Source organism: Nipponia nippon, unplaced genomic scaffold, assembly GCF_047370975.1.
Source record: "Nipponia nippon isolate SJK-2023a ecotype South Korea unplaced genomic scaffold, ASM4737097v1 scaffold_2, whole genome shotgun sequence".
NCBI lineage: Eukaryota > Metazoa > Chordata > Aves > Pelecaniformes > Threskiornithidae > Nipponia > Nipponia nippon.
In genome coordinates, this window is record NW_028262336.1 from 173,923 (window position 1) to 318,101 (window position 144,179).

Consider the following 144,179-nt stretch of genomic DNA (forward strand, 5'->3'; position numbering starts at 1 on the left):
TCCTTCTGCAGGGCCTTCCTGCCCTCCAGCAGATCGACACTTCTACCTAACTTAGTGTCATCTGGAAACTTACTGAGGGTGCACTCGATCCCCTCATCCAGATCATCAATGAAGATGTTGAACAGGACTGGCCCCAGTACTGAGCCCTGGGGAACACCACTCGTGACCGGCCGCCAACTGGATTTGACACCATTCACCACCACTCTCTGGGCTCGGCCGCCCAGCCAGTTTTTAACCCAGCGTAGAGTGCACCCATCCAAGCCGTCTGCAGCCAGCTTCTCCAGGAGAATGCTGTGGGAGACAGTGTCAAAGGCCTTACTAAAGTCCAAGTAGACAACATCCACAGCCTTCCCCTCATCCACTAAGCGGGTCACCTTGTCACAGAAGGAGACCAGGTTAGTGAAGCAGGACCTCCTTTTCATAAACCCATGCTGGCTGGGCCTGATCCCTCGGTTGCCCCGCACTTGCTGCGTAATGGCACTCGGGATGATCTGCTCCATGACCTTCCTCGGCACCGAGGTCAGGCTGACAGGCCTGTAGTTCCCTGGGTCCTCCTTCCAACCCTTCTTATAGAGTGATGTTTAATGTAACCAAGTAAAGTGGTTTTTTTTGTATTTGTGACTGCCGGATTTTTTTCTTTGTGGAAAAAGGGCAAATACAATACATATGCTCATACCTCAATTATTTTTCTTCCTTCACCTGCCAGAGCCAGCATTCATGACCTTGTTTTGGGAACAGCTTTATATGGGACCCTGTTGTAGCCTTAGCACACACCAAAAGTGAAGGAAACTTGGGTTATTCCTGAAGCAAATATCTAACAACTTCTTTTCCCTTATTTGTCCCAGCAGTACCTGTACTAATTATAAACCCAACTTCCAGGATTCAGAGTTATATCACTGTGTCTGACACAATCTTTTAATCTTTGTTAAGCAGACTGATCACTGTTCTACCATGGTGTTTTGGGTGCACAGTGGGAACCATCACAGCAGTCATATTTGCCATCTATAGCTTTGAAATGAGGCCCCAGAGACCAATGCCAAAATCAAACAACCTCAGATGTGTGCCACTGAAACTATTCTGTTTTATTTAAGTGAAAGGATACCATCTAGTGGAATGAATCAGTGTTTACAGTGATTCTTGGGGGCTGTATTTCCCACAGTTCTCCATTTTTGCATTGGCAGAACTGCATGGAAAGGGGACTGAAACTAATGCACCAGAGAGATATCAATGTCTGTCATTAAACTGGTGACTTTGAAATTGAAAGTGTTAACTCATAAATACACAAGTTTTTTTCAGTCGGAGAAAGATCTCAGAGTTGATATTAAGAATGGGATTTCGCAAAGCCAACATAATGCAGCTGAAGGAGGGAACTCGTTTGTGAAATAGCTGATGAGGTACCTAACTAGTGATGTAGACATTCTGTAAAAGTTGCCCTAATATCCAGGTAAATGGGCTGGAAAGCAAAACCTGCTTTCACACAGAACACATAGAGTTTTTCTCCAGTTTTGTGTGGGACTGGGGGCAGAAGATTGGTCTACAGCAATATGATAAGTAAAACATTCAGGGACAATGTCTAGATTCAAAGCCCCATTGTCAATTTTTCAAGCCAGGATCCGAATCCAGACACACCAACTACCTAGCGTAGTGTTGTAAGGTATCACAAAGTAATTAATGACAAATTTTCTCCTGCTATATAAAAAATACAAATTTATAGCCTACACCTTTCACATGGGACAGATTTTACATCTGATCAATAAATATTTAAGTATTTAATACAAAGCAAAGGAATTTCAAGAGGAAAAGCTGATCCACAACATCCTGTTACACACCAGTGGTTAAGTCAAGGCCAAAGCAAGGGGAGGAATAAAATCTAGTCTGCTAATTTCCAGCTGCGTATTTTACTTCTAGGACTACCAGGTGTGGGCAGTTGGAGGAAGAGACCTCATCACCCAATCCTGGCAGTGAGTTTGTTGGGAGGCTGGACTTCCTGTGTACATCTGAGAAATTGGACTGGTAAACACCTACGGAGCAAATCTAGTCCAGTCTTTAGGCACCAAGCTGCTTACCATTCTTAAGGTTTAGACTATCTTGAACACGGATATTGGCAGAAATCTATTTGTCAGGGTCTTCTTTCCAGTAAAAATGTGAAAGCACAAAGTTCTAACTATCTTAATGATTGCTCAAATTTGCCTTGGGTACTTAAAAAGTTAATTAAGCATTTATATCCCTTTGTGAATCTACCTTCTGTGAATCCACTCAGAAGCTAGGACACGCACTTTATTGTCCCTTTTCTTGACCTTACCTGGAGTGGAGATCTAGAAAAAGAATGTCAAATGGAGACAAATATGCTGATGCCACAGAAAAAGCAGTATCAGATCCATGAAGGTGGATTGAGTCAGAAGTTGTAAAAATAAAGGCATCAAAATGTCTTGCTGTGGCTCTGAGCATAACATGACCCGAGTAATCATCAGCTCAGTGCTATGATAGGCTTACTTTCTTCCCAGTGGGAATGATTATCTGCGATATGGGCTTCATCAATTTGGTATCCAGGATCATATGAAAGCTACATCTGAAGGCATATAAGGCAAATGTTTTGAAAAACTGCAGCACTACCATCTGTGAGACCAGACCACTGAACACTGCTACATCCTAACAGGCTATTATACAAAGCCAGACCAGCATATTCAGATATTGTATGCCTGGTATACCTAGGTTACATATGAACACACTTACAGCCATGTCCCATAACTGCACCATTGCCCACAAATGACATGATTATCCTTTTAGCCAATTATTTTGGGATTTTTCTGTGACTCTGAAATTGCAAAATGTGGAAAAAAAATATTAGCAAGGTTAATATTTACAAGAACAAAACATGCTGAGAACTGCTTCAGAAAATACAAGTATGTGGGGTTTTTTACAAAAGGAAGTATTACACCTACAATTAAAAAAAAAATAATTAGCAAAGATACTGCTTTTTGTGAAAAAAGTTAATTTGTCTAACTATCATCCTGTCAGGAAAAAAAAGCCAAGATGATATGTAGAAAACATGTCCTTTTTTTTCTAGATTCCTTCCATTTATTTAAAAATTAGAGTCACATTTGCCACCTTCCAGTCGTAGTTATCAAGGACATTTTACACGAGAGATTACACACTCTTGCCTGTAAGCCAGCTGTTACAGACTTGTGTTTTCATAGGATTTTTATCTGACAAAGATCTGATGATGGAAATTTAGTGTCATTTGCTTGTTCCAGACCCTCTTCTCTGGTCAATTCAATTTCAGACACACTTCTAGTGAGGATCAGTTACACAAAGAAGGATTTCAGTATGGGTTTTAGCATGGATTTCATCTGTTTCATAGCATCAACAGATGTTGAGAAATAATTTAGCTCATTTGCAGGGGCCTCTTAGCACTCTTCATTGATAGAATTTTGAATGCTACTATTATTCAGGGCTGAGTGATAGGTTTCCTTTCAGGAGATACCTGACTCATTGGTAGCGTCTCTGCTTCAGATCCCTGTGTGTTACTTGCTCAATCTGCCTGAAGGTCATGGAAGTTTCAGCACAGCAGAAGACTGTTGCCATTACTGTTAGGCCACTGGCAATGTAGATCTTCCTACTCAGTCCTAGAATTTCAATCCACATTCACTGAGACAGCTGCTTCTTTTCATTTGAACCACTTCTAAATTCTTATTGCAGATAGTATTGTTCCATCATCATCAGAGCTTATCTTGGCTGAATATTTTGTGTTCTCTATTATATTATCCTGGTCACTCTAGTCTTTCCTTCAAATTTCTGGTCTGACTTATGCCAAGTTCACTTAGGTCTGCACATACCATTTCCCCTTCTTATTTTTTAGACAACTTTAATATAAGTAAAAACAGATGTATCACTGTTTTGTTCCCTTCTGACCATCCTATTTCAATGGTATTCTCTTCCCCAGTCTCCATCTGATTAATTCCATCCTCTGATCTAACAACGTCCTGAGGTTAAAGAATTTCCATGATTTCAACCATAAAAGAAACATCACCTCAAACCATCTTCTGCACTTGTGACAAGACATGAAAATATATTAATGTAGCTTAAATCACAGTGCAAAATTAAATAGAGAGACCTATATAGGTATGTATGTAAGTTAGTTAAGACTTGAGAAATCAGGTAGCCCAATAGTGGTGAGGCTGTTGCAGCTCCCCGTCTCCAGGTTCATCCACTAGCAAGGCTGAGTGCATATTCCCAATAGGCACGCCAACACATACACAATACAAATATACATATACACACAGCCAGCCACACAAATCAATACAGACAGAAGCACTCATGCAAACACAGATGGCACTAACAAACCTTCATCCTGTGGCCGATCAGGATGAAGGTCTGTTAGCCGGAAACATGTACATAACCACAGTGTGGACTTCCCCAGTAGGTGGCCTTAGACAATCAGTTTATCCAGTAGCTGGCCCTGGATCCTTGGTATCCTCATGCACTGGCACCTGGACGAACGAGCCCCTGAGGCCTGCAGCCCCATACCACTTCCTGGTACAGACACCCTCACTCACAGATGCAAACCCTCATGCGCCCCCTCGCATGTGCGCATGCACCCACGCATCCCCCTGGTATCCAGTGACAGGATGCGTGGGAATGGTTCAAAGCTGCCTCCGGGGAGGCTCAGACCTGACGTTAGGAAATATATCTTTACCAAGAGGGTGGTCAAACACTCAAACAGGCTTCCCAGAGAGGTGGTCGATGCCCCAAGCCTGTCAGTTTTTAGGAGGTATTTGGACAATGCCCTTAATAACATGCTTTATCTTTTGATCAGCTCTGAAGTGATCAGGCAGTTGGACTAGATGATCATTGTAAGTCCCTTCCAACTGAACTAAACTATTCTGTTTATTCTATGCTATTATTCTATTCTAGATACACTATGGAACTCCCAGAAACAGGCCTTAGACATGCAGTCTGCTTGGTAGCGTCGCAAAAGTGATTTGGGACATTGACCAAGGAGGTAAGGGACACAAGGGTAAAATTAGAAAACGTTTATTTCATGATAATGAGACACACACGCTCTTCTACAAGAGAAGAAACGGTGTCTGTAGCGATGTTCCAAGAGTTTATATACACCTTGAAATAAAATGCTAAGCATAATCATCCAATACCACAAAAAAAATCACATTCACTTCGTTTGAAGTATTCTCAGGCTTTCTGTTATGTGCTGCCCATGCAGTCTGGCTGTTAAAACACGACCTTCTGTGGTCCAGATGTTCTCCTTCACTTGCCAAATACAAGTTAATGTTTCTTCTTCTCTAGGGCATCCTGCTCATGTCTCCAGTTGCTGGCACCTCTGACCTGTGGTATCCACTCCAGTTGCTGCCACTCAAGACCTTCACTCATTCCAGCTGATGGCACCACAATTACATGGGCCCATAGGACTTGTGGTCTGACTCCAGTTGTTGGCAATTAGACCTCCAGTCACACAGAAGAGAGAGCCCAGTCACCCACAAGAATAGTTCGAAATGGAGTTTAATAAGACAGGACAGACTATGGTGATCAGACATTGGGCATGGACAGACAAGTACACAAACTGTAACCTGTTTATATGTGACTGGTCCCTTTTGTGCTGTAATTCCTCTGTTTTCCCATGCTTGTTCCTCCCCCAAGCCACTGTGATCCCTCCCCGTTCCCTGCCTTTGTTTCCACCCTTAAATGGAGGAACCATCCTCCCATCAAGTTTTGTACAATACTCAAATGCTCTTCTCCTGCATCCCATAATGAGTCTCAGACCCATGTAGGTAGTAACACTCCTGTCTGCAAAGTGATGCAAAGAACCTGTCTCCTTTACTCACCTGGATAGCTTTCATCCCTGGACAATGGTCTAATCACCCTCCTATGATAGCCCTGGGAGGAGCTAAATGAAGTTGCTCTGATTTCTGATAAGGTTAGAGGTGGTTCTCCTGCCTCTCATTGTTCCTCTGGTTATGTGGTTGTGGAGATGAGTCTTTAATCATTAATATAACAGTATCTATACAAACAGATCAAACTGAAACGTACATTTTCAAATTAGGAAATTTTGTATATTCTGCTAGTCTGGGATTGAAATAATGATGTTCAGTTTATAAAGCCTTGTTATCCATTCACAGATTAATCCAAAGGTACAGTTTAATGTTACAGCAATTTCTGTCAAACCTTGCACAGTGGCTGAATGCAATACTTCTGGTTTTCTGCTACTAACAGTCTCCTGCACTGGAATGCATTGTAATGTTATGTGGCTATAGAATGAGTCGGAACACTTTATTGACCATAGAAAACTAACATGCATAACACACGTCAAAATTATTCATTTTCCACCTGAAGAGTAAGAAGATCTGGGTTGCCCAGTGGTCCCCTAATCATTAGGTATGAGGGAGGGGGAAGGGTGGGAACCTGTGACTGGAGGTGGCAGGAAACAGGATCCACTCCCTTTGGTGATACCTTCTCTGAAGTCCACCAAGTTCTAACATAAAACTGCATTTTCAATTCTTTGTATGATAATATTACCACAGCTCAGAACACCTCAGATATTATGTACACATTTTCATGTTTTCTAATTGCAAAACATTAGATATTCTTTCTTGTTCTTTGTCCAGACTATGTAGTTGTCATTTCCTTGGCCTTTCTCCTGCCAGGTTGGACAACAATAATAAACCTCACCAAATGATACACCCAACATATTACAGAAGTTACAAATATCATGCCCTTTATGAGGACAGAGAAACAATCTGCCCTGCTTTCCTCCAGCTCATCAACAGCAACAGATGGTAAAAAAAAGACACACGTCTAATTGCAAGATTTTTCAGTTCACACTGGGAGGTCTTATCCCTCCAAGACCATATCAGCATGTATATGGAATAAGGTCCTCTTCCTCTGGAGGCAAGAGTTGTAAAATTCCAGTGTGCACATGAGCTTCCGAGAACATGTGTTTCAGAAACAGGACCATAGTGTTTCATTTCAGTTTTCCTTGTTTCTGTGTGATTAAATTTGGGTTTTTTTTAATATTTAGGGGAATAAATTATAATCATTCCTTAAAGGGACAAGGAAGTTTTCTATGGAAGAGGGGAGACGGAAGGAGGGAGGAAAGGAGGGAGGAAGGGAGGGAAGGAGGGAAGGAAAAGGAAGGAAGGAAGGAAGGAAGGAAGGAAGGAAGGAAGGAAGGAAGGAAGGAAGGAAGGAAGGAAGGAAGGAAGGAAGGAAGGAAGGAAGGAAGGAAGGAAGGAAGGAAGTGAAAGGGTTAAAGCCAAGATAGACAAAGCCACTGCATCAAAATGCCTCCTGAAAAGCCTAGGGGCAAAGAGTATATTTAAATATCTTAGTCACTTCACTAAACAAAAGAAAGGCCTTTGTGATTTAGGGAGTAGTTAGAATGGTTGTAAGATAAGGGGGCTCCGGGATAATCCCATCTCAGACAACTGGGCCTTGGGAGAACAAATGCATGGAAGATAGGAAGTCACAATAGGATGAGGACAGCCTCGAAGGACACAGTTTACGTGATGCTGGGACTGAGTTTGCGCAGAAGTAGAGGTCAATCAGCGAGCACAGTGAAGAAGACTACGAGCCTTCATCTGAAGACCCCCAAAGACCACCTGAAGACCACCACGGGAGACAACTGCACATGCGGATCGGACATTTGCATATGTTAATGAGTTCCAGGAAATCTCATGTTTATGTAAATGATTTCTCGGAAATCCTGTGAATATGTAGGATTTTATAGTATATAATCTCTGGAAGTCCACCAAATCAGTGAAGCCCTTATGGTGGAGAATCCCCAGTGCTGCCCAGCGCTGCAATAAAGAATACCTGCTTAATAGTGACTTCGTTGCTATTGAGTTTCATTTCAGGGACTCTCTGAATACTCCGTTTCTCCCTTGGGGGGATTCAGACTGTGAGGAGACACATCCGTGAATTTTTGTATCAGAAGGAAGGAAGGAAGGAGGGAAGACTGGTCTGCATTGCTTTTTCCTGCAAAAAGAGGCTTGCCTCTATTTGTGTACTGAAAAGATCCCAGCTTCCAAGAAGGCTCTGTAGGAAAAGAGTTGGATTTCTGAAGTAACTAAAATGCTGCCTAACAGCAGATCCTTTTAATTAATCATATAACAGAATTAAGCATTGGACTGTATATCCCAGGGAACATCCATTGGCGAGGGTGGAAGGGAAAGAAACTGGCCGAAACTTGGTCTGTTCAGCTCCTCACAGCTGAGAGTAAAGGAGATTTTTTTTTTTGGTCACAGGAGCTGCATGTGCTTGGTCATACTGAAGGCTCCTGGCACAATAATGCATCCCTATGTTTTTTTTCTGATAAAGTGATTTTATATTCAGTGTAAACTTATACTTCTTTTTCTGCCTGGCACTAAAACATTATCTGAGCTCCCTGGACTGTTTGTCGGAAGCAGTGCATGCAAGATAGCCTCTGTACCCCTCCTGGTGGAGTATCTGAATGTGTCCACCTGTCAAAGAAAGAAAGAGAGAAATAAAGAGGGAATGAGTAAAAAAATAGAGAAAGTAAAAGGTTTTCTCATGTCTGGCAGCTCATTTCTGCTCATGTATTTAGTGAATGTCATGATAAAAAGGAGAAGCAATGGCTACCCAGGTATCTTTCTTTCCTTCAACTCCACTGATCTCAGATAATTTGCCTTCCTTCAGCCAGGTAAAAGCTACAGATCAGTTGAATCAAATACCATTTCAGACTTTCTGTCTCCCCCTGCCATTTATGATATCCTTACGCTTATCCCTAATGTGCTCTACAGTTCCCATACAACACTTTTACAGATTACTTCATTTGTCCCCTCTTGTCCTTATTTTTCTTCCTCCCACTCAAGTAAAACTCATTGTTTCTAACTACACAATCTTTTTGCATCAAGACCTGCCAAGCTTCAGAGCTGTGATCAGACTGTAGTTTTGTTCATCTCCAAATAAGAAAGCAACCTGTTGTTAGATCTTCAGATGACTACTTTTTGTCATCTTGTAAATGCTTAAGAACACAAGAAAATCTCAAACTACCCCACTCACTCATCTGGTCTGATGAACTACATGACCTCATCCTACAAATCCTACCTTCTTTTCTTTCAAACACGCATATAGTATGAGAGGTATTATACTGAAGGCCTCCTTCAATTTGGCAAATCAAAACTAGAACAAACCATGTTATTCATCCTTGTTTAGTCATTCATATCACACTACTTATGAGCCATGAACATCACGTCCTCCAGGACTGATGACTTCTTGGGCAGCTGATCGCAACTCCTATTACAGCCTGCCTCCTCTTTTAACTACCACCATCAAACATGTTGCAGGCCTACTGCTGCTTTGGTTCTGCCTAATAGACCAGTTTGTGTATGCTTTATAACAGAGAGCCAGTGGGAGAATGGACAGCATTATGAGTGGAATAGTAAAAGAGAAAGGTTGCCATAAATCTAAGTTCTCTTGTCTATCAACAGGGCAACTACTTTGGTGAGAGAGAAGAAAAAACTGCAAAGAGCACAGACAGAAGACAGATGTATTGTCTCAGTCAGAAGAGAGCTAGATGGAAGCTTATATAAAGAGATATCCAAATAGAAAGTCAAGAAAGGATAAGTTTAGTTGACGTGCAATACTAGAGACTCAGATCCAGCAAATGTATCTCCATGTCCTTCACTTAAGCAATGCCTAATATTCAAAATATTGATTTTGAGTATATTTGCTGTCACTGAAGTTAATAAAAGACTTTGCAGTGGAAACAAAAGCTACATATCTCTCAATTTTCATTTAAGTGAAGAAGCATCCTTCCAATATACAAATAACATATAGCCAGGCAGTGAATAAAGTGAGGGTCACACACTAGCAGGACTAAAAAACATAGCTTGCATTTTATGAGGTCAGCAGGACTATATGGGAGGAGGAGAAAATCTTTCTGGCTGTTGATGCTACAAGACATATATATTTATATTTTAATCAAACTCTATGAACTTTTCTACACTTTTAACCTAGAACATTAATGAAGATGGCATCAAATATGTCATTAAAATTACATACACAGACAAGTACGAATATAAGAGACTTAAAATCAATGAATCTTTTTTTTCTGCAGTTACATAAGATGATTTATGAACAGCTAGGCTGAATTCCTACCATCAGGAGGGCTAAACGAGCCCTCTTATTCCTCTTATTCACTATAGTTAAACTTGTATTCACATACTCTAAAAAAAAGCAGAAAATGCAGTTATTTATATTAAACAACTGTTATAGTGCAGACCAGTGAAGATGTTATTTACAGCCTTGTTTTTTCCTACTCGAAAACCTTCAACATTCTTCTGCCCCTAAAACAAGCTCCTACATATCATTTACCCTTTTGTTTGCCTTGACCTGAGGGAAGATGTCAAGTATGTCTAGAAGAGAATGCATATAGAGAGGCATTAGGATATATTCAGTGTTTCAAGCAGCTATCAAATCAAATGTCTTGTCACAGTCCATTTGGATATCTCAAATTTACAGGGCAACATACCCTGTGATTTAAACTTTATTTCATGAGGTCATTAAGAAATGCAACAAACACAACAAACAGGGGCTCAATCCCCTTTTGCCTAGACTATTCCATTACATGAATTCACTTATTCACCATTCTAGTCATAAGGTTTCATAACTTACAAACCATAACTCTTAATTTGTGCACTTAAGAGCAAAAAAAAAACCAAAAAATTAGTTACCTAGCCGATGGTGCGAGTGCTCATCCCTCATCCTTCCTCCCCTATCACGGTGCAGGCATCCCCTGTATCACACTGGAAAGCATGAAAGCCTCAGCAGTCCAGCTGCTGTTGGATCTGCTTCAAAAGCTTTTTTGAGTAAGCAGATGTTTTTACACCTTCCAGCTCGGAGGTTTATATGGCCTATACCATTTCCATACGTCCACAGATTCTGAAGAAACTGCCAGACAAAGATGATGGCTGCAGGAGCCAGCACTCTGCAGGTGATAATGGCTGCATAATGGCCCTTTAGCTCTTTCTGGGCACCTGTCCCACCTATGTGGTGCTCTCCCTTTGACCTAATGGCGCTGCTCCCAGCATACATCAGGCCTTAGCATGAGCTCTGTTAGCCAAAATTTGAGCAGTTGAGTGAACAGTCACAATGTCTAAATAAGAATGTAAGAACCTGTTCCCTGTTCATTAATAACATCTCAGTGCATAAATATAAGCAGGATGAGTCAAAAGAAATTGTCATACATAATTAAGCTGATGATGAGCTGATCCTATTTTTCCTAGGGCATGGACACACTTGGGGGCTCACCTTTCTGTGGATTTCTCACTGACCAGCATTCCTTAGACTGAGGTGGATGAACCACATTCCATACACCCCCTGAAAATGCAGATCTTAGAGAACTCTCTTAAGGAGAAGGCAGTTTTATATTTTCCAGTGAATCCCATTTCTGAATGTAAAATAATGATGAAAAAATGAACAAAAGTTGTCAGAGATATCGGCAAAAATCAATAAAAAGCCTTTTGATTAACTCAGAATTTCATTGGAGCTTGGCAGTAATTGTCTTTGTGATCTGAAATAAAACTTCTGAGAAGACTTTAGTAATTGAGGGATTCTTTTTCCATTCAGCTTCCAGCATTAACAAGAGGTAAACAGCCTGTATTTATCAGGAAGTAGTCTAAGGTCCTTACCTTCAGCAATGATAGCAAGTGCCAGCTGAAACCAGCACAGCTCTGCTCAGCTGGGTCAAGGGTAGCTTTTGTGCAAGAGTTCAGTCGGCTCAGTATGAGGCAGCAGTAACACACCTCTTGTGTCATTACTGGTGAAGCTCCTTGTGCTCACTGTGAACTTACTCTTCTGACAACTAGCCACGACATGTTTGTGCAGGATACTCGCACTATCTGCTGCAACACAAACCACCAGAGCTTGAAAAGTTTCCTCATGGGCTAACTGCTGGTTCATATAAACATTGCTGCTGTAGCTTTCCAAGAAGCTGGACTGATGATCCCAGGAGCTGAAAAATGAAATGTGGAGGCTAGTAGAGGGTCTGAGAGTGCTCATTTGAAAGAAGGAAGGAGAAAAAGAGAGAAGACATACCTCTTGGTTCTGACAGCTCAATTCTGCAGCTGTAAGGATAAACTGCAACAGCCACGTCAGCATTTTCCTGTCCTGCAACGGCACTGATCTCAACAAGAGATATTAGGCACTTTGAAGCCGGATGTTCTATCTGTTGCCTTGATTTTATTTTTCCCCACAAAACCTTCTTTTACCAATCTCCATTAACTCATTCCTCTGGATTTTTCGTTTGGTCATGCTGTGTCTCCTATTTTCCCTCCTTTTACTAGGCTGTCCCTCTATTCCTGGTCCTCCCTCTTCCATTACCTTTCCATCTTCCTGAAAAATCAGAAGTTAATGCTTTTCTTATGGTGCTTTTTTCAACATTTATCTTCCTCAGAATCATTTTACCAGCAAATTACTGAAAAACTGGATATCAAATTAGTCCCGATCTCCTGGAGTGTTCCTTTTACAAGCTATGTTCCACCTTCAAAAGAACAGATAAATCTACTTTAAACATGAATTCTTCACATTCATTTCTGCTCTTCTTTGTGAATAACTTGAGTATAGCATTCTGATACCCTGAATTGATAGGCAGAGTTATAGCTTCTTTGTCAGTCATGAACCTCTTTGCATATAGCAACTACCTCTCCTCTTAAAATGATTTGCTCAAAACAATTATTGATTCGAGCTTGCTCACGCAGTAACTCAAAGCCCAGGAAAATGTGGAATTTCAACAGTTCACTAAAAAACACTTCAGATCAAGGGAATGACAGAAAGTCAGTAGATAGAAATATTAGGCTATCATAGACGTAATATCATTATAAGGTCAGCAGATTGACACAGGCTGCCTTTTAGGATAGAGGTGAGGGAGAGAGAAGAAATGGATTTGTAGAAAGCAAAAGAAAGGTAATTTGGGATTAAGGCCTGTCCCTAGGACACGGAGGTAGAAGGCAAGACATAAGTCTGGCTTATTTATGGAAAAAAAACCAAACCCACATTACTGTGGACAAAATAGCTTTATTTTCCATACTTGTAGAGGCCACAGTCAAAGAACTGACCCTCATAGCCAGGCCAGAGAGAACAGTGCTCCCAGAGCCTCAGTGCCCTGTAGTCATCCAGAAACCACACAAGCCAGCAGGAAGAAAGGAGTCTCTTGGCCCACCTGGGAATAATCTGAAACTGAACACCCAATGGGAATAAAACCTAGGCTGCCCAGGGCCCCAAAGAAGACTCCAGAGGGGACAAGAAATGTCAAGAGATGCTCTCTTCTAAACCTCCCTCAGCTTTCCTAAGGTCAGACTTAACAGAAGCCACTGTACTCTGCCCCAGAGGAAAAAAAAACCAGTAACATCATAACCAAGAACCTGTAGAAATCAGTTCTTAACCAGCAGAGAAGGGAGACAAGGTCACTTAGTATAGAATTACCAAAGGAATTTATTCTCTCATATTAGCTGTGTGCATAGTGGTGCCCCAGTTTAAAGCATAGAGGACCCTGATAGTAAGGAAAGCTGGATTTATATATGTTACAATACAGTTGTGTAGACCAATCAAAGTACTCATGTTAAGGGGTGGGCAAATCAGTTACTCTTGCTTGCATAATCAGTATGTGCTTGTCCCATGCAGCCTAAGTACATGCTTGTCTCATGCAGGTGGTGTAGATGTATGGTCAGTGCTATGTTAATCTTCATTGTCCTAAACCAATGTCCTGTGCAGGCGGAGTGGTTTTATACTGGATTCTGGTCAGCTGCTGTTCTGGCTGTGGTTATATGCCTGGTTTCTTAAGACAAATCTCCTATTATTTTATTGTCGGTATGGGGTGTTCTCAGCTGGTAGGAGCTGGGTTGGGTTGGGTCTTCAGGTCACGTCGACCCTGACATAAAAGCTCATAGTCCCAGGTAGTGTTCATTCTTCTAAGCAAGTCATATTGTAGTTAGTGCCTTGCCTTTCACAAGCCCCACCAAAGACTACAGTCTTTCCAGCCTGCCAGCTCATCTCTCAAGGGCTGTCTGCTAAGGTATACAAGGAACTGACCTGGAGGGAAGAAACACAGGGCAAGCTTGGCCTATAGCGGAAACCGGCAAGCATGCTCAAACACTCCTCAGGACTGATAGGCCTCTCACTGGTGACCAGGCCAGCAGTTCCTCCCAGGATTCTGGTTTCCAGCCTAACTGAAGGCTGGACTTTGGAGGAGCTAGCTTTGGAGATGGTCCAGGCAGGATTTGCAAAGACCTTTTCTCAGACTTACAACATGCTGAGCATAAGGAACAGTGATTTCAGTTGTTACCAGACTCTCTGAACTCAAACCACAGACATGTAGAGGATTGCTGAGAACCAGCATGCTTAGTCCCAGCCTCTGGTTTGTTGTGCAAGTTTGGATTGCCTGGCACGCCATCTGACAAGCAAAGGAAGACTACTGGTCCATCAGGCTGACCCTCTGCTCATAACTGTGGGCATGATCATCCAGAATAGCTGTAGGAGAGCACTAGACAAGGATGCAAATGCCAGGCCACGCTGAAGTTTCTCCCAAGCACTCCTGGTAGGGGTTCACATAGGATCCCAAAGTGTGCTTCAACACCAGAGCAGTCATTTGGCTCAGAGCCTACCACTGGGTAACACGATAATGCAGACACAATGTGTCTGAGGTAGAATGGGCCACAGCACAGAGGAAGAGGCCAGGGCTGCCTGCAACACAGAGCTCCTGTCAAGGGAGATTGCACAAAGTGACTGCCTACTAGTCTATCAGGCTAGGGACCTTCTATTAATCCATTAGTTTGCATTAATGGTGGAAAAATGGTTTTGGACTTCTCACCTTTCTCTTTTGCTCCTGAGCCTGAAAACTCTCCTACAAGATAGCATTTTTCCCTGCAGCATGGTAAGCTTCATGAATTTGTGTGTCATTCTTGCACAAAGACCATTAAAATGATCTCTGAGCATTCCATTATTAGCACAAAAGCCTGACGGCTAGCCATGAGCACAACAAACAGCTGTTCTGCTTACCATTGGGTGAGGTCTGAAAACCAAAACCACTCCCTAGCCCAGAACCCAGCTTCTTGCCTGCCTACAGAGGCCTCTGACTGTCCCTTAAAGAGGATTTATCTTATTCTGGAACTCCTGTTTAGACCCTCAAGACCGTTGCTAAGCTGTTGAACTACAGAGTTAAACAGATCAAAGGTACCATGTCAGATTGGTCCTTGACCTCACCATGAGGTTTCTAAGCTTCCACATTTGTCTCAAGAACGGTCTCGTATTTATCTGAAGCTGCAGCCTTTTCTTGAAGCTAATTTTTTTCTCTGAGCCAGAGAATACTTAGTCAAGGATGCAAACTGTTGCAGTTACAGACAGAAATCTTTCAGCCACATCCACATTCATCTTGTTGATTGTGAAACCACAAAGCACCTCACTGCAATCAGGCTACATTTGCTACTGTAGAGGAGGTATCCTTTTCCTCATCTGCATTTTGTGCACAGACAAGCTGTCTGCTATGTCCTCCTGTCCAAGCAGCCACAAAATCAACTGTTAGGATGTACAACTGTACCACACATTTTGCATGCACAAATCATATATATATGTATATATGTATTTATTTGGGTGCCCTGGCCAATCTTGCTGCAAAGCACAACAACAAGTTCACCATTTTTTCTTCCTTTTCTACGCTGTTTATTGTTCACTTGATTATACCTTGTCAAAACTGTTACTCCTTTTATGCAGGAAGTGAGCTGCAGTGCGTGGTTCTGTATCAGCAGCATCAGAGTTTCTTTCTTTACTTTGTTGAGGCGTAAAGAGAAACTTAAACATAGCATTTTTATTGATAGATTAATGGCATTTTCAGAAGTAAAGGAAACATGAAAGTTGAAGCCTGCATTAAAGGTAAGATTACAGCCATGCCAGTTGTTTTCCCTGGCCAGCACTTTGGAACCTAATGAACAGATGCAGGTGAGATCTAACTTAGAAGCATGAACATGGCCTTGTGTCATTGGCAAAGACCTTGAGCTGGCCTTTCCTGAATGACACTGTGCCTTCAAAATGCTCCCGAGAACCTTTTTGCACCAATCTAGTGGTCACTAAGTAGGAGAGAAAGCCTGTAGATGAGCCAGCAGGAGACTGTCAAGATGAGAACAAGGAATTTGTAAATGCGTTCCATGAGAGATCACTAGCGCTTTTCCTAACAAGAAATGCAAAGCAGGATCTGCAGGGCAATGGTGCATCTCACCCAGCAACACAACAAAAAGAACCTCCCGGGTAAGCAGCTTGCAGCTCCTCCTGGTAACTGAACGCACCCTGTCACTGCAAGGAGACTCCAATGTTGCTGACACAGAGCTCTGCACTGCAGCTCACTTGAATAAAAATGCCTCGCTCACTAATGCTCAGATTGAGCTGCATCTGCTTTACAACTCAGCATCGCCTTCCTTTTGCACACCTCGTGATTTTTTTTGAAAAGGTGCCTCTCCTAACTAACTACTGGCTCTGGATGTGGAATCCTGCTGCCCTCTGCTGCCCGTTGTTTTTTTTTTTTTTTGATATATCTGCAAAAAAGACAATGTTGTTTAACACTAGCTGAAGGGGCTTTAGATCATGTGGCAGAGGCACATAACTTTGAATAGATTTCTAGTCCTAGATCCCTTGTTTTTTAAAGTGCTTCGTCTAGGGTTCTCCACATCTCCCTGTATGCATTTGTACACCAGTTAGTTAGCACGAAAGGCCAAATCCTTACAGTATCATGTTGTTACACTTGTTTTCACCTGAAGACAAATTCTCAAAATGACATTTGAGATTATTCTTTTCTATGATTCTGACTGGCTGATCAAAACTAAACACATATTAATCAAGAAAAAGCTGCTAAAAGCGAGGGGGTTTTGTTGCTGTGGTGACACCTATGCAAGACCACCCTGACTTAGTCTCAAGTCACCATGGACAGCCCAAATGAAATTATCAGGGTGACATTTCTCTACAGAAACTTCATTCACTGAATTTAGTTCATTAGTTTGCAGACGACACCAAGCTGGGTGGAAGTGTCGATCTGGTGGAGGGCAGGAAGGCCCTGCAGAGGGCCCTGGCCAGGCTGGGTCGTTGGGCCAGGGCCAACTGTATGAGGTTCAACAAGGCTCAGTGCCAGGTCCTGCCCTTCGGTCACAACAACCCCAGGCAACGCTACAGGCTTGGGGAGTGTCGTGGTTTAACCCCAGGTAGCAACTAAGCACCACACAGCCGCTTGCTCACTCCCCCCTTGGCGGGATGGGGGAGAGAATCAGAAGGGTAAAAGGGAGAAAACTCGTGGGTTGAGATAAGAACAGTTTAATAACTGAAGTAAAATGAATTAGAACAGTTAAATAGGGAAAGGAAAAACCGTGCACGCAAGCAAAGCAAACCAAGGAATTCATTCGCTACTTCCCATCGGCAGGCAGGTGTTCAGCCATTCCCAGGAAGGCAGGGCTCCATCACGCATAACGGTTACTTGGGAAGACAAACGCCATCATACCCAATGTCCCCCCCTTCCTCCTTCTTCCCCCAGCTTATATACTGAGCATGACGTCATATGGTATGGAATAGCCCTTGGGCCAGGCTGTGCTCCCTCCCAGCTTCTTGTGCACCCGCAGAGCAGGGGAAGCTGAAAAGTCCTTGACCAGTGTGAGCGCCACTTAGCACCTACTTAGCAACAGCTTAGCACTACTTAGCAAGAACCAGCATCAGTGTATCATCGACATTGTTCTCATCCTAAACCCAAAACACCCCCATACCGGCTACCAAGAAGAAAATTAACTCTATCCCAGCTGAAACCAGGACAGGGAGGAGTGGCTGGAGAGCTGCTTGGCGGAAAAGGACCTGGGGGTGTTGGTTGACAGCCGCCTGAACATGAGCCAGCAGTGTGCTCAGGTGGCCAAGAGGGCCAATGGCATCCTGGCCTGGATCAAGAATAGTGTGGCCAGCAGGACCAGGGAGGTGAGAGTGCCCCTGTACTCGGCACTGGTGAGGCCGCACCTCGAGTCCTGTGTTCAGTTTTGGGCCCCTCACTACAAGAAGGACATGGAGGTGCTGGAGCGTGTCCAGAGAAGGGCAATGAAGCTGGTGAAGGGTCTGGAGCACAAGTCTTTTGAGGAGCGGCTGAGGGAGCTGGGGGTGTTTAGCCTGGAGAAGAGGAGGCTGAGGGGAGACTTTATTGCTCTCTCCAACTACCTGAAAGGAGGTTGTAGCGAGGTGGGGGTCGGTCTCTTCTCCCTAGTAATGAGTGATAGGACGAGAGGAAATGGCCTCAAGCTGCACCAGGGGAAGTTTAGACTGGATATTAGGAAAAACTTCTTCACCAAAAGGGTAGTCAAGCATTGGAACAGGCTGCCCAGGGAAGTGGTTGAGTCTCCATCCCTGGAGGTATTTAAAAGACGAGTAGACATGGTGCTCGAGGACATGGTTTAGTGGTGGACTTGGCAGTGCTGGGTTAACGGTGGGACTCGATGATCTTAAGGGTCTTTTCCAACCTTAACGATTCTATGATTCTATGATTCTATGAAGAAAAACTGGCTGTTGTGTTTTAATGTTCTAAGGTTATTTCTGTTTCACCAGTTGCAACCATAATGTTCCAGTGTGTAAAACCCACAGAGATGACTTAGGAAATGAATTGCACTTACCAACAAAAATGTAATTATTATATCAGAATTTACCACCAATGCTAGCTTTAAGAAATATATGACAATAACTTTAAAAACCTAGTGGTAAGGACATGAATGTTGCGTTTTTCAGGGACTAATAAGAGCAAGGGAAGAAGGCTATTTCTTCCCACAAGAGAAGAAATGTAAGACCATAAGACAGGCAGAAGCAGCATCCTCAATGACAAGGCCACAGTCCCACAGTACCCAAGCAGGGCTGGTGACAATGAGACGTTCCATCAGCCGATCATAAGATAAATACAAAGTGACAATTCAAGTCCATGTTCCAGCCATGAACCAAATCAACAAGCCAGAAACAGCAAAGGTAAGACTAGGCACTACCTACAACATAGCTTAGACAGGGAATGTGTGCCTAGGCTTGAGCTTAAATAAAGCTCCTGGGGCAAGGGACAGAGACTGCATTGTTGGAGGATGCAGGTGAGGTTGTTCAGGGCAATTAAGGCTTATTGGTACACCCAGGACCCTGACTGTCTTGGCTGAAAGAGTACAACTTCAACAAGCATCATAGTGGGAATCATAGACTCATAGAAAAAAAGACTTCTTTAAAAACTAACTTAATTTTCCACAGTGTAGCATCACACTGTGTCACTAGGGTAATGCTGACTTTAAACAAAGAGCACCCATTGCTTCAAGATACTTTCTGCAGCACAGAGAAGCCCAGCAGGGTAGTAGTTAATGATTAATCATAGTCATTTAGAATTCATGATTATCCCTGCAATGCTAGCGTAGGTAGGTAGTTTCAAAATCCTTTCTCTACTGAGTTCAGTTGATCGAAGGAAATAAACCTACCCTAAACTGTGCAGTGCTAATAAGTACCCTTAAACAGAGAAGGTTAGTACGTTTCCAAGCTTCTTTTTCCCCATGGAATTTCTAAAATTTTTATACACAATGCTTTTATACCTCTCCTTCTAGTAAATGGTACTCATGTGAAGCATCAGCTGGAGGTCAGTGGAGGCTGATATCCCTACCTGCAGGTTTTGGTGTGCTTTGGCAGGCTTGGCTGTTAGCATGCTGTTCTGTTAGCTAACAATACCACTTCTGTCCACCGGGTGGCACTGTTCAATCACAGAAATGCAAAGTGGAGTCCTCGGGCCCAAACACGTGGTTTTTGAAAGAGGCACTCCTAAATTGTATGCTTTTTGTGATTTTACACGCACCGTGAACTAGATTTACATGCACTCTTGAAAGAACTAAAGAAATGCTGGACTGTCCACATATTATCTTTAGTCTCTGAACCCTTGTATGCCGATTTCAGCTCAAGGAAAATTTTATTACTCGTTCTCAAACACCTCCCCTGGCTCTCTGTTCTCTTCAGATCCAGTTCAAAAGTGCACTCCCTTCTCCCAAGTTCTTCCTCAATTCTTTTTCCTATCTTTTTCACAGATCTTAGTCCTCTCTTTCACATCCTGGACTCATACATACAAATTGGAGGACAAGATGCGGGAGAGCAGCCCTGTGGAAAGAGATCTGGTGGTTTGGGTTGATGGCAAGTTGAATATGAGTCAACAGTGTGCCCTGGCAGCCAAAAGGGCCAACTGTGTCCTGGGGTGCATCAAGCACAGCACAGTGAGCCGGTTGAGGGAGATGATTGTCCCAGTCTACGCTTGAGTCCACCCCACCTCGAGTACTGTCTGCAGTTTTGGGCACCTTAATACAAGAAGGACATCAAACTATTAGAGTGTGTCCAGAGGATGGCAACCAAGATGGTGAAAGGTCTCGAGAGCAAGAGGTCACTTGGTTTGTTCAGCTTGGAGAAGAGAAGGCTGAGGGGTGACCTCACCACAGTCTACAGCTTCCTCAAGGGGGGCAGCGGAGGGGGCGGTGCTGATCTCCTATCTCTGGGGACCAGCGACAGGACAGGAGGAAATGGAATGAAGCTGCATCAGGGAAAGCTCAGATTGGACATTAGGAAAAGGTTCTTCACTGAGAGTGTGCACAGTCACTGGAACAGGCTCCCCAGGGAAGTGGTCACGGCACCAAGCCTATCAGAGTTCAAGAAGCATCTGGACAACGTTCTTAGTCATATAGGTAGTCCTGCGAGGAGCACAGAGTTGGACTCGATGATCCTTATGGGTCCCTTCCAACTCAAGATAGTCTATGATTCTACGATTCCATGATAAGCAAGAGAGCTGAGGTGATTACAATAGATCATTCCCCAACATGACAAACAGAAGCAGTGGTTCATTGCTACTGTTACCTTCAAGGTGCTTACCCACCTTCTGCAGGAGTGCTGCCTATTACATAGGAGTTTTATGCTTTTCATGTTACACTGTGGTTAAACCTGGGTGACTTCCCACCCCACACCTCCAGTGTTTAGCAGATTTACTGAACAATGGCATTTCAACTACTTATGGAGGCCTTTTCAAGTTTAGCTTTAGTTTCCTGCACAGTTTCTGAAGGATTTTCTTTCTTTTTTCAGCTTTATGCTTGGTGGGAAGAGAACAGTTTCAGTCACAGGCTGCAAGAGCAAGGGGTGGTGAAAACCCATCCCTATTATGGGATACTCAGTATTAAAGGCCTCATACTCTGGGGACTGGCGTATGTCCACTTAAAACACACATCAGTTAGGTTGCTGCTAAAAGGGGTGGCCTTGCCTGTCCCTCCCCAACCTGCGCATCCTCTACCTTCCCATCCATCTTCCAGCTGTAGCATTTAAACAGCTCCGTAAAGTCTCCTACACGTACTCCAAAATTTTACGTACATTTTTTGCTGAATTAGTTTTCAGCCAGATCAGTTCCTTGATCCAGGTCACTGCACAAATCTTTGCTGCCAGCACAGGGAAGGTGATGAGGACATGCAGCTCCGGGCAGAGAAAAGAGAGAGTAAGGTTGTCTGTCTCAGTAGAGGTTTGTATTCTTGTGGGGTTGAAATGTCTGTGGGACCACAGCCCTAGAAGCAGTTCCCATTTACAGTGATTTTAAACTATTTTCTACGAATATGTTATCACCACCTGAGTATGCCAGTCTGGGCATGAGTGATGGAATGAGTGAAGAGAGAAATTCCTATGTCCTGTTGAGATGTTTCCATGCCTTACAAGTAATTAAGCATTCCCTGGGGAAGAAACTGGCACCCAGGCTACAGACTGCGACCCAGGAACTACCAGGCTATAGACTTGTTCTTGTTCTGCTTCTTCTGCCGACAGCTTTATGTATCTAGCCATTCATTTCCTTCTCTGAAGAGCTCATGAAATAAATAAGTTAAATGGAGTGTTTCACACTAAACAAAATTAAATGTTTTAACACTTCCCACATTCTTTTTCTCTCAGAAAGAAGAGAAACGATTTTATTCCAATCCAAACTAAATTTGTAGTTCTCCTTTCCTACTCATTTTTCAGCCAAGAGCTAAACTGAAACTGCAGTCATTTGTATAACCCCCTACCGTAACCTCGAGCAGGCTCAGAGACTCTGTACTTTGACATAGGGCGGTGCAAGCTGCCCAGTTTGGGAGCCAAAAAGAAACAGTCCCTTGGTACCTTACATTCTCTTACAGAACCTCAGCTCCATTCCCTTTCAGCTTCTTGAGAGTGTTTAACCTTCATTGTTCTGCCTTTCAGCTCCAGTAACTTACTGTCCTTATTTTTCTACTGGGCTTCCAAGAACAAGTTGTATGTTATGGGATCTTTTTTAGCAGGGCAATTTTGCTTAAATCCCAGGGCACTTAGGAAATGTAACTTCCGCTTCCATCTACATAACTGTTGGTCTGTTTGCTCCACTTGAGCATAAGCATGCAACAGAAAACAGAGCTTTTTGCAATCTTATGCAGCTTTCTGGAGTCATTCTTCAGCTGAGCAACAGTCACCCGAATCTAGCACAGATCTGCTCTAAGTATGGAATACTTCCAAACACTCTTATTGAAGCAACAAAACACTGGGATAATTGCAGTTTATTTGAGCCCCTCTTCCTTCCAAGTCAAACAGTCAATACAGAAAAAAGTACAGTGGTACTTTGTCTCTTTGTCTTACTATTCCAACAAGAGTTTGCAGTTCCTGTTGTTCACAAAGTAGAAATCTCATGCTTGGTCAAGAATCAGGAACACAGCACACCTCCAAAGGAAATAAGTCAAGCTTGGGACATGGATCAACATGGATCAGCAGATAGAAAAGGCTAGTCTCAAGTGCTTGATAGAATACAGAGAAGACTTTAAGAGGTACATATACCTTTATAAGAGATATACCTATACATTCATACTTTCTAGAGAGTTCATAGGACTTCAGCAACAATATGCACAAGATCAATATACATCTCTCTCACATGGCTGCACATTTCTGTTCCTAAGCAATGGCTGTGGGGCTCATGAATTTTATTTTTTCCCTCTTTTGCAGCTTCAGAAACCCTGTAGTGTCTCATCCCAGTAAGCTTCAAATTAATTTACTAGGTCTGGGCATTCAGGTAAAAAGCTAGTAGCCAGTATTGAACTTACCCAGCTGGACTGCAGGTCTACACAGAATTGACTAAATATACCCAAAGTGCCCAGTTCCAGCATGGAGCTAGGCTTATTGTAAAACCAGTCATGGATTCCCAGGCAGCTACTTCTCCTTTCAGTCGTTCCCCAAATCCTGGTCTACAGCATAAATGGCTGGTTTTCCTTCTGGGTGTTAGCATTATGAATAGCAGCACGCAGTCTGTGTGATGAGTGTGTCAAAATGCTTGGATCGTATAGGCAGACTGCTAGAAAATGGATAGATACAGAGACATTTAGATTGTAGCTCCAGTGAACTGGCACCAGTCTAGCTGTTTCTTCACCTTTGAGTCTGTCACGACAATTTGCAACTGGCCCATGCCAACTGAGGAGAGAGGTTAGGATGCAAAGTATAGAATTACAAGGGTAAATATTTATTCATGTGTATGAGGTGCCGCAGCCAAATTGGGGCAACTCGAATGTGGTTTTACACATGGTTCTTACGCCCTTCAAATGTTCAGGTACTACACGATTTGACTAATCACTAACACCCACACTACTGATTACTAATCATAGTAAACCTCTGCAAAGCAACTATATTTTTGCAGCGTTCTTGCTGCTTGTGTATTGATCTAGGCATCCCTGGAGGCAGTCTTGCTAGAGTTACTTATCTGCAACACCAGATAATGCTGGGAAGGTTTCAAAGACGTGTGCTAGGATGCTGGAGTTATCTTGGTTATCCAGGGGTATCCTTTATCCTTCATGGACAGCTCTAAGCTTCCAAGAAGCCAAGTCCTTATTTCCAGGACTGGGCTGTCCTTTAGTTTCTTTTACTTAAGCAGGAACAATACTAACGTCTTCAGTAAAATTTCACTACCTCACAACAATACAGCGTATAATGTGAACTAATATATATATATAAACAAAGTTAATACACTGTCATACTATAAAGACTGGTTATATAATAGTTAAGGAAGGGAATTTTCATAACAACGGATACACATACTTAATAACAATAGTAATTAAAAATACAGGTGGGTGCATATTCAGCTAATGTAGATGGAGTTTTTTCCCTCTCTGGTTTAAATTTGTTTCCATTGGAGCTCAGGAAACAATCCTCTAAGCAGAAGTGAGCGATGGCAGAGAAGGAACAAAGCAGAGAATAAGTCTGCTCTGTAAGCAGAAACACACTGCTTATTTCAAGGGAGAACTGAAACCCATAAGAAGCCTCCTTGCTTGTAGAAAATCTCATTATTTGTGATAAAGATTAAAAAATAAACAAAAAAAAGAATGCATGACTGTATAGTAACAGCTACCAAGAGCCAGTGTAGAGACTGTGAAGCTGCAGGGCTGGGTATTTCACGCTCCATCTTGGGCTGCCCCTCAGTCCTTTTGCACTTCTGAGCTTCCCTGAATTCTCTTCAGTTATCTCTTACTAATTTTCTGTAAGCTTCTCCTCTTTCTATGCTGGGCTTTCTTAGGGAGAAAATACCTTTGTACTTCACCAAACACATCAAGAAACAAAACAAGGCCATAATATATGGTTTCCAGAAAGGTATTATAAGGTTTTAATTTACTGCTCTGTATGATTATTTTTCAGAAATCTGGGAAGGAAAATGTGCTGTTTCAGACTTCTGAAGTGATAAATCTGCCCTTGAAAAAAATCTTGAAGATTTTATGCACTGAAAATAGTTCTGCTTCAAAGCTGCTTGTCAAACATGTCCTCTCATGTATAAATAGTACCCTTCTTACTCTTTCCTCTGCCTGCTATTCTATTTGCTATCCCCAGCTCCTCCCTTTCTTCTTTGCTTCCCTTTCTTTCCTTGTCTGTCTTTTATAGTTGCTCTGTGTGTATCTTGCTTTCTCTACCTCTGTCTCCCACCTCTCTTACTCTTACCCTCCTTTTTCTATCTTTTTCCTTTGAAACTCTATTCCCCTTGTCTTAGCCTCACCCCTCCCTTTTATCCTCCTCAGCTATTCTCTCATGGGTGGTTTTCTTCTCTTTGGTTTGTGTGGTCTGCCCTGCACATTCCAGCTCTTTTCTCTTCAAGACCTAACATGTTCCACACAGTGAGGAGATTATTTATGAAATGGATTATGCTTTGCTATTCTGACCATTGTTTTAATAACTGCACCTTCTTCTTTTGCTTTAAATATTATGAGATCTCTTTGTGTGCCTGGATATTTGCAGCTCGCTATCGTGTGGAATTCTGTGTCTATAAAATGAATTTCTGTATAAGTTGGAGCACATGATTGTCTATATCAGTGGTCTCCAAACTTTTTTGATCGTGTACCCCTATCGGTAAAAATCTTTAGCATATACCCCCAATGTAAGTATATTTACTTATTCACAAATTACATAAATGTACTACTGAAATTCTAATATTTTCTCCCTGCACCCCAATGGGTCATTTCACACACCCCTTGGGGCACGTGCACCCCACTTTGGAGACCACTGATCTATATTATGCAGCCAGACTGTTGCATAAGGCATGCTGGTTTTATCACATTTAAGATTGACCTGAGAACCTGATCCATGGTAGTTTGGGATGGAGAGCTTTTGTTTCTCTGTTTCTGTCACGCCTGGGCTGTGATCGGTTACATTTTGAGAGGGGTGAGTTTTTCTGGTACGATGTGACAGTCTGCCCAGTAGAGGAAGGTTTCAGAAACTGGAAAAATTTTTGAAGATATAAATGCATGCATTGCAAAATGCTGCAGCATTGAAGAAAGAACATTTAAACACAGCCTGAAAATTAATCCCTTAGTAAAGGATTGACTGTCGTTTTGCCTTCCACCAAGTGAGATTTTAAACAGGGTTTGGATGTTGCATGTGCATGCATGCGCCCCTGTCGCACAGGAACTTTTTCCCAAACTTCCCCATTCAGAGTAACAGCTCGCTCATGCTTGGCTTTCATTCCACAAGGAGGAGGAGGAGGGTTGGGGGGGGGGGGGAATATTCCATTACCGTAAAGGGGAGAAAGTGTTTCTGCAGCTATTGAACAAAGCAGCTAGTTAACCTCTTTCCCCACCCCGGTGCAATGGTACAGTCCCTCCGCTCCTTTCTAGGGGCCAGATGCTCCTCGTAGTACTAAAATGAGGAAGAAAGGAAGACATATGTGCAAAAATTTACTACCGAACCGAGTAAGGACCAGATTCCAAGAGGAGCTGAGTACCTGCAATTTCTCCTAAAGTCAATTTCTTTTAGAATCAGGCCGGGGGGAAAGGGGGGGAGTTGGAAGGAAAGAGGTCTTGTTGTAACTGGTGTCTAGAAACCCCCACAGAGAGGATTAAGAAAGAAACTATGCTGTCTGGGAAGATGTAGGTATTTGTGTTATTCTGCATATATACAGAACTGCTAGAAAAGGCTGTGCTGCATGGAAACTAGCCCTAGCTTTTTGAACTCTGAGATGTGGCACTATCTGCTGGTAGTACTGCTTTTAAGCAGAAGTTTATACATTTTATCATGCAGTGGGGTCTCTAATGTGTATTTTTGCTTTTGTATGTGTACCAGTGTTTTACCCTGAAGGGAATCATGGTCACTTTATATTGTATGTACTGCGAAGCTCATACTTCAAACCGAAGGAAGTTACTTTGGCAGCAGAAGCCCCAAATTCTGCACTGTGTTATCACAGAAGCATTTGTGAATTGTAAGCCACTGAGTTTTGATATATTTTCCATTTGGTGCTAATGGGCACACTCTGCTTGCACTGTAGCTCACAGCACCCTCATTTTGTGCCACTTGTCCATGTAACTCACTGAGCGGTAGGTACAATCAGGGGGTTATGCAGCATGCCTCATCCTCTAGCATTTCTCCGTGTTCAGTCCAGTGACATTTCCAGACTGAGTAGGTAGACACTTGTTCTTGCAGGAGACAGGAGTGGCCCAGAAAGAGGCTTCCAGTCCTTTGTTTCTACATTGGAAGCTGAGGCTCTCCTTTGGGAGCATTGAGGAACCCCAGTTGATTCATCCACACCATTGCTGGTTGAGTTGAGGTTTGTTAGTACCTAGAATCAAGGAAGCACCCAGCCGCTGTGGCATTTGATCTTGAGCATTTGGGAGCGGAGTGCAAGTAAGCACATCCGTGCCAACTCTAAGCCACAGAACAACAGCAGATGCCGTACAGCAACATGGATTTCAACAACGTCAAGAGAGGCTGACCAAGGATCAGCATGCCGTCACTCCTGTACTGCCACACGGTGCCTTCTGGCAGGAACCTTGCAGGGGCACGCACACCTGCAGGCACAGTCGGGCATCCCCACAGAAAGCCCGCCTGCAGCAAGAGAGCGGGGCGGACAAGGCGCAGGCCAGGCCCGCAGCTCTGACGCCGTGGCGAGGGAAGACCCGCTCGGAGAATCCCCCGCTGGGTGGGGGGAAGCGGGAAGGAGCCTGAGCAGCAAAGGCTGCCATCGAGGACCGAACCCGGTGCCGCCCAGCGGCCCGCCCAGCGGAGCGGCTGTGAGAGGGGGGCGGCTCCGCGCCCCGCTCCCCATCCCTGGGAGCCCGGGCTGCGGCGGCCGGCAGAGGGGAGTCCGCGGCGGCCGGGGAGGAGGGGGCCGGCGGGGGGGGGGGGGAGGCAGGATGGTGGCCGCCGCGGAAGCGACAGGAGCGGCTGCCGCCGCCTCGAAGCCTGGGATCCGGCAGCGCCCCCAGCCCCATTTGCCGTGGCGTGCTGCTGCGCTAGGCTGGGCCTCTGCAAAGGAAAGCAGGTCGGGGCGGGGGGGGGGGGGGGGGGGGAGGAGGGGGGGCACGGCGAGGAGGAGAGGGAGGGGAGAGAGAAAGCGAGCGAGAGAGGAGCCCGGAGAAAGGGACAAGGCAGCTCCTAGGAAGCGGGAGGAAGAGAGACTCCTGTAGGAGAGGGATCCCGGGCGGGGAGAGGAGAGAAAAAAAGCGTTCCCAGAGAAGGGCCAGGAGAGGAGCGCCAGGATCGGGACTGCTCGCAGGCGTCCGGCGTGTGGAAGGCATCTGTCGAGCGCCAAGGGCTGTGCCCGGGGCCGGGGGACAAAGCGGAGCGGGTGCAGAGCGAGAGGGACCTGGCGCTGGCCCATCGAGATGGTGTAACTTCCACGGTGAACATGGTCTTTGTCCAACTTTTCTGACGCCGGGAGGCCGGTCGGCACGGCGCTAGCGGGAAGGGCTGCTGCGAAAACTGCTCGAGTGATGCTGGGAAGTGAAGGGGGTGTTGCTGGAGACCTGCAAAAGGTATTGTGGCGCGGGAGCGGGCCGGCGGGGAAGGGCGCTGTGAGCCGGAGAGACCTGAGGGAGAGCCATGGTCGAGGACATCCTCGGGTCTCTGCCGTCGGGGGGCGGGGGGAGCACAGAACAAGCGAGTACTGCTTCTGAGGGGGGTTAAAACTCCTAAAGTTGTGGGTTTTTTTCTCCTTTCCTGGTGTCTGCTGTTTAAAGGCTGCGTTACTTGGACTCGGAGTGCCTAGAAGGAGCCTCCCCAGGCGCACCTCTCCTGTCAGATGCCGTGTGTGGCCAAGGGGAGAAAAGCTGTATGAAAGCGGGTCACGGTTTCTCTGCTCACAGAAATTACTGTCAAAACCAGATATCTTCCACACATGCATGGTGTGTTTGGTCTGCTCCTGTGTGTGTTGGTTTTGTCTCTCTAGCTCCTTGAAGAGCCGTAGTTAAATGCTGCCCTTGAAGTCTCTGAAGCAAGAAGGCAGGGGTAGATGTATGCTGGTATAGGTTCCTGATGCTCGAGGGAAGATACAAGGAAGGCTTTGGGGCCTTCTCTGTGGGTAGGGTTGTTTAATGCTCTTGTGGAGGACAGATGGCTGTATGAGTACTTGGGGCAGAGGAAAGCCACGTTAACCTATTTTTCAAGATGATGCAAGTTACTACTACTCATGCTAAATAAATCTGTGAATGTGGGAGGGCCTCTTGCGATGGGTGATTTTAAATTTGTCTTTCATGGATCCACGGAGATGATTTCACTTACTCTGAAGTTTCTCTTGCTGTTACCACACTCATGGGGTTGGGAAGAAGAATGAATATCACCTGCCTCCCCCACAAGTCCTAGAAATAAGAGAGTAAAAGACGGGGAAGCAAATCTCCCAAGGGGCATCCTTCATTAGCAGTGATATCAAGTCATGCAGATTGATGAGGAAGGAGAGTGAGAGGGCAAATGGAAACAACAAAGTCAAGAGAGTGGGAAGAGTAGCTGCCACCAGACACGTCTGTTGCAGAGACCGATCTGCAGCCTCAGCTGGGATGAACAAGGGAGGCTGCCTTCTTCCTTTTTATGTAGGTTCTAATCAGAAACATGGAAACTGGACGTGGGTGCACCTCTTGTTTAGTCACAGCTGAACCACCTGCCCCAAACCACTAATACAAGATTTAGTGACTATTTTTAGGTCTTTCTTCATTCCCAGTTTGAAATAATGCCAATGCTGAGGTTTCTTTGGGAGCAGGAAAGGAAGAGATAATCCACAATCTAATCATCCTTTTTCTTTGATGTTACCCAATCTCTGTGCTGAAAAAAAAAAATATCTATTTTTCTTTAGAAGTTCATTCCCTAAATTCGACAACTTGCACCACTTCAGTTTATTTTGCTAGTGTTTTGGCAAGCCTCAGATAACTGCACGTAATTGCATCGTTTTCTTTACTGCCTTTTGCATGTACGTCCTCTTAGCCAAATGACACGTGCAGTTTTTAATTCCTTGACATGTATGTGTGCCCCTCTAGCCAGTAAACGTTTTTTCTTGTCTTCTGAGTTTTCTCCTATTTGACTTTCTTGTGCTTCCACGGAGGTGCACAGAATTGTTTGTCTGGCCATGTGTTTTGGTACTTGGAAATATCATTACTTTGGGGCATTGGAGCTTGTATGAAGCAGGATTGTATCCTCTCTCATTTAATCACCAACACCCTGCAGAAAGGCATGTTTTCCTGCTTTGTTCTGAGGTTCTCAGCTCTTCCAAGCTGTTATCTGTGGCAAGAACAGCTTGGGTTATAGAGGCTGTTTTTAGAGGGGGTTGGGGGAGAGATGTCTCCTCTCTTTTTCTTTTGCCCAGGGCTGCTACTCACTTCACCTTCTGTATTTGACTTGCAGGCTGACCAATGACACAGTGTAAATGCTTTTTGGGGGAAAGGCAGCTGGTGGCTCCAAGGAGACAGCTGCTTATTGTCCAGCATGCTCCCATAGGCTGTCAGCAGATGTGTCTGACAAGAGAGCTGATCCCTGAATCCGTTGAGAATTGTCTTCTTTATGCCTATACAAATTCACTGTGTACATTCTTCTTTGTGCCTAGGTGCAGATGTCTTCCCCTTCTTCCCTTTGATACTGCATTTGCGATATGCAGAGAATCATGTAAGAGATCCCTATAGCTTCTCACCCCTTACCTTGTGTGCCTCCATTAAGACAGAGTTGCTTTGTGGTCAACTCTCCTTCCCTGGATACGTGCACTGGTATGAGATTTATGCATGCTTTTCCTCTGGCTTCAGGAATGCTTCCTTCTATAGGTCTGCCCCCCCCTTAAACCTGCTTTTCCTTGTTATCCATGCATTATCCCTCAGCAGCCCCTGTGCGGAAAGTTCTCCTGAAGTCCCTACAGATGAGTGCAAAGTACTTTTAGAGCACATTTAAGGCTGCACAGTTTATTTTTATTTCTCATTTCTGTGGCCGTATTGCATATGTTTACTGCACACGCAAACAATAGAAGATGGAAAACGTAGAAACTGGTATGTGTGGTCAAGCTAGATCTTTATAAAGTGGTTTAGCCACCAAAAAAGGATGGCAATATCACCCAAAAAGGGTGCTATTGTGAAGAAGTGTTTGCTAAGAATATTCCAGATCAGCTGTTCTCAGTCACAAACATATAATGATTTTTTTCAAAAAGCTGAAAGACTCATTTCTATGAAGAGAAAAGTTGATTAAAGCATTAGGAGGAAACTGATGAGCCTCAAATAATTTTGTCATTATTTTCTCTTACGTTTTTTCTTAAACCTGCTTTAATACCGTATTACTATTATATTTTACTGTTTAAAAAAGGAGAATTTGTATTTTGTTAGCAAGTTTTGTATCATCTAACAGCAATACAGTTAATGTACTTTTTCCAGCTACTGACTCAACAAATTCAGCAGTTTTCCAACTCTTTGCAACCTTATAATTAGCTTCTGCCTATTAAGTCTTGGGCTGGACATTGCTCTTCTCTCCATATTTGCTCTCTTTGGCAACCGTGCAGTGTCATGGACTTCAGGGGGTGTACACAAGTGTAACTTTTAATAATTTTTAATAATTTTTTTAATAATTCTGTAGATGTTGTACAGCAGCAAAGTAGCTCTCTGCCTCGAGTAGTGCCAACTGTGCTACATAAACAGACCCCAAAAAGGATGAAGACTCCTTAATTACTCATGTCAGCCACGGTACTCTGACATGTGAGCGGCAAATCTGCAGAGTAAGAAAATGTGATTTCATGTTGTCACTCTTCTCGCATTTGATTTATACAAGGAGTTTTAAACTTAACAAAGAGAAGAACTTTCTTCTCAGAAGCATGTGTTGTGCTTTCAAAAAATATTCCTCTGCCACCAGGAACAGTATTTTATTTTAATTGTACTATTAATACATCTGGTGTTTAAAAAAATAAATTAAACAGTGTGTACTTTGTGGAGGTACTAGCACAATGTTTTATACAGGAGACTCTGTCTTGCCTTTTAAAAAGTCACCATGGAGCAGGATGGTGCTCCTGTCATGGAGATGCTACTTGAAGATTGTTCTTGAGACCGCTTCTGAGAAAAGAAGCAGCTTTGGAAGTCAAGCTCTTCTAGTCACTGGTTTCAATTTTCCATGCCTCCAGAGGCCCCTGTGCATTCCGCTACTCAAGGCTTGCCTGTCAGGAAAATTTTTGTTCAAATGTTTCACATGCACACACCCCCTCCCATATGCATGCATACATGCACATGCCCATGTATGCACACAACAACGGTTAAAGAGGAGAAAAAAAGTGCTATCCTGGGAGCACAGAAGAGGCTGGATACTATAAGAACACAGCCTATCCCGTCTGAAAACTGTAGCCTTACATATGAAGGCTGGATCCTTCAGGTCTTGGTTCACCTTAAGATGGAAGTTCTTGCCAGCCCAGACCTGTATATTGAAACATACATGACTTCATTTTCAGACAGGCTTTTTCATTTTTTTTTTCTCCCCAAGCTTGCCAAGTAAATGATTCCTCTGCTGATTCTGCAGTTTCCAAGTGCAGTTTTTTTCTCTGTACCGTGTCTCTGGGAAATATCCAATGTGTCTAAATCATGTAATTAAACCCTAGAAGCTAGAGACTGAGGACTACTGACTGTAACTTACTTCTGCTTTAGCATACTGATGTTCCTCCAAGTTACTGTAAAGCTTTCAAAGCTCCCTAAATGACCTGATCTCTCTCCCACTTACTGTAAAACACTCACATGATATGAATCTGTTTGGCCCAGCTGACCACTTCAGAGGCAGTGTGTAGGATACAGACGCCTGTGTGGAGGCCTTTAGCATCAGGCTTACCACAGGTTCTCTCAGATCCGGAGGATGTCTACAAATGGAAGCAGGGTTCCTTGGCACAACTCCCTTATCTTCCTAACTATTCTTTAAGGAGAGGGTGGGATGTCACAAGAGGGATATTGTTGCAGAGATTTCTGGGCAGGTTTTGAATAATTTCAATTTGGAAATTCAAATTGAGCTGTTTATAAAACTGTTTGAATTTCCAAATGTGAAGTTTCACTCACAGCTAGGATCAATTTGATTCCAGTAAGCAGACTCTGAAATGCTTTCTGCACCAGGAAGATATTTGAAATTATTCCTTCTTGGTTTTGAGCCAGGAAGAAGCTGCTGGAAACACAGCTGGATTGGGATGCTTGCCTGCAGTTGTCTCTCAGATGGTCCTTTCCCTTGCTAATGTCAGTGGCTTTGAGCTGGTGCCAGCAGCAATGGGAATGCAAATATGTACTGGCATTTTCACTTTTCAGTGAGTTTGCTAATCCCATTTGGAGCGCGTGTTGTTCACAAAGGGGCCACCATATCAGCAGTTATCACTGCCATCATTACGATATCAGGAACAGAATAGTTCTATTGACGAATGTTCATTTAATTACTAGTGCAGAGAGGATCTTGGTGGCCTTCTCCTCCTCCAGTATCTAAGCATGTTAGAAATCGGTAAAGGTGCAGTACAACATGATCTGAGAACAAATTGTGCTGACCTGAGTATAAATCAGCAGTTCGTTAAAGTCTAGCAGATAGATAGAGGCTTGACAGAGGAAATGTTCTGTAGTTTGCCTGTGTCTTGGTGTTGTGTTCTGCTGGGACACGTATGTGGGGTCAGATGCTGAAGAGTAATTAGTTTTCTTTCGGAGCCTTACTGTAGCACCTTTTTGCTCAGGGCCCCAGGCTGACCACCAGAAAGATATTTGTTGAAATAACGTAATGGGAACGATGCATGACGTGCTCCTTGTTTCAGTCAAAAGGCCTCCTAACGCTGACTGGAAGAATCGTGATGACAATTGCCTGTTTCTCATGGATAATTTTACCCGTCTTGAATTAGAAGTGGCTCTGGATGGTCTCAGAGAGCTGCAGGTTCCTGCAACTAAGGAAATCAAATTAGTGACTAGATCCCTGTTACCTGAAGAGACTGGCTTAAGAAATTGTTTCCTAAATAGATTCTTTTGATTCTGTCTAATGAATTACGCCCAAAAGAGTGTGTGCGGTGACAGGGTGAAAAGAAAACAAATCAAGTCTTTGGAAACAGAGTAAAAATAAAAATGTTCAATTCTTTAAAAGAATTAAGCTAAAGCAAGTTTTACTCTCTTTGGTAAAATAACACCTACTCAGAAAGTTATTTTAAAATTATTTTTTAGGTGATTCTTTTGAAAAAGGCTTTGATTTTTCTTCCCCAGATCATAGCAGATCAGCCCAGTGCTTTCTACTAGATTTTCTCTTGTGCTTTTCAACACCTGTGGTGTTGAAATTGGACAATCTCTGACTTCACGGCACTAATGCAAATGCACGTGGGCTTTTTGTATTTGACTGTGTGAACTTCTCTGCCATGGCACTGATGAACTGGGAGCTCAGTGAAGAGCAACAGATGTGATTAGGAGACTATGGGGAATTCTTGACATGCTATTAAAAAGAACTAGCTTAATGATGACTGTGAAAGCATTGCTCTGGAGTATCTGTAGTAGCTGGGAGGCCATTGACAGGATCCTAGGCGATGGGGCTGGCTCAAATAGCCCAAAGTAGATGGTTTCAGGTTCAGTATTAAGGCATGTTTTCTTCCAGCAAGGGTCTAAGTAGATTGTAGAAAGACATGGAAGCCCTGTCGCTTATGTCATTTAAAAATATAACCAGGAAAGCTTAAAGGAATATGCAGACAAAGGTCCTGCAGTTGACTGGGGACTGTAGGCCAGATGTTGTCTAAATAAAGATGTGCCCATCCCCCTCTTTTAGTTTCTATTATTACAGTCTCACCAGCAACTGGGGGAGGTTGCAGAAAATGCATCTTGGATCTGCTGTATTACAACGAAGACTGGTTGGTATCCAAGGCAAGGAAGTGGTGTGGTGTACTTGCTCCATGTTAGGTGTAATCCTTTGGTTTTGAAGTTGGACGTGGCTGCAACAAGAGCAGTGAGCCCCAGCATCGACACTGAAATATAAGTAAGCCTGTGAGACACAGAGGAGGCAGGATGAGCTCTGAGATTTATATGTTATTGCTTTCATCTCTGGCACAAAAAAAAGTACAAATATGCATTAGAAAGAGATGCTATGAGCCTGAAATATCTTTCTACTGTAACCTGCTTGGCCTTCCCTTTTCCTCTTAAAACGTTTTCTGTTCTGCTGCAGTATTAGTGGCTCATAATGTTCCTATTTCCTGAGGGTGGAAACAACAAACTGGAAATGCAGGATGGAGGAGGAGGGAAGGACCTGAGAATGGAACTGGCTGCTCTGCAGGCTCTGCCAGTGGCAAGTTCAAATTTTTGGTGGGGCTCTCTACCCTGCTTTCACTACACATGGGCTCCCTACGATGCTTCGCTGAACTCAGCTAATCATTCCACCCAGTCATTCCCTTTCAGGTTATCTCTCCTCTTTGCAGCCTTGATCTCACTCTTCTTCTTCAAGCTGCCGGTTCTGCCTCATTGCTCTCTCAACCCTCTCCTAGGCAAAAGTCAATTTTGGGCAACCTGATTCTCAAAATCAAAGTGAGAGCCTGGTCTAAGCCTTGAACCAGCATGAATCATTAATGTTGTCCTCTAAAAAATATCCATATACCATTGACAAAAGGTAAAAGAAAATTAGTGTTAAAGATGAAGTCAGGTGTTTCTGAAGTTGAATAGGACCCTTATGTTCTCTGTTCTTGTTGCTCTGTTCAGTCATTTTAACGAGACCAAGGTATTATGAGGGAAGGAGACTGAGTCTGAATGAAGAATATGGATTTGGAGACTGGAACTGAAGAGAGCAAAACTGGAGAAATCATCTATTTTCTTAAAGCTTTCCCAGAATAAGTTCTAGGTCTCATAGTTCCTGTCTCTGTGTTCTTACTGTGCCTGGAGAGATTGCTGCCAAGGTAGCTCCCGAGTTGCTTGTTACTGCACAGTGCAGTAACACCTCCTGCAAAAATGGTTGTAGGCAGACTATAGTCCGTGTCGGTGTGCAGTTCTGTGGAGTGTGATCAGTGCAGTGCAGGATTGTTTTGTAGTGGTTTAGAGCCTGATAGGAACATGAAGCTCAAACTAATGGTGCAACGGACAGAATTCCCATCTGGGCAAACAGTGGTCATGTAAGGATGAAAACTGTGTGGTAGAACTCTTCTCTGAGCCGTTTTCTCTCTCCCTCATAGCTTCCTAGTTTTGTGCATGTATTTCCACATCAAACGCTCTAATTTACATGCTGGAGCTAGAGCTTGTGTATTGTATAGCCTGTTGGTGCAGTCAGCAAAATTTAAGGGAATCAGCTTGACTGAAGATAATTTCTTATTCCCACTTCCATTCAGGGAATATGTTATGTTACAGGCCTCTGTTAGGGCAACCTTATGAACTCAAAAACTGATATTTGCAATAGGTGTGGGGATATAACTGGATGGAAGCTCATGGATGGTAGTCAACTGCATGGAGTGGGGCCGGGGGAGGAGGTTTGGACAGCAAGATCAGGGCAATTAACAAGTCGGTGACGTGATTATGCTTCAGTGCTTTTCTGCCTTGTTGTTTTACAAAGAAGCATTCTTTCCTTGCTTCTCTTAACAGGAATAAAAACAGTGATGATAAATAATGCTAATAATTAAATAGTTTTAAAAATAAAAGTAGCCTCTATCTGCAAATGCATGCAGCCAGCAATTTGAGAACCAAGCTCTGTGACAGCCCAAGGCTGTGAAACTGATTAAAATGGAAAAAAGTAGCTATAATTAACCCTTAAATCATGAAGCACATTCTCTGAAAACCCAAGTTGCCTCCTTGAAGCCAGAAAGGAGGTTAATAAAAAGAGCAGCACTTAAATGAAGGTGTTTTAATATTATTAGTTCTTTCTGTAGTCTCTTTTGAAATGTCGGTTTCTCTCATGGAATGAAAGGCAATTTCGTAACGCAAGGAATTCCCATAGAAGAGGAACATTATCTTTTAACCATTGCTGCCACTGTCTCCTAATGGACAGGATAAGTTTGGACACTGTGAATATGAATAGCAAGCATTTTCTGCTTATGCTAAGTATTCCTTACTGTAAAGCCCTTAGAAAGTCAAAAGCAAAATTAGAGATGAAGACAGTAATTATAGTTTTACAAAAAATAAAGATCTTTACTGCAGCTGAAGAAAATCTTAGTCCTTACTAAAGGGCTTTGCAAACTTTTGTCCACAAACAGCAGTTTAAGAAAAGTATTCTCACTGTGGTTTTTTTCCCTCCATTGTATGTTTTGAGTGTTTGTGCATAGATCTTGGTTCAGCTATTTCTAGACATGCCATGTAAGGCTACATTCTTAATTTAAAATAGGAAACGGCGTTAGTATAAAATATCCCTTTTCTTAGGCTTATCCATATCTTATGTTTGTAAGCCACTCTCGTTTTTACCCCCACCCAATGCTTCAGGCCCTTGATTTCTTTTCCAGTGTCCTCAAAGTGCCTTTAAGGCCCTTTTGCAGCTCTGTGCTTGGTCTGTCTATGCCGATTTGCAGATGCTCTCACACACGTGGTCAGCAAATATCAAGGTTATTTGTCTGATTTGTGGCGTTGCTTGTCTGGCCATTGCTAACACTGTGCTTGGCCTGTTAATCATTTTCCATCCATCAGCAATCAGAACTTGGTATATAATAAAGCTTTAATTTCAGACGAAAAAGAAGGAAGATCAGCATTGCTGAGTAGATGAGAACGTGATTTTAGGGACATACTCTTTACATCACATATCCTTTGTTTAAATACTGTTTGTGAAAAAGTTTTATTTGCCTTCCCTTTTTTAATGCCAAATTAATAAGCATCTTTTTCCTTGTTGTTTTCAAACTTGTTCTATCATAAAATCACTGTAAAATTGGAAGCATTTGCTTAAACTTAGCTATTGCCAGTTGTACCAGAGAAGGAAATGTCAATTTTAAAAAAATTTTTACTACCACAGATTTTTTTTCATCTAGACGTTAATCATGATTCTTAAGTCAAATCCCCTGAACATAAAATTCTGTGCTTATAATTTTGGAAATACAACCTTTTACACAGTGCTTGAGAAAGGTTTGCTGCGGTGCCATAGAGCTTCTAAATTGCCTGGTTTTTTCCTCTCTGAAGCCTTATGTCTTCCTTTTGTACAGATAAAAGTATACTTGCTAAAGGTAAATCATGCTTGAAGTTGAAAACACCGTGTTTATTTCCACATAGATAAAAGTGCATTGCAAGGATCTGTGTACAGTTGTACTGAGAGAAGTTTCCTGAGAAATTAGAGTAAAATTGATAAGAGCACAGTGAAACCATACCCAGAAGATAGAGCTGTTATCTTTTCTTTCCATCGAAGAAGATAAATGTGATGGGCAGCTGCTGATTCTTTTTCTCCCTCTTCTTTTTGCAGTCTCCTTTATTTACTGTACGAAAATTCAAAGGGAGTAATTTCTGTATCACTCCAATTCCTATTATTTTTTAGGTGAGTTTCTATCAGGCGAGTGATGGATAACATATACACAACAATGCATTTCTTCACGTTTTTCATTCTATAATGTTATTAATATTCTAGAGCTGGGATTTGGCTTCCAGGTGTTAATGTTAGAAACTCAAGTATAATTACCAATGTTTCTTTGAAGTGTGCACACATCACTATAAAAATCGTCAATTCAGTCAAATCTTGTGAGGTGGGAAGAGATTTTATTCAGGAGCTTTGTCATACTTAATATGCATGTGAATCAAGTACCTAATAAGCAGCAGAAAGAATCTGTATCTTTAATTAAAAAAAAAAAATTGCAATAGTTTCAAGAGATCAGTGTCCATCTTCTTCGGTATAGCAGAAACGTAATGGGGAGGCATTGAGAGAGTCTGCGGAAACACAGGGCAGCGGTGAATGAATTTTGGTTAGGAAGATAAACTTGGGTCACAAGCAAAGCTGTGAGGCTTCTCTGGCCAAGTATATGTGTCATGGCAGAAACGAGAGATTTAAAGGAAAGCACTGTGGTTGTCTAAAGAAATGCTAACGTGGCCACCTGTATGGGTTGGAAGACAGCAAAGAGGCTCAGAATCTCCCCAGGTACCTTTAGGCTACAGCTAAGGAGTCATATGGAAGGGGCTGTTAGCTGTCCATAGCGCTCTTTTTTGATTAGTGAAGATCTTAGGTACCTACTGAAGATGATTCAGCTCAGTCCACTGACTGTAGAGGTTGAGTGATTGTGCTTCTAACTTGGGCACTCTATCCAAGCCTCAAGGGCTTAATAAAAATTCATGAAAGCGTCTCTTCCCTTTAAGGGCTATGGAAGTTCTTAACTTGGATCCCACTAGGAAAGGTATAATCAGAGTGTGGAAGATGAGCTTCAAGACTCCTGGTGTTTCCATGGTAAACAAGGAAATAAATCCCTTTCTTTGGACAGCATTCAAAATCAACCTTTGGATTTTCGTTGTTAACTTAAAGAATCCCAAAAGACACAGACACAACCCTATTTAGATAATCTGTAAGAAACAAATGATCAAGCCAGCTAGAGGAAATCTTTGATGATCTACATTGTTGAGGAAGAATTCCTTTAAGCTTAGTTATACGTTAGCACCTAGACCCTTTCAAAATTAAATTAGTAATCTGAACGGACCATAAAAAATCCACAAGGCTTTATTACAAATTCCACTGTCCTCTCAGGTATTTTTAAAGTATTTTGGAGTCATTCAAAGTAATCTCAAATAGTAACAGAGGGTAAAAGGATATACAGCAACTACTGAAATGATTTATCTATTTAATTAAACATTTCTCTGTGCTACTGTATGTGCCCTAGTGATAAATTTTTTGAAGAAAAACATATTAACTTTATAATATTAAAAGCTTGAGTGACAAATTATGTGTTGCTCTCCCCCATTCACTTCCTGTTTGGGGTGTAGAATGATTTCTATGAATAGCAGTTCTTGCAATTATTGTCTAGAAAGAAGGTGAACAGTGTTATGTCATGCTCAAAGTGTCGCACAGGCATTGAGTGACAGCTTTTCACAACAGTATTTTGAGATGTAGCATAGTGAGATGGGTGACCGTAGCTGCAAGGGCATCTCAGTGGTGAAGGAGCAATGATAGTATGAGAGAACTGGGGGGAGAGGAAGGGGGAAGGCCTCTTGCTTGATGTATAGCACTATCATGGTTCCCTATTTATCATGAATGAGAAGTAGTATTAATTCCACTTTTTGTACTCTGCCTAAATGTGATGAATCAGTGTGCAGCACAAATTAATTGGAATAGTAGTTTAGTGATGCTCCCAGATGTTGTGCTCATTTATCTTTTTAATTCTTCTCACTGAGAGATAATATTAAGCTGTTATGAGTCATAGTGCAAAATGTGCAAGAGGAGGAAAGACTGCGCCTGCAAAGGTACAGCATTTTCTCTGCCCTGAAGAATTTTGGAGGTGCATTTATTTTGTGTGAGGAAGAAGTATGAGAAATACGAGGAAAATCTGTTGAATCAAGTGTAGCAGAGGTAAACTAAACCCATATAATGATTTCAACTGTGAAACAGGCCTAGAGGAGTCAGTTGACAACCAAGGAGGAAGAAGCATTGTTCCAGTGGGAGGAAACAAGATGATTTGGCAAAGTTCTTGGGACAGTTAAGAAGAATAGGAAGAGTAGAAATCTGACATTGTTACGATTTCAGCTTCTATTAGTAGAACAATTTAAAATACATAAAAGTACTTGTTGCACAGGCATAGATATCATTTCAAATCTGCTGCAAGTTCAAAATTCTTGATTAAGAATTGACAATTTTTAGATTGTGTTGGCAGCCCCATTGTTTCCATTTGCCTCCATGCATCCTGGGTATGAGATACTTGGACCAATATTAGAGTTGGGCTTTCTACAAGGTAGTGCAGGATGGAGCATCCTCTCTGCAGTGGATCAAGCTCCTGTCAGCTTTTAGGGAACAGAATATTGGAACTGACCTTAGGTCTCCTGTAGGATTTGGGGGCTATGGGACAGGTTCTTCCTGCTGCCTCTGGTTTGCTCTAATTTCACAGAACTCGAAGAAATAGCTACATTCCGTTCATGGAGAGGAAGAACCTGTCAGGCCCTCATCTTTTCTCCAGGAGGCTTGTGCAGTGCCTGAACAATCCTAGCTTTTTTCTTAATCCTAAAGGCATGCCTGAATTCCTCCTGCAGAACCCAGACAGGTGCATGGTTCAGGTGAATGCTTAGCTGCTATTTGATGTCAGGTTCTGCAGGCGGTATCTGTCAGAGGGGAATAGGGTCAATGTGCATTACTTTCTGATCTGTGGCCACATATTGTCTGCATACTAAGCCAGAACATGCTTCAGCGAAGGTCTGTCTAAAGATTTGTGGGTGGAATCAAAAGGATTAGAAAGCAAGGGATTTTCTTTAAAGCCTAGGTCCAGCAGAACCTGTGGCCAGCAGAGAATGAATACAGTTTATCTAGTTCTCACTGTTTTTGATTAGTCTCAGGGTGCCAGGCAAACCCAGAAGAAAAAAAGCAGTCCATTCTAAGGAGATAGATACCTTTTAGGTTTGTCATGTGCATGACCACCTCCATCAAGACTCAAGACCTACACCATTGGGGTGCTCTAAAATAAGTGAGTACACAAACCTAGCAGCGAATCTGCTTCCCTTTTAATAAAAACATATGCACTGATAGAAAAGAATTTTGAATCAATGCCGGCCCATTTAGCAACACTGGTGCCCTGTAGCTCTTCAGGGGTTGTCATTGACAGTGCTTGAACTTTGAGGGAATCTTTTATTTGCATAAGGAAACTGCTGCAGAGATACTGGCTGCATGAAATACTTCATTTTTGCCACAGTTTAGGTACCAGATGGTCACACAGCAGCCCCCTTTGTGACAGAAATCTCACAAACACAGGCCTGTACAAGTGTCAGTTGTCCCAGTACGCAGGGGAGCACTATCACTATCTGTCCTGTAGCACTGAGCATCATTTGCCTGGGGACTGTACTAAAGTGTTCCCACTCCAAGAATGCGTTCAGAAAAAGTGAGAAATTACAGCACTGGCTCTGTCTGGTGAGAAGAAACAGGCTGTAAACAGTTAAGCCAGGCATACGTTGTTTCACATTCAAGGCTTTCCAGCTGAAATGGTTTATGTTTGCAGTCTTGTGTAGCAGAAGCTTTGAGATGCTGGGCAAGAGCTGACTCTCTTCTGTTGAGATATGCAACAGAAGAGAGCAAGGGAGATTCTAGCTATACGTAAGGAAGAAAAAAAAAGTCCCCAGTAGTGGTTCAGCACTGGAATAGACACCCAAAGAAGCTGAGGAATCTCCATCCTTGGAGATGTTCAAAACTCACCTTGACAAGCTTCCTGAAGACCTCTTCTCCCTCGCTGGTTGTTCAGCTAAGAAACCAGGATTCTTGAAAATACTGGTGATGATTGTATTCGTCTCTCTTATTGGACTCTTGAACATAATTAAATTTTGGTAATCCAGATACCACAGTAATGGTGCCAAAGTAAACAATCATGATAGCATTGGTGAATAACGTAAGCAGATAACCTGGAGAGTTCCACCTCCCGTCTCTTGGGGCTCGGTACTAAAGCAAAGGCAATATATAACTGGTCTTTTCAGACTGCTTGGGATCGTCACTGTTTTATCGGGTCGAATCATTAAAAGACATTTGGATCCTCAGGAACTGTCATGCTTTTCAGGTGCTTTATGATTTTCAGGACTTCCAAGGAGGTGGAGATCGTTCCACTAGCCAAGGAAGTGTATGCCCCAAAATGGCGTAGAATCCTTTATGGAAGGGTTAGCATAAGAAGGATTGACATGGGTGGCAAGTTCTGTGTAGCTGGAAGAGACCGAGGACGAGAAGGGGTATTTAAGGAAGTTTGTTGAAGGATCCTGTGCAGGGAAGGTGTATTACTTTGCAGCTGGATCTGGAAGAGAATGGGGGATAGTGGATTCTGTAGCAAGGAGAGGTAATCTGTCTGAAAGCGATTTTGGAAGAAGTAACAAGCTGAGAAGCCATGGAAAGGTGCTTGTGTGGACAAGAGAAGAGGGCGGTTTAAAAGTTGGGATGGTTTGAGGTTTCTGTTTAAGTAGCTTGGTGTAGGGAAGAAGTAGTAGGAGAACTGAAGAAAGATGAGTGTGTTTGGGTGTAGTCAAATTCTGCACACGTCAAGTGCTGGGGGGAGGGGCAGGGCAGTGGTTAGCAATTCAGGGGCTTGGTACTCTTTAATTCAGAGAGGCCAGTGCTTCCCTCCTACTCTCCCTTAAATGCTTCCATAGTGTTCTCCTCTACCCTTCATTGTGGAGTAAGCACTTTTCACTGAGGTGTGGAAGAGGCAGAATAAAAAAAAAAAAAAATGACAGATTTACCTTTTTTTAACTGCTGAATCAAAACCAGCTTTTTGGTTCAGCCACAGGAAAAAATAATTCTCCAGTCTAATCCAGACAAAGGCTGTGTGATGCCTCTTGAAGAGCAGTGCAAGATTGCAGGGATACAGGGTCTACCAGGGTAAGCTGAACAGACGTTGTAAGAGAGATATGCAGGTAGGGAGGGAAGGAGAAAAATTGGTTTCCTTGGAGCCAGAAATGATTTTGTGTCTGCTTCTTGGTAGGAGAGGTTTTTTTAGTTAGATCTGTTTTGTGCTAGCAAACTGATTTCCTCCTTACGTATTACCTAGTAATTGCAAGACGTTGGCCTGAGATCCGGCAGCCAGAGCATGTTTGGGTTCTGTTTCCTGCTCTGCCACTCGTAAGTTATGTGACACTGAGAAAGTCTGAACTGTGGGCTGTTTTCAAACCCTCTGTAAATGATTAAAGTCCCATTGACCGAAATGAAAGTTTTCTTCAGTTTGTTTCACCTCTGTTTCTGCATTTATTTGCCTTCAAAATGAATGTTTAAAAGTCCCCATCTCTCAGGAGTTGGCTGGCCAAGAAAAAAAAGGCTTTTAGATGTTACAATGTTATGGATTGACTGGCACTACAAATGCTAAGTATTTATGTCTCCATGTAGAGTAGTCATGCAGGCTTGATTCCAGTCTACCCAGTCTTGGTTTTGGTGGCTCAGGCGGTAGGCTTCAGCCCTGTTTCTGGAGAACACTGCTATATGCTTGGGCAGTTCTTTCTGTAAAGAAGGGTTTTCTGATCATTCAGCCTGGAATTTTCTCCTTTTTACACTTTCATCCAGTGAGGTTTTTCTTCTGTGGTGTATGCGTGCTTTATAAACTAATATTCAGTACCTGTATTACATCCATCCCCTCATTTAGTCTTCATTTTTCCTCAGTGATACTTAACTGATTTTATTTTTCTCTTTTCTCATGAATCAAAGTTTTTGCTTCTTCTTGAGGTCCCTTTAGTTTCCTTACGTTTTAGTGATGCCCAGGGTGCCCTTGGTTCATCTGTGTTTGGTGCTCTAGGTTCTCGTTAGGGGCAGCGTAAGAGAGAACTATCGCATTCTGTCCAGTAATTTCTCCCCCTCTTGAGTAAAGCAAATCAGATTTCACTCCATTGCCTTTTCTCATACTCCCCAGGCTGCTTTTCTCTCTGCTACGCCGAACTTGCTCAAATCCCCCATTGCTAGGTTTTCAGATAATTGCAGTAAGGCTGCCCCTTTTAATTACAACTCTCCTCTCCCCTATTTCAGCCAAGTTACTGAGCCATTTCTCTATATTGCCTGAGACATTTTTCTTTCTCCTTAGCTACGCTTCACTGTCTCACTGAAGACACTGAAGCGTTTTCAATGCTCTGCAAAGAGCACCTAAAGAAACAAAACATACTGGCTTTTTGCATGTAACCTACATATTGCCATGATATTTCTCTGGTGGGCTGAGAATTGGGCAGACGGAGCCAGAAATACCTTGCTTAGCAAAATTCTTGTGCTGGATTGATCTAATGCAGTGCTGGATTAGGCTACATGCTGCTCCCTGACTGTGAGATAGGCGTTTATGTCAGGTTCTTAACGGCGGTGGTAGAGTTTTGTTTGGTTTTGTTTGGATTTTTTCCCACTTAAGATAATAAATTTGGAGTTGTGTGCTTTTCCCAGCTGTAACGCGGGCTCCCTATTTGACCTTAAATACCACAACATTTGCTTCCTTACCTGCGACGTATTAATGGAAAAAATACTGTCCAGCTTCACAGTGTTGTAGTCATGTGCTTAAAAGGTCAAATACCTGCATCTGAAATGCAATTACGAGTGTGTCAGCAGTGTAGATCTGTATTATCATAAATGGCGAAAACTCTCCTGTCATGGCTCCTGCCCTGCAGAGTCCTGAAAAGGGAAAGTGCAATTATAAGAGACAGAATTTGGAAAGCATACAGGGGAAATGGAATGGAGACCTTCCAAGGGACATTGCCGAAGATGCAAAGGGTCAGGACTTAAGTAAGAATACAGCCTATATTGTGGGGCAGATTAACATTGATCTGGGAACCCCACTGTCACTCATGCCATGAACGTCTCAAGATCTGTGTATACTGTCAGTGTACAAAACAACTGGGCCTGAAGTCTTGAGGGGTGGGAGGTATGGGTATATGGTAAATACTGGGTCTGTGCTGCTCTTTTTCACCTGTATCTTGGAAGTAGTAAATGATGGAGTGAGTGTATAAAAACTGCCAGTTCTGTATTATTGTGCCCTGATTTCTGTTTCCACCTTCTGTTTTTTCTTAACCAGTATTTCTGTGTGAAGGCCTCTGTGCTTTGATTTGGGAAGATATTAGAACAGTCCAAGAAATCTCTGACCATTTCAAGGGAGTGGTGTGTGGGTTTTGGAGATGGTGTTATCTACAGAGGATCTGCATGGATTCTAATGCTGGCATCAGTGCAAGAAGAGTCGCAGGAATGGCTTGGCTCTGGACGGTCTGCTTCTTTCATCTAGTCACCTCGCTAGAAGGTAAGAACAGATTTTATATAATGCAACGACTTAACAAAATTTTCTCTAGAGAAAAAAAAAAAAAAGCGTGCTCTCCAGTGTGCTTATCCTAGTCCAGATGAGCATATGTCTTTCTGTTTTGATGGTTGATCACTGTCTCATGAGATGTAAAAAGACATTAGTATTGTTTCTGGTGGGACAGGGAAACCCGCTTATGAAGGACCATTGATGAACATTTCTACTAGCTATCTCAGAAGTGACAGTCTCAAAGAATAAATTTTTTGCCCCAGGAATAAGCTCCTTGTTCATGCTTTGCGCGTATTTGATTCTTGTGTTCCTGTTCTTGCACCATGTTTGTTTTGTGAAACGATCTCTTGATGTTTATACTGTTCTACAAGGCAGCATTCAGTGGGCTGAAATCAGGAATTTTTGTCTCTGCCATCTTAACAACTTGTCTCCTGTAACAGACATGGAGAGAATGCTTTGCATTAACAAGAAGAGGCAGTTTGTGTTGAGCCAGCAGAGGAGAGGCGGGAGAGAGCAGTGGAGACAGGATAGCGAAAAGGTGGGCTGGGGAAAAGAGAGGCCAAGAAAACGGGAGAAAAAAGAACAGATGATAGGAGGGAGGGTGATGAGAGCAGGAGATGAGAGCTATGGGAGAGAGTTAGAGAAGGGCAGAGGTATTGTAAACAATCCTCTTGTTTGTTCCAAGAAATATCCTTGCAGCTACATTTGCTCAATGAACTGCGCTGCTTTGTGGTGAATGTTCATCTCTTGCATATGTGAAAGCCTCTGAAAAAGGAGAGGGGGGAGAGGGGGAATCAAAGGGCGACAAGGAAGGAAAGACCTAGAGGGGGGGAAAGGAGAATAGTGTGAGATTTAAGAAAAAGAGGGTAGAGATTGGGAGGAAAAGACGACTGGTTTTTTGTTATTAATAATGAAGAAGAAAGCTTGTTAAAGCATCCCTTCTCTTAATAGGAGGGGAATGGAGTGGGAGGGAGTTCAGAGAGGAAATAATCGCTGTAAGATTATAATACAAATCCTTAAATCTCTGCAACTCTGTTAATTGCCGATTTAAAAATTATTTTACAAAAAGTACTATGTTATTCCTTAGTGTAACTGATAGAGGAACAGAGATAGAAAAGGGAGAGAAAATGTCCATTCTCTGCAAACATGAAGTAACTCAGCGATGTCTGTAGGAACTGACATTTTTGGAATTCGGTGATCACTCCTGTAAGTTTGTAGAGATAAAAGAATTTAGAAAACACTGTGTGATATGGCTTCACAGATCACATGGTTGAATTGCCTGGATTAAAATAGGATAGTAAAATTCTGCCTATGGAGATGAAGTAGTAAAGGTGCCCATGAGATGAATTTCAACTCTCAATTCAGAGTCAGGGGAGTCAGCACCTTGCGTTATGACTGTACTACATGGTCCTGGGATTGCACTCCAAAGCTAATTTGCATCTCAGAGGTAAGTATTTTTGTTGTGGTCAAAAGGCAAAGAAAAATTATGCGTAAGGGGAAGGAAAGTCTGATGATAACTGTGTAGAAAGCTTTGCTTTACTACAGAGTCATCCATAAGGAAGAAAAAAGGCCCACGGCCATTTTGTTGACTCATTACTGTATGTAATAGAAACTTGAACTTCAGGTTTCAAATTTAAGTTGAAAAATATAGGGAATATCCAGACTGGTCTTCAATTTTTGTAAGGTTTCTTGGAAGTTTTAGATGGTGTCTAACATACGTCTTGTCTCTAATGGAAGACAATTGACTGAGTGGGAAAATCAATCAAGGTAATTTTTCTTCCAAGTGTTTCTCAGGCATTTGAGGTAGGCTTAAACAGTCTGAATGTCTCACTTTTTGTCTCAAACTAAGCTTTGTTTGAAATTTTCTAACCAGAGAAAAACAATGTTGATAAAACCTTAATGTAAACGGTTAAGAAAAGAAGGAGAAGCTGTAGAGAGGGGAAGAAAAGTAGCCGAAGTATTCAAATGCACATCTTTCTGTGCATTATGAAGAGAGCAAATACTTTTTATGCAGAATGCTTTTTGGATATAAGGCAGGCAGTACCCTTTTACAGGACATAATGGGACTTTAAACCCCTTCATGACTCAGAAGTAAAGAAGCTCTTGTAAGCAATTGAAAATGGTGTGGTTTTTTTGTTATTGTTGTTTTTAGTGCATAAAAAGGAATCTTTAGGCTGAACTTATTTGATACAGATCTAGTACTTGGACACAGTGATTTCACTAGGAATGAGCGTGTCTGTCCAAAGTTTTCCAGACAATTTTTAGACTAGAAAAAAACCTGCATGGGAAGCATGAAGGAAAACTGCTTTGGAAACAGAAGACATTTGTAAACTTATTATTTCAGCTTTATAAAAGGAAACAAAATTACACAAAAGTTTTCACTGAGATTGCACTTCCCAATGTTTATGGCTCTGCAAGGGTTTTGGGGGTTTTAGTTTGGGGAGCATTATTTTTGAGCGACATGCTGGGTGAAAGAAATAGATTTTTTCCTTTTTCTCTATAATACATAAATACATAGAAATTTTATTTCTGGGAGTATCTGTATATTTATGTAATTACTGTCTACAGTTTATCATTTAACATCTTTGTAGGTTAACCCTTCTGATTGTAAAAGTTAGTGAAGCATAGAATTTAAGAATGCCTGTTGGGCTACAGTCAAAACAGCTGAGAGCAAGTGATAACTTGCTAATGAAATAGCTCTTACTAGGGCACAGAGTTGAATTTTCTGTGGAATATTGGTTTTGGTTTGACTGAGTTATAAATGTTTACAGCTGTAAACACAAGAGTTCATTTTGCAGAGCTCATTAAATACGTTCCAAAGGAATGATGTGTTCTGCATGTGAGTGACTGCATTTATTTTAAAACAAACTCTCCAGCCTGCAGAATGGCTGGACAGCCTTTCTAAATATCTTCTGGAAGTTCAAGATATAGAGAGGATAATTCTTTTGCTTTGGTAGAAACTTTTTTGTATTAAAAGTGTATCCTTGGCAAAAAGGAACGTGCAAGAAAAGGGTTGTGAGATCAGGCATTCTTATTTTATTTTTTTCCCATTTTTTCCCCTATCTTTTCTATTAGCTGGTTGTCATCTTGAGTTATTGAAAATAATGTACTGATTGCTCAAATTGGCTTGACTTTGAAGTGGAGGAAAACTATACTTTCCTCAAAGGTAATCTTCAGAGAAAAAAACACCATTGCCTTTTGTTTTATTATGTACAAAGGGAGGTTTAAATGGGTGTTATTTTACTTCAGGGAAAAAAAAAAAAGTAAAATTAACTTTTTACTTCAGTTGCTTGTGATTCACATGAGTTATTAAAATCCTAGTAAAGATTTTCTGTTACGTTCTTCCCAGTTCTTTCCTGACACTTCCCTGCATGCCAAAATCTTTGCCACATACTTGCAAAGCCCACGGCAGAGGAATCTCCTGTTGTAGACATTCAGAAGGTGAATGGGACTGGGCTGGATGTGCAGCTTGTTTGTAAGGGGAGGGGTGTCGGGGTTACCCTGTTGGTCAGTCTCGGCAGCTCCACTTGATTTGTTTTCTCCCTTAATAGAATACTCTGTAGTCCTTGTGCTAGGACATCCCCGTTCCCAGGTATGTACCATGCATAGCCCTATGTTGAAACTGTTCACAAGCTGCAGGCTAGCTCTTGCTGCTTGGAGGCCAGTAGAGGCCATCCATGCTGCTACTAACACTGTTTCTATTCAAAGCTAATTAAAGCTTCAAAGAAATGAACCGCATTCTTGTAATATACGGTACCTGGGACTTTCAGTATACGCTTCAGTGAAACCTTGGAAGACCCAAGCTCACTTTTTAATGTTTACGAAACAAAAAATAAGCAGGAAAACATAGATAAACTTTAAAAATCACACTGTACTGTCATCAAAAGTAGCCAGTTTGATGGTAGTGGCAGTTGCATAAGTTGTAGACTCAATAGTGGGTGTTTGCAGAATGAATCTCTTAAGCCGTGGAAGAATACATATTAGATTGTATTACAACGAAAGCTGTAGATAATAATTTAATTTGATTGCATATGCAAAGTTGAAACTAAGCATTTCATGTCTTTTTTTTTATTGGCTGTTGTCTGCATTTCCTGACATCAGCAGAGGAATTACTGCAACGTGCTAATCCTGGCAGTTCCCTAGAGCTTTAACAAAAGAATAGGGGACATCAAGAGAAAAATACACAGTCACTCATAAAGCTTAAAAGCTGTGCTACCTGGCAAATAGCTGTGTATTTCCATATCCTAGACCATTTAGCTGTCATTTCTCTCTTTCACAGATGGTACATAACTCCTGATAGGGGTGTGAGAATTCCTTCATGCGGATGACAACTTCGATGTTCTGATAGTGTCAGCATTTTGCTCTGACATAGCAAGTAGTTAAAAAATACCGTACTTCACGGAACTCACTAAATATGTATCCCATTGGCTCCAAATAGCTTTTTTTATTGTGTATGAGTACAGCAGTAATACAGGAACATTCACTGCAGGAATGACTTCACAATATAGATTTATCCAAGGAAAAAATCAAACTCATTTGTCTCATATAGGTTGGTTTTGTATATATTCTCTTATATTAGGAGGCATATTTTATAACTCTCTAGCTTGTTTTTTCATGTTAAGTCATAGCTGAACTGTAAAAAATACATTTTTTTGTTAAAAAACCAGTGATCTTTGTATTAAATAGTTATGAACAAGTGGGATTTTTTGGCTATTTTTGTTTGGTTTTTTACTTGTTTCATCAACTCCTCATTCTTGAAAAAGAAAATACTTGTTACAGTTGCATATGTCACTAGCCATTGATATTTACTGTTATTTACTTCACCACAATAGCTGTTTAGTTTTGGAAGAAGTTCTATTGTATTTCAGGCTTCCCAAAGGTTTAACTGTATTCTGTTTCCAAGTGGTAACCCACATAGATAAATATATTTGTTCAGTTGCATGATAAAAGGTTCATCTTCCCACACTCAAAGAAGCAGAGAGGAAAAATGAAAGGCAGGGGAACCCAAATAACCTAACAGAGAAACAAGCACTGTGACCCAGCTTCTCCCAGGGTTATCCCAGGAGCGCGATCAGCCCATTGAGTGGGAAGGGAACCCATTAAGATAAGTCAATGGAAGTGGTCTCTGGAACACCTTGCAGATTGAGGGGGGTTGCTGCCAACAGGGGCATGGGACTTACTATGGGATGTAGGGAAGATCATCTGGGGCTTCTGCAAAACTTACTGTGCGTTGTTTAGGGGAGGAACTATAGGTGAGGAAAGAGAGGGATCAAGGTAGTTTTGGGGAGGATCAAGTGTGAGAAAATAGAGAGATAAGGGGCCAGTCGTGTAAACAGGCTGCTGGTCAGTATGCCTGTGAGGCCTTGACCTGCACCTGATTGCCACAGTCTATCCGATCTTCCTATTAAATTCAATTTTTCACTGGTTACCTGGGTGAGGGGGCTTTATTTTGTGTATATGGATGTTTAAATACCAGCAACTGGAGTTGAACCACAGGTCAGAGGTGCCCATCTGTCAGTGCTCCCAGCAACTGGAGAGCCTGGAATGGATGAAAATCAAGTGCCAGGAACTCAAGCTGGACCACAGGTCATAGGATCTGTGCATCTGTGATGCCAGCAACTGGAGTGAGCGACCTTATATGAGTGAGTCTGTGATCTCTAGCAGATACCAAGCCAGACTAGCTGGTCAGTAGAGTAATTAGGTTGGGAAGCCAGGGAGAGACCAGAGAGTCTGGAGGATGAATGAGACACCTGTTTGTATGTGTGTGTCTCTGCGAGTGAGACAGCTGGAGGAGCTATCTACTGAGGGGATCGGGAGGTCCAGGCCAACTACTGGGGAGACCCCCAGAAGTTCTGGGGGTTCTTTGTGAGTCCTATCTGTATGTTGTGTATCTCTGTGCAACCGGAGGCTAGACGATCCAAGGGCCATCTCCTGGGTAGGCTGAGTGTCTAAGGGCAGTTACTGGAGGGATCCATAGCGTGTGTGCCTGTGCATGTGTTTGTGTGTGTGTAAGTGGGGTTCTGTGGATTGGGGCAGCACTACAGCAACTGGCTGTGGGCCTTGGGGGCTCACATGTCCAAGTGCCAGCAACCTGGAAGAACAAGAATCCAGGGCCAGCTGCTGGGTAGACTGCATGCCTAAGGCCAGTTAGTAGAGGATCCATAGTATGCCTCTGTGTGTGTGTGTGAAGGGACTTATCAGTGAGTGAGGGTGTCTCACTAGGAACAGGAGCGGGGCTGCAAGCTTCAGGTGCTTATATGCACAAGTGCCAGCAAATGGGGAGACCACAGATCCAGAGGTCAGCTACTGGAGACTGAATGGTTAAGGGCAATTATTGCAGGGATCCATATTGTATATAAATGCATATGTATCTCCCACTAACAGACCTTCATCCTGACCAGCCAGAAAGGGGAGCAGGATGAGGCTGTTGGTAGTGCTGTTGCTGTTTGCATGACTGGTGAGTGTTTCTGTCTGTGTTGATCTTCGTGGCCGGCCATGTGTATATGTGCAGTGCCTGCATGTGTTTGTGTGTGTGCCTATCGGGAATACCTACTCAACCTTGCTATTGGTTGGACCTGGGGACAGGGAGCCACAGCAGCCTTGCTTATGTGAGGTTACTGGATTTGGCAACCCCTAACAATACTTTTCCACAAGCCCAGAGAATGCTTTCTCTTTCTAGCCCTCTTAGAGAGTATTCACAGTCTTCCTACTTGTTCCTGTTCAAGGCATGATCATACAAGGCAGAATAAGCCCAGTAATATTTCAGTTCTTTTCAAGAAGTCTGTTAAGCCAGAGAGCTTTGCTGCCTTGGGGCATTCAGCAGCATAGCAAAGCAAACTCTCTGAATGTTACTTTTTGCCCTAGTGCCCTTTGCCCTATCTAACAATGTCCGTGTATATTTGGATATATTCAGTATTCAACTGGACAAGGCCTTGAGCAACCTACTGTAATGTAGCCTCGCCTTGAGAGGGCAGTGGATGAAGATGACCTCTGTACCTCCCTTCCAGCTTGTTTCATTCTGTGATTCTATGGTCTGGTCATTCTTAGCACCAGCTTCTAATCCCACAGGTAACAGGGATTCTTTTGCTGTCTTCTGAGGATCAAGTTTCTTCTCAGTGGCTATAGTTTGCGGGATTGTATAATTTCCTCTTGCACCACTCCACTGTTAAGACACTGAGGACAAGTATTCTTCAATCCAGAAAGCTGTTAGCCCATCTCTGCTTTCATGAAGGTTGTCCAAGGGTCAATCATCCTTGAGTGAATAGTCATCTTCTTTCATCAGGGGAACATTTTGCCTATAACACAAGCACAAAGTGTCTTGCTTGAAAGTATAGGCTAACCAAAATCTGAAAATCATTAACATGCCTATTCTGAACAGCCTGATCTGTAATAGCAACTTCCAACCTCTGCCCAGTTGATCTTGATGTCGACATTATAGTATAGTGCAGCCCAAAACGTTGGTTTGTGACATAAGTACAGACTGGTACTAGCATAAGCCTTTTGGATTTTTTCTCACCCTTTCTGGCCTGCAAGAACAGAGGACACTGAAATGAGAGTGTAGTTATGAAGAGTGTAATGAATCCATTTGACTCTGGTATAAAAGGTGATTTTTTTTTTGTTTAGGGAAGAGAAATACAGGAGAATCTCTCATCAGCTATTTTTCTCTTCTTTGAACTAAAATAACAGTCATAATAAGAAAATGGAAAGTCATTCTTCAAAAATATAAGATTAAAGCAGGAGTCAAAGAAGAATAGTCATGATTTCGTGTGTTTAAAAGCCTCCAGATTGCTCAGATACCTTGATTATTCCTCATTTTTAATCCAGAGTGGAATATTGTTCTGTTGATACTCTGAGGTCACCTCAATAAGTGCTGTCTCTAGTAGCATCCTGGACTGTCCTGGTCCTGGGTCTGATCTGATCTTGCAAGACCCTTGATTCTGAGCAAGATAGAAAGCCATTTTTCTTCCAGGTTGGTAAATTCAGCTGAACAGATCATTGCTATCTGCACTGAACAGCAGCAGAACACTGGTCTGGCCCAGCACACTGAGGATGTGGAATGCTACATCAGTACTAATAAAGTGGCAGAGTGAAGGCTTATACCTGTACACTGGTACGTAGTCATTCATACTGTAAAATTATTAGCACAGTCATGGGTTTGGCCCGTGCCAACTAACCTTCTCCTAAACAGTGCCCAGGCATAGGTCAGAGGTTAGGATGGACCAAGGACCATTCCTGAGAGATTGTTTGGATGCAACCATGCACTTCTGTGGGGTTGGAGTTTTTATGTGAATATGAACCACGCTGTGCTTGTTGTCCTCAGAATTAGAGAGCAATCTAACAGTTTGTTAGATTTATGAGTGTACATGCAGCTAGTGTGACTGGGGATCTGATTCAAGGCATACAGCCAGTAGGAGAGGGAGAAAAAGAAGAAAAATAGTGAGGGACTTTTGACTGTAGGTCACCAAATGAGATCTATGCACGCAACGTTCTTGTGTGCTTTTCTTATTTTTCTAATGCTTCCTGACTTAAAATACTTACTGTGAGAGGGACAGTTCTGTCTGCGTCAGGCTGCCTGTATCTGTTCGCCTATGAAATATTCATGTGCTTGATAAAGATTACCTTGCTCACTAGTGAGAAGCTGTCTGGAGAATATGCTTCCTCCTAGTCATGGCAGAGCCCAAGCTGCTGAGTAAGTCTTCTTCTCTGTTTTCTCTCTTCTTTCCTTTCTCACTTTTTATCTGGCTTCCCATGTCCTGATTTACTTTTTTCTACTTTATTTTCTCCTAGAGTTTCCATGGGGTACTTGCATTATACTTTGGTAAACGGGAGACTCAGACCTGTTTAGGAAAAAAGTTCTTTCTTTGTTGAAAAATGACAATGTTGTATATTATTCCAGCATATCAAAGCCATGTTTGGGAACCCAGTGGCAAAGTACTGACATGACAGAGTGCAACCCCTGTGCCAGACTGTGCAATTCAGACAGTAACGTGGCGGGGGGGGGAATGCCAAGTCCCTCTGCTGCCAGGACTGCCTGGGGGAAGACTGTGCCTCAAGGAGGCATAGGCCTTTCACAGATGTTTTGCCACTCAGAGGAGGCATCTGAGCTGAGCTATCCGTGAGTGCCGAGCTGCTCAGCATTTCCTGAGGTCTGTTAGGTAATTTCAGTGGGGTTGTGCTTTAGCTGTAACCAGTAGCTCTTTCCAGTTCTGGCAAGCCAGCCCAGATATTTTTGCACTGCTTTTGAAGCAAGGAACTGCATGAGCTCCTCAGGAAGGCCTAAGAAATATGCGATCTCCTGTAGGAATATAGGGAACATCAGTTTGGGGACATCGATGAAGCCTGAGGTCTGGATAAACTCGCTTACTTGTCATGTCTGCTTTAGGATGAGTCTAGTCTTTCCTTTCTGCTGATTAATGTGGAGTACTGATTGGGATAGTGAAGTCAGCAATCCATAATTTTGAAACAGAAACTGTTGAGGATCTCTCCTGCGTAAAACATGGGACAATCATATCATTAAACCTTTGCAAGGAGAATAATGATTCCTGAATAAGTGAGATGTTGCTGTTGGGTTTGGGGCTTTTTCGGTTTGTTTTTGGTTTGTTTTTTTGGTTTGTTTTTTTTTTTTTTTTAAACAAAGCAGTAAGATAGAAAAATGAAAATTAAAATAAGAAAGCAGAAGAGATTGACTTTCTAGAATTTAAGAAAAAGCGGTCGATTTGTACAGTATTAGTACCTATTTGACAGTCTTTTTCTTCCCCTATGTGCTCACTATAAATGTACACAGAAAAGCGCACGTGCTTGCATACCAGTAACTTCCAGGGTGGTCTCAGACCTTGACATTCACTTCTGGAGAATGCTATGTGTATAGCTTGCACTGTCACAATCTCTTATGTATTTCTTTGTACCTGAACAGAAAATAACATCTCCAAGAGCAGTCAAGTCTATTACCTGTCTCCAGTGGTAGATTCAATAGCAATGGAAAAGCAGACTAGTTGTGGGAATAAGCTAGGCCTGTGAAGTTCTGCATGTACCCTACTCCTGAGCAGTATAATGGAAGAGACTATATAATACTGATTTTCTGATAAAACTAGGACTCGTACACAGGCTTGCATGCTAATGCCCATCTCCAGAACAAAGTGAACCCATTACAGGATCAACTGGGTCATCATCCTAAACTCCCACAGAAATTTGGTTCCAGAGATGGAAACAAAAGTGTCTTGGCCTTGTGTCCACATTTACACCTGCAGATAAAATGGGCGACTGTCGTCCTGATGAGACTGGCATGCATTCATATAACTCAACTCTCTGTCCCACCCTTTCCTTTCCAAAAGGAGGGTGGCCTCATCTGTACTGCTCATTACGATAACTTTGCTCCATGCTGTCAAGGTGCTTACACTTTGCCTGAGAAAGTTTTCGTCTGGCCAGAATATTGCCAAGCAATTTGCATGATTATGTGCCCAGTGCCTCTGCCCCTGTCTTGGCCCTGCTTAATTTACTAGTATGGACATAGCCTGTCATATTTAATCTCAAAACATGAATGTATATGTTCTGGGTGTGTGGAAGCTCTCTACAAGACATGTTTTGGGGGGTTTTTTTCAGGGACAATCTTGTGAGGGACAGATAAGATTTTAGCTTGACTTGGAAAAGCACAAAATACTTTTTTTTTTATTTAATTTTTTAAAATATAAACAGAAATACTTCTGGATACCACTGGAGAGACCTCAGAGATTGGCTGGACCACCCACCCTTCTGATGGGGTAAGCATTTCCCTTGTCCTCTTCTTGACCACACTTCTGCTGGGAAGGCATGCATGCAGCTGATGAAGAAAGGGAAACTGGAACCAATGACACTTGTTTTATGGATTTTTTACATATGAACAATTTGAACACAGTACATTGTACAAAGCCAGATTGTTAAGAGAAGAGGATACTGGGTGGGATACTATTGCCACCTCCTTACCCTCTTCCTTCCACCCTCCTTCAGAAATACTCATGAGGTCTCCAGCCATCCCTCCACACAGTCTAACTAGAACAGAACAGAACAGTACAGAACAGAGAGACTAGACTAGACTAGACTAGACGAGACTAGAATAGAATATTTCAGTTGAAAGGGACCTACAACGATCATCTCGCCCAACTACCCGATCACTTCAGGGCTGACCAAAAGTTAAAGGATGTTATTAAGGGCATTGTTCAAATGCCTCTTAAATGCTGACAGGCTTGGGGCATTGACCACCTCTCTAGGAAGCCTCTTCCAGTGTTTGACCACCCTCTCAGTAAAGAATGTTTCCTAATGTCAGGTCTGAGCCTCTCCTGAGGCAGCTTTGAACCATTCCCACGCATCCTATAACTGGATACCAGGGAGAAGAGATCAGCACCTCCCTCTCCACTTCCCCTCCTCAGGAAGCTCTAGGGAGCAATGAGGTCGCCCTTCAGCCATCTTTTCTCCAATCTAGACAGACTCAGTGTCCTTGGCCACTCCTCATAGGACATGCCTTCCAGCCCTTTCACCAGCTTTGTTGCCATCCTTGAATACAACAGATGCACCCCAGACTGTGGTTTGCCCTCCTGGCTGCCAGGGCACACTGCTGACTCATATTAAGCTTACCGTCAACCGGCACCCCTAGATCCCCTTCTGCAGGGTTGCTCTCCAGCCACTCCTCTCCGAATTTATACGTGTGTCCAGCATTCCTCCATCCCAGGTGCAGAATCCAGCATTTGTTCATGTTAAATTTCAGCCACTGATGATTACCTAATGCTCCAGTCTATCTAGATCCCTCTGCAAGGCTTCTTGTCCCTCAAGAGAGTCAACAGCACCTCCCAGTTTGATATCATCAGCAAACTTGCTAATGGTGCATTCAACTCCTGCATCCAGATAATTGATTAAAATACTGAACAGAACTGGCCCTAGAATTGAGCCCTGAGGAACACCACTGGTGACCGGTCGCCAGCCAGATGTAGCCCCATTCGCTACAACCCTTTGAGCCCTGCCGTTCAGCCAGTTCTTCACACAGCGCACCGTGTACCTTCTCATCCCACAGCTGGACAACTTGTCCAGAAGGATGCCGTGAGGTACAGTATCAATATACTAAAATCCAGAAAAACTACCTCGGCTACCTTCCCTTCATCCTCTAGGCAGATCATAGAAGGATGTCAAATTAGCTAGACATGACTTTCCGTTTGTGAACCCATGTTGACTGTGCCTGATGATTGCATTGTTCTTTAAAGGTCTGTCAATAATACTCAGTATGATCTTCTCCATAATTTTTCCAGGTACTGAGGTTAGACTAACAGGTCTGTAGTTTCCTGGGTCTTCCCTCATGCCCCATGTTGGAATAACATTGGCTAGCTTCCAGTGAGTAGGGACCTCCCCAGACTCCCAAGACCTTTGGTAGATGATCAAGAGGTGTCCTGCTGTAACATCCGCTAGCTCCTTCAGTACTCTGGGATGAATCCCATCAGACCCCATAGACCTGCGAGCATTCAGGTGATACAACTGGTCCCTTACAATTTCAGTGTTCACAAATGGAAAGTCATTGTTCCTGCATTCGCCGTCCTCCGACTTGGGGGACTGGGCAGCCCAAGTTCTGTATTATTAAAGACTGAGACAAAAAAAGCATTGAATGCCTCCACTTTTTCTTCATCCCTATTAGTCAAGTGACCACCTTGAACAAGTATCTGTCCAATGTTTTCTTTAGACCTCCCCTTGCTATTAACACACTTAAAAAAGCCTTTCTTGTTGTCTGACACAACACTGGCCAGTTTCAACTCTAATTGAGCTTTGCCCTTTCGTGTCTTTTCCCTGCAGATACAAACCACAGCTCTGTAATCTTCCTGCAAAGCCTGACCTTGCTTCCAGAGATCATAGTTTCTTTTTCCTCTTGAGCTCTAAGAGGAGTTCCCTGTTCAGGCAAGATGGTCTTCTGCCCCACTTGGTTGACTTCCAACACACTGGAATTGCCTGCTCCTGTGCTTCTAAAAGCTGGTTCTTAAAAACTGACCAGCACTTACGGACTCCTAAGCCCTCAAAAGCAGATTCTTGGGGGACACTGCTAAGTAGCTTCCTGAACAGCTTAACGTTTGCTCTCTTGAAATCCAGGGTAGAAACTCTGCTGTCCTTTTTTCTCATTACACCAAAAACTTTAAACTCAACCATTTCGTGATCACTGTGGCCAAGACAGCCACCTACCATCACACCTCCCACAAGTCCTTCTCTATTCACAAATAGCAAGTCTAGGAGAGCATCTTTCCTAGATGGCTCACTGAGTACTTGCGACAAGAAGTTTTCTTCCTCAGACTTCAGGAATTTCCCAGACTTGCTTGTCATAGCAGTATGGTATTCCCAGTGGATGTCTGGGAAGTTGAAATGTCCCATAAAGACAAGGGCTACCGATCCAGAGATTTCTCCTAATTGCCTATAGAATAACTCATCAGTGCTAACATCCTGGCTGGGCCATCAGTACTAGACACCCACTACAACATCTCCTTTGTTTTCCATCCCCCTAATCCTCACCCAGAGGCTCTCAACCACATCATCGCTAACTGTAAGGGCTGTACAATCAAACCTCTCCCTTACGTACAGTGCAACTCCTCTACCTCCCCTGCCTTGCCTGTCCCTCCTGAACAGCCTGTAGCCCTCCATCCCAGCACTCCAATTGTGAGACTCATTCCACCAAGTCTCACTAATACCAATGACATCGTAGCTCTGGGAACTGACCAACGCTTCCCGTTCATCCTGTTTGTTTCTTATGCTGCGTGCATTGGTGTACAAGCATTTCAGATGTGCGCCTGACCTCTCCGTGCTCCCAGGAGTAGCATAAATGTTCCCATTAGCATTGCCACCTTCAGACGATGCCATGCCAACCCTTGGCTTACCGTCAGCTCTCCTGGTGGTATCCCCTTCCGCCATCGATTCTAGATTAAAGCCCTCTCAATCAGTCCCACCAGCTTACAAGCAAAGATGCGTTTCCCCCATAAGGACAGGTGGATTCCGTCAGGCCCCAGCATACCTTGTGCCTCAAAGACTATTCCATGGTTATAAAACCAAAAGTTTTGTCGGAGGCACCCATCCTGAAGCCAGATATTGGTATCTTGGGGTCGCCTGTTTCTTCCAAAGTCTCTCCCCATTAGTGGAAGGATTGAGGAAAACACTACCTGTGCTCCTGAATTTTTTAGCATTCTTCCCAGGGTCCTGAAATCTCTTTTGATCAACCTTAGACTTCTTGTTGCAACATCATTAGTACCCATGTGAAAGAGCAGGAGTGGATAATAGTCTGAAGGCTGTGCTAAGCTCTTCCATCATCTGGTGAGATCCCTAATCTGGGTCCCAGGGAGGCAGCAGACTTCCCTGAAAAGAGTGTCTGGTCTGCAAATGAGTGCTTCCTGTGTGGGTGCTCACACAGGAGGCAGTCATCAGTGACCATAACTTGCTACTGTTGCTTCTCGGCACTGGTCTTAAAGCAGGTCTTGTTGCGAGGAGTTGGTCAATCTGACCTTGGCAAGAGTGCTTGCACAGGTTCCTTGTCTTCTATTTCATGATGTGCTTCATCTGTCATACCCAGGGCCTTGTGCCTATTCTGTAAAGGCAGTTGAGAGGGTAAGAAGGGGTTTCTCTTACAACTCCATGCAGTACCCCTTCCTCCTGGCACAAAACAGATCATGGAGCTGCCCCCGTAGTGGCCATGCTGAGTTGGCTTTTGTGCATTGGAGATGGCAGACCACAGCTCCAACTGTGATAAAGTTGGGTAGAAGGGACTCCTGGTTTAATGTTTTCTCCAAAGAACAGTGTCTTCTTTCTCTGTCTCATTTGTTTGTGTTGTGAGTCTTGTCTCTGGAGATGAGAGATGGGGAAATAGGAGGGAAGAAAGTGTGATGCGCTGCTTTTAAGATTCTCAATGCCATGTGACAGGTTTGCATGAATTATGTTTTCTGTCACAGTGGTTCTTACTTGCAGGCTTTAACAGCTCTTCTTTACAAGGTCATACTTTGTCCTGTCTAGGGTGTTGTGCTGCACATGCACATGCACGTTAGCAGGTTTAAGTCTTGTCATAGACATGGCAAGGAGAAGGGAGGGGAAGAAGAAGGTCTGTCCTGTATTTTTGGTGCAGTTGAACACTGAATCCATGGTTTTTTTACTATTTCTTCTTCCTTTTCTCTCCCATATATCCATTATAGTGGGATGAGGTAAGTGTCCTGGATGACAAGAAGCGCCTGATCCGAACCTTTGAAGTCTGTAACGTGGCTGAACCAGGTCAGAATAACTGGTTGCGTACTCACTTCATAGAGCGACGCGGAGCCCACCGAGTCCATGTCCGCCTCCGTTTCTCAGTGAGAGACTGTGCCAGCATGCGCACTGTGGCCTCTTCTTGCAAGGAGACTTTCACACTCTACTACCACCAGTCGGAGGCTGACATAGCCTCTCAGGAACTGCCAGAGTGGCGTGAGGGCCCCTGGACCAAAGTGGATACTATTGCAGCTGATGAAAGCTTTTCCCAGGTGGACAGCACTGGGAAGGTGGTAAAGATGAATGTTAAAGTACGTAGCTTTGGGCCGCTCACCAAGCATGGCTTCTACCTAGCCTTTCAGGACTCAGGAGCCTGCATGTCCCTGGTGGCAGTCCAAGTCTTTTTCTACAAGTGCCCAGCTGTGGTGAAAGGATTTGCCTCCTTCCCTGAAACTTTTGCTGGAGGGGAGAGGACCTCACTGGTGGAGTCACCAGGGACGTGTGTACCAAATGCTGAAGAGACAAGCATGACTGGGTCTTCAGGTGTTCGGTTGCACTGCAATGGAGAAGGGGAGTGGATGGTGGCCATTGGACGATGTACCTGCAAGGCTGGCTACCAGCCTGTTGATGATGAACGAGCCTGCCAAGGTGAGAGACCCTTTTTCCCCACCTCTTCAGCAGCCACTTCTTTGTTGGTCCTCAGTAGTATTTGGCATATGCCAAAAGTTCACAGAGCTAGGAGAGTAAATAATTTCTCACAGAGGATGCTTACTAGCAGCCTCTTCTGACACTGTTAGCTCTTCAGGCTGGAGTTGGAGTGACCACTTCTTGGTGCTAAGAACATGGTTGGAAACTCCACTCAGGCTTTAAGTCAAGCTGCCACAAGAGGCAGCCTGTTAGGCTACATACACAGAATTAGCAGGAGTTGTAACTAGCCAGCTCTAACATAGTTCCACTTCTTTACCAAGAGGCAACAGCATTCGAGGAGAGATCCTACAAGGAGCAAAGCTGAGCCCAGAGCTAATACACTCTACCGTCCCACCTAATTTGGGCCCTTTTGTGCTGTTGGAACTAGTGATAAAAAAAAGAAAGGGGAAATGGCAGCAGCCTGGTCATGGGACAGGGAACGTGCAGCAGGGATCTATGAGCCTGGGTCAGTAAGAAAAAGCAGTCATAATGGTATTATCCCTACCTCTAATGTGCTCCGTGCCCTGGGGCCCATGGTATGTTCTGTGAAATGCTTGTAGGAGGTAGAATAAATTACGTATCACCCAGTAATGGTATTGGGCCAAAATCTGGCCAAGCCCGAACACCCCGTCTAGTGTCATGACTGTCTTCCTATCTCAGGCTTAAGACAGTCCATTAGACCAAACTGCTTCTGTTGGTTATATAATTTTGTGTATAATGTTCTTCTGGTGGATCCTTAGTTTTAATATGCATCTACTCAAGATCTCTCAGCTATATAAAATGTTGCTGCACCAGCCTTAGTACTCTAAAAAATTAAATGTAATGTGGAACCCAGTTTTGGCTGCAGACACAATTTTGTCAGTTGGGTTATAATTTATTCAAATAAGAGTTCAGTTGGGACATTGAGAGTACAAATATTCTGGTTAACACCAAGTGCAAATGCAACGAATGGTTGTCAATATGTTATCTTAAATTCCTGTTTCATGAAGTGATTGCAGTCATGCAAAATAATTCTGTTAAAATACAGTTCATTGTGCTGGAGATTTATAAAGCAATTAATATTGGTAAGTGCTTTTTATTTGTTTAAGCTTTGGGAATGATTAAAATGTATGCTCCTTTTTATCCTGCTCATCCTGAAAGAAATGTAACTACATTCCTACAGTGTTTCTCCTGAGACAGAAAGCTCAGACAGACATAGAGCAGCTCTCTATGGCACTAGCTGTGTTGTCTGCATCAGTAGCATGATGAACCGCGTCAGTTCACAATCCGGGTAAACTGCCAGTCAATAATTTAGGAGCAGATAGTAGTCTTAAGCACTCAAAAAATCTGGAAATGAGGCTTGGCAAATAAAATTAGGGATTTTTTAAAAATCTATCTTCCCTTTCTTGTAGCATTCAATGAAAGCTGACACTCCCTTGCAGCCCCATTATCACTGAAGCTGGAGATAGATGAAAATGGTAAATATTTTAAGGAATAACTGAAATAATCACAGTTTATCAAACCACAAAATACAGTTCCCATCATTTATTTCCTGGGATTCCATGAGCAGCTTAGAACAACCAAATGATGAACTTTAATGTTAGAAGGTATTTTTTCTCCTCATGTTTCTCATAAACTCCTCTGGCTTGATCACCATTCCTGATCTCTTCTGCTAACAATATGTTGCTGTCCTGTCTGAATGGAGGCACGTTCAGCTAGCGTAGTTTGTCCCCTTGCTTGGTGTTTCTTTGCGTGGAGTTCTTTCCAGGACTTCTCTGTATGTTCTCCCTTCTTCCTAAGAACAGGAGTACACTGCATTACAGAGTTGCTACAGTGGTCTATATGAAATACAGAACAAAAGCAGTAGCCCAAAGGCAGATTTCTACTGATGATCCTACAGAGAGCTCTTCTTAATAAGACTGAAGAATGAGCCGAGGATAGGAAGGAGAAGCAAGTTTCCGTCTTATACTTTAGTAGAAGAGTGTGTGGGCATTGCCTTCCCCCTCACCATATGGAAGCCTGTGAAGTCCTTCCTGGACCAGCTGTTACCTCTTTATTTAGAACAAAGAATCTGACAAGAACCATTCTGAGCAGATAGATAGAAAGCCCTTTTTTTTTTTTTTTTTCCTGCCCCCTACCATGAGTTAAGATACTTTCTTTCATTCGTTTCATAAGACTGCCTGCTGTTACTTACTACGTGGCCAATTTCTCCAGCTAAACAGAAGAGTGAAACAACATCCCTCTAGGTGATGTGGCATTAGGTATGTGTGGGATTCACTTTTGGCTTTATCCAAGTAGACTTTTTCTCATGCTGAACAGTCAGAAAGGAGAATGGCAGTTTACAGAGGAAAAAGGAAGGCTGGAACCTTAGCTCCTTTACTTTCTGTAGATGAATACACAGAGGTTGCCTTGCCTTGCAAGGTTTCCTGCAACTCTAAGTGTTTTTCCACATAGAAGGTCGGAAATCGAAAGTTTGGGGTGATTAGGCCATCCTAGGCTACTGGTTCCCAAAATTCTGGACTGATTGCCTGTTGTCCCACATCTTCTTTCAGATCGACAGATTCGTTACTGAAAACAGTTGTTCGCAGATTCCATCCCCACAAACCATTTTACAATATAATGTGTTTCTTTGGATTCACTGCCCACTGCCTATCATCGCCTTTTAGCTAAAAGTCACATGGGATTTAAGTTACCAGATGCTTTTGAAAATAATACTTAGAATTCATGACTGAGACTTTTTAAAAATATTTCAAAAATGACTGTGGAGAAAAAAGAGAAGAGAAATCACTACTTGATAAAGTGCTAAGCTGACTTCCAAATGAAGAAGTAAAGTGAGCTCTTAGCTTGAAAAATCACTGAAATAGAACTATTAATTTGATAATGCATAGTTTATCTTTTTTTCTTTTAAGTCCAAATACAAATTAATTCCAAGTCGGTTCCACCAGTCAAGCTCCATATCTGTTTTTCTACTCAGTCCCATAGCAGTATCCAATATGATGTTTGTCCCACATCACTGAAAATGTGCCATTTCTGTATAAGTATACCCCTACCTCTGCAATTACCTTCTAGCTACTCACCTGCTGTTTCTGTCGCTCAGAGGACTGACTTTTCTCCTTTTATCCAGCTTTGATGTGTGAGGGAGAGAAGATGATGGGACTACAAAAGAAAAACATACATGGAACCATATTTAGAAAGGGATAGAGTGGAGGGAGCTATTTCAATCAGGACATTGCGGGCAGGTCTTTGCATCCTTGTTGAAGTCCCCTTGTTGGACTTGGACTGCTGATCCCCTTGTTGGGTATCACAGTGTACTGGGTTTACATGCCAAGGTTCTAGTAGTGGTGGGGGCTGACGGGGTGGCCTCTGTGGCAAGAGGGCAGGGGCTGTCCCATGCCAGACATAGCTTTTTCCAGACAGCTCTGCAACAGACCCACCACAGGACAGACACATTAGCCACGTGTGTGGCACCTCTGTGCAAACATGTTTAAGAACGGGCAGAAAACATCGGCCAGAGAGAGGAGGAGGGAAAAAAAGAGTGAGAAACAGCAGAGGGAACACCAAGGTCAGAGAAGGAAGAGGGGAGATACTCCAGGCACCGGAGCAGATATTCTCTGCAGCTTGTGGAAGACCCCACGCTGGAGCAGACATCTGCACTGCAGCCTGTGGAAGAGCCCACGCTGGAGCAGATGGATGTTTCCTGAAGGAACTGTGGCTGATGGAGAGCCCCCACTGGGGCACGGGAAAAGTGTGAGAGGGAAGGAGTGACAAACTGCACACCCGATATGCTACCCTGTGATGCTTGGGTGGAGTAGAAGAGTTTGGAGTGAAAAAGAGTTAAGTTGAACTTGGGAAAGGGAGGAGGAAAGGTGTTGTTTTAATGTTTGTTTTTGTTTTCTCATTACCCAAATCTATTTTAATCAGCAATAAATTAAATTAATTTTCCCCAAGCCAAGCCTGTTTTGCCTGTGATAGTAATTGGTAAACAATCTCCCTGTCTTTATCTGTACCCACGAGCTTTCTCATCATACTTTCTCCCTATGTCTTGCTGAGGAGGGGATGCGAGAGAGTGGCTGGGTGGGTATTTGGCTGTTTGCCAAGGTTAACTCACCACATGGCTTTTCCTGTCTTCTTTCCCTGGATGTTTCTGAGAGTATTGAGGAAGCAAAAGGTCTGCCTGTCTTCTGTAGTAGCTGTAATTGGCTCTTCCGTAGGATGCAAGGGTGTACAAAGAAGTCAGATGGAGAAGAAGATTCTGTAAAATTGCCCATGGCATGTGGCCATATGTAGTCCCTTCTGATTGCAGAAGGAATCACATCTGTATTACTGATAACTGGCGGAGCTAGTAACCGCGCACACAGCTCTTTGAGGGCTCATTTGGGAAGAATATCGCATGATTATTTTTGTGTTATTAAAAGATGCCCTTCCTTACCAGCCCGGATAAACTTTTTTCAGTGTGTGAGGCTAAGGCAATGTTAAGAGTTATGTTAAAGCATAAGCTTCAGCAGTCTGCTAAAAATATGCATATACTATTAGCAAAAAAAAAAATACGAATTTTAATCACTTAAAAAATGCTTCTTTTAAAGCCATAGAATAATTTACATTGCAAGGACCTGTAGAAGTCATCTGCTCCAACCCCTACTCAAAGCAGGACCAAATTGGGTTAGGTCACTCAAGGCCTATTCTAGTCTAGTTTTCATTATTCCTAAAGATGAAGATTCCACAATGTCCCTGGACAGCTGTTCCAATGTTTGATGACACCTGTGGTGAAATCTATTTTTCCGATATAGAAGGAGATTGCAATAAGGTGTAATCAGTGATTATTATAACTTGTGTCTCATGTTCTACCACCTTGTGCCTACACCTTCTTTATATCCTTCCATTAAGTGGCTGATGCCAGCCATAAGTTCCCCCCCACCCCAGCCTTCTCTTCTTTAAAATGAACACACCCAGTGACTTAGCCTCTCCTGAGTAAGAGCTTTAACTTCGAGGTAAACTCACAGTTGATAATAATGTTTGATGCCTTGTGCTAGGTTATCTATTTATATTTTTTTTCCTTACGTATTGCTCCTTTCATGAGCTTCTCCAGCCTTATTCTGTGACATGCACATACATTTTGGTGCTTTTCAAGTAGTTTGCTGCTTTTCCTATGTCCAGTGGTTGCTCTTTACTCATATTCCATCCTTTCCCTGCCCAAATCTTTCCTCTCTTGTTTTGCCTTTTTTTCTTCACACAGCCCATTCCCTGGCAGTCCTCCCAATATGTAACTAGCTAATAATTGCTTCAGCTCTACCTCTTTTACCTAAAAATCCCTTATTCAACTGATCTTCTATCAACAGTTCAGCAGGAAACAGTTCCTCGTCACTTCATTTATTTTATCTCAGTTGATTTGATGCTCTCCTTTTCCATTTAAAAAAAACCAAAAGCCACACTCTTCTCTCCTTATGTTTCTTTCATTTTCCGCTATCTCTTCCCCACCTAAACAGTTGTAGAGACGATGAAACTCTAGATCAACCTAGGGCCCTGTCACTTCACCATGCCTTGCTTCTAACTCTGGCTGATTCCACCTCATTCAGAACAAGATGCAAGATCCACAGTAACAGTCATTGTGGAATATCCTACCCCGGTGGGAAATTACTCCCTATCACCATAGGCTTATTTCTGGGGTAAAAAAAAGGGAATGTTTTATCTAAAAGTTACTTAGATTTTTCTTCTCCAGTGTGTCTTCTGTATGCTAATTATGCCATCTTCCTTGCATTATAAGAGAGTAATGTCTAAATCGTATTTCTACAATTTTATCAGTTATTAAATCTTTCCTTGATCCTGCCCTCTGTAACTGCCAAACTCCATCCCTCTTTCCAGTTGATTCAGTTCAGGGCTTATTCCAGCAGTGCCTCCCATTATCTAGCTAGAGCAAGTGGCATGGCCCATACCAGTTACCGTCTCTTTTAAACTCCATGCTGATTCTGCTTTGCCTAGAGTCATTCTCATTTGAGGCCCTCGGTAGCTCTGCACATCCAGTTTTCCCTAGGCCTCAAATTCAGCTACGTCCATTCATCCCTCCCAGTTTGACGCCAGTGCCAGCTTTGACAGCTGTTCATTTTTGGTACTCTCACATCTAGTATTCATTCTTGCTGCCCCACCGTACACCTGGGAGCAGAACTCCCATATAAGAAACAGATCACTTGTCTCAGTCAAGAAGAGAGCAATTTTATGCTTTTCTAAACGTCTTTCTATGTCACAGCTCAGTTCCAAATCATATCTGGGTACAAAAAGCCAGTGTTGTCTGTATCACATTCCCCAAAAACACTCCTGGGGATACATAAAGCTCTGTTGAAGTTTCTGACTGCCCTTCTTGGTCCCTGTCCCCTTGCTGTGTTTTGTTTTGCTCTCGGAACATTTCTTCTCTGTTTTTATTGTCTAAGTGGGCTTTTCAATGCCTCTTTCTCTCTTAACTTCTTTGGTTCTTCGTCTGTCCCCTGTCCCCTCCCCGTTTCCATTTTCTTGACACACACACACACACACACCCCCCCCCCACTCCACCCCACACTCCATGATTCCAGCACTTTTCTCTGCTGTTTTTGATATTTGTTATCATTAGGAACCTGTCAGAAACCTCTGGCCTCCCAGGTGGAGCTTGTCTCCAGTGAGCAGTCAGGCAAATACAGGCAACACAGGGGCGAGTGTTGTAGGGTGGAGCTGAAGGAAATTGGGTCAGTGTCTCTGAAATGAGCTGTGCCCAGCCAAACTATTGTGGCATTCTGACACTGTGCCAAGATATAAAAAATGACTGAGACAAGCTGAGAGAAAAGCGCTTGCGCGCTCTGAACTCTGCCTTCTCCTTTTATACTAACCTTGACTTGATGGGAAGTGGCAGCTTGCTCTGCCCCCTGAGGTGCTAGCTCTACAACCCTCTGTCCTTGCATTGGATATTGTGAATCGATGAGAGCTAAATCTGTGTTTTCTTGGAAAGTACTGGTGCCTGGGGGATGATCAAGTCGTACTATCCTCAGTGACAAGGCCTGTTGCTTAACTGGTGGTGGTGTTTTGTCTGAAGTCGTTCTGCAGGCCCACAGTGGACGTGTTTCAGGAGAAGCTGCTCTTGTTCAGGCTTTCTCTGGGATGGTCCTGAAATGGTCATGCTCACTAAAGCAAAACATGCCAGTCCTAGTGATGGTGGGCTTGCTTTAGCTTAGGTATTTGTTATGACTGGCTCCAGTGAGCACAGTAGTCATCTGTAGAGATTGTAGGACCACAGCAAGTGGACATGATGCCATGATCTGCATTAAGAAGCGAATGTAAGGTACATGAAAACTGAAAAATCTCACAGTGTGAAAAAAGGGATCCTTCAGAAACAAATGAGAGATGGATTCTGTCTGTGTGTGGAAAGACAGCTCACTGTAACTGCTGGAATAAAAGGAAGTGGCTTTTGCCTATTTAGGTTGCCAGGGGATTTTTTTTCTCTTTCCTCCCAACTTGACCTTTGATATACTATTTATAGAGTGACCGGACTGAGGCAATGCCAGGAAAAGCTCCGTGTCATGGGAACAATTACTGTTGCCATCTGTGGGCTAAAGTCCTGAGTGCAGCAAGCTAGCGTATTTTAGACAACTTTGGAAAGGGATAAAGGTGCTCATGAATGTAAGTAGCTCCGCGACTGGATGCAGAGGCAGCAGTCAGAGTTTAGGTGGAAGCAGAAGATGTGTGATAGCTGCAGTTCCTGCCCGTGGAGGCCATTCTTTAGCTACATGGAGGCCAGTTAGCGTCTATTGTAGTCAGTCCAGCCTTATTGGCCAAAATTACAAATGTAAAATATAAGTAACTACAAATTTTAGGTCATAGTCTTTTTTTTTCCTTTTTTTTCCCATCTGTCTCTTCATTAGGAAGGTGGGGGAGATGTGAATCTTGTTTAATTGCTTGCAAATCAGCTTTGCTTGCGGTATGCTGTATGATTTCATTTTGCTGTTTTTCTTCTAGAAGTAGAAATACCCAGGGGCAGAATGAGAGTTTCAAAGCATGATTCTTTCGCTGTATCTGCCATCCTTCCTGGAAATACCAGCATGAGATTATAGGTTTATGAAGTCATTAATTTTTTTCACTAAACAATACAAAAATAATCATTGCGGAGAGATCTTTCCTCCGAAGTTGCTATGGATTCCACTCCATACTTCTTCAGCTGCCTTTTCTGTCATGTGAGTTGAACTGGGCAGGTGACTCTCTTCCTTGTTGCTGTTCTTTACACTTTTCTCTGTCTCCTTTAAACTTTATTCTCAGGTTCCTCCCTCAGAAGGAACCTGCCAATCCTAATCTCATTTCACTTCTGAACATCTGAAATGAGATGTAGCCTACTGTCAAGAACTTGCCATTCATTGTTCCCAGTACATCCACAATCGTGTATGTGGTGAAAGATCTGTCAGTGGGGCAGCCAAGACCACAGGGATCTATCCAGGCATTTTAATTTGCATATGTTTAAGGGAAACCACAGAATGGCTGAACTTCGAAGAGACCTCTGGAGGACATCTTCTCCAACCCCCCCCGCTCAAGCAGGGTCACCTCCAGCAGGTTGCCCAGGACTACGTCCAGACCGCTTTTGAATTTCTGCAAGAAGGGATACTCCACAACCCCTCTGGGTAAGCTGCTCCAGTGCTCAGGCACCTTCATGGTAAAAAGCGTTCCCTTGTGTTCAGAGGGAACCTCCTGTGTTTCAGTTTGTGCCCGTTGCCTCAGGGGCTGTCCCTGGGCACCACTGAGAAGAGCCTGTCTCTGTCCTCTTTGCATCCTCCCTTCAAGTATTTGTGCACATGGATAAGATCCCTGCAAGCCTTCCCTTCTCCAGGCTGAACAGTCCCAGCTCTCTCAGCCTCTCCTCCTATGAGAGATGCTCCAGTCCCTTCATCATCTTTGTGGCCCTTTGCTGGAGTCTCTCCAGTATGTCCACGTCTCTCTCATTCTGGGGAGCCCGGAACTGGACAAAGGACTCCAAGCTTGGCCTCTCCAGAGCTGAGTAGAGGGGAAAGGTCACGTCCCTCGACCTGCTGGCAACATTCCTCCTAGTGCAGCCCAGGCTACCATTGGCCTTCTTTGCAGCAAGAGCACATAGCTGGCTCCTGTTCAACCTGGTGTCCACCAGGACTCCCAGGATGCTTTCTGCAAAGCTGCTTTCCAGATGGTCAGCCCCCAGCATATATTGGTTCATGGAATTATTCCTCCCCAGGTGCAGGATCTTGCCAGCTCCCTCATTGGTACATCTTATCAGGGCCCATGCAATTATTTGCATCCAGTTTGCCTAAATATTCATAGAACCATAGAATAGTTTGGGCTGGAAGGGACCTGAAAGATCGTCTGCTTCCAACCCCGCTGCTGTGGGCAGGGACACCTTCCACTAGACCGGGTTGCTCAAAGCCCCATCCAGCCTGGCCTTCAACACTTCCAGGGATGGAGGATCCATAGCTTCTCTGGGCAACCTGTTCCAGTGCCTCGCCCCGCTCATGGTGAAGAATTTCTTCCTTACATCTAATCTAAATCTACCCTCTTTCCTTTCACCTGATCTTCCACCAAGAGGAAGATCTTCCTTGCTCCAGACTTTTGCCCGGTCTCTGGGACCTGAAGGCTGGTCTTGCTAGTAAAGACTGACGTGAAGAAGATGTCCTATGTCACCAGGTCCCCTGCACCAACCAGCCCACATTTTCTCTAGTCCTCCTTTAGCCGCTTATGTACTTCGAGAAGGCCTTCTTACTTTTGACATCCCTTGCCAGATGTGATGCCAGGTAGGCTTTGGCTTTCCTAACCATGTCTCTGCATGCTCAGACAGTGCCTCTATGTTCCTCCCAGGTTACCCGCCCTGCTTCTACCTTCTGCATACTTCCTTCTTCAGTTTGAGTTTAGCTAGGAGCCTCTTGTTGAAACACGCAAGCCTCTTGGCATTTTTGCCTGAATTCTTGCTTGCTGGTGTGGAGCGCTTTTGCACCTGGAGGAGGAGGTAATCCTTGCACATTAACTCTTTTTTTTTGGGGGGCCACTCTTCCCTGCAGGGCCTTATCCCATGGGACTCCTGCATGCAGATCCCCAAAGGGGCCACTTCTGCTCTCCTGAAGTCCAGTGTTGTGAGCTTGCTTTTTGCTCTGCTTCCTCCTCTCAGGATCTTAAACTCTACCATCTCATGGTCACTGCAGCCAAGGCTGCCTTCAGCCTTCCCATCACCGGTGAGCCCTTCCTTGTTTGTGAGCATGAGGTCCATCAGGGCAGCTCCCCTCATTGTCTCCTCTATTGCTTGGGTCAGGAAGTAGTGACTGACGCTTTCCAGGAACTTCATGAATTGCTTATGCCCTGCTGTGTTGCTCTTAGAGCAGATTGGAGGGTGGTTGAAGTCCCCCTTGAGGATCAGGGCCTCCGAAGGTGATGCTACTTAGAGCTGTCAGTGCTCAGCTCCATTCAGTTTTGCCCATGTAAGCATCTAAGGCCACCTGAGACACGCTGGTGTAGCCAAGACATCTACTCAGGGCTAGCAGATACGGCATAGGAACCGTAGAAGACCCAGCACCTTCTGGAATGCCGTTTGGATGAGAGAGAGAATGGATACCAGGCGCCTCCCAAATGTATGGGCAACTGAATTGCTCCCTGGGTGTTTGCTTTAGAGTGAGCCGAATTGCTCATTAGGTTCCACCGATTGTATTGGCTGGGGGTGGGATTCAGCTGCCTTTCGTGGGTATCTGCGCGGAATACGGACTGAGTGTCACATGCCAGAGGTGTTCGTGGTCTACTGAGAATGGCACTTGGCTGTGCTCTGCGTAAGTGGGGATCACCATGTGCTGTTACACAAGTCTGCTCTCTTGATTTTTTTTCTTACAGGGAGACTTCTTAGCTCCCTTCTCTCTGTGATGTGGTAAGTTAACATTTAACATTTTAGGACTGTTTTTTTTGCATAAAAAAACGATTAGCCATCACAGTCGGTGTTTTGTTTGTACTTGAGTCATCTTGTAAAAATGATACATTCTAATGGAGGCTTTAATTCACTGTTTGTACCCCTCTTTCATCTGTTTCTTTGGGTCATTGAGGAGGAACATGATAGCCAAAATGGCAGAAATTCCACTTCTTCTCTCAGAAGGGAAGGAGCATATAAGGACAGAGAAATATTACTGAAATTTGTTTTGTTGGTGTAGCTGCAGTGGAATTTTATTTGTCCAATTTAATCAGCTGTGGTGGTGTGCTTATAGATGAGCCTGTGTGGCTGCCTCACGCTCTGCTTATGTTAAATACAGAACAAGGGAGTATTGGACATGGAGGCCTTGGTAGAAGGAGATATGTTTACGTGAAGTCTGCTACTTTGCTCTCAATTGCAACTGTATCACAAAATCACTTTAGAAACAGGCCAGGTTCCTTCTTAAATGTGGTTAGGATTTTTTTTTCTTTTTTTTGTCTGCTCCTTGTACTGGAAGTTTTTCTCAGAAGCCTGCTGCTGTAGCTGGTGGAACCATTCTTCTCATTTAAACTGGTAATTTACTGTAAAGTCACCTGTTTTCATGCTGACATTGCTCTTCACCATAAATAAGCAATTCTTCATTCACTGAGTTTTACAGTTCTGGGATTACATTCAAGAATAGATGCTGCCTCAATGAGTAAGAGAGAGAATAGATAGCAAGAAACCATCTAAGTGTGACAGCACAAAAAGCATAGCACACTGGGAGGTGCTAGAAGAGAGAGCAGTAACCTGCCTTTGTATATGGTGCAGGCACATAATGGCAGGCACAGTGCATGGACGAAGAAATTAAATTTTGTGAGGCAAATATGAAAGAATAGCTGTATTTGGTCTCTAATATTTGTTATGAGTGCCTTTTCCAAAGTGTTGTCTGTATGGTACTGTACTGTATCTGTGGTATGAGTAGATAACATTGTTATCCATTAGCAGACGCCATGTCCCCATACAAAGATTTGTATTCTTACCATGTTGGTTGGTTGATTGTTTTTTCTAAGCAGCTGTTGAATGCTTCTGGTCACTTGGAGTGACTGTCCACAGCATTAATGAAATCTTGCATGGCCTCTTGAGCAATAGACTTGCTCTGCTTATATGAACTGGCTTTCTTTACTGAGGTGGTAGTGCTGCTGGCATGTCCATTCCATTACGTAAACCCTACAACATTGCACTTTTGCTTAATACCTTTGTCTAACTCATCAACAGTGTGCCATCCCTGCAGCCCTCGTCCCTGCATCCCCAGGCTCAACAGCAAGTTGCCAGTAGACTTCAAAGCACCATGTAAAAATAAATGTTTGTTTATTTTTAACACAATCATGTTTATTTTAAAATAAATTTTATTTGCTAAATACCAGACAAATTATTCTTCATTCACAGCTTTGTCTAGCTTTCCATATGATTTGCAACTGGGCTAGAGATTAATCTACCTGAATTCTTGGAGCACTACCCTTGCAGGGTAAATATGCTTTTGCATTGCAGGGGCAAAGTCTAGATCCTCTACAGCTTTCCTTTTAGCATCACGTAGACTGCAGGCATTATCATTATCTGTTCATTTTCACTGTTGTGACTAGCAGCGAGGTCATTGTCCCACTTGATGTCAGGCTCTAGCACTGAATGAAGAAAAAAACCCATTCTCCAGGGTCTACCTTGACAAGTGGAATGAATGTGCCATTAGTTCTAAGCCTTGACAGAAGCTTGAGAAGGGGTTTGATGCAAGAAAAATGGATGAGGTAAAATGACTTGTAAGAAAATAAAAAGTTCACATTCAGTTCAGCGTTCTTAAATTTCAAATAAATAAAGGAAGATCCCTGAAAGTGGTAAATTTTTGTTGAAGGACTACAGAGCGAGTTGAATAAGAACTTCCCATTCATAATACTCATAGTTTCAGTACAGGTTCATTTGCCAAGAAATGTGAAAATTGTATTCTACATCTGTGGCTGTTAGCAGAGCCTTAAAGTGAATGAAAGCCATATAATTCATAAAGTGGACAAAATTTTACTTACTTTTTTGTCCAGGGGAACACAGGGACAGATCTTTCCATATGAGAATAATTTGACTTTCTGCTAGATAAAGGCCTGAAGGCAAAGGCAGTTGCTCTTTTCTTACCATCATCCATCATACGTAAAATTGCAATCTCTTCTTCCCCCTGCCTTTCCATATGGCAATGTATCACACACTGAATGTTGTCATTTTCTGAGTGCTGGGAAGAATCAGTGTTCTCCTATCTAATACCTATCATTCAGAGTTATTGAAGTCCCTTTTATGGTCTGACCTGTTCCAGGGCTTACCACTCTTATCACAGTACATGTGGAGGTTACTCTTCAGCCAAGAAGACTTCTGACAGAGAAGATGAAGTAATATAACAGGCGTAAAGCTGATGGGACTCCACAGATGTTATTGGCTGTTATGTCTGGACTGCAGCTGTAACCTTTTCAGCTTTGTTAAGGTTTGCATACCTGCAGTCCCACAGTATACATCAAAAATTCTACACTGGGCTTTGAAAACCCAAAGCAACGGGAATTGAACACATATGAGAAGAAGGTTAGATAAGCAAGCTACTTTGTTTTTCTGCAGTTGTTTATTTGTTAAGAAAGATGCATCAATGGCAACTCAGCCCCTGTGTGGGTTCGAAACATTTCCAAATAATTGTTATTAGAGGTGGAAGCCTGCAAGTACAGTAAGTAATAACCAGATGGGCTAATTCTGCAGCTCCTGGTGTGGTGTTCCATTTTGGAACATTCATTAGATACCCTAATTTCATATTAACATCTGTATACAATGTTCTTCTCTTACACATTTTTCTTTTTTTATATAACTTTTTGCTATCCACAATCCTTTGGATTGTTCTGCTTATGGTAATCACTAGGACAGTTCTTCTCTTGAGTGCGTCCCTTGGTGTGTTTTGACATCAAATGCTCATCTGGGGTCTATCTGAAAGTTTCCCATTCCCTGTAAATGTTCTTTATTGTGAACCAAATTTCGGTCCACAAATGAACTTTCACCTGCGCTTGTTCATCCATAAAATCTAAAAGAGCTGTATCTATATAGAAAATCAGCTTTAGAAAACTTACATAAAACGTACATAAATATTGTAAAAGCTTTATCCTAGCATTTCAGTGTAAGATCCAAGCACCTTCTGTTATGTAATTCAGCACAGCATCTTTGCCAAACCTAGAACGTGCCGTACTCCCATATTGTTAATAAGTTATTATTTTTTCATTTTCTTTCCCTGTAGGATAGATTTCCATCCTTGTTTCAGCTTTTTGCATAGGCATGTTCCTATGCACTTGCAGATTAAATTTGACTAAATTAAGAGGCTTTTATCCATTATTGGGAAGTTTCCAGACCTACAGGAAAACACTAGGACTGCCAATCTGAGTCCCTGCTCCTAATTTTGATGCGAAATCAGCCATGGTAGCTTTTATTACTTTAAGCAATGAAACTGTTGAAGCAGCATAAAAAAATCCATTTTTGTGGCTGTGTTGGGTGGGGAGAAGGAGGTGTGGATAATACCTGCAACTGCTGTGGCTATTTCCAGACAGATCGCATGACTATGCTCTTTGGCTTCTCCAAAGCTAAAGCTCGTTGAGTGAGTAATGAGAAGACAATTATTTCAGATGGCCAAAGCTGTTTCTGGACTGGTTCTTTTTCATCTGCCAGTGAATCAATTTAAGCACCTATTGTATAGAATAAAATAAACCGTTTTGAAATTGCAACTTTAACAATACATGCTCCATAAAGCAACAAAACCAGTAGTAGCTACTCTATGTAATAACTTCTCTCTACAGCAGCAGCATGAATTAAATGTAAACAAGATTGCGTTGTTTCTAGAATCTGAATTAATGAGCTTCCTGCTTTTGCCTCTCTCATTTTCCTCCTCTTAGCCTGTCCCCTTGGTTTCTTTAAAGTATCTGTGGGAGATGACCCCTGCCATCTATGCCCTGCCCACAGCCACACTCCACTGCCAGGTTCCAGTGAATGTGTGTGTCAGAACCGCTACTATCGATCTGCTTTGGACAATTCTGATGCTCCCTGCACTGGTAAGTATTGGGATGGAGTGTTTGAAAGCAAGAAGGGCAGTTGATGAGAGAGAATGTGCCTGAATGATTCAGGGGAGTTGCAATTCACCTCTTCTCATGACCTCTGAAATAACGCAAAACTTCCCTTTGCTCCTCCTGTTGGCTACAGGGTGTATCCACTCACTGAATGTAGATGAGAAGGCAGAAGTATTCCAACATGCTTTTACAGTGTTGATAGATTGATGAAACTGTGTTTTGAGAATACTGGGGTGTTGCAATACTAGATGCTCAGAAATGAAAAAATGTCAAATTTTAGATGACTCATGCAGCATTAAATAAGTAAGTCCATTGCAAGTATGCATAAGGTGCAACTTTTGATGAGAGAATGATATACTAATTTCTCATGAAATGCTAAACTCATTTCATACACGGGGTAAACGTTGTTCATTGATGGAGTTAACCAATATTCTCTTCCCTTTATCACTGAAAGTGTGAAGACCATATTTACTGCACGGAATTCAAATTGTGCAAATTTTATTTATGGTAAAATAATTGATTTTTTCATTGGCTTCTCTGTGGTTCTCATCAGTTATGACTTTTCACAGTCGTTATGAACGTTAATAGGTCAAGAAAGAATAATTAGATGCAGAAAATTAAATATGGTTAGTGATTAGCACTCAAAAATATAGTTTAAATAATATATCAGGCATCACCCTTGACTTTTGTGGAAGTGACAGGGAAAAAAATTAACTTCCTAAAGCATCTTGCAAACACTTTATGGCTCTGAAGTTAAACACTCAGAAATTAGGAAGTGCGATTGTGGTTTTTTTCCATAATCCCTTGCTTCCTATACTGCACAGAATCCATCTTCAGCAGCATCAAGCAATCTTGACTTCACAGGGATTATTTTTCCTGAGCAGTTGTCTATCCTTTGCATTGACTGTGATAAGAATCCTTAGGGAAAACTAGTATGTGATCATGGAATTAAATATTATACCACAATGCAAATGCTGAGAGGCCCAGTTAAAATTACAAAAGAAAATTTAATTCTGACATTTCCTGATGTACAAATGCTTCATCTTGTCAGTGATACATCTTTTAAACAGTCTTCTGTGTGCAGTGTTCCAGCATAATTTATTTTTTTAGCAACACTGGAAATGTGAGTCCCCAGGGAGATATAGCTATTGGCAATACTCAGATGCTCCAGCAATGAACTAGATTGCAACCGGAGAGATCCCCCACAAAGACCTCATCCACCTGTACTAATAGAGGGTGTCACCCTTTATATTGATCAGTGCTAGACAGAGAAAAGGCTTTGCCCATAGTTTTCGTCGATATTGTTGACTACAGAGTAATGGTGGGAATGAGGATTCTTGGATTTCATTACAGCCTTTGGAGGGAAATGTGCTCTAAATCATGTTTCCCTTGCTCTGTTGCTGAGCTCAGCCTCCCTGTCCCTGCCCTTCCAGTCTTGCTTTGTGGCTATGCCCAGGTTTAGCAGTGCAACGCTGCTGCTTATTTTTACCTGCCTGAGCTTTGCACTTTCTGGCTCGAGTGTCTTGTCCCATTCTCATCCCCATGCCATCTTCTCATCCTCTGCATTTTCCTCCTTCTCATCACTGTCTCTGTGCCAGCAGGGGAAGTGTTGGATGCACAGAATGGGCAGTTTTTAGCTGTCAGAGTTTACTCCCGATGCAATTCAGGAATCTGGCTGGCAGCAGGAGTAATCATACGGAAAGTGGTGTTCAGTTCCTGCAATAAATGGAACGGGCTAACTGACATCTGAGAGAGTTCAGAGATATTAGGTGCCAAAGGAGAGAATTAAAGGTCTCAGTGGAGACATATCTTTACTAAGCTAGTGCAAAAATTTAAAATTGCAAAGTCTTGGAATTTCCCTAAACACTGGCTGTTCTTTTAGGGAAAAGTAAAAGTCATGCCCTTGAAACAAAGACCCTTCTTGTTAATTATTTTTCTCTAAAATGTGATAGTACAGTTGCTCCTTCATGTATGGAAGTGTATGTTTGATGTAGCAAAGAATATGTTTTTCTTAGCCATGTTCAGAGAAACAACTAGAGAAGAGTAAGAATGAGAAGAAAAAGCAACTTGTTCTTCTGTTCTTTTCCCCCTGCTTTGTCTTCTGCCCTCCCCCACCTCTCTCCGATTCTTTCATGTGATTTTGATCTTTCATTCTGTCTTCTAGGTATCCCCTCTGCTCCCCGTGACCTTAGCTACGAAATTGTTGGCTCCAACGTGCTCCTGACCTGGCGCCTCCCCAAAGACCTAGGTGGCCGCAAGGATGTGTTCTTCAATGTCATCTGCAAAGTATGTCCAGCAGGGTCCTCAGGGCCATGCGTGCGCTGTGGGGACAGCGTACAATTTGAACCACGCCAAGTGGGCCTGACAGAAAGTCGCGTGCAAGTCTCCAACCTCTTGGCCCGTGTGCAGTACACCTTTGAGATCCAGGCTGTCAACTTGGTGACTGAATTGAGTTCAGAAGCACCCCACTATGCCACCATCAATGTTAGCACCAGCCAGTCAGGTGAGGGGACCCCTGCATCTGAGTCCCAAAACTTCCACTTCTGTCTCTCATTTGATTTGCTTTTATCTTTTGAATCCTGGAGCTTTGTCTTCTTACTTGTGTGTTGTGCCTTTTTTTTATCTTGCCCTGCTAGTTCCATGATTTCACTTCTGTGCTTCTCATTCTTGCTTTCTCTGAATGGGCTTTCCTTTCTTCCCTCTTGACAGAAAAAAATGAGTTTGGCAGCTGATGTGGTTGTATATGGAGAAGAGCTGTTGAGGCAGAAGCTGCCCTGGAGAAGATGGCAATGGGAGATGTAGTTCTGTGGGGCAGACAAAGCATGTTGCTTCATTGTGCAAGACAAGGGGCATGATCAGAGTTTGATGGGGATTTTGTGGGCATCAGCTTGCCACAGCAGCTCCTAGAGAGCATTTCTTCATTTTCTCTTCGCGTTCTCTATCTCCTACTCTTCTCCATTTCATCTTCTTAAGTCAGTCTTTCTAGCATTTTTCACCTGTTCACTTTTCCTTTTTGTCTTTCTATATTTTGAGATACTCTGTTTTTGCATCCTTTCTTGTTCCTGTGCACCACCTTCCATTCTCCTCATTTCAGTTCATGCTCTAGTGCACTTTAACAAGTGGTATTGAATGTTTCATCAAATCTGTCCTTCTTTGCCTTGCTGCATATCAAAGTAAGGAAGTGGAAAATAGAGAGACAGACAGGCACTGTCTAAAGATGAAGATACAGTTAAAGATACAGATAGGTGCTGTATGACAAGAAAGAATGTATACAATGAATATTTACTCATCACCTATATATACATGACCTTGTGATGGCGTGTGTTACACTGTGCAGTCCTGTGGGTCACAAAAGGATATGAAAGCTACAGTTTTCACAATTCCTGGAGACGTGTTAAATGGAATTTTGACAAAGGATCCAGAAGCAGAATCACCATTCCTACTTTACTGAAATTGCTCTGGGTTCTTCCGCATGCCATGTATTTTCTTCTGCCTTGTCCTTGCCTTTTCAACCTTGCTGTTCTGATAAATGGTCTTGGAATATTATTCTCCTGTCCTTAGGAAACAAAGATTTTTTTTTTTTTTTTCCCTTTTACATTGTAGAAATATTGTAATGGGTTATACAGTTGTATCAAAGGTGTTGTGATCCTTGTAACTAAGAACTAAACTGCAAGGGTGACTGAACTAAAATACTGATGGCTTGTGTGGGCAGTCAAAGGAAGGGGAGAGATTAAAGAGTTGAAGAGTAGGTCAGGCTGATGGATAGCGTACAGAAGGCTTATATATATGGAGGAAAATGGAGAACAGCCTCAAGCAAATTCTGATTTTCTGGAAATATCAAGGACTGGAGCTGAAGAGAGCCACATGCATACAGGCGTACAGTTCTGCTAAATGTCAGCAATAAGGGACTGGGCATATGTTGTTCTTTACAAGCATGTATAAGCTGGTATGGAAAGGAGTTGTACACAGCTTGTTTAAGAGGATATAATGAGGAGTAATGTGGTGAGGAGGAGAAAGAGGGGGAACAATTTGAAGTGAGTGACAGAAAAAGTCTGTAAACATTTAGAGATGTGTAAATGTTAAACTGAAACAAATTCCTAATGAGATTCTATGTTGTAGTTGTGGAAACCCCTGCAAAACCAGGCTTCGGTAAAGCTCAAGAGAAACGCTGTGAAACCAGATGTGGCATCATAATTGTGGTTAAATCACGTCTTTTCATTTCTGCCTCTGTGCTATGAAAGAAAGGGAATATATATGCAAGAAATTTCCTACTGTTAGCAGATGTCAGGGGTTTGACAACGTCTGTTTCTTCCCTTTGAAACGTTACCTGACAGGCATTGAGTAGCAGGACATGTATAGGATACCTGGTCCCCTTCAGAGGCTGGCTGCAAGTGGGTGATCAGTTTTGTTTACAGTAAAAGATCTGCCTGGGTAATTCGTGCGGTAATTCCATGCAGCTCCTTTGGCTTCTGCTGGAGATGGGTGGGTGTTCTATGAACATCCTAAAGAATTCTCTTTCTTCATGCTTCTCATCCTAGCCTTCTTCATCTATATCTGAGGTAATTTAACTGAGTAGCTGCTTCCTTCTCCAGCCTGGAATCACCAAATCTACCCTCTTCTTCTGCTTCTGTTTGACTTTTCTGACCACTCCTTTTCCTCCAGGTGTCTCTTGGTGTCTCTGGATGTGTTGGGTGTGTTGGGTGTCTCTCTCTAAGGTGCCTCTCTTGTGCACTGAAGCAGTTTCAGGGGAGGCCAGCTTTCTTAAACAGCAGTGTGTATTGAATGGCTTCTTTTTGTGTTTGTTTTTTTCCCCTTGCTCTTCCTCAAGATTGTTAGGAGTGAGCTTGAGATGAGCTGCCCTCGATTCATAGTGACAGCTCATACTAACAAGGCCCTGCTTCCTCCATCACGTGACCTGTCTCATCCATACCCCCTCCCTTCGATCCCTTCAGCAGCTTTTCACTTTAGCATGGCTTATTGTTGTTGTTGTGTTATTATAACAATTATTATTATTACTATTATTATTATACAAGCAGAGATGGACATTTCAGGATCTTATGTTCTGAAAGAGACAAGGAAGGGACAGGAAGGCATGAAGGGTATAACAAAAGCAAACTGGAGAAAGATAAGCTTTCAGAATAAATGGCCTTAGCAAAAATTTTCTCTCTGTTGAATTAAAGGTGACCAAAACAAGACTCTCTAGCCCTGGCAGTTTCTGAATATTCTGCTTACTCGTCATCAGTCAGAGTTCTCTCACTGCTCCCAGTTGCTGGTCCAAAAAATCCTCCTCCCCACCCTCTGCCCCTTTGTTAGAGCTATCTTAGGCTGGCACTGAAAAATTTCCTTTAATATGGTAAGACTTAACCTTCTATAGCAAAAAAGCACCTGAAGCCTGTTTGGATAGTAGTAGTATGACATGCAAATATGATATGCAAATTACCAGAAGGAAAAACTGTCCAGAGATGAGACAAGAGAGAAGGGAATTGCTCTCAGCTCAGGTTTGAAGTGATGAGGGTGAATACCTAAAGAAGTGTCAAGATATATAGAAGGATGTTGGGAGGCTGTTTCAGATAGCATGAACTGCATGAGGAAAGGCTCTTAGGTCACTGTAGTAGAGTTTCTTCATAGAGGGGAACCTGACACAAAGCAAGCAAAGAATTTAAAATCCAACCATATTATTAAAAAAATAATAATCTGACTAGAATTTGAAGGATTATTGTAACATCTTCAAGTTGTCAGGGTAAACAAATATCTCTTCTTATGTCTCAGGACAAAAGTCAGGTTTTCATTTAAAGGGTTGTGAAAAAACTTCCTTTGTGCACAGCTGTAACTACCTGTCCATTTTTTTTTTCCCCTGCACCTTCCACTGAAGCATGCAGTAATGTCTGTTGCCAGAGACACGCTACTGAACTTATTCATTCAGGCAGTTGTTACATTCCTACAAAGAAGAGGAAGAGAGAGAGGCAGCAGAGACTCAAATGTTGGAGCAAATCTATGCAGACTTTTCAAAGCAGGTAGATTTTTTTTAAACTAAATCTAGGCATTATGAGAGCTAATGGAGATATGTGATGATAAAGGTTATGTGACCAGGTCGACTTGTACCTGTGAAAAGATATGTAGCAGCCTTCTGCATCAGCTGGATTCAGAGCAGTGGGACCTGGCAATAGCAAAAATCTGTAGAACTGCAGAAATGAAAGCTAGACAGTCCGAAGGCTTGTGTAAGAGGCTGAATGGGGACAAGGACAGTTATGGGTAGTGCCAGAAAATTTAAGAGGACCTGACAGAAGATTTTCAGGTGAAATGGTGTGAGAAGAAGAAAAGAATTAAATGCCAAGTATGATTATGAGGTTATGAAGGGAAATCAATGAGTTGCTTGAAGATGTTTGCTTTTCCAAAGAGAGGCAAAAGAGTCCAGTAGACTTAGCTGGCAAGAGCAGGGACACGGGCAAGGCATTTTCTTGATCAAAACAGGATAGGAATACAAAGAGAGCTGTCAAAAGCTACATACAACTGTGTTTTGCCAGGCTAAAACCAGCAGGTGAAGCAACTGGAGTGTGAGCTCTGTGTTCATTGTCCTCTGAATGAACTACATTAATTTTCCAAGTAACAAGCTGTTTGTTTATTTACGATATAATTGCCAACTCTGAGCACTCACCAAAGGTCCCTAAGAATTTAATTGTATTGTTTTCTTCTTACATAGGAACAACAAAAATACTCTTAAGGTTTAATTTTGCCCTTAGTGACATTTGTCAACTTTGCCGTCTTCAGCAGATTTGCCCAGTTATGACTGGGACTTAAAAAAAATTTCTGTGGTCACTCCGCAAAAAGAAACTATTCCAGTTCATCTCTTTACTATGTCCTACCTCTGCAGCATGAACAGAGAATGTTTTCACATTTCAGGTTTCAGCAGCTGTTTAAATGAAGAGAGAAACTTTTTGCGCAAGTAGAAGTAGGAGGTGCATAATAAAACATGGCAGCTTGTGGCATAAGGGATTTTTTCCTGTTTATTAGGCATGAGCGGAACTCATACACAAAAAGTAGTAATAATAGAGGTAAGGGCAATGAAAATAACTAATTTGCCTTTCTAAAGCATTCTTCATCCACAGGAAGTAAAGTGCAAGCTTACAACACAAGACAACCCAAGATACTTTCAAAGGATTTTCAAGTATTTAGAGAAAGGGTCAGAACTAATCTCAAGTCTGTAGAAAAGACATAGGACATTTTCAAAATAAAGATAAGATATTAAACACATAAAGAAGGGAATTTCCATGCTGTATTCAGACTGATCTTCCTTGAAGATGATATGTGGAAAGATGTGTGGAACAAAGCTAGGGTCTTCATGCCATTTGCGTAGAATAAGAGGATAATAGAATACCTGAAGAGGTAACGAAGGAGAAACAAGAATGTGAGAGTGGTAGATTTGGGTCTAGTATTAGAGAATATAGAGCCATATTAGAGAACATTAGAGGAACAGCTGAGGTTGATCAAACCATGTGAAATATAGTGAGAGAGAAACGGGATGCATTCAGAAGCTTTTGGGGTGAGATGGACGGGGAAGAAAACTCATAACTAGAAAGAACACACAGATGCTGGCAGGGTTTAGCTTGAATCCCAGTTAAGTGATGAACTGTGAACCAGTTGTCTGAACTCATGTGGTAGTCCATGGATGGCTACTCAGTACTGCTGAGCGATTCAGCCGTCTGGTAAGAACCAGAAACTGGCTAAGCTTGGAAGAGACCTCTGAAGGACATCTTCTCCAACCCCCCCCGCTCAAGCAGGGTCACCTCCAGCAGGTTGCCCAGGACTACGTCCAGACCGCTTTTGAATTTCTGCAAGAAGGGATACTCCACAACCCCTCTGGGTAAGCTGCTCCAGTGCTCAGGCACCTTCATGGTAAAAAGCGTTCCCTTGTGTTCAGAGGGAACCTCCTGTGTTTCAGTTTGTGCCCGTTGCCTCAGGGGCTGTCCCTGGGCACCACTGAGAAGAGCCTGTCTCTGTCCTCTTTGCATCCTCCCTTCAAGTATTTGTGCACATGGATAAGATCCCTGCAAGCCTTCCCTTCTCCAGGCTGAACAGTCCCAGCTCTCTCAGCCTCTCCTCCTATGAGAGATGCTCCAGTCCCTTCATCATCTTTGTGGCCCTTTGCTGGAGTCTCTCCAGTATGTCCATGTCTCTCTCATTCTGGGGAGCCCGGAACTGGACAAAGGACTCCAAGCTTGGCCTCTCCAGAGCTGAGTAGAGGGGAAAGGTCACGTCCCTCGACCTACTGGCAACACTCCTCCTCGTGCAGCCCAGGCTACCATTGGCCTTCTTTGCAGCAAGAGCACATAGCTGGCTCCTGTTCAACTTGGTGTCCACCAGGACTCCCAGGACGCTTTCTGCAAAGCTGCTTTCCAGATGGTCAGCCCCCAGCATATATTGGTTCATGGAATTATTCCTCCCCAGGTGCAGGATCTTGCACTTCCCCTCGTTGAACTTGATGAGGTTCCTGTCAGCCCAATTTTCCAGCCTGTTGAGATCCCTCTGGATGGCAGCGCAATGCGCTGGTGTATCAGCCACTCCTCCCAGTTCTGTATCATCAGCAAACTTGCTGAGGGTACACTCTGCCCCATCATCCATGTCATTGATGAAGATGTTGAACAGTATTGGACCCAGTATTGACCCCTGGCGTACACCGCTAGGTGCTGGCCTCCATCTAGACTTCATTCCACTGATCACCACTCTCTGGGCTCAGTTGTTCAGGCAGTTTTCGATTAACCTCACTGTCTGCTCAGCCGGACAATACTTCATCAGGTTGTCTATGAGGATATTATGGGAGACAGCGTTTAAAGCCCAGACTATGTTCTCCATGAGGATATTATGGGAGACAGTGTTGAAAGCCTTACTGAAGTCTAGGTAGTCATTATCCAGAGCTCTCCCCTCATCTACCAAGCCAGTAATTTCATCATAGAAGGTTGATCAAGCCTGAGTTCCGCTTTGAGAATCCATGCTGGCTAATCACAATTACCTTCTTGTCCTTCATGTGCCTGGAAAAGGTTTCCAGCATTAGTTGTTCCATCATCCTGCCAGGGACCAAGGTGAGGCTAAGCTGCCTGCATTGCCCTGGGTCCTCCTTCTTGCCCTTCTTGAAGATAAGAGTGACATTTGCTTTCCTCTAGACCTCAAGCACCTCTCACCGTCACCATGATCACTGAAGGATTATCAAGAGCAGCTTCAAAATGACATCAGCCAGCTCCCTCATTGGTGCATCTTATCGGGGCCCATGCAATCATGTGCATCCAGTGTGCCTAAGTATTCCTAGAATCATAGAATAGTTTGGGCTGGAAGGGATCTGAAAGATCGTCTGCTTCCAACCCCGCTGCTGTGGGCAGGGACACCTTCCACTAGACCGGGTTGCTCAAAGCCCCATCCAGCCTGGCCTTCAACACTTCCAGGGATGGAGGATCCATAGCTTCTCTGGGCAACCTGTTCCAGTGCCTCACCCCGCTCATGGTGAAGAATTTCTTCCTTACATCTAATCTAAATCTACCCTCTTTCCTTTCACCTGATCTTCCACCAAGAGGAAGATCTTGCTCCAGACTTCTGCCCGGTCTCTGGGACCTGAAGGCTGGTCTTGCTAGTAAAGACTGACGTGAAGAAGATGTCCTATGTCACCAGTTCCCCTGCACCAACCAGCAGTGGGCCCACATTTTCTCTAGTCCTCCTTTAGCCGCTTATGTACTTCGAGAAGGCCTTCTTACTTTTGACATCCCTTGCCAGATGTGATGCCAGGTAGGCTTTGGCTTTCCTAACCATGTCTCTGCATGCTCAGACAGTGCCTCTATGTTCCTCCCAGGTTACCCGTCCTGCTTCTACCTTCTGCATACTTCCTTCTTCAGTTTGAGTTTAGCTAGGAGCCTCTTGTTGAAACACGCAAGCCTCTTGGCATTTTTGCCTGAATTCCTGCTTGCTGGTGTGGAGCGCTTTTGCACCTGGAGGAGGAGGTAATCCTTGCACATTAACTCTTTTTTTTGGGGGGGCCACTCTTCCCTGCAGGGCCTTATCCCATGGGACTCCTGCATGCAGATCCCCAAAGGGGCCACTTCTGCTCTCCTGAAGTCCAGTGTTGTGAGCTTGCTTTTTGCTCTGCTCCCTCCTCTCAGGATCTTAAACTCCACCATCTCATGGTCGCTGCAGCCAAGGCTGCCTTCAGCCTTCCCATTACCATTAGAGCAGATAGGAGGGTGGTTGAAGTCCCCCTTGAGGATCAGGGCCTCCGAAGTTGATGCTACTTAGAGCTTTCAGCGCTCAGCTCCATTCAGTTTTGCCCATGTAAGCATCTAAGGCCACCTGAGACACGCTGGTGTAGCCAAGACATCTACTCAGGGCTAGCAGATACAGCATAGGAACCGTAGAAGACCCAGCACCTTCTGGAATGCCGTTTGGATGAGAGAGAGAATGGATACCAGGCGCCTCCCAAATGTATGGGCAACTGAATTGCTCCTTGGGTGTTTGCTTTAGAGTGAGCCGAATTGCTCATTAGGTTCCACCGATTGTATTGGCTGGGGGTGGGATTCAGCTGCCTTTCGTGGGTATCTGCGCGGAATACGGACTGAGTGTCACATGCCAGAGATGTTCATGGTCTACTGAGAATGGCACTTGGCTGTGCTCTGCGTAAGTGGGGATCACCATGTGCTGTTACACAAGTCTGCACTTCCTTCACATTCCTTCCTTTACCTTGACTGTTGACTAAGGTATATTTTTAGGCTTGCAGGCACATGGTGCTGGTCTGAGCAGATACTACAGTCAAGGGCATCAGCTTTATTAGAGAAGAGCAGTAACTTGTCAAACATTAGTCACTCAAAGAATGTAGCATTTTTAAGGTACTCAAAACACCACTATGTAGAAGAGTTGCAACTGAAAGCCCACAAAAAATAGAATCTGGGAGCTGTATTTAACTGGTGTTTGGACTGCTTTACAGCTTCAATTAGCTTTTATATGTGCAAGCATTTTCCATACATTTGCTATTTTATAAATTGGATACAAAAAGCAGTCCTTTTTCAGTCTTCCTTAGAGGTCTGATCTCACAACATGTTCTTTGCACTCAGTGAATGGAATGGAATGGAATGGAATGGAATGGAATAGAATAGAATAGAATAGAATAGAATAGAATAGAATAGAATAGAATAGAATAGAATAGAATAGAATAGTTCAGTTGGAAGGGACCTATAACGATCATCTACTCCAACTGCCCAGATGGGATTGAATCGTGCCCTGGGATTTCAGCTGTCATTGGACAAATACCTAGCATGTCTCCATTTATAAACCCCATAGGAAAACAGAAAAATGAATAAAAGTGACAAATCAACATAGAACTAGACACTTGTATATATGAAACAAGCTTTGAAAGCAGTGTTCTGTTATAAACATTTTTAATAGTCAGCATGCATACAACGTAAAATATTCATCTAGCACTTCTGTGGCAGCAGGTAGTTCAGGTGTTGTCTTAAGACCTAAAACCTTGAACTTTATATTTCCTAATTTATTAACATTGGGAGAGTAACTTTATTGTACACTTCGGACAGGAAATATGTACTTACTCCACCCACAAATAAGTTCGCATTTCACATCACCTTAGTATTAATATTCACATCACCTTAGCATGAAATTTTTCGAAGGACAAATCTAGATATGTCTTTTACTTGAAGTGGTGGGAGAGCTCCCTTCCCAATGTTTCATAAGTTTTGTCCTTAAAAGAGAGGCAAACACATGTATCAAAATCTGAGCTCTGTCTCGGAGAGGTAGATTAAAAACAACCTGTCTTGCGTTGATTCATAGCTATTTTTATTACTGGGCATTTTTACTGGTTTAGGCTTTAACCTTAAGTAGTATCTGCTTATTAGGTACATATCACTGAAATGACTATTTTTAATACAGCAGACTGCATTATCCTGGGCATCCCCACCACAACCACCCAATTACCCTGAGTGATGGACATGCCTGGATAATAGGGACATTCTAGAATGCTGTGGCGCATGGTCAGGAGATACACACAGTGTAACTTTGGGTAAAGCCATTCCAGTGATTTTTTTCTTATGTTTCCCAATATTTCTAATTCTACTAGTAGTAACCTGCTTCTGCATACTGCCCATCTGAGTAGAGTACCATTTATCATCTTTGTTCTGGTGCAGATTTTGCTGTGCCTAAATGTACTATGCACAGTGCCAGCTCAGGTCTTGGTACCATTGGCAAAAGATAACCTGTTGATGGGTAGCTGAAAATTGATAGTACATATTAACATCAGGATGAATAAGTTTTAACTAAAATGCAGGTCAAATGTTGCTAGTTGACTTTGAGTATTCCTTCCAGGTAAGGGAAAACTTGTGGATTGGGAAGAAATGAGAAGGGTGGGAAGAATAACTGTTGGGGGTGGGAAGGAGAGGAATGAAAAGAGGTGGGAGGGCAGGAATGGAGGGGAGATTTAACTCTGATCATTCTGCACAATCTTCATTCAAAACTAGAAGGAAGTGGGCTCTTCCCTGGCAGCGTAGCTGTGTATTTAGGTTTGCACCTCTCCCTGTGTGTGCTTTATCTCCCATCAGAAGGAAGTTAACCATTTCACAACATGAAAATGTAGTGGAATCTGTCTTGATCAAGTGTTGACTGACCAGTTATCCCATTCTCCTCACATTACTGTTTGAATACAGTGTTCTTCGTTTGTGTCTTAAATGCTAAATATGGTCTTGGTTCATTGCTGCTGTCTTCCATCCTTGTCGCAACATTGTCATTAGCAGGTGAAGTAGTTGTGCAATCTTGTTTGAAAGACAAGCAATTTTAAGAAATGACTAAGGATGAGAGAAAGCATTTTATTGTTTATACTCTTACATTTTTGTTTCATTTACATTTTTAACTGGTTCCCACTTGCCTGAGCTGTTTGGAGCCCATTTGAATTGTGTCTTTCAGAATAATTGTATCTTGTTATTAAAAACAATCCTTTTATCTTTTTCACAATTATGAGGGAAGAAAATGCTATTCTGCAGTTTTTGATCATTTGCCAAATGTCTCTGCTTCATCCCTCACATCAAGAATATGTCTATTGTGTAAAACCAATGGAGTTAGGTGGCAACTTTTCATTGGCATGCTTTTTCTGGAAAATTTAAACGTTGCTGAAAATGTTACTTCCATTAGGAAAATGAGGGTTCCTTAGCTGCCTACCTGGAGGTTTCTTGGCAACATGACATTTTGCTTGCAGAGAGAAAGCAAAACTTGAGAAGAGCTTTGTGGACAGACAGCTGGCAGGCTGAAAGATCCTCTTCCAATTATCCTGAAATTTCTGCTTGGAAATCTCTTCCTAAGAAGAAAGTCACATTCTTTTAGCTTTTGCATGAACTTGGAGAGTGTGTGTGTGTGTACACAGTATAAATTCATGGATGTTTTTTGTAGAAGTGGATTTTCATTCTCCAGAAAGCTTCACGTGCAAGTGGCTTTAAGAACCATTCATCTCCCTCCCTGCTCTGAGGACATTTTTTAGAAGAATTAACTACTTCAGGAAAGGAGCTGCAGCTAAAGATGTTCTGTACTTCTGTTGTCATCAGAACATGTGAAAGGTGCCTCTAGGAGGACAAAAGAAATGAAAAGCGAAACTACCCCAAATAGTAGTTTGGATTGTTTCTCATTGTAATCTAATTTTAGTTCAGTGACTACTATTTGAAATCATTAATCATATTATCTTCAAGATGATATTTTGTTTCCTTCCTGCTGATTTAATGAGTTTCAGGTTAGTGAGAAGTAATGGCAGTTACACAAGTCTTGAAGGCTTGAACTGAACTTCAGACTTTCAGAATAGCCAATCAAAAGATTTCTAAAATTGGTAGACACAAGTTCTTGCTTGCTTTCTGGTTTAGATTCATGCATCCAAAGCCCTCTTTTATGTTTGATGTCCAGATCCTTGCTTTGTACGTAAAGGGAAGTTGACGTTTTCCCACAGTAATTAATATCTGACACAGATTATAAGCACTTAATACCATAATGCAATCAAGAGAGCTAACAGCTCCATCTGGGTAGCATGCCAGGCTGCCTGTTCACCAAAAGACAGAAACTTAGCAAGCTATGTAAGAACAGACAGAAAAACTATATGTGAAGCTTCCACACATACACACTTAACAGTGACCTTGAGGTGGTGGTTCCAGGCAGTAGTACTGGTTAGAAGCCCATTCAGCCTGCACTTCTGTCGTTCAACGGCCTGCAGAGGGACTGAGAGTCTCAAATACAGTGGTAGTTTTGACATCTGGGCAACAGTCCTGACAGGGATTGGCCTGAGATCCAGGACCTAGTCTGAACACAAGGCTGCTCTACAAAAGGATCTGGACAGGCTGGATCGATGAGGTATGAGGTTCAACAAGGTTAAGTGCCAGGTCCTGCACTTGGGTCACAACACCACCATGCAACACTACAGGCTTGGAGAAAAGGGGCTGGAAAGGACCTCGGGGTGTTGGTCAACAGTCAGCTGAATATGAGCCGGCAGCGTGCCCAGGTGGCCAAGAAGGCCAATGGTATCCTGGCTTGTATCAGAAGTAGTGTGGCCAGCAGGACTAGGGAAGTGATCATCCCTTTGTACTCGGCACTTCGCACTCGGCAAGGCCGCACCTCGAGTACTGTGTTCAGTTTTGGGCCCCTCACTACAAGAAGGAAATTTTGGTGCTGTAGCATGTCCAGAGAAGGGCAACGAAGCTGATGAAGGGTCTGGAGCACAAGTGTTATGAGGAGCAGCTGAGGGGGCTGGGGTTGTTTAGCCTGGAGAAGAGGAAGCTCAGGGGACACCTTCTTGCTCTCTACAACTGCCTAAAAGGAGGTCGTAGCAAGGTCCGTGTCGGTCTCCTCTCCCAAGTAACAAGCAATAGGATGAGAGGAAATGGCCTCAAGTTGCACCAGGGGAGGTTTAGATTGGGTATTAGGAAAAAATTTTTCACCAAAAGGGTTGTCAAGCATTGGAACAGGCTGCCCAGGGAAGTGGCTGAGTCCCCATCCCTGGAGGTAATTAAAAGATGGGTAGATCTGGTGCTTAGGGACATGGTTTAGTGATGGACTTGGCAGTGCTAGGTTAACAGTTGGACTTCATGATCTTAAAGATGTTTTCCAACCTAAATGATTCAATAATTCTGTATCAGGCTATGAAAATGAGATGCTTTCATTCTCTATGGTCTGCAACTGAACTGGGACCACTGAACTGAGGAATGCTTCAAAGTCTGTTCCTTAACGCATCAGTATTCTCAACTGCCTCTGTCTTCTTGTTTGTAACAGTGATCTGGTAGTGAAAGGCCTCAATTACTCGGATAGCCCAGCTTGCTTTTTTTTTCCCAGGCAAAGAATTATAATCTGGGAGAGAAGCAGAAGAGAGGTGGTGTGCTCTGCTTTTACTCTGACCACTGTCACATTGTTTGTCCAAGTGGGATCCTAGAACAAGGCAGTGGCACTGAACACCGTGTCATCTTGCATGCAAAAATTGCAAATTTGAAGATCAGAATAATGTTCCAGCTACAATATAGATCATTTCATAATTCCTGTGCACGATCAGTTGGATGTGGATTTCTTCATTTCCTTTCTGTCCAAGTCGTCAGTGACTGTATCTTCCAGTAGAGTAGAATTGTACCTTGATCTTTTCTCGTTATTTTATGAAGTACTTCATAATGCAAATTAAGGGAAATTAAAGGAAGAGCGGACCTAACTTATTAACTCATCATAATGAATATTCAATGATAGTTAATTGTTAAGCTTATCCCTTTGCAATCTCTCCTTCCTCTCTTTTATTCCAGTCCCCTCTGCTGTCCCTATGATGCATCAGGTGAGTCGTACTACCAGTAGCATCACACTGTCATGGCCTCAGCCAGACCAGCCTAATGGGATCATCCTGGATTACCAGCTACGCTACTTTGACAAGGTGAGCAGAAAGTGATGCAGTGCTGATTGTTGTATAGCTGTTATGCAAAAGAGAACAGGAAAATCTTCTGTCTGGGAGATGCACCCCTCAATCAGGATGGATAAGGTGGAGAAAAATGCTTCGATTATAAGGGAAGAACAAACTGTAGCAAAACCAGTAGTTCATAATATACACTTCATCTAACATGAGTCCATCTGCATTTCCCAACTTGGAACCATCTAGCGACAATGCAGATAAAAAAAGAGAAGATACTTGTAGCTAAGCTAAAAAGCTGTGGCTAACAACCTAATAAGTTTAGCACCAGCAACAGTGGAAGGAGCTGAAGTTTTCAAATGTGTATATGGGAACTGGACTCACTGCAACGTTCTGTCATGTGTTTGTGGAGGGAAGTCCTGTGTCCCTATTTATGCCTGGACAGACATCTCTAAGAAATTTTGGGAAGAGGAATGCACTCTTTCATTCACTATGTGGCAGATATCAGTTACCTGTTTATGTGCTGGAATTACAGGGTGGCAAATATAAAGTTGTTCTCCATTCATAGCTTTCATGACTCCTAATCCAACTGATTTGAAGGGAAGAGGTATGTAGGGCTGTTCAGACAAGCTCCCATTCTGTACCCTTGATCTTTCACATAAATAGTTTTGCAGGATCGTGCAGGGCTACTGTTTTCCTAGCAGTCAAGGGGCCTGCTATTTGTAATAACATGTCTAGCAGCTTCCTGGATACAGCATTACAGGTGTTCTTGGTCTGGATTCTCCTAGGAGAATACAGGAGTTTGGACCTTGTAGAAAGCAAAATTTCAAGACAGGCTAGGGCTCTTTTTATGGATATGCCTAGAAAGGAACCACAGGACAAGGTAGTTTTGTCTCTCACATTTGTTTAGGTCAGGACTGAGGGTCTTTGGCAGAGCTTTGTGGGAAGCCCAGGCCTAAGGGAATGAAAAGCAGCAGTGAGGAGCAATGAGTAGTGTGCGAGGAGGTCAGATCTGGAATAGCAGTTGTGGTTGGGAGGCTTTGAATATGGGGCTGACATGGAACTAGCATTCCTTGATAAGGAGGGCCAGCGGTGTGGGCAGAAGTCTCACATTCCTTTTTGGTCACTGACATTCACAGGCAGAAGATGAGGATAATTCATTCACCTTGACTAGTGAAACCAACATGGCCACTATATCAAATCTGAGCCCAGGCAAGATCTATGCCTTCCAAGTACGAGCTAGAACAGCAGTGGGCTATGGCCCATACAGTGGAAAGATGTATTTCCAGACTTTAATGGGAGGTAAGTGCTACCATTTTGTACTCAGATCTACACACGACCATCTTTCACTTGTGTGTGTGTCCCTGAGTGTATTAGCTTGTCCTCTGGAGGACTGCTATCAGACACTCGTACTCAGCTTGTATTTCTGTATATCGTAATTTGCATATGCAGATTTGTTCAGTCAAAGACGCTTCATGCTGTCAGAGCGTATTGTTTACACTCCCTTAACCTTTGCTACTGCCCTAGTCCTACTTCTTGTTGCCTCTGACCAGCAGGAGCAGCGTGTGTCAGTAGAACTGTCTTTGGAGGGTGTTACAGTAGACAGCACTACACACTGCTGTAGTGTGGTCTCCAGCTGTCACAGGACGTCTTATAGCTGAATGGCCTGTGAAAGTCTTAAAGACAGGTGGGACACGGGACATATACACAGAAGCTTGCCTTCCAGCAGTATCACCGTCCATTCCTACAGAGAGTAACATATACCTTGTGATAGTCTTTGGTCTGGATCAAAGGTACTCATATATATATCATCCACAAGCTAAATTAATAGGGGACAATGGGATCAAAGCTCAGGTGTAGAGCTAGCCTATACTTAAGTGGCTAGTCAGGTATCAGTGGACCAGGGGAAGGAAAAGTGGATTCAGAGGGAGCACTGGCTTTTCAGAAGTAGGAAGGAAGGCACTGGAGAAGCACAGTGACTGAAGGGGTAAGGGGATAACCAAGTTTACCATTTGTTGAACTGCCAGGACTAGCCTGGGAACCGAAGGGCTGGTAGGGATGGAATTATGGGTGAGACCTAGTTGAGTAGAAAGGAAACTCTAACAGTTCCTGTCCTCTGCATTTGTGTGTGTACGCATGTGTCTTCCTTGCTAGGGGAGCGCTCGGAGATGGTGCAGGACCGGTTGCCGCTTATCGTGGGCTCAGCGCTTGGTGGTCTAGCCTTCTTGGTAATTGCTGCCATTGCCATCCTTGCCATCATCTTCAAGAGGTGAATTCCTTGACCTGCTCATGTGCCTGTACTGCAGACAGTGGAACTTTCTTAACCCCGCTACATAACCCCATCCCAAGGGAAAGAGCCTGATCTACATTTATCCAGATGTCCTTGAGATGCCATTTTCTAATTAAGAAAAGATCTTGCCCCATTGCTCCTATCTGAGGAGTCTCTCCTTTGGTAAACCGCTCAAATACTTAGCTGATATTTGGCCAGTTAGTAATAAGAACACAGGGGAAGCATTTTAAAGCTAGTGCTCAAAAGGTATTTCAATGCATCACTGTAAAGAAGGGACTGTAAATTGCATTTTAGGCAAGGAATTGGAGAATTAAACAATGTAGTGAAGAAGGACTGGTGGAATAAGTATTTAGATCCACTGATTTAGAAGGTGCTAAATACCTTTTAACCAAGGACCAAGAGACAATATGGTAATAAAGAAGGACAGAAATTTTAGAAAGAAAGAGAGAAAAGTAAGTGTCACTAGGAGAGCTGTGTAAAGGTACAAAAGTCAACAACGGGGTTTTTGTTATTTGAAGAAAAGAAACAGTCATTACCTGCTCCTTGAATTTACTGAGGTTTGAACTTGGTCCCCTAGATTGTCAGTAATGGATTTCTCTATCTTTGCTCTACTCTGCCTTTGCTCAAGAGGGACTTTTTTAGCTTTTTTCCGCTGATCTAAAAAAAAATGTATAAACGACTTAACTTTAAAAAGTGACATCTAGTTTTAGCTATTTCTTTTTTGTTCTCCTCCCTTTTCTACATTTGTTTTCTCCTTCTGTGTATATTCTCTTTTAATATTTTTCTTTCTTGAAAGAAAATAATTATCAAATATTGTTATATTTGCATTGTTGCCTCCTTTTGTAGCTTTGAACTGTTAAAAATATGATTTCTTGTTACAGCTGGAAATGTGATATTATGTGCACAACTCAATAAAGCATATATTTTTCTAAAAAAAACAAACCAAACCCAGAATAAATTAATATTACCAAAACTGTGTTGGGGAGAGACATTAATGGGTTTCTGTAAATGTATCTACACAAAAGGAAATATCATAAAAAATAGATTGATTTATAATCGAAGGATCATGTGCAATTAGTAGACAGCGGTTCAGAAAAAGTGGAGATACCAAATTTCTATTTTAAATTTGTCCTTGGTAAGAAAAGTAAGTTTGAAGATGTAGGAAATGAGGAACACCACATGAAATGAGGAGTTCTTTAAAAGGATGAATATATGTAGAGTCAAATGCTATAATTTTAACTTGTTTTTGTGAATTGTTGGTACACATTGTCCAGGCAATATACAATGTGAAACACTTGCCTATTTTAGCTAGTTGTTTTTTTAATGATGGAAAACCATTAGTATGTTAGATAACCTATAAAAAACATGAATGTAGACCTGACTTTCAGATGGAATACCAGAGTTAGAGCTCTTGGGTACAAGCCCCCAGTAAAGCCAATTTCTTTCCTCAACAGAAAGAACGGATTTTGAAGGTAGAAATATCTGTGGATTTGCAATCTGAGCAGAATTTAAAGAGATAAGCCCGACAAGTAAGAGTAATACACAGAGTTTCCTGTTAGAAAGACAGAATTAGTTCTGTTAGTAAAGTAACATAATGTTCCATGATACTCTGTCTTCAGATGCTAATTGAATCAGCGGGTAGAAGGTCTTGTGCTGAAACAGCAAAGCATATGAGTTGACACAAATTCATGCATACAGCAGGGATACTACAGGATACCATAGGGTTTGATTTACAATCTGGTCTAATTGATACAATTTAGAAAAGATTGTAACTAGCATGACTTGTACATTTTTGGAAAAAAAAAAAATGTGAACACTGTTGGGAACAAAGGAAGTGGCTTGAAAATGGAAAATATATTTAGAGCAAACCAAGAATAACAACTAGATCATGTGGGAAAAAATTGCTTGAATCATACACATTTAAGAGGAGAGTGAAATCTGAGAAATGCCTATGCTGAGAAGGAGCTATGCTTACTGGAAATTAGATGTATATATGCAATAAATATTACAATAATAAAGACCATACCTGTTTTGATCTGCACATGCAAAAATCACATCATGGAACAGATTTCTGTCCATCTGGCTCTGTGTGGTTTGTTTTGGGTACCATATTTATGAAATGAATAGTCAAAGTAAACGCTTTTAAGAGACCAGGAGGAAAAACAACGAAGAATTAGTCTTTGGGGGAAATTTATACAAACTAAGCATTCGAGTAAATGGCTCTTAGGATGTTTCTGAAGAACTTAAAAGGAATCGCAGGAGATGGCTTAGATTAGTATTGAAAAGAATAATTTGTAGTAATGAAATGAAATTAAAATGCAAATTTAGCCTGAATAGCAAGAAAACTTCCAAGGCAGTAATGTTAAACTGTAATATCTTTTTTCAGGATAGTGCTGGAGGCCCTATCTTTTGTCATATCTAAAATGGGGATACAAACAGTGGTGTCAAAACTACCACATAGAAAACAAGCACACACAGGTTACCAAGAGATGGGCAGGATCTTAACACCCATCTTCTCTCTCTAAATTCAAGGATTCTCTGAGTCTTGCATTGACCTACCGCAACGTCCTATGAGAGACTCTTGTGTGTGTTTTGACTTTCCTTTCCTTTATGTCCTGCAGTAAAAGGCGAGAGACTCCATACACAGACCGCCTGCAGCAGTATATCAGTGCACGAGGTAAGTGTTCTTGAGCAACAGATGGCAAGGGCTCTTTTCAGGACTCATTAACACCCGTGTCTCTCAGGATTTGATTCTGGTGATGTTTTGGGCTGTCTTCTCCACTGCAGGACTTGGAGTGAAGTATTACATTGATCCTTCGACCTATGAAGATCCCAATGAAGCTATTCGAGAATTTGCCAAGGAGATTGATGTGTCCTTCATCAAGATTGAGGAGGTCATTGGATCAGGTAGTGTGAGAATCTGCAGATTTTGAAGTGCCTTCTTGTTCACCTTGATACCTGACACACTACTGGCCTGAAATGGACCCAACCATGGTACATCAAGTGTCTTGGGATAGCTAACCTTCATTTTTACCAAAATTCATCTTAACCTACTTATCCTTAGATGCTGGCTCCAAACCAAGTTTAAAACACCCTTTGAAGACTCAGAGCTCCTCATTTGAACCCTGAAGATGTGTTCTCCAACCTGACTGAATTCAGAGCCTTCAAGAACTTTACCTTAATCCAAATAGTCCTAGTAACCCTATTTCCAAGCAGCACCTGGAGTCTTCCATAGCAGAATGTTTTAGTGCACCTGCCTAAAATTCTTTGCTGTGTTTCCTTACTTGAGGTGTGTTTCTTCCCTCCCTGACAGGAGAGTTTGGAGAGGTGTGCTTTGGGCGCCTAAAACACCCAGGGAAGCGTGAATACACAGTAGCTATTAAGACCCTGAAGTCAGGTTACACAGATGAACAGCGGCGGGAGTTCCTGAGCGAGGCCAGCATCATGGGGCAATTTGAGCATCCCAATGTCATCCATCTGGAGGGTGTGGTCACCAAGAGCCGACCAGTCATGATTGTCACAGAGTTCATGGAGAATGGATCACTGGATTCCTTCCTCAGGGTACCACAACCAGAGTCTCCCACAACCGTTACCTCTTCATCTTGCTGTGTGCCAGTCTCAGATCTGATAATTTTGCCTGTCCTTCCTCTTCACCCCTGTCTCTCTAAGTCCTCAGTTGCCCTCTGCAAGTGCAATAGAAATAATACCAAATTACCAGAGTAAGTGATTTTGGGCCAACATGGTGAAAATATTCCAAAAGCTCACCCATCATATAAAATTTCTTCATTATTTTAGATCTCTCCAGCTCAAATAATTAATGGTAAACAATACTAAATTGCTTACCTTTGTACACAACCTTCTAGTTCCTTATGTGCATGCTCCAAAGTTTGCCTTTCTAATAATGTTTTTCAGACTTTATTCCTCTGAATGTTTTCAAGTTTCAGCATTGTAATGAAGTAATGAAACTTGCAATTATTTTTGGACTCGGGGCTTCCAGTGGTTTTTCTAGTAACTAAACATAAATGCAGGTATTTTTGTAGTATAGATGCTTTACTTCTTTTTTTACTGGTTCAGATGCTAATTCAACCACAAATGCTTTGGCAGGTCCATTTTGAAGAGCAAATGAACCAATTGCGTAGAATTGCATAGAACCATTGTAAAGATCTTAACAGTAAGAGCAGATTTGCCTGCTCCCATTCATTTAGCCATCTTAGTAGTTTATGAGACTAGGCATAGGATGCTAAAGGAGGATGTGGCCACAATATGAGATTTGTCTTCAGAAAAAGACCAGATCACCAGTGTCTGACTTCATCTGAGATTCATTGCCTTAAGCCCACCTTCCTTTCTAATTTGCTGTCCCTGAGCCTTCAGATTTTGGCTGAGGTTAAGATGTATGTTCTCTAACTTCATAAATCAACCTTGTTACCTTGCTCTTTGTTAGCCTTCCCTGTTGGCTTCATGTTCTGTGGTCACAAAAGCCTATGTTTGCCTCCTCACTTGCAGCAGAAGGAGGGACAGTTCAGTGTGTTACAGCTGGTGGGAATGCTACGGGGGATTGCAGCTGGCATGCGCTACCTTTCAGACATGAACTATGTGCATCGTGACCTGGCAGCACGTAACATCTTAGTCAACAGTAATCTTGTGTGCAAGGTGTCGGACTTTGGTTTGTCCCGTTTTCTGGAGGATGATGCTTCAAATCCCACTTATACTGGAGCTCTGGTGAGTTACCACTATGGAGTTACTGTAGTGCCGTCATCTATAATTTTTCTCTGTGTTCCTCCTTGATTTGGTGTACCCTTTTTAGTCCATCTTGAGACCAGAGATACCAGTGGGGCAGAGCCTTCTATCTTGTGGGCTATCTGTTCCAAACCAGAAAAAAAACCAAAATAACTGAATATCTGTCCACTCTGCCATGTGAAATGGAGTCTCAGTGCCATTCTTTGTGGAATGATTGGTGAATAGGACAAACCTCATAACCTGACGTAGGTGTTACCTTTCCCCTTTCCTTAGCTTCTTACAGGAAGTATAAAGGACTGAAGGAGAGATTGAAGTCCTTTGCTACTACCCTTTGAGGAGAGGTGGTTTTTTTTCCTGCAGAAAAGATAACTGGCATAAGTATATGGGCTTAGAACCAACCATGAAATGAACTTACTGCGTTTGAAGCTCTGACACGTTATACATACCACAAAAGGGGTGGGAGTGTAACAGGCGGGTTGAAACTTCCATTTAGTATGCAGGGGATGAAGAAGAATTCAGTCACTGAAAAGTGAAACAAGTTTTAGATACATGTGTTTTGAAGGGCCAGCACCTGAATTATATTTCATCTGGCAGGTCATACCTGCAGTCAGAAAGGTCAAGATGGAAAGAGGAAGGAGTTAATGCTAGCCACTCAGTGTATCTGTCCTTGGTGTTGCAGGTTGGGATTGTTTAAATGGCTTTAGATTGCCAAATGATTGTGACTTTCAGGAGGATTTGACTATCTGCCATCTCTCAAATGCTGCAAAGAAGAACTGTAAAAGTTAAAATTATCATGGGATTTGTAGCAGCAAGGGAGCATGATTCTGTTTTATCATGTATATTTGTCAGTAGAACAAGGTGAAAACCTTCAACATAGTTTGAATTTAAACCAACAATGTCTACAAGACAGCGTCAACTGGACTGGCACTCCATGCTCAGAGTTGTATCGTGCTACTGGCATCTGATCAGTTCAGTGATGGCATTTTCACAAATAATCCTTATCTCACTAACATTCTGGTTGCTCTCTGACTGCTTTCTAGGGCTGCAAAATCCCCATCCGTTGGACTGCCCCTGAAGCTGTCCAGTATCGCAAGTTCACCTCCTCCAGTGATGTCTGGAGCTATGGCATTGTCATGTGGGAGGTGATGTCCTATGGTGAGAGGCCTTACTGGGACATGTCCAATCAGGATGTAAGTTTTAGAAGTGGTGAGAATGTACATCTGCCTCTCTGTCTTGTATCACTTCAAGTAGAAGAAAGTCATACACCACCAAGTGATTGAAGTATGTTTGTCTTTTATTTTCCCAGCTGTGATAAAGCTTTGTTCTTCTTTTCCTGCAGGTAATTAATGCCATTGACCAGGACTATCGCCTGCCACCACCTCCAGACTGCCCAACTGTTTTGCACCTGCTGATGCTTGACTGCTGGCAGAAGGAGCGGGTCCAGAGACCCAAATTTGAGCAAATAGTCAGTGCCCTAGATAAAATGATCCGCAAGCCATCTGCCCTCAAAGCCACTGGCACTGGGAGCAGCAGGTGAGATGAGGCTTTAGTGCAAAATAATAGGGCTTGTCTCTGGGTAGGCATCATGGGAAAAAGAAAGCAGTAAATCAAGCTATATAGTACTTTTTCCAACCCTCATCTAAGACTGGGACCAAACAGGAAGGGGGAGAAATGGAGGAGAGGGTTAGAAGAACTGTATATCTTGATTCACTTAATGGGTGATGAGGTGTTGTGAGTGCTGAATGTGAGGGGAGATAAATCTCTTGATAAGGTGCGCTGAGGATGAACATGAGTGAGGGATCTTAGGGAATGAAGGGAGAGACACATTTGGGTGCAGCTACACAAGATATTCTGTGATCATGCAGTATTGTCACACAAGAGGTGATGAAGGAAGATAAGACCTTAGCTTATGGAGGGAAGGAAATCTGTAGCCAAAGCTAACTAGAACAGCAGCTTGCATTCCGTATTTTCCCAACTGCATTTTGCAGCCTGATGGAACCAGAGGCAGGACGTCAGCAAAGGAGAAGTCTCTTGGGGGGGTAAATGGCACCAAGATTAGGCGGCTATTGGGCTGATGACAGAATTACATCCTGCTGGCCTGGACAGCTTTTGCCTGTGGGTATAAACCTTGACTCACGGCAATGTACTCCATAGCTGGAGGAGGGGAAAAGTGCCTAGTCATGCCCAGTTTGCTAAAAAACAGCACATAAGAGAGTTATAGCTTTGGGACAGATTTAGATGACAGGGAAAAGAGCAAAGGCCATGTATAAATAGTCGTTTTCTTGGCCTTTTACTGCTATGCTTTTTTGTGATGGGTGTTGGAGCTGAAACAACACACTCATCTCATAGGTTACTTTCTGATTGAAGGAGTGCATCTAGGAGAGGGAAAATGGTAAAAAGTTACAAGGTCTCATTTCCTTGCCTCAGAAGCCTCCTCACTGCAAGTCTTTGCCCAGCTAGTAGGTCTAGACCAGAAAGTGTGGAAAGATCTGGGGCAAAAAGAACAGAATGTGCCTAAGAGACTATAAAATGGGAAGGAAAGATCAATTTCTTGGGTTGGGTTACTTGTTTTCAGGCAGAAAAGGGAACACAGGTAGTCTAGAAATGGGGCATCAAGGTGGAACTTTAGGAATCGGGGCATGAAGAACAAGTATCATTGTTCTGCTCCATTCTGTGCTCTTCAGAGGTTGCATTCTCTCCCTCTCATAAATCTGACCTTACCAGTGTGATCAGCTGATGTTGGTAACTTGGGTTTTCAGAACATGCCTCTTTTGCAGACCATCTCAGCCTCTCCTGAGCAACTGTCCTCCAGATTTCCCTTCACTCAGCAATGCCCATGAGTGGTTGGATGCTATCAAGATGGGCCGTTACAAGGAGAATTTTGACCAGGCTGGTCTGATTACATTTGATGTCATATCACGCATGACTCTGGAGTAAGTAGATGGGCAGAGAGCAGAAGATACCAGACACTGATTTTTCCATGAAGAAAGTGAAAACAGTCTGAGAAATATTTAGTAAGGGCTATATGGAGAGTACATATGCATGAAAAAGGAGAGGGAGGCCAGAGCAAAGTAGCAACTCTTTGTTACATCTTATTAGGGCCTCTGGACATCCTCCATATCACTGTACATCTGTAATCTGTTTCTATAAGCATTAATACTGATCCCATGTATACTACAAAACATATTGTCAGTGTTGCAGAGAGACTGTTACATCAAAATGTTCATGACAGGTGCCACAGGTAATAACCAGCCATACCATATACTGGGTTGAAGTGTTATGTAGAAAACAGGAGTCAGGAAAAGGAATGTTCTTAGAATCACAGAATGGTTTGGGTTGGAACGAACCTTTGAAGATCATCTAGTTCAACCCCCCTGTCATGAGTAGGGACATATTTCAGTAGATCAGCTTGCTCAAAGCCGCGTCCAGCCTGACTTTGAATGCTTCCAGGGATGGGGCATCCACAACTTCTCCGGGCACCCTGATCCAGTATCTTACCACCGTTCCTTATATCCAGTCTAAACCTGTTCTCTTTCAGTTTAAAACCATTGTCCTTTGTCCTGTCACTAGAGGCCATGGTAAAAAGTCTCTCTCCATGTTTCTTGTAAGCCCCCTTTATATATTGAAAGGCCACAATAAGATCTCCCCGAAGCCTCCTCTTCTCCAGGCTGAACAACCCCAACTCTGTCAGCCTTTCTTCACAGGAGAGGTTTTCCAGCCCTCTGATCATTTTCATGGCCTGCTTCCACTGCTTTTGGTACCACAGCCTAGCAAGTTCTGCTGACACCCGCTCCACCCACACACGATTTGCCCAGCAAAGCAGAAGTCTTGTCAGCTGTTCCTCAGACAAAGATACACATACACATATATCCATACACATTGATTTGGATCTACAGGGAAATGGACTGGGACTGTTCAGAACAATAAGCCTGTTTTAACACCTTCCACATCCTCTATTCTCTTGCAGAGATATCCAGCGTATTGGCATCACCCTCGTTGGTCACCAGAAAAAGATTCTAAACAGCATCCAGCTCATGCGAGTCCATTTGAATCAGCTTGAACCAGTTGAAGTGTGATGTTTACACCATCCACTAGTCTCAAACTCTGGAAAGGTTCTGGGGGAATTCACAGAGATTTTCACTGTAAGAGAAAGAGATGTCAGTATGCTACTTGAAGACTTAATGCACCCAGAGAGTGCACACTACATGTCCTGTTCCATGAACAAAAACAAAGACTTGCCATGATTTGAAAGCAGAGCTAAATAACTGGTGGCATTTAAATGTGGCTGACATCATACATTGGGAGTGGGTTGGGGGAGGGAAAGTTATAATAACATGGGAGGAGATGGAATAATATCTTGGACAGATCACAAGCACCTGTTGCCTCTTCTCTGCCAACAAAAGGTATCAGACAACTTTACAAAGCTATCAGCAGGCTTTATCTGTGCCTGGGAGCCCAGCAAAGCTACAAAGACTTTAATAAAGGCAACAGAAAATTACCATTTTTTTCCAAAAGAATGCCATCATGGTGTGAGAGATTATTACTCAGATGGAGGTGAGCATCAGGCTATCCCTTGGTATGCCAGCTTGGTCCAGAATTCAAATTCCAGTTAGTGCACAATATGTGGTAAGCAATAAGACATGTCGCGTGGTAAAGAGGTTGAGAGTAAAGGGCTCAAAATTCTATGCTGTTTCATGTGCAGTTCTTGGCTCTGCTCCATGATCCAGGAGGGAAACTTACTAATACTTTGTGCTGATGCAAGGAACAGCAAGTCCTTGGTGCTATGCAACTCTATGGGACTGTAACAGAAGGGAAAAATAAGGATTCCTAGAGTCTGTCCTGCTGGATCTGCAAGTGGAGAGGGAAACAAATAGGTTCTGATCCTCACAAGTCTGTTCTTGAGAGGAAGGGCATAATATTCTGATATTGCAAAATCCTGAGCACCCAGAATTTGGGGTTTGTTCTCTTCTGACCCCCTTACAGATATTGGAAAGCGTGACGAAAAAGATTTGAAGCCCTTTGCTGTTGAAAAATACTTGCTCTTTTTCTCACCCTAACCAGCTACATCAATGGGCACAGCTGGTTGAATACTATTTCTGAAGAAAAATGTAGACCTGCAGTAGTGAACTCCAAATAGACAATTGGAACAAGGGAAGTGAACTCTCACAAGTTCTTGTCAAGAGTGATCAGGAAAGGGTACCAGTCCCACAAGTCACTTCGGTCCTTAAAAAAGGAATAAATGTCCTTGGGATCAACTATGTAGTCTGGTAGAGGGGTATCAGAGTGACCAGAATGACAGAGCTTATGCCTCCCTTCAGGCAGACTAGTACCTGCTTAAGGAAAGATCTGCTTTGAGGAGGAGCAGAGCTTCAGGGCTGTATCTGTCCCTATAGAGGAGTATGAAAACCTGAAGCTGAGCTTGTCCACCTCACCAATACATAGGAAGGGAAACTGAAATGTCCCAAAAGTGGGGTCATTCGCCTGGTGTGCAGACACCAATTAACACACAGAGCCAAGGTATTTTATTCCCTTCATATTTGCACAAAGGTGGGTGCTAGGTGGCAGTTCCACAAATCTAGCACACCTTTGTACAAAACTACAGCATATTTATCCTGCTACGTAATTAGTATAAACCTGCCCAAATTTACGCTTATTGGTTAGTGATTAACATTTCAGACACTATTGGTTGACTGTATTTAAATTAGCCTTGCTTGCAAATACTTCCATATCTTTTAGCTCCCTCCCAGATTCCTTTCCCAAAGCACAGGTGGTTTGTAGTTTTGCTCAGTGGAAAATTCCAGTTTCTCCATTTCCACTCTTTGAGACTATGAGACCCTATCATGAGTCTCATATGTCTTACTCTTTCTTTTCATCCACAGTACATAATTTTCCGTGATTTGTCTTACTATCATACTCTTGATACATCCAAATAAAATACAAGCAATTATAACTACAAGTATAACAATGATTAAATTTTGCAGTAAGCTCTACAACCGTCCAGTAAGGGAGAATCCAAGTCCATGTAATATTTTGTTTATCGATCCCACTTCCATTGAGGCCCTCAGGTCACGACTTGACTGTGCCACTTGTTTTATTTTGTCCAATTGATCCTCTAGGTTTTCAGTAATGTTTGGGATGTGAACACAGCAGTCTTTATTATTTAAATATCCACAAACCCCATGTTCATGTCGTAACATTAAGTCTAATGCTAATCTGTTTTGTAAAGCCACTTTAGATGTCTCAAGCTGTTGCCAATTGTGGTTTCAAATGTTCAGTTTAAATCTGTAGTTAGGACTCCCCATTCTAGGGGTTTTGCAGTGGATTTTGGTCATTGAAGACATGCAGTCAGACTGCTGATACTGTGGATTCTCCTGAATGACTGGGTGAGTTGTAAGACTAAATTTGCTTTACAGACAGCAAATACTGAATATATAACTGTAACATTTACAACTTTCATCTCAGTGAAGTTAGGTTAACAATGCTAAGTGGGGGGGGGGGGGGGGGGGTGTCTCTATAACTATGGGCACTTGGTTTCTACATAGGCCCGTCCTGTTTTCCAGGTGCAATTTATTGAAGGTTTCTAGTCAATCAAAGTTGGTATGAAAGTTTATTTATCTTGATCAGGCCTCAGTGCTCTTTTTCTCATGTATAGTGAATCCAGGAATTAATTCCCTCTACCTTGACTTCAGCATAAATTTTCAATAGCACAGGAAAAGGTTTTGTCCACTTCTCTTTCAATGGTTCGTCTTTCCAGGTTCGTACATAGACCATGTCTCCTGGCTGGAATGGATGAATCGGCGCATCCAAGGGAAGAGAAGTCTTTTGATTTAGGCACCTGTGTAGTGAAAACAAAGTCTGCAAAAGAGAAATCAATTATTCTTTAATCGCAGCTTGTCCTCATATGTATTTGGTTTCTCTTCACGCTTAGAAGGTTTATGGGATTTGCTTTCCTATATACTATCTCAAAGGGGCTTACTATTTGAATTTGTAGAAGAGCTAAAGGTAAGGCTTCTGTCCACTTAAGGTGTGCTTCCTGACAAAGTTTAGAAACTTGTCTCTTAAGAGTCTGATTCATTCTACTTTCCCACTAGATTGGGGCCTCCAGGGGGTGTGTAGTTCCCACTTAATGTGCAAAAACCTGGAAATTTCTTGCACTATTTCTGCAATAAAATGAGGCCCATTGTCAGAGGAGATACCCTCTGGGATATCAAATCTAGGTATAATTTCTTTTAACAAAATCCTAATTACTGCTCTAGCTTTGTTGGTACGACAAGAGAAAGCCTCTGGCCAACCAGAGAAGGTGTCTACTATTATCAATAAATATTTATATAGGTTATATCTAGGTAATTCCGAAAAGTCTATCTGTCAGTATTCCCCAGGAGTTATTCCTTGTTTTACAAGTCCTCCCATAATCTTCTTTCCGATTTTGGGGTTATTAGCACAACAGACAGTACATTTTTTCACTACAATATCCGCTATATTCTGCATTTTGGGCCCAAAAATGTTTCTTTTGGCAGTTAATACCAGTGCATCTGCTCCTGTATGCATCTCTTGGTGTATCCTTTTAAGCAAAATTTCCATCATTTTCTCAGAAACCAATAATTGTTTCAGTGGCGTTACCCACCAACCTTGATCATTTTTGGAGCAATACAATTGTTTCGCCAATTGATTTTCTTTTTCAGTGTATTTTGATGGTGATAGTTCTAAATGGTCCTGGAATCAAGGCTTCTTCTAAAGTTGGCTCCTTCAGGGCTGGCTCTTTAGCTAACCGATCGGCTTTTCGATTACCTCTTTCAACTCTGCTATTTCCTTGTTGGTGAGCCTTACAATGTATTATTGCAACCTCTTTTGAAGAACTGCTTGTAAAAGTTTCATAATTTCTGCCCCATATTTTAGTGGCGTCTCTTGTGAGTTTGATAGTCCTCTTGGAATCAGTATATATATTGACTCTTTTCCCATGACTCAGTTCTAGAGCTCGAGTCAGTGCTATCAATTCCTCCTTTTCAGCCAATGTATTACCGAGTAATGCTCTGATTTCTAATGTGTGGGTGTTTGCTACCACTGCGTATCCAGCTCTTCATTTTCCTTCCAACATGTAGCTGCTACCATTGGTGAAGAGCTCCACTTTTGCATGAGGCAAGGGTTCATCCTGTAGATCTGGTCTGCTGGAATACACTTGTTCAATAGTGGTTAGACAACCATGTTGCAGGTCATCAGACTCGGAGACTGGGAGTGGAGTGGCAGGATTCAAGGCAGGGGTCAGAGAAAGTGTGATATCATCTTGTTCTAGTAACACAGATTGATATTTTGCTAACCTATTCAGGGAAATCGAGTGGTGTCCCTTATTTTCAAGGAGAGACGATACACCATAGGGTACAAACGTGGTCATCAGTTGACCCAGTGTCAGTTTTCAAGATTCCTCAATTAAGGTTACAGTCGCTGCTACTGCCCTCAAGCAGGCGGGCCAACCTTTACTGAACTTATCCAATTGTTTGGAAAAGTATCCCACTGGTCTCTTCCAGCTCCCCAATTTCTGTGTCAGCACCCCCAACGCTACTTGTTGCCTTTCATGTACATATAATTGAATGGCTTTCCTCAAATTCAGGAGCCCCAAGGCAGGGTCTTCCATCAATTTTCTCTTAATTTCATCAAAGCTTCTATGGCATTCTGTCGTCCATTCCAAAATCCCCTCAGTTCCTTTTGTGGCAGCATATAATGGCTTGGCAATTAGTCCGAAATTAGGGATCCATAGCTAACACCACCCAGCCATCTCTAAAAATGCCCTTAATTGTTTCTTTGAAGTAGGTACAGCAATTCTACAAATGGCCCATTTTCTTTCAGCACTTAATTCTCTTTGTCCTTTTGTAACTTCAAATCCCATATATTGGACCCTCTCTTTTCCTATCTGGGCCTTCTTTTTAGAAACTCGGTAACCTGCTAAACCCAGAAAATTGAATAAGCCAGTTGTGGCTTCCAAACGCTCCTCACAGATATCAGAACCAATCAATAAGTCATCTACATACTGTAACAGTGTTATGGTATCATACTCACTGTGCCACTGTTCTAGTTTTCTCGCATTACCAGACAGTGTGGGGCTATTAAATCCTTGGGGAAGGACAGTCCAACAGAGTTGCATCTTTTGTCCTGTAGTTGGGTTTTCCCCTTCGAAGGCAAAAATAGTCTGACTGTTCATCCACAGATATAAAAAAGAAAGCATCCTTCAAGTCCAGCACTGTAAAATAAGTATTACTGTCAGGAATTGAGGCAAGGAGGGTATATGGATTTGGAACCACAAGGTGCACATCTATAGTTTTCACATTAACCTCTCATAAATCTTGTACCAATCTATATTCCTGAGAGTGAGGCTTCTTTACAGGCAAAATTGGAGTATTGAATTCCAACTGGCATTCCCTTAATTGTCCATGCTCTAAAAAGGAATTTGTCACTGGTTCTAATCCCTTCCGGGCTTCCAATTTAATAGGGTACTGTTTCTTTCTTACTGGCTGGGGTCCCAGTTTTAGCCCGATCTTTACTGGAGTCACATTCTTGGCTTGTCCCAGTGTTCCTGATGACCACGCTATGGGTATTAGCACACCTAATACCTCATCTGGAATATCGTCTTCTTCCACAGGATTCTTCTCAGTTAGCAAACATATCTGGACTTTCCATGCATTCTCTGGGGCAATATGTAGCTGGACAGAATCTTCAGAAAAAGTTAATTGTCCATTTAATTTACAGAGTAAATCTCACCCAAGTAATGGCAACGAACATTCTGGCATATAGAGGAATTCATGTGTTAATTTAGTATTCCCAATCGAGAGCTCCATAGGCTGTAAAAGCAGCCTCAAAGTTCTTTTCCCTGTAGCATCAACAATGCTTATCTTAGTCTCGCTTAAAGGTCCTTTACAACTAGTTATTAAAGAATGGGTGGCCCCGCTATCAATCAAAAAATCAATTATTTCATTCCCTGGCTTAACTGGAACCAAAAGATCAGCTGGGGAAGCTTTAATAGATTCCTCCAATCCCCTTCAGTCCAATCCAATCTCTGCCATTACCCCATCAACTTCCCCTGCTTCTTTCTGTCAATCATTCAAAAGATGTGGACATTCTCTTTTCCAGTGACCTTCCTGTTTACAGTAGGCACACTGATTCATTCTTAGGAGGTTTCACAATGGCCTCCGCTGCTACCTCCACAACGCTTTCCTCTACGTCTAAATCCTCCTTGTACACTTCCTCTTCCCCGTCCTTCTGTCAGAGCGGCCAGCAAAGCAGCCTGCAATTTTGCTCGTCCTCACTTCTCTTTTTCCTCTACCTCTTCTCTATTATTATATACTTTCTATGCAATCGACATTAACTGTGAAATTGTCATTCTGTCCTCACCCTCCACTTCTTGCAGCTTCTTTCTAATACCCAATGCCGGTTGACCAGTAAGCAACATATTAAACAGTTTCATATTACTAGCTAGCATCATCCCCTCAGGATTATTCCGGTAAGACTCAACTGGCTGTTTCTAATTTCAAAAATCAGAAGTAGTAAATGGTACATATACATGCACCGGCATTCCTTCGGGTCCTACAACCTGCCTAAGAGGAGCTTGGATTATAGGTCTCCATCCCCTAGTTCTTCCAGCTACAGGGCTAGCAGTTTCAATTTCCTCCCCATTCAATTCTAATTGTTTTGGAGGGGCTACCAATAGCTGCGTATCTTCCTCCATGTCTTCTGATCTGGGTTTTTTCATCTTACAGTTAGCCCAGCACAAACCCTCTTTTTCTCTTTTTCCTTCTCAGGTAAAGAATATATTCCACTCTGGTATTTTGAACCCACCAGACCACATTTCTTTCTCACCTCCCAGTTGTTTCTTAAAACAAAGAACAAATCAACATATGGTACCTCATCCCATTTCTCATTTCTCCAACAAAACAACCTTAATTGTAATACAGCGTTGTATTTCAAAGACCCATTTTCGGGCCATATTTCACCATCATCCAATTGATATTGTGGCCACCATTGATTACAATACCATTTTAATTTATTCCTGGTCATGGGGTCCCCTCCAAATTTACTCCAATTATTTAGGGTACATCCTATGGGAGAACAAAGAGGACCCTCGTTGGAAACAGCAGAACCCATTTCGGTACCGAAAAACCTAGATCAACGTTTTATACTCACAAAATTCCAAATACAAAATGAGGGATTTTCTCCCTACATTACAAATACAACATGTAGAAACAAACCAGTGCTGCTGCTGTGTGTCTTTTCCGATGCGTCTTATGCAGAGCACAAAAAAACAACTCCAACTGCTTCCTTAAGAAGCCCTTCCCCCCTTTTTCCCTTTAAAATACCTCTTTCAAATAGCATTGCACCATTGTGTCGCTTACCACCTGACTGCAGGAGAGGAGCCGATGGAGTCCCCAGTCAACAGGTTGGTGCGCACTGGAGTCCAGTTGGACCACTTCTCCCCGTCTCGTACGGCAAGATGATCCGGGCAAGACTGTCAGCACGGTCCCATTTCGGGTGCCAAAAACTGTTGTCCCAAAAGCGGGGTCATTCGCCTGGTGTGCAGACACCAATTAACACACAGAGCCAAGGTATTTTATTCCCTTCATATTTGCACAAAGGTGGGTGCTAGGTGGCAGTTCCACAAATCTAGCACACCTTTGTACAAAACTACAGCATATTTATCCTGCTACGTAATTAGTATAAACCTGCCCAAATTTACGCTTATTGGTTAGTGATTAACATTTCAGACACTATTGGTTGACTGCATTTAAATTAGCCTTGCTTGCAAATACTTCCATATCTTTTAGCTCCCTCCCAGATTCCTTTCCCAAAGCACAGGTGGTTTGTAGTTTTGCTCAGTGGAAAATTCCAGTTTCTGCGGGATATCAGAAATGGCCTTGTTAAGCAAGACCCCCAATTAAGACATTACATAAGAAGATACTTTCTTTGTGTCTAGAGAGGAAATAACCCTAGCTGTTCTGATCTGTGCCCATCTGTTGGCTCACTGTGAACTAGTCATGAACTTATTGTATTTCTCCAGCTGTCAAGGTTAGAATAGCACAAGTTCTGTAGATTCTATGTATGCATATTCATATATGAGTATATTCTAGAAGTTCTGTGGGTCATTTGGGGAAACACAGCAGGCTATGTTTTCCATGCCTTAGGTGGTCAAGATTAGTGGAGAAAGTAGTGATCTAGTTCAAAACCTATGGCCTCTTTTCAGTCTAGTGGAAATTTATATGCAGAAAATACATTCTCTGTCTTCATGCAATGGGAGACAAAATGGGAACCTTGTCTGAATCTCATACCAATGACAACGAGGTTTAATAGGCCCTTGTGGGGAGCTGCAGTAAAATAAACTGCTTGGTGGTAGTTCAGGCAGTAGGACATGTACTTTTGCATATGAAGTCTATGGAAAAGTTGTTTTCACAGTCAGAGGAAACGGATTTACTCGCTATACCAAGGCAGGCAAGTAGTGGTTGGACATCATAGATCTCTTCTTCCCCCTGTTCTAAGGCATGGTTGAAATGTCCCTGTGATATTTCCAAGCGGTGAAGTGTCAAGATGTCCTGGCTGTGGCTAGAACTGCACAGGGGCAGGCTTGGGGTCACAAATGGAGTGCAGAAGGGTGGCTTTTCTGTAAGAAGTCTTCCCATTCTCTTTATTCACAGGGTGTTCCTTATTTTCAGAGTACTTGACTTCTTCCATAATTTGGGATGCAAAGGCTCTCGTGTCACAATGCATCTTGCGGTGTTTGTCATCATGTCGGTCCTCAACTCTGCAAGCACGGAGAAAAGGCAGTCATGGCAAAAGCATTAGAAATATCCTGATCTCACTTTTCTGAATCTTATGTGAAAGCAGAAATCCTACATTCCGTTTACACAGGCGTCATCTAGGATGTCCTGCAGTGTATGAGCACCCTCAACAGGTGGGGATGATAAATGAGAATCAGGAGGGGAAGGAATGGGGCTCACCTAGGCACCTGATATCTGTCCTTCACCAGAAGAGTGAGAAACAACGCAAAAAAGTCTTGCGTATCTATAATATGCAGTGCATAAGAAGACTGACTGAATTAAATGCACAGGTGTCAATGCGCAGACCTTCATGAGGGCATTAGGCATTTGTATGAAAACTCAGAAAAGTCATACCTACAGTTGGAAAGAATGTATTGCAAAGACTAGCAGCTTTTCTGCTTGAACACCAACTTTTCACTACCTACAGGAAGAAACTTCACCTTAAGGCAAGCTGTTTTGTAATTATTCCTGATAAGGTTCCTTGCACCTGCCTTTTTGGTGTCTGTTGCTGGACAGCCTCCCAGACAGACAATTGGGTTTGCACCAGTATGTCAGTTAATGTATCATGCTGCCAAAGAGCACGTCAGGCAAGCAAATTCACACCTATGCTGCTTCGGCAGCCAAGTGGCGTTCTCAGCCAGGAGGTACATGCCTGTGCACCCCCTGCCTCACTAAGCCGTATCATGTTTATGTCAAAAGCAGGCCCTGCTCACCCAGAGTATTCAAAGATTTTTGCACCCGTGCCTGAAATGATGTTGGAGAAAGGCTCAATGACAGTATGACTTACACAGTGATTAATGATATCTCTAGATATCATTAAAAAACAGCATGGAAGAGCAAATCTCATGTCCTACTAAAAAGCTAGTCTAATCCTTCACTTTTCAAACCTATATGGAAAAAATGACACCTCCCTCCGAATTTACATTTTGTTGTGGCATTCAAGATCATCATGCTCTGTGTATAAAGCTGTTCCACTTCTGTGTTACTGAAAGGGCTGCACTGAGATGACGAGAAATGACTGTGTCTTCCTTTTTTTAACTCGGACCTGTTCAAAGAGGAGTTACTCCCCCTGGTGTTCTGCTACCTGAACCACAGAAGAGAAGGCTTAACTGCCCTCCAAAAGCCTTGTAGCTTATGTATCTTCTCTCCCTTTTCTGGGTGATGAGAAAACTCCCTGAAATCGTCTCAGTTGAAACATGTCATGAAGACATATCAAGATTCCTTTCTAGTTTCTGCCATGGTCTTTGTTCCTGAAACGGAGTAATGTGGTCTTTTAAGCAACTGCTGTAAGAGCAGGTCACAAGTATGAGTACAATGTGTTGGCATCTTGGCATCGACGCCTCAACTAGTTAATAGAGTTTAACAGCAATAATGCTGTTTGCTTCTGAAAACTAATCCCTTCAATTCAGGCCACGCTAAGTAAGGTTGGACTTTTTTCTAGTTTACAGTGGCACTAGGAATTATACACGCTGCTGGCTAAAACTAGAATTTTAGTTACATCTATGCAACTTTCTCCCTCATGCATTTTGGTAACTTTTATACAAGCCTACTACTGTCCATGCATTTGGACAGCTGTAACAGAATGATCATTTATAAACAATTCTGTCGCTGAGAACAGAGTCTAGTCCTCTTTGAACCATACTGACTCTGCAAGTGAACAGGAGATTAAAAATAAGAAAATCAAGTGTATTCAGAGAAGTCAGCTAGTTAGATATGAGTGAGAAAGCACTATCTGAAATAAGCTATTTTAAAATATATCTATTAGTGCTGCTCTGTTAAAAAGGACAGTAATTATAATGTACCCTGACGTCTCTACTATGTTACATTGCAAAACTGTTGCTATTTTAACCTGTCATCTATGCAGACTTATAACAAGAACAAACTAACAACAACAACAATAATGATCATGATAAACAAATGTGTTTTTCCCCAATGAAGAGTACTCCAGTGACAACAGCAGTAGTCCAACAGCTGGGTTTCCTGCGATTTGTACTGAGAAGCAATGTATTTTTTTGACAGTTGAAATATTATTACAAACAGAAAGATCAGTCTATCAAACCTACGAATTAAGAAACTAAACGTCAGCTTAGGGACATATTTAGGATCATGTGAACAGCTGCTTAACTGCATGCATGTAGAACTTAGTGAGGATGTAATGTTTATTGTTAGGACTGCTAGACTGTTTTTATTCAAATTTAGGATGTTTTTTAGACCTCTCTAGGAAATAGTACTAAGTTATTAAGCTAACCCTGAAGATCTTAGGTTGAGTAGGTTCACGCAAATATATATCATAAAATCAATGAACCATTCTTGAGACTTCTCTTATCCAGCCACAGTCAGAATGCAGCACAATTGGCAAGCTGAATTGTAAGTTCAGCTTTCAGTACCACAGACCTAGGTGTGATCCATTTTCTTATGCCTGTGAGGTGATGCCTTCCCTTCAGAAAGGAATTTGCTATGCTTTTTGTGTGAGAGCAATAATATCCACCCTCAATCATTGTTTCGCAAGGTCAAACAATGGGAGGTAATTTCCATGCCACCTCGGTATCATCACAAGACACTTAGGTACGACATAGGAATTGTTTAAAGGAGTGCAATTCAGGAGTGGGCATGAATGGAAAAGAATTGGACAATACTCAGGATTAAGCATGAAGAGGCATTTTTCTAACAGTGATGGATTATGGGGCTGTGACTATGCTGAGACATTTACTTAGGACTCCTGTAAGACGCATTCCTCACCATGAAGTGAGTGTGCTCCTCACTTTGTGATGAACTGCAGATAAAAATTCTCTACTTGAGGTATGGGAGTGGGACCTAATATAATGTAACAATGTTTTTAAACCTCTGATTCTATCTTTTTCGTGGTTCTTGTCCAGCTTCAGATTTCAGAACTCTACATCAGATCCCAACAATCCCATCCTGCATTATGTGGTTGTTTCACTGGGTCTGATGACTTAGAACAATGTAGTCCTTTCTGATGGGTTTATACATGTGAATTTACTCTGTTTAGTTGTCTACTTTAACAGAATTTACCTGAGATTCCATCTGCCCCTTAGACCATATTTCTGGACACAGATTCCAGAGTGAGGACAGAGGCATCATGGAAGCTTCCTCTCCAGCATAACAGTAGTAGCAACAACCTGCAGTAAATAAATATATAAATAAGTAAATATTTGCAGGCATTGAGGGATGCAGAAAGAGAGGAAATAGAGTATTTCCATAGTTGCCATGAGACCAATGTAGCAAAGACAAAACCCACACTTCTAATCCCCTTTGAATTCATGAAATATTTACGTGTACTTCTCATCTAGCCCTACTTTTGCTCATAAGAATTTGGTTCTTCCCCCCATAAGAAAATCCACAACTCTTCTCAGCTGAACATGCCTCACTTCTCAATACACCAACTCTGCTCCTTCTAGGACTAGCAAACAGTCTGTCCCTTCCAACACACTCTTCATAATTCACAACAGGGAGTCACATAGCTGAACAGCTTTCTCGCCTGTGCTCTCCAAAGCTTATCCTGCTCATGAGCCACTCCCCAGTGGGCGCCACCCATCACAGCAATGAGCAAGTTGAGCATAAGGAGCAATGACAACAAAGGCTGAATAAGTGATGCCATACATGAAGGGTAGGTCCACTTCATAGTTGGCAGGTCCATCACTGATGATAAGGAAGAGCTCAAAGGTGCTAAAAGTGCCATAGGGTAGTTGTGGAAGTGGCCCAGCTTATCAGGATCTTGGGTCTGGAAGATGATGTAAAAAGCTAGCAAAGAAAAGAGAGGAGGAAAAGGAAGAGGAAAAGGAAAAAAACCCAAGACTGTTACCAAGGCCTTGGCCAGCATAATCTGATTATCTCTGTAAACTAAAGCATCAGATTTTAGCCCAAACAATAGGACAAGACAGCCACATCTCCTATGTATGTCTATGTCTAAGTTTATTTACTTATAACTACTTCAGTTAGCTCTTCTTATGGTCTTCAAGGCTCCTGACTTCAGTGTCCTGTTTTGTAATGACGGGCCAATATTCTGTCCTCACCTCCTGAACTATCCAAGCAGATTGGAAGGAAAGAAATATAATGGCTACATCATGCAGACATTGTATCGCAAGACAAACACAATGCTTGGCTATGCTGTATTCAGTCATACACTTTGGGAAATTCTAGGGAACACATCAATAACAACAGTAAATCCATATTGTTTCTGAAGAAGAATAAGAATGTAGATTCTCTCTTACTATGGCATTGGAATTTTTCAGAAGCTGGATCAAATTCCAGAAGTCTTCTTCTCTTCTTCTGAATTCATATCCTGAATTTAGATTCTCTAAATAAGCCCTCCCTTTGTGGACCCAAGTCTGCACATGAGATCTCCAAATACCATCTGCAGGTTAGACAAAGTATTTCCTATAAGACCAGGGCTTCTCACAAAAAAAGTGAGCATATTGCCATGGAAATTAAGGCAGAAGAGGGAACGCTGATTGTCTAGTCTGATCTCCTTTACCCTCCAGGACATTACATTTCACCTCTTTACCCACTGTTGAGTTTTATTTACACTTGACTGAAGAATCTTCATTAGAAAGGCATCTAATCTTGATTGATTCAGGAATAACGAATCTACCAGATACCTTGGACTGGTTTTCCCCATGGCTACTCAATCTTACTGTTATGATCATTTTTAACTGCAGTTTGCCTGGCACGTTTTGTGCACTACCCAATTAAGATAAAGAGCTATTTGTAGTCTGGTATTTCTGCATTTTCCACCATCATTAGGTCACATATTCACCTCTTTATACTCTAAAAAAATTGAAATATTTAAATGTCTCCCTGTCACACATCTCGTTTGGCCCTCACATCATTGTTATGGTCTTTTCTTCGTCACATTTTTGAGCATCCTTTTTAAGAGCAGAATATCAAGAACAGACAAAATCAGTCTCACTAATACCACGCATGGAGAGAAAATCAGCCTCTCACACTGACTCTATTCACTGTTTGTTCACCCGCAGACCACAGTAAGCCTTTCACAATTGCGTTCTTTGGCTGCTAGGACACCCAGATCCTTCTGACATAATTTTTTTTTAGGAAATCCATTCTATGTAGATAGACTGTGTACTCTTTTTTTCCCAGCTGTCAAGGACTAGCCTGAGATGAGAGTTTTCAAAAAATGGATCTTTATATTGGTATTTTAGAACACTATGCAGCCTTTCATCAGTATTATCAATCTATTCTGCAAAATAATAGATTATGAAATGGTCTATAGGTCAAGTTTGGACCACATAAGGTCCATTTTATCAGAGCTTTGCTATCAAAATCTCAAACCAGTCAGTCACAAAAATTAAGGAAAATATACCAATGTCTGCCACTTCTTCCTTAGACACCGTTTTCCTTTGCTTGTTCAGGACCTCCTTGTTAGAAGAATCGGGCATCTAGCTAGTCCTGAGTTGTAAGCCCTTCTTAAACACAGTGAGGACTGAACCTGTGGCTTCAATTTTCTGACACTCCAAGGGCAGAGGAGTCCCAAATCCTGGGCCATACTGCTAATGCATTTTTTCTATTACAATTAAGGATTTACAAAGATAAAAACATGGAAAGCAATCCAGAATTTTTGTCTCCATCACCTAAAACTGTAATAGCCTTATCACAAGTAGGCCTTACCACCTGCCAAATATTTGTTCATGACCCTTGTTTTGTATTCTATCATTTTTTTCCAAGCCTGCTTTGCTTTCTTAGGTATATTCAGAGAGTACCTATCAGATCAGGTCCCTTAGAAGGTATAGTGAGAGCAAAGCTAGACTTGAGATAAACTCTAAGTTGCATATGTGTGATCTGATGAGTAAGCATAGCAGCAGTGTCCTAGGATCTAAAATAACTCAGTCAACAAACTCTTAAACAACTACATCCTCTTACCTAAATAGATCAGGTGGAGGAATTATGGATCACAGGCTTGGACATTGAGGTGTTAAAGTCTTTTAGTGGATCTAGATGTTCATGCTGTAAAATTATCGTGCAATTTATTCTGTAACTCTAACAATACTGTGCTGTTGGGGTTGCACAGGATTGCAGTGTATGTGTTCCATCATATCAACTCGATGTTTTGTCCACACATCGCTTGGGATCTGTGATCCCGTTCACACAGGAACTTACCATGCGAATCATCTAGTCTTTTAATGTGATGATAGAAATAAAAAAAAAAACCTGCACCCCTTCCAGTCCTCTTTTCAAATTGATCCATCATAGTCAAGATCCCACAATACTGAACTACTTTTAAATTCTTAAGTAATGCTATCCTTAATATCCTAGTCATGAATCTACCCTGCTTTTTCACTTTTTGGCATACCAAGTCGAATCAAGGGTCCGTTCCTGGATCTCCTCTGTCTTGTTTGATCATCTGGCTAGATGGCAGCATAGGCAAAACGAACTATAGATTTGTCCCTAATCCCATGAATGCAAACTGGAGAACTAATTTCATTTTCTCCAGGTTTGTAGTGTATCAGTGAATACCATACTGAATATTTTTTGCTCTGAGGATGAAAAGTACCATCCAAATGATCCAGTGGGAGATCATTAATGTGCTGACAGCAGAATGACTTGATGCTCTAAATCAACATGTTGAAGTGTTTGTAGGAGAGGTGGCTATAAGACTGTTTCCTGCTCCATCAAATTGTTGTTCTATTTATGCCCTGAATCATAAACATCAATAGACTTATTATAGCACTATCACAGTCAGCATTTTTATTTATGCAAATCCAGAACTTTTAAAACATTATTTTTAGAATGTTTTCCCCAATAAAGGAGAAATGGCATGCTTTTCCGAAAGTGTCACCTCTTATTGTTACCTATGGGCCAGAAGCTAAACCATTCCACCAATCCAGACATGGAAACCAGATCCAGTAGTCTGATACTCTGTTCCAACTTAGTGACTCTCTCTGCCATGCTGACCATTGAAAACGATTGCCTTTAGCTTGTGCCATTTGAAGAAACTTACTTCTCCCTTACTGATAATGTTCTCTTTCTAATTCTGCCACTGTTGTTTCCAATTCAAAAACTAGCTCTGTTCCCTCAATTTCAAGCACCATATCATAGAATCACAGAATCATAGAATGGTTTGGGTTGGAAAGGACCTTCGAAGATCATCTAGTCCAACACCCCTGACATAAGCAGGGGCATCTTTCACTAGATCAGCTTGCTCAAAGCCCCATCCAACCTGACTTTGAATGCTTCCAGGGATGAGGCAACCACAACTTCTCTGGGCAAGTTGTTCCAGTGTCTCCCCAACCTCACTGTAAACAATTTCTTCGTATAGCCAATCTAAACCTACCCTCTTTCAGTTTAAAACCATTGTCCCTAGTCCTGTCACTACAGGCCTTGGTAAAAAGTCTCTCTCCATCTTTCTTGTAAGCCCCCTTTATATATTGAAAGACCACAAGAAGGTCTCCCTGGAGGCTTCTCTCCTCCAGGCTGAACAACCCCAGATCTCTCAGCCTTTCTTATAAGAGGTGTTCCAGCCCACTGGTCATTTTTGTGACCCTCCTCTGGACCTGCTCTAATAGGTTCATGTCTTTCTGGGGACCGCAGAACTAGAAGCAGTAGTCCAGGTGGGGTTTCACGAGAGCAGAGGGCCACAGTCACCTCCCTCGACCTGCTGGCCACACTTCTCTTGATGCAGCCCAGGATATCTGGGCTGCAAGCACACATGGCCAGCTGACATACAATTTCTCATCCACCAGTATCCTCAAGTCCTTCTCCACAGGGCTGTTCTCAATCTGTTCATGCCCCAGTCTGCACTGATCCCGGTGACTGCCCCAACCCAGGTGTAGGACCTTGCACTTGGCCTTGTTGAATTTTACAATGTTCACATGGACCCACTCCTCAAGCCTGTCCAGGTCCCTCTGGATGGCATCTCTCCCCTCAAGCACATCAGCTGTACCACTCAGCTTGGTGTCATTTGCAAACTTGCTGAGGGTGCACTCAATCACTTCCTTTCCTGGGCCAATGTACCTGTAGAAGCCCTTCTTATTATTCTTTTCATCCCTTGCCAAATTCAGCTCCAGCTATGCCTTAGTTTTGCTGGTCCCATCCCTACACATTTGGGTAGTGTCTCTATATTCTTCCCAGGATACACGTTCCTGGTTCCACCGCCTGTGTGTTTCCTTATACTTTAGTTTGACCAGGAGGTCCTTACTGAGCCATGCTGGTCTCCTGCCCTTCTTGCCTGATTTCTTACACATGGGAATCCAGAGTTTTGCACTCCAAGAAAAATGCCCTTGAAGAGCTGCCAGCTCTGTTCAGCTCCTTTAACCCTGAGGGCAGTTTCCCAGGGGGTTCCATCCATTAATTCCTTAAAAAACTAAAAGTTTGCTCTCCTAAAATTCAGAGTCCTGACTCTGCTCTTCACTTGGCCTATATCCCTCAAGACTGTAAATTCCAATAGGAATTTCTGCTAGTCTCCTGTGCCTTGTTTATGTGACGTTCTGTGGAGTGAACACATTCATCCATTCTTGCCATTGTTAGTGGAACAGATGTGACTTCTTTCACATTACCCAATGAGCAATATAAACAATTCCTATCATCCAGTTTTTCCCCTTAGAATGACTTCCTAATTAAAGGAAAAATATTCCTTAAATGGTTTTCAGGTAGCAATCTAGAACAAAACAAAACAAAACCAAAACAAAAAAGAGACAAAATCTCTCTGAAATCTGGAAGAGTGGGACCTTATATGATGATGTGGAGAGGTCCTCCCAAGATGGTTTGCCCAAAGTATTTGGTTGCTCCGACTCTAAAGATACCTGGAATCTAAGAGGTATACACTGTTTACATTTGTGTTCAGTCAACTTGCAAACTGAGGAAATACTATAAACGTAAACTGTTTTCACTGACCTCCAAGATCAATATTATTATAGCACCTGTCACTGTGACCAGTTCCTCCACCAGCCAGAGGCTCTCCTCAGGAGTCACATAAAATTCCTGAAAGAGATCTCACTACGTTAGAAACTGACCAGGATATGGCTGTAAGGCTCCATTTAAGCAGGCCCAGTGGTGACCAACACAAACAAATAGCTTCTGTCATAGTTCTCAGTGTTATGAAGCTGCAGCCTAGAGAACTGAGCATGACTTAAGTATAAAGAAAACTGATTTAGGTCTCAACTGCTAACAAAAGATGGCTACCTGATCATCTCACAGTCAGGTTCACAGTTGTAGACAACCTAGTAGAGAATGATTTTCAGAGGTTCTGGGCATTTGAAGTACCAAAGAGTTTACCTGGAATTGTGGATGCCTATTTTGCAGAATATGACCACAGATACTTCATATTGTCCATTGAACTGGGGCACTAAAAATCACAAGCAGTTTTCAAAGTGCTAGCTTCTTCTCTTCTATGACTGTTTCCTCATCCATAAAATGGAAATAAATTGTCAGTTTCTGAAAGGTATTGATAAGCAGAGAGCTCCATTAACACCTTTACATACCTTTCATACACAAGAGCAAGAAGAGAATGAGGGAAGAGATTTTAAATAAAAAAGGCAGGCTAATACAGAATCACATAATAGCCACTTGTTTAGCTAGTCCACGTAGTGGGGACCTGTCCCTTACCTTGACCACATCATGTAACCTAAATGTCCCCAGAACTGGAAGCAGCCAGCTTTAGAATGCCTTAAAGTTTTGGACAGTGTTGTAAGATTTAAAGTTTGCCAGGAGGAAGTGCTACTTCTTCCACACACTATAACTATGAGAAATATTACTTAGACAGGCATACGCAATGCCCTTAACTGTGGCTCCCTGAATAATGGGCAATCTATTGCAGTGTCGTGCTGAGTTTCAGCGCAGGCCATAAAAGCTTATTCAGGAACTCCAAATGTGCTTCTAGGACATACTGAAGCCTATGCTGCCTTGTTATTGTGACCTGAGAAAGCTAGGGTGAAGCTGTTGGATCACTCCATTATGTCTGCAGCCCAAATTCCTCTGAGGTTATGCCAACTGTGATGTTCCACTGTAACAGCTGCACTCCTGGCTTTCAACATACAGACAATTCTAATATTTTGGGTTATTTAGAAAGCGTGCAAAACTTTCTCAGTGAAAGAAGGAGTTAGCGATCAAATAATACACTTCTTTCTTGCTTGAGGTGATGGTAAGTTCCAAGAGAGAATGGCCATCTTCCCATGAGTCAATCTCGGTGAGGTCACACAAGGTGGAGGTCTAAGGGCCAAAATTCCACTGGACATGTTCTCTTTTCTGCATGAGGTGTTCAAACATCTAATTAATGAGATGGGAACAGCTGAAGCAATAAAAACATTTACTCAAATCAATCTCCCTTATAGTCTCCCCAGATTTCCCAACTGCCTTGTTCTCCTGCGAAGGGAGAATGGATTTTCAGTTTCTGGTGTTACCAGGTTCTCAAGCTAAGTAAGCTGATCTGGGTCACCAACAGGGTGGAAAGTCTTCCAAAAATCCCCACATGTTACAAGAATTACCAGTTTAACAGAGGTCCTCTTTTCCCTCAGCCAGGACTGACCCAAGTCCTTGCTGTAATGTTAGGTGATGATAATAGATGTTTTGTCTCTTAAGTCACTACTGACCAGAATAGTGCTCTGATACACCGTATGATAACTTGTTGATGATGCAGGAGTTGAGAAGTTCTCTCTGGATTAGCACAGGCCCAATCTTATCACATTTTACCTTGGGCAGCGGCATTTCTGCATCTAAATGGTCCCATACACAGGTAATCCATTGACTCCTTCAGTTCAGGAGGTGGTACAGTGACAACAGCTTTAGGTAATCTGAACACTATTCACATACTCACTATTGTGTTGCCTTTTATCCCTGCTAGCTTGAATGGAGTGAGTCCCTTATTGATAGGAATCTGGTCCAGGGCTTCCTGCCCCATGTTATTCCTTTCATAAGAGAGGATAAGATTGTAGATCCGTCAGGCAAAGGTCTTGTTGGGTTGAAGAACCAGGATATGGGGAACAGTGTTACCTGTAGAGGTCAGACAGAAAATGAGATCTTCTGTGAAACAATAAGATAAAAAAACCTCATCTCCTAGCTATGACAGACTCTTAGGTAGTCCCTACTCAGCTTCAGTAAGAGAAAGCAATTTGTTAGCAACCTGCAGCCCCTCAGTGCACTACAAACACATCCACTTTAAAACCTAAGGATAGCAGCTGCCAAGTAGAGGCCTTCAATATATAAAAAAATCATCAAAAAGGTAGTTTGCTGCTGACATGAAGTGAAATGAGATAGGTTACCAGTACAAGAGCCTCTTTCCTTTCTGATTTAGGAATAGTCAGTTTGGAATTGAGCATTTCTCTGTCTAGGTAGCTCCAGGACTACAACCTCTCCAGAGCAGATTGTTTTCTCCCCCTAGCTTTCAGTTGGTATTGTTTATATCTTTGAAATCCCAGTCTTGGGCATAACTTTTCATATGCACATCCCTACAGTGTTTTGCCTTGTCACAGGCAACAGACTTTGCTGAAACTAATATTAACGTGTTTCTTTCACAAAGGACATCGACAGAACTTAGACTTCTGAAAACTGGAGAGATCAGCTGTCCATTGTTGACCTACAGATTGTCTTCAGAAACCTTGACATAGACCATATTCTTATGGAAGACCCATATACTTTGTATGATTCATGACGATCCCTCTTCACTGCTTTTCACTTGACTGTTTGAACCTCATATTTGAGCACTCTTAAAGTGAAGTGACGGCAGTCAGAAACAGTTTGGGAAAATGGGATACACTGTTTAATAGCACATTATTTAAGGAAAACTGAAGGAGGTTATTGAACAGTTCTTACCCAAGGAGCCTTGTGCTCTGATATCAGCTCTGTTTTCAATGAGTAAACATACAATTTCCTCACTCCCAGCACAGGCAGCAAAAGATAAAATATATTCCCCTGAAGAGCAGTTAAAAGAAATGCAGGAAATAACATTAAGTTAAACAAGACTAATGAAAAAGTCAGAAAAACTCTGTGTCAAAAAATGTCTCCATTTACACACCGCCACTTTATTTGAAATTCCCACAACAACATTCCAAAATGATTTGCTGATGGTGAAAGCAGCAGAGGAATCTAGAGGTTTTGCCTGAGAAAGAGAGAAAATTATTTTGACAAGAATCAAGTCATAGCAAAGAGCAAAGGAAAATGCAAATGAAAGATGTATGTTCTTCAGAGGAGAAGGTGGAGGGAGTAAGAAGCCCTTCAGGCTGGGCAGGAAGAACCTAAGAAACAAAAAACGAGCAAATCCATGAAGAATTTTAAAACTAAGAAACTGCTTTGGACCTGCAGCCTCAAAATGACTGAAAATGCAGCAAACCTGTCAAGAACAGGGCTAACTAGATTCCACAGCCTCTCTGGGTAACCTGCTCCAGTGCTTAATCACCTTCACAGTAAAAAGGTGTTTCCTGATGTTCAGACAGAACCTCCTGTGTTTCAGTTTGTGCTGACTGCTTCTTGTTCTGTCACTGGGCACCACTGAAAAGAGCCTGGCTATGCCTTCTTTAAACCCTCCCTTCAGGTTTTTGTACATGTTGAACAGCCCCAGCTCTCAGCCTCACCTCATAGGAGAGAAGCTCCAGTCCCTTAATCATCTTAGTGACCTTTTTTTGGACTCTGTGCAGCCAGCTCCATCTCTCTCTTGTACTGAGGAGCCCAGAACTGGACACAGGACTCCAGGTGTGACCTCATCAGAACCGAGTAGAGGAGAAGAATCACCTTCCTCAATCTGCTGGCAACACTTCTTCTAATGCAGCTCAGGATACCATTAGCCACCTTTGTGGCAAGGGCGCATTGCTGGCTCATGTTCAACCTGCTGTCCACTAGGAGCCCCAAGTCCTTTTCTGCAAAGCCACACAGCCAGAGGCATGATTTATAACAGGGTTTTTTTTCAGGCTTTCATTTTGGTGCGAGAGTGAAAGAAGCAATCCCCCCTTGGCTTTAGGGGATGGAGAGAAAGAACCATTCATATAATGAAATACGAGCGGAAGCATGACAAAGAAAAGACTTAAGACTACAATCAGAAAGGACAAACAAGAAGGGAAAGGAATAGTTTATACTAACCTTAACTCCTGTTTATAATCTTAGCTCCTACTTATGATCTCTATTAACAGAGAAAAACAGAACCTGAGTGGATGCACTTACTTAGCATTCACATAGAAGTTCATCATGCACAGAGAAGCAGTACAAGGCCTACATCCCACTTCAGTCTTATTTTATAGTGTGAGTAGGATGTAAAGGAGTTCATCAGCCTTATAACGGCTCTATTTACAAAGATTATTTTTTTCCTCATAAAAGCAGTTCACATAAAATGCCTTTGCTCCAATGAAATGTCACTGTATCTACAGTGAAGTAAACAAGAGTAAGATTAGACCACCATCTGTAGCATATTTTATCTGAAAAATGCCTAAGTCTCTGAAAAGTTGCTTTTATTAAGCAAGTACATGGAGAGATAAGTGACCTTCTTTTGGAAGCTTTCATGCTTTCTCAATCTGGAATTAGACAATGACCCAGTAGCTGTTTTAGAGGAGAATATTGAAAACTCAATGGGATGGAAAGATCTATGATGCTAGTTTCTGTAGGAGTAGATTTTAATGTTATAGGGAAAGAAATGGAAATAGAAGTGTATACATGCATATGTATACATATATAAACACAATGTACATACATACATACCATAGGTAATACATATATAGACAACACATATGTCTGACTGAAAAAGAATTGAAGGGCCAGAATAAAAAGTAGTAGTAAATTTCTCTCCTAAACTTATATGCTTACACTCATAGATCGTGGCATTGACAATTACTAAATACAGTGTCCAGATCATTGTCTAACACAAATCAACTAATCACATTTATTGCACTATTCCAGTTTTTTATTAAATGGCAATTCAGCCCAGTAACATCCTAAGGGAATAACCCAACTTTATAGAGAGAAGAAATATGAAAAGCAGGTTATAGAATTTGGAGAAATGAAAACAGAAATTAAATTTGGAGATGAAAGCAGTTCTGGGTTTGCATTCTTTTCCATTTGTCCTGCAGAAATTTTCTGCTCTTCAGGGGTAATTCAGATTAACAGTACAATGAAAAGATTATTCTCTCCTGCAACAGGGCACTATGCTGATCTCACGTCTTCTCTATCTTGCCAAATCCTGGCAGCAGAGGTGTTCCAACATTTCAGAACGCGTTTTTTTTATGATAGCCATACTGATATTTTGTGTCAAGAGAGAGCCTTACTGACTGTTAGAAAATATATAATTCTCCTTTACTTTTTCTGCTCTAGTTTTAAGTGATCAGTGCTTTGAAATGTCTGCTAATTGCCTAATATTTGTATTACAAGTTCCGTACTATCACAAATATTTCCTGACACTCAGCCTACGCTTTTGCTTATCAAATTTCAGTCCTTTACATTTTGTATATTTTCTGAGACCTTTTTGAAAAATTGCTCTCCATAGCTGTCATACGTTTCTTTGGAGCATGAGATGAGACGAGACAAGATGAGACAAGACAAGACGAGATGACGTGATGTGACGTGACGTGACGTGACATGAAGACTATAGGAGAGAACAGGAGAAAGAAAGGCATTCACGCAAGAAAGAAATAGGAAAGGCAGATGACTAAATCACAAGTCTCTGTCCTGTGAGAAAGACCACAGGATCTGGCCTAGTTTCTCATCCATGCAGTCTTTAATTTGTTTTGACCCAGAGGCAGATACTACAACTGTGAAATGAATTGCCACTCAGAATGAACAATATTCACTCTCAGCATTTCTCATTAAAGTGTTTTAGCACCTTGTTTATTTCATTTATGCTCCTACTCATATTTTTACACTTCTGTAATAGCTTCTATGTGAGTATCTCAAGCACTTGGAAATGTTACTTCACCACATTTTCATCAGCCTTTGTTTATGGCTCTGAAATAATTCATGTTATTTTACAGATAGAGAAACTGAGGCACAGAGAAATGACAAACCTTGTTCAGAGACAGGCAAATTACCATAGTTAGGTTTCCCACATAAATCACTATATACCCTCCTTCTTTTCGGTCTTTTTCTGAAATAGAAGGATGCAATTCTCACACAATACACAAGAATTGCTAAGAAATTACTCTAAAAATGTGACATACCCCCAAAAATTCACAGAGTTAAAGGTAACGTTCACCCTGAAATGTAGGCAAAACAGCAGAATCAATACTGCAGCTCCTGAGGGCTACATGAATGTCCAAGAGCTTCAGATGCATTGTCCTCTCATTGAGTGTGTTTGGTCAGGGAGGAGGCTCCTCAGGACTGCTTACATTGATTCCTCTGGCATGTCTCTGTTTAACAACATCCGTGAGAACGAGCTTCAGATAGGAAAAGCACCGTCTTCTGAATCCATACTGCTTCTTGCAGCACTGGAACATTTCTGCAGAGGTTATCACAAAGTGGTCTTGCTCAATTATCAATCCAGACAAATCAAATGGGAATGAGAAATGGAGAAAAAAGGTTGAAAATGGGCTATATTTCAAGGACAAAATTAACTTCTGTTTTTTCAGGTCAGCCTATGTACACAGTTCAGGTACATAGGTTTTTTAGATCAGCATGCATACACAGTTTATTTCTTGGAATGAAAGCAGAGTATCCAGAGGTGTCAAGAAACTGAGTCAGGGGACAATAAAATAGAACATCCTTGAATAGGTCATTTTCACTGGCTGTTTTGGATCTTGAGTGAATCTTTAGCATGGATCTGGACCATTATTGGACCATTTGAGTGTCCCGACAGTGTCCTTTCAGCTCAGCATTTTTACCTGCTTACAGCTGAGATGTCATTACTTCATGAACAAGCTCTGGGGCTACCTATCAGAGCCTGAGCAGCATCCACATTGCCATACAAGGCAGCATATGAAGGGCTGTCTCCCCCACTGCACCTAGAGAGACAATAATAAATTAACCATCCCAGTGCTGAATCCCCACCATTCAGCTGTTTCCACTCCCTCCTGGGAAGTTTATTCTCTGCTACAGCTACAGCCCTGTGCCCGTTATCCAAACATGCAGACCCCAGATGTTTTGTTCTCAAAAGTATTCCAACCAAGGCTAGTACAAGAAGGGGCACTACCTCTCTGATGAGTACCAGAGGCTTTACAAGCAAGAAGTTTCTGAATAGCTTGCACATCATTATCATCTGAGGCCTGGATCAGGGGAGATTCCCAGATCCCGGAACAATAAAAATTGCCCATTCATAGTCCTAAAACAAGTAAAGTGGTTATAGGAAACAAGTTTTGCTGCATCAGCAAAACAGACTTGCTTAGAGGTTTTTGTTCTCAAGATAACAGACACTTTTGAGAACTGTCAAGATATATACATGAACGATCCACCTTTTAAAGGTCAGACATTTTGCATAAGCAGATCTGTATTTCAGCTTTAAAATTACTAGAGAGCTGATGAAAATGTCACAAAGGAAATAAAATTCTGACTCAGATGGTAATTTAGAATTCCAGGGTAATTGCACATTTACTGTACTTGACTAGACTTTGTACAGGGTGACAAATTACCTTCCAACCTTATACTGCCAGGCCTCAGCATTTTCTAGCAGGCAACATCTGAGATCCATGCAGAAATTGCACATATTCCCTGCATTATTTCTGGATTTCTGTTCCCATTTCAAGCTCACCAGCCAGTCTCAAGCAGGCTGGATCATTGATTCTTGTCATAATACAAAATTCAGTAACTGAATCTTTTCTTTCTGACAGATGGAAATAAATTGGCAGAACACAAAACTGTCTCTTTGACTCCCAGCCCTCTGCTCTAACCAGGAAATTCGGGTAGAAAAAGAATCCTAATTAAATATTCAAACCTTTCATCTTACTCCATCCCAGCATGGGAGCTTCAGCTGAATACAATGCATAATGATCCCTCTGGAAAGTTTGAAAATAAAGACGTCATTGTTAACAGAAATAAATAATTTTTAAGAAAAATAAAGGTTGGCTGCATGCCCATTGTCATTATCTCTGATGCTGAGAGCCACAGGGGTTCTGTCTGTATGTAACCAGCCAGCTTAATCTGCCAAAATGAAAAGAAAAAAAAAAAAAAAGAAAGAAGCTTCTTCTTCATCAGCTTGTTAACTTAAAGTAAAATAAAGTGATACCCTAAGGAAATGTACTAACAACATGCAGCATCATGTTTTTCATAAGGAAAGAATGAAAAGCACTCCGCCTGCTTTTAATGGAGCAGGCTGTGCTTAGGAAACTGAGAAGTCAAGCCGGAAGTTACTGATAAACCTGCTGAAAGGGCAAGGTTGGGGTAACAGCAAATCTTGCCAACAGGTATTACACCACAGATATACAAAGTTGAAGAACTAAATTAGGAAAAGGGCTACGTCTGTCTACTGACCTGCATCTGCAAAATGGCATGCAGAAACTAAAGAAGAAAGAGCAGAAAGGATACAAAAGAGGAATGGAGTATGCTTGAATATATGGTCAACACTTGTTCAGCATTCATTGGCACTGCATAACACTAGGTAGTGCTGTCAGCTACTTATCTTTACCAGAAATGCAATACTTGATTTATTAAAAACATAGGTAAAATTAAATGGTTGTAATAGTTCCTTAATGGTTCAGTGGGTAATATAAACATCTGCAGCTACAATCCAGGACCTCTGTTTCTCTGCCTCTCAATGCACAAAGAAAAAAAGGTATTATGTATGTGTGTTTGGTTGCTAGTCTCAACGAAACATTGAAAGAAGACATAGGGCTCATCGTTTACACTAAATCAGTTGTGGAAAGTGAGCCCTGATCCTCCATAAGTATCCCAGAAAAAGATGGGAAAAACCCTTCTACCAAGTCTTGCATGTTCCCTTCATGTTTCTCCTTGGTTTCCATGCACTTCACAGAAAAGGAGGTAGCTCTGAAGTCTTTACAGCTTCTCTCTATCCATGCAGACTATGATGTCTTCAGTGATTAGTAATAGGTAGCAATGTAGATGGCAGAAACTAGCTCTCTCCTTCAGGAGCAGTATGGAATAATAGTTCAACAAACAAATAGCTTTCATTCTTCAATGAGTCAAGATGAAAATTCTGAAACAGTTCTCCCACAAAACACAATTTTAGGATTCCCCTTCAACCAGTAGCTAGTTGCCTGAGCTAACTGTAAAAGGAACAGTTTGTTCACACAAGGCAGGTGACAGATGACATTTCTTATTACAAAATCTTTGAATGTTCCTCAGTTTAGCAGATTCCTCAGGAGCATTGATGAAACCTTCACAATCACCATGCCTTCCTGTCAGTTGTTACTCCTAGAGAAAGTCAAGAATGAACTAAAGGCATTGAACTTGAATGTTTGCAAAAGAGTTGGTAGGCTGGAAATCTGCATTCTCTCTCTCTGTGCAATGTTTATTTAGGGGAGAGATTCCAGTCTCCTGGGTTCTCAATTGGAGTTCATCTGTTCAAAATAAAATATATCTAAAAGGAGTATGGCCAGTCTACAAAAGGAGAATGGGAGTCCCAAGAGTGAGTCACCATATAATAGCTGTTCACCATATAGCATCTGCTCTGGACAGTTTCTGGTCAGGGAAATGTCCAAAGCATTCTTCTATCCCAGGTGCAGATATACAGGAGATGCCCTGGGCAGAAGAAGTCTTGAGCACACAAAAAACCTTGAGGCTGCTGGCTGAAATCCAAGGGAGGGAGATGGCCCAAGGAACACTGTAGGTTACTATACATCTAAAAGATGAGAGTGAGAAATTAGAGAGCTGACAACAGCCAACTGGCTCTGCTGTTCAGGTTGCTTTTACACTCTCTCCAGAATTGACTCTAAGAAGTCTCTGAGAACATTGTAAAATCACTGCAAAACTAATACAGTCCAAAACTAATTCACCTCCTGAAAATGAATTCCCAGTCTTCACAACAGACCACTTCATCTGCAATTTTCTGTGAAGACACAAAGATAATGAGAAGGCTTTCCTCTCTGATTAATATTCTCTAGACCCACTCAGCAGATGGTCTGCTTTGCCATACTTAAGCAAAAAGTTGCTACCTCCAAAGGGGATTGTAGAAGTTCTTCTGTCCCCCAAAAGCCAGAGAATAAGGTGGGAGGTCTGAATCTCATTACAGACCAATCAATTAGGAGTTTTAGAAATGAAACTCATAAATCTTTGAGGTTGAAGTGAATTTGAAGCCTTTATGAAAGATTAAGTCTGAACTATATATAAGGAAAGAAACTGGAGGCTGATTACAGAATAATTAAATATTTGAACATGGAGTTGCAGGAAATAAAAAAATGTTCAAAAGTCAAGCTTGAAAAAATCATTTCTGTCAGAAGAAAATATACATGAAAGTCTGCAATGTCATTTCATTGTGATCTACCCTGGATAGTCCAAAATCACACTTTCTGCCATTTCTGAAGTCTAAATCATTTAGATTCCAAATGATTGGGCTTCTGTGCTTGAGGTAACTGTTTTGTAGCCTTATGGAGCTGCAATTGTGCAGGAGGATCTCTTATCATCCTACCCGAATCTTCCTGTTTTGCCTAATTGTTTAGTTCTCTGTGTTCTTTCAGGACACCATAACAATTTCTATTGCTTTATCTACACCCAAGAAATACTTATATATTTACAGCACTCTATTCTTCTGGTTATACCTTTTTAATGAAAACCGTATGCTAATGTATATGTATAAATATGTATATGTATAAATATATACATGTAACATATTTGTTAAATAAAGCATATATTAACATATGCACTTGCGTATATCTGCATAGCATATAGCAGCTAACTTTATACATATAAGTATTATATAAATACACAAAGAGAGAATATAAATAGCACTAGCACATCTTCCATTAAAAGGCGCAAAAATAAATAGTTTGTGTGTCTGCATAAGTCATGCAATCGCATGAACACATCCTTCTTGAAAGTACTGAAAAGTACTGGGATCTTTAAAAGAAAAGGCTTTTCTGTACCTCTTTAGTCCATTGTTTCTCTGCCTAATAGCAAGGTCTAGAGCATTGGGCACTTACTTTACTACCTTCTGACTTATATGTAAGTTGCATTTCCTTGCCCAGGCTTCAGTGACAAGAATACTTGTAAGAAGTAAGTGGGTGTATATGTTTGTGCTATGAAAAGTAATGTGGGGAGCAGAAATAGAAGCAAACAGATACAGATACCAGTTACAGTGCATAAAAACATCACTGTACAGCTTACAGTACAAATAGAACCTGAAGAACTGTAGAGACAGTAACAAATAGGAGACAAAACATGTCTATTAATTCTCAGTGAGAATTTATTTGGGATATCAAGATGCCTTGGTTGGTGAAGAAGCAGTAAAATGGCAAATCTGACCACACTGTTAAAAATGCAAAGCTCATGTCTAAACTCATAGTTTCTGTTACTGAGTTAGCTCAGCCAAAGAAGGCATATTCTAGCCAAAGCACAACCAAGTTGAAAAGGAAATATTCTGCAGCTGAGATGTGTCCCAGCATGCATCCTAATGAGGTGGTTCAGCTGGGAGTTTTTCTTTCTGCCCTTGCTCTCTCTATGGCCCCAGTTAGGTTGTTGGTTACAAGGTTCTAAGATAACCAGTGATTATGCTCCTAACTGGCAGTGTCTCCTGCTAGTGGGCAGGCATGAAAGGGGATTGAAAGGATAATCTAGAAGCCTGGGGAAACGTCTTTGAAGTTTAGCCCCTTTCTCTTGCACAGTGTGTTTACATGGGAGAAAGTAATGAGAAACCAATTAAATTGTGAGCACTTTCCAAAATGTTACAAGCTGTTTGTATCAGAAAAGACAAAATGGGGAAACTATCGAAGTGAAACAGATTAACAGTATCTACAAGGTACCTAGAAAGGCTGCTCACAAATTACATTTGAAGGAAATTCTTCACTTTCAAACTGGGAGACAAAATGATCTAGAAGGCAGCAGAACAGCTGAATTTTATGACCTTGTGTGATCTCTTATCATCCATATTCCAGAGAAGGAAACATCAAAGTGCTTTAAACCCGTGTAAGGGCCTCTATATTCTCTGCATAACTCGGAGCCAAAATACCTCATTTAGAATACTCTGAGCACTGAATGATATAGTGCATGAAATACAGTCCAAAGAACAATCCATCATGCTTTGAAAAGCGAAATACAGGCTCACCTCCTATAATTTTTTTAGTGAATTTTTTTCTCTTCTACCCAAAACATATTTGGACTAGCCTTTGCATCATTCAGATGGTCTTTGTGTAAACAGTTTTGGAAACTACCTTATTCTATGGACAGACTCCAAGGCATGTAGAGAAGAGCAGTGAACACAACTAAGGAGACGTTGTTCTCAGAGATTCAAACATGAGAAGGATTAATAATGAAACAATAAGAAGACTTTATACTGGTATGTGCTTCCAAGAGAAGTGACAGAACGCCATTGCTTGAGTCATCTTAATATGAATAATTGGCAGGTAACACAATCAATCAAACATGTCTGGGAAGAATGAGAATAAATCTAGGGAGGCATGAGCTGAGATTAATTCCTCTCTTGAAAGGTAGGAAGGACACAAAAGCAGGGAGTTTCTCCCTCTTCTCTTCCTCCATTGACTGGAACTTCACTACAGATTAGCAATAGTATTTTGGAGCATGGAAGTACCAGGCAAGTGGTACTTTGATACGCTTCATTATATTTTTAATCAAAATATGTTAAACATTTCTTTACTGAAATAATAATTTTTTAACCATTCTCAAAATTGGGCTTTTGTTAACTCAAAAAAATAATCATTTTAGAGACAAGATTCAAGGGGGAGGAGGGGAAGAAGAAATTTAATCTAGTTGCAATTATACAAATATTTAGGTGAGAAGGGACCTCTGGTAGTTTCTACTCTGGAACTTTCTACTCCCAAACCCCTGCCCAGAGCAGGATTAACTCCAAAGCCAGATCAGGCTGTTCAGGTGAATTCTGAACATCTCAAAGAACCTAGATTCCCCAGGCTCTCTGGATACCTTTTCTAGTGCTGAGCCTGAACCACCCTCAGGAGGAGAAATTTTTCCTTATGTCCTATCAGAATTCCCCTTAATGCAACCTGTTCCTGTTGCCTCTCTCTTTCACTGCGTTGTTCTGAGAAGAGTTTGACTCCTTTTTCTCCTCCCCCCATGGGTATTGGACGATAGTAATTATATCTATCCCAGGCTTCTCCAAGCTGAACAAACTAGCCATCCTCAGCCTCTCCTCATATGTCATGTGCTCCAGCACCCTGAGTATCATACTGATTGTTAACTGTACTTAACTCCACTTCATCATCATCTCTCTTATACTGCAGAGCTCAACCTAAGACTTTTTTCTAGATGCAACCTCATATGAGCCGAGGCAAATAATCACTTCTCTTGCCCTGATGGCTGTGCTTTTCCTAATACACCAAAGGAAGTAGTTAAATGGCATTGTTGCAAAGGCATACTACACTGCTGACGCACATTCAACTTGGAAGTCTTGCTGCAGAGCTGTCACCTAGTTAGTCAGTCCCTGGCCTGAAGTGAGTCATAGGCTACTTCCATTCCAGATGTGGGACTTAGCCTTGAATTCCCAAATGGCAGATTTTTAGTTTCCCTTCTATTTTTTTTTCCAAAACATTATTCAGACATGTAACAATGAGTAGGAAGAAAGACTTCTCACTTAAAATGTTTCAAAATGGTTCACTTCATTGAGCAAGTGGATTGTTTCTACCTAGTTATCTAGATAAGAAAAGATAATATTTGATTCAAGCTTGTCTTTTTCTTTGTATTTCAAAATTACCTCAACAAATACAGTTGTATTTAGGGCTGTTAGGCTAGCCGGCCTAACTGGAAAAGTTAGACCACCATGTCAAAGGGAAAGAAAATTGTGAAAATGGACTATTTAGCATGTAAATAATAAACAGGCCACTTGCTTTCATAACATACATATTTCTCAGAGGAGGAAGCAGCAAGAAATCCTGTCATCAGCCAAATGACTTTTCTGAACAGTTGCATGTCTAAAGATTGATCAGGTCATTTTCCCTGCTCACTGAAGGGTGAAAATTTTCACCAGCCTTTCTGCTGCTTCTAAAATGACTGTGGGAATAGAAATCCTGAAGAACCCTAGCTCATAAACCATGTGTTTTTACCTTTTCCAATCATGGGCTTCTATTTTCCTGTGGATAGATGAAACCCTTTGGAGCAAAATTTAGCATGTTAAAAATAAGTTTCTGTAATAAAGTAATTTCTTAATTCCTGGACACCTTACATCAACACACACGCTCTTCCAGAGTCCTGTTAGACAAGTTCATCAGATCTGTATAACTATCCAGCCTTATGTGCACATATGCAATGAGGTGATGAGCACCTGCTTTAAAAATTATTCCAAATAATGTATAATATATATTAAAGAAGTTTCATTAATGTTTTAATTAAGGGATATTACATTTACTTCATCTTCACAAATTTTTAATGGTAGGCTTTAAAAATTCATCTTAGGCATCATGAATGGCCTGCTGAGAATAAAGAAGAGCACATTAGGCACAGGTACAAACAAAATTAAGACAAAGGTAGAGTTATACAGACAGCGATAACGGCAGCCTGAAGGTTGGTCACTAATTATTTTAGGTTGACTCTCAGATAACCTTTCCAGATTTTGAGGCTATCATTCCATGTATGTTTGTTTAAATACTGTAACAATGTCACAGTATTTAAACAATGACAGAACTTCAGGCCCCTAAAGTTGCATAGCCCAGCCTTGCTTTTATGTGAACAAAGGATCTGCTCCTTTTGGTACAAAAGTTGCATCTTTCTACACAGCACTTCAGTGGTGTTCTTGGAAGTGGTGCCACTTCATTCACAGATCTCTTATCCAAACCTCTGCCTCATGATACCCAGCTGGGATTGATTTGGCTAATAGTTTAGTTAAGAACAGTGCTGACAGATGTGTTAGTTGCCTGCAAAAGGTAAACATATAATTTTGTCCAGGACACAGAGCTGAGCAGCATCAATTTTGCTGGGGGAAGAGTAGCAGGATACATGTATTGACCAGCTTATTATTGCAGTGCTTTAATTTGTTTGGGGTTTTGGTTTTATTTCTTTTCTTTTTTTTTTTTTTTTTTTCCACCAAAGACTTAGTGTTGCTGTCGCTGAGAAAACAAGCCCAACATTGAAATGGCAGCAAATCTGATTCCAGATGGAAAAAGTACCAGATACAGATAGATGGATGTGAACTTCTCAGAACTGCAAAATCTTAACTTCAGAGTTTCACGGAAGTACACGTATTTTGCACAAAACTTGTATTTCTTTCTTCCCACTGGGCCAGGAAAACTGTATGGATGAGGTTGCCTCCATGCTAGAGGCAGAAAAAACATCCAGGGCAACTTATGTGGGCAGATTCAATGACTCGTTGGCCTGAATGGGAAACCTATTTACACAAATTTCTACAAGTGCAAAGACAGATGCAAAAAATAAGATGATTGAGAATTATCCTAATACTAATAAATCTACCTACATTTGATAACCGTCCAGAAAGGAATCCTGCATATCAGTGTCCAAGCAAAGGCTCAAGATTTTGGTTTTGAAGTGATTATTTTTGGAAGTAAATGTAATGAATTTGGTCTGAGACAAGAACAATAATCTAGTCTACTTTATTTTTTAACACTAAAATCTGCAAAGAATTTGCTAAGCTATGAAATGTCTAACATGACTCAGCACAAAAAGGCCTACCTCAGATGACTACCTCTCAAATGCTTCTTTAAACCTGAAACTCTCAATCTTGATTTTTACTCTGAGATCCTAGGACAGTTTTGTCGTGAGGATACGAGAGCCATTCCACAACAGTGACACGAAATGACCACAAGGTAGCAGCAGAGATCTGCGTGGAAAACAGGAAGGGTTTGAGGAAATTCCTATCTACCTGAACTCGAGATATGAAGAATTACTCAGTATATGACTATAAATAAGGTTGTTAAGAACTGCTAATTTCCATACTGTTGACATGGAAAACGGATCTAAAAGCTAATTTTTAATGACTGAGAAGCAGGAGAGATCTCAGATACACTCAGAGTACAGGCCAAGAATATCAGGGTGGCACTTAGGATAGGCTGGATTTTATCTGTAAATAGACCTGTTGTGATGTCGAATCACGGAGAACAACACCGATGTTTACAGTGACATTTAGATACTTAGGCTACTGCTCTCTTGGATACCCTGAAACATTTGTGCACACACTCTTTTTTGGCTTAATGCTGTTTCTAGAAATTTAGCTTGCGTTGAGCAGGGATAACATTGTATTATCCACACATATTTGCATTGGCTTGATAAAACAAGCACATAATCACACTTAACAATGTATTTCTGTTTAGAGAAGACATATATGTCGTAACCTCAATCAAATACAAACCATTTGAACTAGGTTTTTGTTCAAACTGCTACAAACATCAACCTAACCCCATCTAAAGTTTCATCTTTAGCTAAGCCATTGACATCAGGGTGTAAATCAGACCCAAAGCATAAAATGTGCACAGGCTTTATGAGGCCAGTTTTACAACCTTGGAATGCAGCTGCTACCTTTAAATGTCAGGGAGTTTGTCCATAAAACTATATACCTTCTTCTCATTCCCAGGCTTGACTCCACCCTGGCTCAGACAATAAGTCTCACTAATTTCATTTGAAGATGCTACTTTATCAGCTAACAGAGCTCTTGCAATAGAAAAAAAATGCAGCCTTCTTCCTCTGCCTGATTTTATTACATTTTCCTTAACTGTGCCATACCGTCAGCTCCTGAAGCCCACAGTACAAACTCCTTCCCTGAGTATTACAAACATCATATCCAGGTAGTTATGTATTGAGCCCTCCAGAACCAATGTTTAGTCAAACGAGCTGAGTCAGTATGTTACTTCTTGCAGTCTATTCAGGTTTTCATTTTCAGTCTTATTTTATGTTCATAACTAACTTTTCAACAAGAGGCAGCTGCTGAAATGTTATATTCTCTGACAGAAATACAACTGCGTGGCTTGCAAGAACTGTTACAAAGACTATGCAGGTGTCCATAGACGGTTGTTTGTGTGTTTTGTTAAGACAAAATCAAATCTTCTCTGTTTTTTTTTTTTTTTGCACAGCTTGGGTGAAGGAAGTGCATGCTGTTCAGCATTAAGCAATATGCATGAAAAGAGGACTAGTAGCTAAAAAGCAAGTTTTGCCCAAGAAGATCTGGAACCTAATGATTCACCTTGGAAGAAAAGAATGTGTTGCTCTACATAATGATTTGCATTCTGAGACACTCAAGGACTCTTTGAAAAGAGTTTTCGCAAAAATCCTGCCACCTTTGGATAAAACATGTTGCATTCTTCCATAACTAAAACATTCATGTATATAAATGAGCAGATGATCTGGGCTGCTTCTCAAGATTCTGAAGCCACAATAGAACTTCCCAGACAGCAGCAGAAGGGAATGGGACAGGTGATTCAAACTAATCATGATATTCATCAGCTGCTGCCTAACTTCTCTCCACTGACTCACAATATGGTGAGTTATGGTTAGCAGACATGTCCTCCTTGTAGACAGCAAGAAGTTTTCTGTATGGGTGATATCTATTGCTCTATGGCTAAGCTCTCCATCAGAATTCATAGTTTAGCTTTTCTGAAAATTAGATCAGCTGGATATGAAGACAATCATTGTTAAAAATTCTCAGTCAAAACATAAAATTATTTCATCTGTATTTGTAACACTGGAAAGTTCTGGTGTCCATGTCCTACATACTTGCTGGACTGATGCTTTCCCTTGAAATAGAGTTCTGCTTCAGAAATAATAACAGCATAACATAAACTGGTTTTTATTTTCTCAACCTGAGATGGTGACATGTTAGCAAATATAAAGCTTTGCTGATTTATTAGACACTTTTTTTAACAATTGTGTGACAATTTATTCTGAATACATTTACAACAATTAGAAAAATTCCAGCAATTCTGAAATTAGAACTCCTGTACTTAGATCAGAGGTCTGAGATCCCCATGAGAGAGTTTACATTTGCTGTATCAGAGTCATGTTTCTGGCATAGAGTTAAGAAGTTTGATTCTATCCGAAAGGAAACTCATCTAGGCCAATCCCTCAGAGATTCTGGGGTTCAGTTACACTAATTTGTGTCAGAATCCCACTTCCCTGATTATCCATGCCGAGTATATATTAGTTTGCAATCAGCTGCGATCCAGGTGAGACCCTTGGGCTTTTGTATTCCCTTAGTGAAAGAGAGTGTGGACCTGTCCAAGACGCCAAAAGCAAGGAATTAATGTGTTTAGCCATTTCCTGAACAGAACTGATGCATGAGCCCTCTTTCTTACACATCACAGAAGTATTCAAATCAATGCCAGGAACTTGAAACCCACTGCATTCTGCCTTTCAGTGGGGATACAAAACAAACAATCTGCAAAATGCATCATGGCTCTGAACACAGGCCGCATAGTCCTAGGACTTCCACATCTCTGCTCTGTGTGTATTGCACTTTCAAACAGCTGAACTATTAAGCTGACAGCAAATACAGCTGTTTTTCTCTCTGAGTAACTGAAAATGTTATCCTACTAGAGCATTTTAAACTGATGTCACTGCTGTGTCTTCCAGCTTCTTTACCTGATCTAGCTTCAAATGCAACCAAGGCAGCACAGACATCACTACTGATGCAAAAACCTGTTCAAAAATCCTAGGCAACTCACCTACCACAAACATTCCTACATAAAATGTCTCCCACAGGGAGTTTCTTCACTCTTGCTTGTTCTGTTGTCTTCCTTATTTTTGAATCTGCTACGCATCAAGGCTGATGCAGCATTTAGTCCTTTGTTAAAAAAAAAAAATGAAACAGTTAACTACTCCAAAAGCCAGAGCAATTTGACTAACCTACACTTTGAAATACAGGAAGGAAAAGATGGGATTTTACCTTTACAGATGAGAAAACATTATGAAGGATTTTGAAATACTGAGAAGAATAAGCTGATTGAGAAATTCTACAGCAACATGATCCAATCAAAACGTGGGCTGTCTCAAGTGTGTCTTTCTCCCTTATACCTGTGCTGGTGTTCACATATTTGCGCAGAGAACTGATCTCAAGAAAGAGTGACTAGTGACTAGCTCAATACATTGTTCTATGGGCTCCTGCACAAAAGAGGGCACAGGTCCCTGGCACTGCAGCAGCCTTCTTTTGGTTTGTGCTCTGCAGGTATGGAACCCCATCCCCAGTCACAGCAACAGATCACATCAAAATAACGCCACTAGAAAAGAAAATCATCAAATATTATGGATCAGAAATGATAAATCTTATCTAAAATTTGCTTCCACTTTATCCTGAATAAGAGTTATTTCAATGGGCGGGTCCTGCAGTAGCGAATCCACTCTCTGATAAACCAGGATGTTTTCTCTCTGTCATACACAGAGTTGTGCCTAGAATCCTAAATTCTGTAACTTTCAAGGCAGATACCTTTAACATGTGAGGTAAAGGAGCATGTAAGAGTTATGGGACAGCAGACACTAGTTGTCTTAACCCCAGGCACTAAAACTCAAGATAGTGTTATAATCCACTAGCCAATATCCAGAAAGAGTCAGGACAGAGGCCTGTGATGATGTGTATTTCAACCGGTAGTGTACTGTGCAACCAGTTCTTGCACAATATACTACCTGAACAGAGACAAGAAATTCTTCACTTGATTTATTCTCTTTTTTATATGTAGGTTGTTGCTATTTGGTGCCATGTTGTAGGAAGTGACTGCATATGTGATTATCAAGCCAGGAAGGTGCACATAAGTAATTCAAAGAATTTGTATAAGCAAAACACCTCATACGACTGACAGTCATAGAATCATAGAATGCTTTGGGATGGAAGGAACCATTAAAGATCATCTAGTCCATCCCTGCTGCAATTGGCAGGGACATCCACAACTAGATCAGGTTGCTTAGAGCCCCGTCCAGCCTAGCCTTGAATGTTTCCAAGGATGGGGCATCTACCACCTCTCTGGGCAACCTGTTCCAGTGTTTCACCACCCTCATTGTAAAAAATTTCTTCCTTATATCTAGTCTGAATCTACTCTCTTTTAGTTTATAACCATTACCCCTTGTCCTATCATTATTGGCCCTGCTAAAAAGTCTGTCCCCATCTTTCTTATAAGCCCCCTTCAAGTACTGAAAGGCTGCAATAAGGTCTCCCTGCAGCCTTCTCTTCTCCAGGCTGAACAACCCCAGCTCTTTCAGCCTTTCCTCATAGCAGAGGTGTTCCAGCCCTCTGATATTTCTGTGGCCCTCCTCTGGACTTGGTCTAACAGGTCCGTGTCCTTCCTGTGCTGAGGGCACCAGAGCTGGACGCAGTACTCCAGGTAGGGTCTCACCAGAGCGGAGCAGAGGGGCAGAATCCCCTCCCTCGCCCTGCTGGCCACGCTGCTTTTGATGCAGCCCAGGATACGGTTGGCTTTCTGGGCTGTGAGAGCACATTGCCAGCTCATGTCCGGTTTTTCATCTATCAGTACCCCCAAGTCCTTCTCCTCAGGGCTGCTCTCAATCCCTTCATCCCCCAGCCTGTATTGGTACCGCAGATTGCCCCAACCCAAGTGCAGGACCTTGCACTTGTCCCTGTTGAACCTCATGAGGTTCACACAGGCCCATTTCTCCAGCTTGTCCAGGTCCCTCTGGATGACATCCCGTCCTTCAGGCATGTCAACTGCACCACTCAGCTTGGTGTCATCTGCAAACTTGCTGAGGGTGCACTCGATCCTGCTGTCTATGTCATTGATGAAGATATTGAACAGCACTGGCCCCAGTAGGGACCCCTGAGGGACACCACTTGTTACTTACCTCCATCTGGACATCGAGCCATTGACCATTACCCTCTGGATGCGACCATCCAGGCAACTCCTTATCCACCAAACAGTCCACCCATCAAATCCATATCCTTCCAATTTAGAGAGAAGGATATCGGGGGGGACCATGTCAAAGGCCTTACAGAAGTCCAGATAGATGACATCTGTAGCTCCTTCCTTGACAATCTGTGGTCATACCAGAGTTAACATACCAGATAAGAAACTAAATCTTGGTTTCATCTGAACTAATGTTAGATGCCTTCTATAAAGTTATAGAATAGGTGTACATAAACGAGATTTCTAGATTATCATTAACCTTTGTCACTTCAGCAAATGGAGGTCAAGATATGATTCTTCTGTCCACATATAGGTGTCTAGTTTAGAGTTAAATGAACTGGTCTCCATTTTATAGAACAAGAGAGGATACACTGCAGTGGTAGCACAAAGAGCAAAACAGTTTCAGCTGCAACATACAGAGAACAATTTAATGAGGCACAGATGTTTTTTCTACTGACTTAATAGCTCTCCAGTTGACTATCATAGCATTGACAGCCTACTCAGCATATAGGGTGTTCTCCACCTCTGGCTTTAGCCAGGGTAGAAGGACAAGGACAAAATGGGCTTTATCTCTTTATTACCATTTTGGCAGAAGGTGATGATCTTACATGATAAGTTGTGATCTTGTTTAAGCGTAGCTGTTCCTGCCTGCCTTTTTTCTCCTTACCCTTCTCCTCCACCCCTGTTCTCACCTATACTGAGTTTGTGTTCACTACCTGTTTGAAATAAAAGGAATTATTAGAATTTAAGGCGAGAAGCAACCCTAAAATCATCTAGTCTAACTTTCCATATATCTTAGATGCTTATAATTCTCCACATATCAGGGATTTGGGTAAATACATCTAGACAGAGCTTGTCTTCTGGAAAGTCCTGGAGATGAAAAATTTACCATTTCTTGAGGAAATTTTTCCCCGGTTAATCAATATCACTGTTAAAGAAAATATCACTTCTTGTGTTTAAAATTAACATTGGCTTAAGCTCCCAGCCACTGCTTCTTGTTATGGCATTCTCAGCTACTTTACAGAGCTGTTGCAAACCTGGCATTTTCTCCTTATGAACACTTACTTAACACTTATAAGGTGGCACTTCTCATTTTTTTTTTTTTTATACTTGTACAGACTGTACTTTTTAAGCTTCTCAATGTAAGGCATGTGTCTCCAATCATTACTTCATTTTTAGGGCTCCCTTCAACAAGTTTTTAAACTTTTCAGATGCTTTAATAATTTACATATTATTTAACAATTTACATTTTTCTCCTGCATAATGCTTTCAATATGCATGCCAAGAGATTGCAGTAGTGTCTTTTGCAGTTTCACATTGACTGCCATGTTAATTTCTTTGTCCTCTACTACCCCAAAATGGTTTTCAGAGGCAATGCTTCCCCCCACACCCAGTCTGTTGTTGTAGATAGCTTCCTTCCTTAATAGCTACAAAACTTTTGTTTCTTTAGGTGTATTATTAAAAACAAACCAACCCAAGACTGACATCTCTATGTATGGATCCAGGTTGCCAAAAAAACCCCAGTGTCTTATAAAACTGCTCTGGTTTAATCTTTATTTTGTTTATTATTGCATCACTAATGACATATTGAACAGCAGTAATATGCTTTTTGTCTCTTTTTGCTAATCTCTGTGTTATCCAGTTTCATACTAGGCTTGCAGCGAAACCTGAAAGAGAACCCTGGAGCAAAAGAATATGGTCTCATTTCCCATTCTCCCATCTTCCCAGCAGACTGACTAAACAATAATGGGATCAATGCCCTCGTCCTAAAGGGTTCATCCACAAATACTATCTGCTGACTTCTTACCTTACCTCCTGCTACAAGCAAGGACTGCCCGAGAATTTTCTATTTTCCTACACCACTCCACACTGTATGAAGTCAGACTAGAAATGGTTCTTTGTCCTTCTAGAATAAAATAATTCATTCTAAAGAACAGCAGTTAGTGTCTGCTCTCAATTAGGAGCCCTGTAATCTGTTTGCGTATGTGTTCAATTATTCTGTTGATATATAGGATTAATTCCTTCCCCTTTAGGTAGGTCACTGTATAGACTAAGTTGAATTTTAAGCCTTTTTCTTCCCCCTTTATAGAGGTTTTGCAACAGAGTCTGGAAAGGTTTAAACACACACAAAAACAGTAGCATTTCTTAAGGCTGAATAATTTCAGTTATTTAATTGCACCCAAGGCAAACAGGGCAACCAATAGAATTG

General features: G+C 42.1%; 1 protein-coding gene and 1 long non-coding RNA gene across 7 annotated transcripts; one reads left to right on the top strand and one right to left on the bottom strand.

Moving 5' to 3' along the window:
- Positions 1-5,018: 5,018 nt before the first annotated feature.
- On the bottom strand, positions 5,019-12,140 carry LOC148055599 (uncharacterized). 3 transcript variants are annotated; one of them, XR_015705007.1, is made up of 4 exons: positions 12,073-12,140; positions 11,667-11,989; positions 10,710-10,781; positions 5,019-10,391 (listed from the first exon to the last, which is right to left on the bottom strand). It is a non-coding gene; the product is annotated as an uncharacterized LOC148055599 (long non-coding RNA). The 3 variants fall into 3 exon arrangements; XR_015705008.1 differs by lacking the exons at positions 11,667-11,989; positions 12,073-12,140 and having other exon boundaries at positions 5,019-8,474; positions 10,710-11,657; XR_015705006.1 differs by lacking the exons at positions 11,667-11,989; positions 12,073-12,140 and having other exon boundaries at positions 10,710-11,657.
- A 14,068-nt stretch (positions 12,141-26,208) lies between these two features.
- Positions 26,209-105,640, top strand: LOC104018647 (ephrin type-B receptor 5). Of its 4 annotated transcripts, none has more exons than XM_087756983.1 (17): positions 26,209-26,231; positions 45,323-45,541; positions 56,240-56,304; positions 60,721-61,417; positions 76,286-76,441; positions 78,621-78,959; positions 92,248-92,372; positions 93,485-93,647; positions 94,500-94,614; positions 97,257-97,312; positions 97,423-97,542; positions 97,949-98,196; positions 99,139-99,354; positions 100,413-100,562; positions 100,712-100,905; positions 102,150-102,305; positions 103,340-105,638. In XM_087756983.1, the coding sequence occupies exons 2-17, from the start codon at positions 45,448-45,450 to the stop codon at positions 103,446-103,448; spliced, it is 3,003 nt and encodes a 1,000-aa protein (XP_087613109.1). In that variant the 5' UTR covers positions 26,209-26,231; positions 45,323-45,447; the 3' UTR covers positions 103,449-105,638. The 4 variants fall into 4 exon arrangements, with proteins under 4 accessions (XP_087613109.1, XP_087613110.1, XP_009470080.1 ...); XM_087756984.1 differs by lacking the exon at positions 26,209-26,231 and adding an exon at positions 27,864-28,289 and having other exon boundaries at positions 76,310-76,441; positions 103,340-105,640; XM_009471805.2 differs by lacking the exon at positions 26,209-26,231 and adding an exon at positions 27,864-28,289.
- The last annotated feature ends 38,539 nt before the right edge of the window (positions 105,641-144,179 follow it).

Bases quoted from the DNA above. Each gene is read 5' to 3' on its own strand.
- LOC104018647 (XM_087756983.1), top strand. From the start codon at position 45,448: ATGGATTCTAATGCTGGCATCAGTGCAAGAAGAGTCGCAGGAATGGCT. The intron at 78,960-92,247 runs GTGAGGGGACCC...CTTTTATTCCAG, and splicing joins TGTTAGCACCAGCCAGTCAG to TCCCCTCTGCTGTCCCTATG. The intron at 94,615-97,256 runs GTGAATTCCTTG...TATGTCCTGCAG, and splicing joins CTTGCCATCATCTTCAAGAG to TAAAAGGCGAGAGACTCCAT.